Source organism: Nelumbo lutea, chromosome 3 (genome assembly GCF_056320005.1).
Source record: "Nelumbo lutea isolate HS-2025 chromosome 3, American lotus-T2T, whole genome shotgun sequence".
NCBI lineage: Eukaryota > Viridiplantae > Streptophyta > Magnoliopsida > Proteales > Nelumbonaceae > Nelumbo > Nelumbo lutea.
In genome coordinates, this window is record NC_142686.1 from 40,845,188 (window position 1) to 40,983,432 (window position 138,245).

Below are 138,245 nucleotides of genomic sequence, written 5' to 3' on the forward strand. Positions count from 1 at the left end.
CTGCTGAAGGGGGAGTTTGAGCTCCTAGTAGGGAGTTCGGACCGCTAGTTTCTCCCCTTGGTGCTCGCGTCTTAGGCGTGCTTTTGTGCCGAGCTGTTGCCTTTGCCACGTGTTGCGTAACTGTGAGGTTGGGCCAAATCTTCCTTCATCAATTGTCCCCCACTCCTCGTGCCAAGGGTCTTGCCCTGGCACGGGGAGTTTGCGAAGTGGTAGGTGGATTTGTCCCGTTCTTCGAATCCTGACAGCGCAAGGTGTTTTGCCAGGGTTCTTCGGTTTTCTGGAGCGTCCAAAAAAGGCGGTAGACATGCCTACTGCTTATGAATGTTGACGGGCATGGCGGCATGCGTTTATTTTAAATTTCAAAAAACCGCGCCGCTGGGGTGTGACAACGGGTCTTTTTAATTTTGAAAAAGGCGCGCCACTGTCGTTTTGAGGGGACGTGCGCTGGCAGTTTTGTCAGTTGCAGAGAGACGTGTGCGGCGCAATGTCAGTTTTGGAAAGACGTGCATCGGCGCGTCATCAGTTTCAAAAAGACGTGCATTGACGTTTCGTTCATTTCAAAGAGACGTGCGCCATTCACGTTTCGATCTTAGGGGACATGCAATCAGCACGAATGCGGGACATCGGATTGGCTTCGATCTACACTGTTGGTTCTCGGTTACTATAGCTATAAATAGTAGGGGACCCCAGTTGATTTGTCACTTCTACAGTTTGTTTCTTGCGTTCGCGTCCAACTTTTCAGCTCGTGTCCAGGCCTTTCAGTTCGCGTCTAGGCTTGTTACTTCGCCTTCAAGGTTTTTGGCTTGTTCCAGTCTCCGCAGTCTTCAAAACTTCCTTCCGGTGAGTACCTTCCTGAATCCACCTCTTCTCCTCGATGTCTAGCTTTGATAGCTCAGACGATTCTTCAAGTAGGACCGATGTAGGTTCTACAAACCGAGTCGTATCCCCCGACTGCTTTAGTGATCCTGAGGTGGAACTTGAGGATGACTTCGAACCCGTAGGCCGAGCTGCTTCGGGCAGTTTGGCGTCTACCTCTCGTCGAGGTCAGATGCTAGACAGGTTTGGTCCTTCGACCATGACGCCCGAGGGGCTCCATTCTCTACTTATTTCTTACAATCTGCCTGGGGGGTATACCTATTTCGTTCCTTCGAGTAGTTTTCCTTGGGAACACGGTCCTGATGAGATCGTGATTTTTCGAGAGCAGCTCGCTGCGGGGCTGCGACTGCCTTTCCACCCACTTCTCGTCGAGGTCATAAACCACTTCGGCGTTACCATTGGCCAGCTTCATCCTTACTCTATTCGGAACCTAGTGGGGACAGTCTCCCTTTTTTTGCGAACAGAACTTCACTTTAGACTTGGAGATATTCTCCTCAATCTTAATGCTCAAGAAACAAGCGGGTTTTCTTCCTGGGGGAAGACGGGCGTATTACCTGTCTCCTCGTCCGGGCTTTAAGCTTCTGCACGAACTTCCTAACAAAGTCCCGACGTGGAAGCGAGACTACTTCGGGGTGCGAAGTGCACAAGGGTGGCCTTTTCAGATCGGGTGGGGTGAGGCCACTCCTGATTCTGGTGTCACTCTCAATAAAGAGATGGTGAAGGGCCTCCGACAATGGGCACGACAAGGTTTAAAGTGCCATCAGTACTTAACGGAGGCCAAGCTTATTGCGGCCGGCCTGAGTTCGGGTAGGTTTCTTAGCTCAGGTTTCTTGTTTGCTTTGTCCCTTCATTTTTTCTGATGTCGAACTCTTTTCTGCAGATGTGATGGACGTAGAGACTCGTGGGGGCGCTTGTTCCAAGGCATGAAAAGGAGGAAACGGGTCGCCAAACGAACTCGTGCCAAACTGCCCCAGGATGAGGAGCCTCAAGTTCCAGGCCACACGCCAGAGGATCTGCCCAGGGAGCCCGAGGTGACTCCACCGATGCATGAAGCGGCCGGGGAGCCTTACGCTGAGACCACTCACACGGGTGCTCCCGCCTACTCCAGTGCTCCTGCTCACTCTAGGTCCGGTCATACACGGGCTGGGCCCTCAGGTTCGGGAGCTCAAGGGGAGTTCAGGAGCGTGTTGTTGCCAAACTATGCTCTTCAGAAGAGTAGGGAGGCTACTTTCCCCGAGGAAATTGTGGTGTGGACCGATCTTCCTTTGAATAGGTCACCTGCCATGCCGTAACTCATGCTAAGGTGGAAAGATTTTGTCTGCCTTCTTCATTTTCTATCCTTCTTGCTGTTGTCGCTCACTTGTTTCTTTTGGTAGGTGAATTCTTCTATTCGCACCTTAGCAGCCCAGGTGGAGAGGAGCTCGCGACAGGCGTGAGCTGCTGAGGCAGCCGCTCATGCTGCTGAAGAAGCTTTCCATGCCGCCGAGGTGAATACCCGAGCTGCTGAGGCGGCCGCTTATGCTGCCGAAGAGGCTGCTCGAGTCGCTATGGCCAGGCAGGCGATGTCTCAGCAGAATGCCGAGGCCATGGGGGTAGTCGTCAAGCACATGGCAGACTTGAGGTGGGACCTACAGCATCAGGTCGAATATCTTCAGGAGGACATCAGGGAGAAAACGCAGATCTTTTCCCAAGGTATTGAAGACGCCAAGAAGAAGGCCGTTGAAGACTACATTGCCTCTCCGCGCTTTGACGATCTGATGGTGGATTCTTACAGAAGGGGATTCAAGATGAGCCGGTGGATGATCCGGAACACGTACTCCGACCTCGACGTTAGTGCCATATCCACTTCGCGTATAACTCAGGAGATGGCCAATGCTGCCGATGGCGAGCTGGATTCTGAAGGCGAGGCAGGGACTTCGGGTGTTGTTGAAGTGCCTTCTGATGGGGAAGAAGTAGCTCCGGGCATGTAAAATTATATATATATATATTTGAAGTGCCTTCTGATGGCCAATGTACTCTCCTTTTTCTTGCAACGGAATAGACATTCTTTTCGGTTAAAGTGTTCTTTTTCCCGAACTGATTTTTTGTCAAACTGATAATATGCCAATCTGTTTCTTGCCCGGGTTATTGTACTCGTGCGACCTGTTTCGGCCCTAAGGCTCTTGTAGCGAACTGATTTTTTGCCGAGCTGATAATATGCCCGACTTTTCTTTGCTTGCTTATGCAGAGGTTCCTCTTGTTGGCTCTACATCGTGGCCCTAAGGCTCTTGTAGTGATTTCATCCACTTCGCTTGGCGGTTTATAGGTAGTATCGCCTTAAGTTAACAATGTTCCATGCTCGGGGTACTTGTTTGCCTTCTAAGGTTTTGAGCTCGTATGCCCCCCCCCCCCCCCCCGAGCGCTCTCTTTAGTTTATAGGGCCCTTCCCAAAAGCCTTACGCTGAGACCACTCACATCGGGCACCATAATCTTATGAAGGACCAAGTCGCCGACCCGGAAGCTTCGCTACTTTACTCTGGCGTTGTAGTACCGAGCTACCTGCTGCTGGTAGGCCGCTGTCCGGATGTGTGCGAGGTCCCTTACCTCGTCCACTAGGTCAATGTTGGTACGTAACTCATCTCCGTTCGTCTGATCGTCATATGTTTCTAATCGCAATGTTGGTACTTCGATTTCCACCAGGATTACTACTTCAGTGCCGTAGGTGAGGTTGAAGGGGGTTTCTCCCGTGGTGGTTTTTTCTGTAGTTCGGTGAGCCCATAAAACACTTGGTAGTTCTTCCGCCCACAACCCCTTAGCTCGATCTAGGCGTGCTTTCAGTCCGCGCAGAATGGCTCTATTCATTACTTCTGTCTTACCATTTGCCTGCGGGTGCGTGACTGATGTGAATTCTGTCGAATCCCCATGTTTTGGCACCACTCTTGGAACTTTATATATTCGAACTGCTTGCCTTTGTTGGTGATCAGTACCCGAGGTAACCCGAAGCGACATACTATGTTCTTCCAAAAGAAGTTCTGTATGTTTCGGGCCGTAACTGTTGCCAGAGGTTCGACTTCTATCCACTTTGTGAAATAATCCACTGCCACCACAAGGAATTTTCTCCCACCTGTTGGTGGCGGGAATGGCCCCAGGAGGTCGATGCCCCACTGTGCAAAGGGCCAAGGGCTGGCGAGGTATTTGAGGTCGGAAGCAGGCTGATGGTGGATATTGGCGTGCTTCTTACACTTGTCGCATTTTCTGATGAGCTCGACAGCTTCTACTTCATCGTTGGCTAGTAGTATCCTTGTCAAAGTGCTTTTTGGGCGAGTGCTCTGCCCCCCAGGTGTCCGCTGCATAGACCTTCATGAGTGTCGTGGAGTACGAACTCGGCTTCGGCAGGTCGCAGGCAACGCAAGTAGGGGAGCGTGTAGGACCATCGGTACAACCGCTAGTCAATTATGACGTATTTGGCTGCCTGGCGCTGCACCCTCTTGGCCGCATTGCGGTCTGCAGGGAGGGTTCCGTGTAGCAAGAAGCTCGTGAGTGGGTCGATCCAGCTCGACTCTGCTTCGAGGACGGGAGCGACCTCCTCTACCCCACCGAGAATACTAGGCCGAGGTAAGTCCTCTATGTACACGGTTCTCATGTCGTTGTGACTTGTGTTATCTAACCGGGACAGAGCGTCGACCTTAGTGTTCTCTGACCTCGGGATTTGCCTGATGAAGTGTGACTGGAAGTTGAGTAGGGCTTCTTTTACTTTTGCCAAGTATGCATCATGGAGAGCTCGCATGCTTCGAACTCGCCCGTAACCTGGTTGACCACGAGCTGGGAATCGCTACAGATGACTAAGTGCTTTGCTCTTACCTTTTGCACTAGGTTCAGCCCCGCTATCAGTGCTTCGTATTCTGCCTCGTTGTTAGATGCCGCGAACTCAAAGCGTAGTGCATATTCCAATTTTGTGCCACCCGGGCCGCATAAGACTATAACAGCCCCGCTGCCTTGCTGGTTCGAGGAACCATCTACGTGAAGGATCCAGGGCTCCTCATCCCAGTTCGCATTTGGCTTGACCAGGAAAGAAGCCACACTGGCTGCTACTTCACGGGGTTCAGACTCTATTGGCCTGGGAGCTCCGGGTTTGCCCGAACTAGGGACCTCGAGCTCAACTTGTTGAGGGGCTTCGAGGCTGAAAGTGCACTCGGCGATAAAATCTGCTAAGGCTTGAGCCTTAATTGTGGTGTGTGGTTTGTACTGGAGATCGTACTCACTGAGTTCGATGGCCCACTTCGTCAGCTGACCGGAGACCTCGAGCTTCAGCAAGACTTGTTTTAGAGGTTTGTCGGTTAAGACGACGACGATGTGAGCTTGGAAGTATGGGCGGAGTTTTCGACTGAAATCACCAGTGTGTATGCAACTTTTTCTATCTGCAGGTATCTCGTCTCTGCTCCCTGCAGAATTTTACTAACGTAATAGACGGGCTGTTGGACCCGATCTACTTCCTTTACTAGTACCGAACTGACCACCTCGTCGCTCGCCAAGAGGTACAGTTCTAAGACCTCTTCCTCCTCGGGTCTGGCTAAGGTTGGTACAGTGGTGAGGTAGGTTTTTAGCTCGTCAAATGCGAGCTGGCAATCTCGGGTCCATTCGAACCCTTTTTCTTTGATTGTCTTAAAGAAAGACAGGCAGCGGTCTGCCGAATTGGACATGAAACAACTCAAAGCAGCTATGTGGTCGTTTAGCCTTTGAACTTCTTTTACTTTCCGGGGTGGTCTCATATCAAGGATGGCCTTTATTTTTTCCGGGTTGGCCTCAATACCGCGCCGGTTGACAATGTACCCTATAAACTTACCCGAGGTGACACCGAAGACACACTTGTTTGGGTTTAGTCTCATTTTATATTGATGCAGAATTTGGAAGACAGAATCCAAGTCTTTTATTAATTCCTGCGAGAACTGTGTTTTGACGACCATGTCGTCTACATAACATTCTATTTTTCGTGCCGATTAAGGGCCAAAAAAGCTTATTTACAAGTCTTTGGAAGGTCGCCCCAGCATTCTTTAGTCCGAAGGGCATGACCTTGTAACAGTACAGGCCAAATTCGATTATGAAGCTGGTTTTTTCTTCGTCGGACTGGTCCATCTTGATTTGGTTGTAGCCTGAGTATGCATCCAAGAAGCTTAGCAGCTCATGTCCCAAGGTCGCGTCCACTAGGCGGTCAATTCGGGGCAGGGGGAAGTAGTCTTTTGGGCAAGCTCGGTTCAGATCGGTGTAGTCGACACACATGCGCCACTTGCCGTTTGCTTTTTTCACCAGCACTGGGTTGGCTACCCAGGTCGGGTAATGAACTTCTCTTATGAAGTCCGCTGCGAGGAGCTTTTCGACTTCTTCACCGACCGCCCTCCAGCGCTCCGGGGCTAAGTTGCGTTTCTTCTGTCTAATGGGTCTGACTACAGGGTTAGTGTTAAGTTTGTGAGTTACAAGGCCGGAGTCAATACCGGGCATATCTGCCGCGGTCCATGCAAAAATATCTAAATTTTGAAGTGACAAACTCACCAGTTCAGTTCGCAAAGGCTTCTTGGTGGAAGCATCAATCTGTAGTGTTCACACCAGATCTGTAGCCGAGGTCGGGACTGCGACTGTTTCCTTAGTGGGCGAAGCTCGTTCCTCGCCTTGCTCCGTAGGACGCTCCAGTTCAAGGTCGTTGGCTGCCTTGGTTTTTCCCTTTAGGGCGGCAACATAGCATTTGCGGAACTCAAGTTGGTCGCCCCGCGCTACCCCCACACTGAAGTCCGTGGGGAACTTAATTACCAGATAATAGGCGGAGACCACTGCACGCAGAATATGCGTAATTGGTCGCCCTATTATGGCGTTGTATGGGGAGGAGGTCGCAACCACCAGGAAATCATGGTTGAGTCTTACCGCGCACGGCCATGTGCCGACTTCCACAGGTACTGTTATCTTCCCCAGGGGCTTGACTTCCTCTCCGTTGAAGCCCACCAGAGGAGTGTGCACGGGTTTCAACTCGCTTTTCTACAACTGTAATTGGTCGAATGCCGATTTGAATAGGATGTCCGCCGAACTACCTGAGTACACAAGTACGCGCCAGATTTTGAAGTCGTTGATCCTTAGCTTTATGACGAGTGCGTCATCGTGGGGATAGTGAACACCTCACGCGTCGTCTTCTGTAAAAAAGATCGGTTCCTCTATCTTCGGCCTCTTGGGAGGGTTCTGCTCCTCTCGGGCTGCCTCGCGAACTGATGTCCGTGCTGCTTCCGAAGTGCAACCTGCCACCACCGAACCGCCCACTATCACGTGGATGATTCCCCGAACTGGCCTCTCTTCTGGGGGAGGTCGCTGCAAGGCTTCAGCCGGTCTGCTACTTGACTCGGGGACATCCTTCCCATGTTCCCCTTGCCGACCTGCTTTATTACTATTATCACTATGTACAAAATTTCTCAAGTACCCGTGACGGATGAGTCCCTCTATCTCATCGCGGAGATTATTACATTGCTTGGTACTATGACCGTGATCTTTATGAAAACTACAATATAGATTTTTGTTCATTTCGTTTGGGTTGCTCTTTAGGCGAGTTGGCCACTTTATGTAGGGGCGTCCTTGATCGTCATCAAGATCTCGGTCCGCCTTGTGTTCAATGGCGTGTAATCCATCCGAACTTCTAAGGGAACTGGGGACGGCTGGCTTGGCTTTGCCTCTCGGGTCTTGCTTCTTCTATCGCCGGGGTTGGAGGGCTCGCCTTCTCTTCTTCTTTTTTCAACCCTGCCTTCGGTTCTCCGGTTGATCTCTTCCTCTGCTCTCATAAACTTGTCCGCAAGTTTGAGGAAGTCGGCTACGGTTGCTGGCTGGCTGGCCACCATGTGCAATTTGAATTCTTTGTGCGTCACCCCTCTTTTGGTCGCAGCGAGTTGTACCGCAGGGTCTAACCGAGGGATCTGCAAGCATGCTTCATTGAACCGCTTGATGTAGCTCCGGATGGGTTCTCCCTCTCTTTGGATTACCTCGAAGATACTTTCCTCGGTTCTGGGGCACGTCTTGCTGGTAAAAAAGTGTGCGGTGAAGATCTGCACGAATTGGGCCCAACTTCTTATTGACCCGGAAGCTTGGTTCCGGAACCAGGTGCGGACCACCCCCTAAAGGTGGTGGTGAAGGCTATGCACATGCATGACTCGCTGGCCCTAGCGAGGTGCATTTGTGACTGGAATGCGTCGACGTGGTCGTTGGGGTCAAAGGACCCATCATGCTTGTCCAGAGATGTAAGTTTGAAGTCTCTAGGCAAGGGGACTGCCAGAAGTTCTGTTGAAAGGGGGGAAAGAACTGAGAGAATTGGACGGTTTTTTACCTTGCCCGAGCTCGTCTCTTCCTTGCCTCTAACCTCGGGTAAGACACGGGTAGTAGTTCGGCGACTTCGCCGATGCCTTCTTTGAGTGGGCTTGGTGCTGGCGCTACTAGCCTCCGTGTTGCCGAGCTCGATAGCCCGAAATGCTGGCCTGCTGCTAAGGCGCTGAACCGGTTCTTCGTGAGTGGGAACTCGGGCTTGGAGCGCCGAGGTGACTTTGTGGGCGAGGTTCCTGACCCACCCGCGAGTTGCGAGGTGGGGGTGATCTTTCTTTGCTTTCGGCCTTGGGATGAGGCCTAACTATTAGAGGGGTTCTGGGGTCGGGAAGCTTCTCCTTGGTGAGGTCGTCCACCTTGAGGGGAGGCCTTGACCGGCTTCAAAACAGGGTGCCAGGGGGGGAGTAGTGATTGGTTTAAGGGTAGCTGAGGGAACTGCTGCTGATAATGGTGTTGGGAGAGGTGGTGCAGTACCTGGTGTTGCTGGAGTTGGTGCTGCTGGAATTGTTGCATTTGGGCTTGCATTGCCTGCATGCATTGCATTAGATCATCCAGCTAGTTCTGGCGGGTTGACAGTGGGACAGCAGTTGGTTTAGCGAAGTTCGTTTCAATGGGGAGTGGAAGAGGGATGTTCAACGAAGGAGGGTTCAAGGGTGCCACTGCTTGTGGCACAGTCAGACTAGGGATCCCATCCACTGAAAGAGGGATGGTGAACTGCCCAATGCACACCACGGGAACATGGAGTTGCTTTCCGGTGGTGGTCGTTTCTGTTCCACGTTCGGCACTGTTGGAAGAGGCCATGGGTGTTGGAGTTTTTGAAAGAAGGGCAGGTAAGAGAGATTTAGAGGGAGGTTTTTAGAAGCGTTCCTACAGACGACGCCAATTGATGGAGCACAATCCGGTCGGTCTTAGTTGTCAATGATTTCGCCTCTGACTGGAGCGATGGGGAGCCTGAAACGAAAAAGATGAGGGAACTCCTGGGGAACCCGGTGAGATAACTCTGAAGCTCAAGTTAGTACTCTCAAAGGAAAAGTATAGACCAAATGGCGCAAAGTTCACATACCTTGTTGTTGGGTGTAGGGGGCCTTTTATAACCACTTCGCGCACTCGCTCCGAAGCCCTTGTCAGGTCGGGTATGATTATCCTTGCTTCTGTCAGTTCGGGTGTCGTCCTTTCTGCTGGGACAGAACCGTCACTACTTTTTGTCAGAACCGTCTCTGTAACTGGAGGTGGCGGTGTCAGGAGGCGGTGGCAGGTGGCCGTTTGGAGTGTGGCCCTCAAGCGTCAGATCCCAAGTCGGTCAGGTGCGCCGCCCTTAGGTGCAGACTCCCTCGGTGTTAGGCATGGTACGATTTGTTTGGTTTTGGTGTCCTGAGGGCGATGCAGTGGAGTGGTGAGCAAAGCGAAGTCTTGAGTTCGGAGAAATGTCCTGTATTGCTACAAGGCAGGCCAGTTCGGTGAGGTGTGTCCCGAACTACTATAAGGCAGGTCAGTTCGGCGAGGTGTGTCACGAACTGCTATAAGGCGGGCCAGTTCGGAAAAGTGTGTCCCGACCTGCTACAAGGCAGGCCAGTTCGGCGAGGTGTGTCCCGAACTGCTATAAGGTAGGCTAGTTCGGGTTACTGTCTGACTGCTGAAGGGGGAGTTCGAGCTCCTAGTAGGGAGTTCGGACCGTTGGTTTCTCCCCTTGGTGCTCGCGTCTTAGGCGTGCTTTTGTGTCGAGCTGTTGCTTTTGCCACGTGTTGCGTAACTGTGAGGTCAGGCCAAATCTTCCTTCATCACTTGTTGTCTGAGATCTGAAGACAATAACCGCCAGAAATAAAGACAATAACAAGTCCTTGCTGTCTTCATCGAAGAAGATGAAGATAATAACTGCTAGAAACGTTACTTTTGCTGGAGATGATGAATACAAGTGATTAGAATTTGGACCATTGCAGAGGTGGGAGATGAGAACAGTCTGATAAAATTTTCTAACTGCCGTCACACAATTTTCGTTTCTTAGTGGGTCGCACCTATTTGATAAGACCCCACATCCCATATTTTGAGAATGCTGTCATCCTGGTCGTGCAAACCAAATGGTCTGTTAGGGAAACACCTTTCACCGATAATGGAAAACAAACGAGACCATGCTCCATAAAATACTCCATCGAATATGTCACGTCCACCTTGCTCTGTCCCATCCCTGATTCATCTTTCTCATCCTTGCAAGGGGTAGGGTGTAAATTTGAGTTCAAAATAGAGATCCAATGACAGTAGAGATTTCAACTCTAATTGTTTTCATTTCTTGATCTTGGTCAAATGTCAAAGTAGATTCACATCAAAGCAGACAGCAGAGAATTGAAGACCCCAACGAAGAAATGGAGGTGGTGGATTTATTGCCAAGAGTGTATGGGTATGTGGTGTTAGTGTTGGATTTCTTTAGTGTTGTCAACACCTGAATCGCTCTAGTACTTTGCATATATTTGAACTGTACAAATTTGCATTTGTACTCTTCCCAAATAGCCAAATAGAGCCTAAAACTCATAAGTATGAAAACACATAACTCAATCTTTGCTTTTTGTTCTGTTGACATTCTAATTACAGGTACGACGTGCAATATCCAGCTATTTTAGGCTTTAGAATATAAAAAGTACCATTTACTGGAACACTATTTACTTAAATCTATAGTTTGCATCTTATTAAAACATTCCTTAAACTTTTTGCAACCTATTCACTTGATTGACCCTTCATTTAAAAATGTTTGTTTTGCCATCTGAAATTAGGAAAATGATCATCTAAACTAAGGAAGCGTGGGTATTTATTGGGACTGATTTTTAAGAAAAAAATTCATGCTTCCAAGACCCGTTATTTACAAAAAAAAATTCTTTAATTTTGTTTAGGAGTGTTTCTGCCACATAAGCAGTGAGCAACACTATGCTGTTTGGTAAGGTGATTTTCATCACTCCTTTTCATGTATGTGCTGACAGGTAAGCACTACATAGGATACACGTAATCGCCAATCAATCAACCGTTGGGGGAAACAGTTAACCAATGCATGAAATGCCAAACATCCCCTAAGTTAAAAATGTTCAAGGGCATAAACCCATGATTGTTTATTCCAAAAATACTCCTACATTTTTGTATAAAAGCAATAGTGACCAAATAGAGAAGAATAGAAGATTGTCCATGTTTTACTAGGGGCGAAGATGATATTTTTGTTTTTAGTTTCTTTTTATTAAATTTATTTGAATCGATGTTAGGATTAAAACTGTCATTTTTTACTTTCATCTAATAAAGGATCGATTAAGTAAATTGATTGCAAACTATAAAGGATGTTTTTGTAAAATACAAACTATTAAGGTAGGTTTTGATAAATTCATGAGACTTTAGGGGATGTTTTAGTAAATGACCCAATATAAAAACAAGGATACAAGGTTCTTTAATCTTTACCTCTAATCGATAATATCGGAGCAAAAAAAAAAAAAAAAAAAACTAAAATAAATTTCGGAGGTGGGTTTTGGTTTTTGGTTCATGGTTTTTGAATTAACGGATTATTCTACTTTTTGGGAGTTCACATCTGCACCCCATAATGTCCCACAACACACTTTACCATGTATTGAAAGCATCTCGAGATGATGTCAACATTGGAAGATGTTTCAAATACACAACGGGGATGTGCTGTAGGATATTGTGGGGCACAGATCTGAACAATACAACAGAGAGTACAATGGAACTCTATAGTGTCATCATTCTTTGCTTTGTTGCTTATGGGAGGCAACTTCCTCTGATTTAGGATCGAAATTGAGTTGAATCAATATTTCAATTACTTAATTGAATTTGAATTCAGTTATTAGTCAACCAGTAACGTAAACTTCATAAAAGTGATAACCAACCAACTAGGCTTTAATCAGAATTTACGTGTAATTTTAAAACTTAAGGGGTGTTCTTTTTTTAATTTTGAGAGGGGAGCCTTGGTCAATGGGATTTTGGTTTTCATGTTCTTTCTTTTTTAGATTTATATAGGGATTAGGGAAAGTTTATTTTCTTGGGTAGTAAGTGATACCCATCTCTCAGGTGGGTAAATATTTTTTCCACCCTGCAGGAAAATTGTCAAAACTCAAATGGGACAAAAATGCCCCTTTTAATAATGGATTTTTTTTACTAAAATGATCATTACATTATTTACTTGGGAAATAAAAGAATATGGGTAAATGCACTTACTTGGGTAAGTGTTTCCTAGGAAAAACTTACCTAGGTAATTGCATTTACGAAAAGCGAAATGGGGGCTTAGTGTTTTTATGTATGGAATTCCAAATGTAGCCAATATCTTTATGACATCATAGATTTTCCCAATGATTTTATGTTAAATTCGGGTTAGGGTCATATTGCTTCCTTGCCAAGTAAAAGATATGAAGTTTTTTTTCTATTATTTTTGCTATTATATTTTATTAACATTTTCAATCTTTATATTATGCCTCTCTTCATGCCTTAATATTGCCTTGGCTCGCCTTTTTTTTTCGGTGCAACTTAGGTGGCATTTGGTAAATCTGAAATCTGAAAAGTTAAAAAGATATTAATGGTGTTTGAAATCTAAAAAGAGACATAGATGCTTTTTGACTTTTTAGAGGCTCTGAACAAAGAAGGTTGTTTGTGTTGGATCATACCTTCAACATCTGAAATTCCTTAATTTTATTATTTTACCCATAGAACATACTATTTGGTAATTTTGAGTTCTATTTGTACTATTTCATAAAATAAATTATTAAAAGTTAAAATAATAACGATTATAGTAACAAAGTTCATGAAGCAATGAAAAAATATATAATAATTATCAAATTATTAAGTTAAATTTATTCAACTATTTAATAATTAAAGTTTTTAAATAATTAATAATTAATATAAATAAAAATTAAAAAAAATGATTTATTAAAATAAGAATAAAATTGGAAATGTGTATAAATTTATAAATTAGTAAGAATAAAATTCGAACATCGCTACTGATAGTTGCAGCAGCAGTGGTGGGAAGACTAGGGGAGAGAGAGAGAGAGGGAACCTGAATGTTGTTGTTGAGAGTTGCAGCGACGATGATGGGAAGATAGGAGAGAGAGAGAGGGGGGAAATCAAATGCCGCTACAACTCTTTGTAGTTCCGGTGGCGAGAACACATGAGGGAGGGAGGGAGAGAGAGAGAGAGAGAGAGAGAGAGAGAGAGAGAGAGAGGGAGGGAGGGAGGGAGGGAGGGAAAGGAGAATGCCGTTGTTGAGAGTTGCAGGGGCGGTGGCTAGAAGACAAGGGAAGAGAGAGGGAGAGGGTGATGGAAATCGAGGATGAGCACTCTTGTCTTTTAACGTGGTTTAAAAAATGTCTGAGCGCATTAAGTCATTGGCTTGCCTCTTACAAATTTAAATCTAAATTCAGACTAAAACCCAAACATAGGTGGCGTCTAAAAAGCAACATTTTAAGACTTTAGAGGTCTGAAAAGTGTTATCAAATGCCACCTTAGGCAAGTAGGATGAACTGATGAGAGCTAGGATTTGTCGCTCATTTGGCTGTTGAATTACTAACTGCATAACAAATTACATGGGATAATAGGGGTGTTCACGGGTCGGGTTGGTTAGGTTTAAGACATTTTGTTCAACTGACCTGACCTAGTCGGGTTACTAAATCATCAAACCAAAACCGACTGACCATGAAGCAAAATCGACCCAAACATGAAGGGCTGGTTTATTGGCTTTTAGTCAATCGGTTTATCAATGCAACTTGGTTCGCGTCCAACCATGACAGTTTTACTTTTTCTTTCAAGTTTTTGTCTATACCTTTATGTTACTTGGTTGGTTTAACATATTGGGTCAGATAGCTTTAATGTTGAAATTGGTGGAGGGCGAACCTAGTGCCAAGGTTGTCTTGAAAAATCTCCGTCAAACCCATTCGGTGTAAAGAATGCCTTAGAGAGTTGAACCTCTCTTTGAGTCTTTCAAAAAATGCTAAGACTCCAACGTGTCCACTGTCTAAGACTCCATTGAGAGCAATTTTCTAAGTTTGCCAAGTGAAAAAGGTGTCGGGGTCTTGCTTAAAATACTTAGTAATCCCAAAAAGGTTTTTGAAATTGACTCAAAACAAGGATTAAAGTATTGGTATCGGGCATCGTATTGGACAACTTGGACATGGATACAGATACAGATACGTTTTGGAAACGCATGGATATGAACGCAAGATATGAAAATACATGGATATGTAGAAAAATACATTTAAATTTTATAAATACATCAATTACACTAACGTTAAGGTCAAAATAATCACAAATAAGGTATAAATACCTAAGAAATGCATATTTCAATGGTATATATAAAGAATTATATTACAATAAATATAATGGAATGTATAGATATCATACCATTTTTGTTGATAAGCCATCAATCAAGAGTCCAAGACTCGTATTATATAGATCTTTACAAATTAAAACATGTAATAAACCATTATTATGTTATATTCTATTTAAATCCAAGAAACAAAACATATACAATTATTATATTTTAATTATTATATCAATTATTTTTTATTTTACTATATTTACTTTTCAACGTTAATGAAAACAGTCAACTAAATATTAAAATTTGAAATGTTTGATAAACAATATATTTCTTTTTTTAAATAATAAATTTTATTATAAAATATAAGTTAAAATATCAATTGATAATTTATAAAATATATAATCTTAACTTAAAATATTTCATATATATATATATATATATATATATATATATATATATATAAAATTTTTAAAATACATATCATGCACAAATTCATAATTTTTAATTACTAAAATAAGTATTCTATTATTAACATTTTTATTTCAATAAATTTTCTGAAATAAGAAATCATTTTTATATAAATTTAAATTACTGTATTTGATAGATTCAATATAATATTGTATGCTTGAACATTTTGTAAACAAAATTTTTAATTTTTATAAATAATAAATATGTTATTATATATATATATATATATATATATATATATATATATTTTCATGTACAAATGTATGAATTTAAGTACTAAATTAATTATTCTATTATTATTATTTTTTATTTGTATAAATTTATTGAGAATGGTTAATTAATTTTTGATATAAATATAAAATTGGTAGAATTTTTATTTTATTTATAATTATAAATATTAAATTTTAATAATATTTTATTTAATTTTATGTTAAAATTGTTGAACATATTAATATTTAATTTGGAATTTCTTTAGACTCCATGTTTACAATTAAGATAATAAAATTAATTATATTTCACTTATAATTACAAATTAAAGGGTGGTTTAGTGGCTTACTGAGTTAAGACTCTAAGCACTTAGTGTTTAAACCGGGATTTGAATTGTGTTAGTCGCATTGTTAATATTGGAGTTGTGCGTGTATATGTTTGTATCGACACGATGCCATATCGTGTTGATACACATGATTGGCACGATACAATGCCAGTCGTAGCGTACCCAGTATTGTTCACCAACAATATCAGTATTGTTCACTAATAGTACCGCATATCATAAGAAAAAATTAATTCCCATTTGGCTCATGTTTTTTTTTATTTTTTTTATGTTAAAGCTAAGTAGCTAAATAGAAACTAGGATAGGGATTATGAATTAGGGAAAGACTAAACTTACATGTTTGGTTTGGTTTTACTCGGTGTGAAAACTTAAATTGAACCGAATTATTAGTTTATTTACCAACACAAACCAAAACCGATTGGTGGTGTTGAAAGACTGACCAAATCGGATTGGGTTGGACCAATTTGGTTGGTTTGACATCAAATATGAACACTCCTATGGGATGACTTTCGTTGTTGGGTGTTGAGAGAGTTTTTGCCTTTTTGGTAGGGGGTGTTCATGAGTCGGGTTGGGTCGGTTGTAGGTTTTTTGCTCAACCGAACCGACCTAGCCGGTTTGATAAACAACTAACTTGAAACCGATCAGTTATAAGGGAAAATCGATCCAAACATGAAAGGTCGGTTTGGGTCGGTTTTTTGGTTTGATCGGGCCATTTTTGGGATGGTCAATTGGTCATCCTGGGTGATTTATTGATTTGCAATATCTTTTTCCTATTTTGTATGGCTCTTATTGGTTGATTTGTCTCATTGCCTATTTGACTCAAACACCATATTTTTCTATGTCATATAGGTTGCTGAGTGTTGCATCTATACTACCCCAAACCCAAAGATAGTTGCCATTTTTGTGCAACTCTCTTCAACTTCAACAAAAAATTAATGAACGAAGGGCAACCCAATTGTCTCCAACTTCAAGACTAATGTAAAAAATAATAATAATTAAAGTGGAGCCCAACTGTCTATATTTGTAAAAAGTATTGTGTAAAGTCTTAAAACTGGAGACCAACCAAAACCAGAAGTATCAGACTTCTACTATCCATAGTCGATTCAATTCGGAATGGTTCCGGTTTTTAGATTGAAAAGTCGAAACCAACTCGACTAGTTGGGTTGTTTATATTTATAAACCGAGACCAACCAAAAGTTTTGAGAAACCGATCAGATCGGTTTGGTCAGTTTGATCGGTTTGATTCTTCTTGTGAACACCCCTACTTTTTGGACTAGGCACATTCACCTATTCACACCTTTTGGTGAAAATAAATTAGGTGGCAATTACTAATTTACCTACTCTCATGCTAACCTTCATTCACAGGTGAACCTAGGGATGGCAATTTTGAATTTTCAAGTATCTAACTTGTCCTAACCCTAATAGGACACATTTATCAAAACCCGATAGGGTTTGGGATTTAGATTAAAACCCTATGCCCAGGATGCATAAATATGAACCTATTATATTATATATCATGCACAAATTTATTTTAAGTATTAAGATTATTATTCTATTATTAATATTTTATTTGTATAATATTTTTATATTAAAATCATCAGTTGATGTAATTTTGGATTTGATAGATTATTTATTCCATTTAGTTATAAAATGCTAATTTTAATAATTATTTTTTTTAAATTTTTAGTTGGAATTGTTAATCATATATATATATTGATTGTTTTGATCAAAACAAAAGTTAATAAAACCTGTTTTATTTCATTAAATAACACAAAAGGTGAGGTTTCTTTTTTTCTTAAAGTAGGATAATTTAAATGGGTATCCTACCTGTTGCCATTCATAGGTGAACCCGCTAGTGTTGGATACTTGAATACATTGTTATGTGGGCCCATGGGTACTAAATGCTGTTTGTAGGGCTGTTCATGGGTTGGGTTGGGTCAGTTTACTGAGATTTTTCCAACTGACCTGATTGGGTCGGGTTACCAAAAATTGTAACCGAAACCAACCCTGTGCTAAGCAAAACCGACCTGGTCGGTTTGAGTCGAGTTGGGTCAGTTTTGGCTCTAAGTTTGACAATGGTAATAAATTGGTAGATTGGAGAAAGAAGACTGAAATTTGATGTAAAAAAGGACACCTAATTCTATTAGAGAAAGAATACTGAAATTGGTAGGGGGCGGACCAAGTTAGAATAGAAGTTATAAAGAAAATTGAAAGGCAAACTTTATTAAAGAAAGAAGACTGGAATTTTTATATTTTAAGAAACCTTCTAATCTAAGTAAAAAATGACACCTAATTCTAATTGTAACTGGTTGCCTATTTGGTGTAAAAGACCATAAAATTAGGATCATTTGATTCTTTTCTTTAAACTTTTCCAAAAAAAATCATTGTCTAGTTGTTTTACAATACTTGCTATTAATGTCATTCCTAACTAGAAGACTAGAAATTAAGTTAGGTTGTAACTAAGATAGAGACAAATTAGTTAAATAGGAACTAAGTAGGTTGTAACTATTAACTAATAAGTCGGGTCGGGTTTGGTTTTCACATATGAAAACTGAAAACGACCCGAACCATCAGTTTGTGATTTTTTACAATACGAAACCGACCGATGCTGAAGAAAACTCGGCCGACTCGGATTGGGTCGAGTGGGTCTTCTTATTAACAGACCTAGCTGTATATTCACTTCGAATTATTTAGATAGCAAGGGATTCACTCCCGAGTAAAAACAACAAATTCGACCCTAATATCTATTAAGCATATTTAAATAAAAGAAAATAAAATGAAAATGTCGTTATTGCCCTTGATCAAATATAGACCACGATTCCTTCATTGAGTTTTGTTCTTTGTTTGAATATATGCCAGCCATGCAATTCAGTTTATTCATTGTATTTGAAGGTCAAAAGCTAATGAACATTGATTAGAGAGACCAAAATTAATAGACATGGATGGGGCCAAAATTCTAGTGTAATATCAATAGGGTTGCGGCTCTGCCCCTAGCTATGGCCCATGCCCTTAAATATTTTATATTTGATTTAGGTGATCACATGTAGGAGTTGTCAGAGACTGGGTTTGGGTTTGGCTCATTTAAACGGATTAGATAAATGATAGTTTGAATTAAACCTTGGTTAAAGTATTTCGTGGATTGAATTTGATTGGACCTGATCCATTTATAATGAATTCAAATTCTGGTATCATATTTTTCAACATCGATTTTATCATATTTGTAAATACTTGTAGTAAATCTGTGAAACCTTGGGGCTGTAATCAAAGTGTTCGACTTAGCCCCGCCACTAAGTTGGGTATAACAAACCATTTAAAAGTTTTTGACTTAAAATTTAAGAATATAAACTAATATATTTATTAGCCCTAAACTTCATATTATTTACACCTATTTAGTTACACTAAAGTTCAAATAGAATTATATCCTTATTAAAATTCCAATAATGGATCATGTTCCAAAGCATGAAACATGAGGGGATGGACAGTGGGGTGCGCTATTTGGGAGCCCATCCGGATTTGAGTCTACCACGTATCACGTTCTAACTAATAACCCTTTACCATAATGATCTTACACCACACATGCGGATCTTACTTTTATGGATCTTGATGGATACCAGTCTTATGGTGAGATGTGTGGTATTGAATCAAGTTGATAGAAGATAAAAAATTTAGAACGTATTTTGTTGATAGAAGATCTCAACTCTCGAAATTTGGCTTGAACCGGTCGGTCCCAAGACGGATGAAGTGGACCCAAGTTGCACTCCCGGTCGAGTTTGAAGTTAATCGGTTAAATCCCCACTATAACAAGCTCGATATCCAGTTATCCATTCAATTATCTGACAAGAAAAAAAGAAACGGACAAATACGGATACATACGATGCAGAATTCTGAATTCCAACCCCCCCAACCACTAAGTACTAACCCTCTCCTTCAATGCAGCCGTGCGGTAGTGCCTTTGCTCTCTATGCCCAAAAGAAGACAAACTGACGAAGGAGTGGCATCCACTTGATTATTGCACGTTTGGAGGGCATTTTTGCAAGCTCAACCCTATAAGAGCGGTGCTCGGTCGGTCTCTCTCTGTGCTTGTTAGTTTTGCGCCCTTGCGCCACAGGGGAAAACAGAATCCAGTGAAGTTTTGAGGCCTCCGGCAGTCTTCCGGTTCGATTACTTCACCCACCTCAAAGCCATGGATTTGTGCGGAGGGATCAGATCAAGAAGGGTAGCATTAAAAGCTATTGTCACACAGAAAACAGGAGGAGGAGGAGGAACAGAGATGTCGTACGGCGTGACAACGGACGAGCAACCGCTAAGTCCAGCCGCCCGTATTTTTCGCGAGCCTAACTTTAACTGCTACATCATTGCGATCATGGGCTGCAAGACAAAAATTGATCCCGACGTTATCAAGGCTGGTTTGGAGACTACCCTGCTGAAGCACCCTCGTTTCTCCAGTATTCAGGTACGCTCTCTGTAAACTTGCTCTTCTTTCTTCTTATGACAAATTAATCAAACACTCTCCGCCTTCCTTCGTTCGGACTTTGGATTGGAGTTCCGTTTTCTTTTATCATCTTCCATTTTCTTTTTTCAAATTCTCTAATCTTTTGCTTGAATCAATTGATGGTACATTATAGATAAAATAATTTACTACAGCCCTCCCCCAAAAAGAAAAAAAAAAAAAAAGAAATGTAGCCGTCCTCCATTTATTTGTTTATTTGTTTCACTTCACTTATTGGGATGGCACTTGGTAGCTGGCAGTAGAGACTAGTGACCAATCAAACTAATGGAAAAAAGCATCAAACTAGGCAGCCTGTGATTTTTTCTTTTCTTTTATACTTGGATGCGGACTTTGTCAAAGAAATCCCTGGTTAACCAGAAAAATGAGCAAAGGAGCTGCTTCCATCGAAGACTGGAATAACAGCTTTTTCTTTTTCACCGTCTTGTTCTTGTTGTTTTTCTTACATGTCTTCTGGTCTCTGCAACTTTCCTTTCCATCGTCTGCCATGGCTCCAAGTTTCCTAAATGTTAAAACGTGTCTCTTAGGCGACTTCAGTAATTCAGTTCAGAGATCAGAATCAATAAATATATAATAAAAGGGTGATGGGGAATCACTTGCAGTACGACCGTCCGCAATACCTATCCGATAGTTGGTCCTCGCGATTCACACAAAAAAAAAACGACGGATTTTCTCCAAACATTTTCCTGTCGAAACTGATGGGGTCTCAGAAACCACAGTATAGCCAAGCCACAGCACAGTTGAGTTGTGGACTTCTGGTCCTTTTTGGTAATAAAAACAATAAATACAGCTATAGTCCCTAATTCATTAATCCAACGATTTCTGCAAATTGTTTTTCTTGTGTCAATTTTGGGGACACTTTATTACTATTGCTCCCGGTTTGCCACTTTGCCTTTCGAGATAAATGCAAATCTCTATATTCCAAAGGCATCGACGTTCAACAGCTTCCCGTCAATGCCATCATACACAGTTGTGATTTGAGAAAATTTATTTTTATAAATTAAAAAGGAATGAATTAATATCGATTTTTAATGAAAAATACGCTTTTTTAATGAAGAAGATTTCTTCTAATAAAAACCTAACCTACCTAACTCCACATTTTTTTTATTTTTCCCAAAATGAGGTAAACATTTTAATTGGTATTTTGAAAAACTATTTGTAGTGTAAATGTTAAATCAGTATAATTAAATGCTTTGGTCCATATTTGTGGGTGTAATTTTGATAAAAATGATTAAATATTTATAATCACACTTCCCGTTTGTCTATAACTTTAAACCGATGGGTGTACAATTTCACTGGTATGTTTTTACTCTTTTTACTTTTACACCACAATCAAATGCATAGGAATGGCGATGGGGCGGGGGTTCACGGCGGGATCACATTCTTCGTCCCCGCCCCCATTTTAAAATTAACCTTATTCTCGTCTTCGATTCCCCATCGGAGATAAAAGTCAGGTCCCCGTGCCATATAAATGCATGTTAGTTTTAAAACTTTATTGTACCTAAAACATCTTTTCTCATTCAATTGAAAAGACACCATGGCATGGTATATTAATGAAATGACTTGGACATTTGCACATGCAAGATGGGGAGAGAGAAAATGATATTAATATATTTTTTTTAAAGAAAATAAATTTTATTTTTATTTTTTGAAATAACAGTTTCTAGAGAAGACGTAAGGGTAAATTTCTTAAATTACCCTTATGATTACCACTAATTTCAAACAATTGACTAGCTTTCCGTTACATGTGACATCACCTGATTGATGCATACCCTTTTTCATCTCTGTTCCTAAAAATACCCTTTGATCTTTGTTCCTAAAATGCCATTCCTAAAACCGCTCGCCTCCATCTTCGGGTCTTCGTTTCAATCTCATTTCTATAATAGCAAAAGTTTTATCTGGAGGGTATGAGTGGATGTCTTAAACATGACACAATGAATACAACAAACAAGCCAAGGTTGAGCGAATTTTGATGGTGAATGAAATTTTTTCTTCAGACTAGCCCCATCTGAGCTAGCAATGTTAATATTTGACATTTTCCAAATTTGTTTAGAGATTGGGCAATCAAAGAAAATATGATGGATGTTTTCCGTGGAACCACACCAACTACAATCACCATCAATGTTGAGACTTCTACTTCTAAGGAATTCCTTTGCTGGAAGTCTGTTATTTAAGGAGAGATACATAAACACATTTATTTTTGGAGGACTTTTAAGGTTCCAATTCAGGGGGTTAGCACGAGGGCAACTCACTCCACATCTTAACTTGTAAGACAATTTCAAGGAGAAGTTCCCACTTGGGTTCAATTACTACACTGTATTATCCTCCCTATTGTCCATAGGAATAAAAATTGATTTGATTTTATTCCAAATTTGAAGAGGGACCACACTTCGAATCTTATTCTCCTTCCACACTTCTCTTTCTTTATCAATAAAATCACTTACAAGATCATTTTCAAGAGAATCCTGAGAAGGGTTTCTATAATCTAATAAGCTGAATCCTCCAACCAAGTTATCTGTCCAAAACTTGATAGAATCCCCGTTACCAACAGCTCATTTGAGACCCAATTTTAGAATCTCACTGACACTAAAAATGCCTCTCCAAGCCCAAGAGGATCCATTCCTTTTCTTAGCTTCCCACAAACTTTCCTTATTTAAATATTTCCCTCTAACAATTTTCACCTACAAATTATCTGCTTCAGTAATAATCTTCCAACCTAGCTTAGCAAGGCTTGCTTCACTAAACCACCTAAGATTCCTTAACCCTAAGCCACCCCAGTTTTTAGTAGTACAAACTCTTCTGCGATTAATTAAATGAAAAGGCTTTTTACCCCTTGAGTTATTCCAAAGAAAATTTCTTTGGGCTTTTTCAATCTCCTCAATATTATTGTTGGGGAGCCTAAAGGACCTCATAATGAATTGAGGCATCATAGAGGTTGCAAAATTTAGAAGGGTAAGCCTCCTAGCAAAGGATATGACATCTTTTTTCCATCCAACTAGTCTTTTACTCACAATGTCATTCACAAATCAAAAGGTGTTTCTTGTGACCCTTGAACTAATAATTGGAGCTCCTAAATAAAAATTTGATTCAGGCTAAATGGGGATCTTTAGAATTCCAGCAAATATTTTCTGAAATTTATTAGGAATATTCTTAAAAAGTTGAATTGTTGACTTGTTGAAATTTGGGCTTTGACATGAAGCCCTAGAAAACTTAAAAAGATTTTCTTTAATCCTCAGGCCTGTAGTAATTGTGAATTCAGCAAAGATAATACAATCATTTCACAAATTGGAGAATAGGAATTTTAGAGCAACCCTTAACAGCTCCACACCCAGTAGGGTTTACATTAGTCTCCACTTCTTTCCCTAGCATTCTAGATAGTGCCTCAACACACAAGACAAAAATATAAGGGGAAAGAGGATGACACTGTCTTATACCTCTAAAAGTTAGAGGTGAAACTTCTAGAGGGAGCCCCCATTTATCAAAATGTGATAGGAAACTGTTTTGATGCATTCCGTTTAACTTAACGGGTAAAGTAATGATTATATTAATATCAAATTGAAATTACATCAAGGCCCCATGGCAAAACACTTGTATATACACAATTTGTTAGTAGGATACTAACCAAAAAAAAATTAAAAAGAAAAAAAAGTGCCCTATCAAAAGATTTGTTGTATTCCAAACTTTAAAATCCCTATCTATCGATAGCCAAGAACATATATTTCCTTTGATTCCCCAATGATGACACCTTTTGACTCTCCAATGATTGTTAGTGCTTCCAAAACACAACCTGATACGATCAACAGATCCTCATCTATAATCGATTCTCTCAGCAAAACAAACCCATCAAAATTCATTCACTTACTCACCCTTCACCTAACCTAATGGCCATTTCAATAACTTCAAGAGTAAAAATGTCGAGAGAGTTTGAGATATGCTTGGGGTTTGATTTCTTTTGCTTTTGAACTTTGTGGAGAGAGAAAGAGAGTGTGAGCTTTTAAAGTTTGTGGAGAGAGAGATTACAGGCTGAGAGAGGGAGGCAATGTGCGCCGCTGGTGGACGGTTGTGCAAGACAGAGAGAGATGGAAATCTCTTTGGCGTTGGCCATAGAAGAAAGAGAAAAGAAGCCCGATTTTTATTTCCTTATTCTTCTTCCTTTCTTCTTCGTCAACTTTGTCCCTCTTTCTGCAGAAAGGAAGCTTCATCGCTACGAAAATCTCATCTGGTCGTTGACGTCCTCTTCAGTCTTGGGTTGCGATGTAGATGCCCAGTTCTGAGTATCTATCTCTCAGATGTAAGTATCTACTAGATATCAGATTTGGTTTTCTTGCAGATCTAAGATATTCGAACCTTTTGGAACTACTCGGAGATCTCCAACCTCTCTCCGTCGATCTTGGGAAGCTTGCCTTCTCCTCTGTTGGTTTTTTCTTCTCACCATCGCACTGTCACCCGAAAATTGCAGTGATAAATGTCATCGGCAAAGGCGATGGTGCTCCGTCTCTATTCTCACGTGTAAATTGAACTTAAGGGAAAAACAAACATTTCAGCCTTTTCTTCAATATTTAACGATAATTAGTAATTTTCAGAAAAAGTAAGAGTAGCATTTAGTAATTTTTTTTGGACAAATACAATTAATGGTGACATCAGCAGATTTATCATCTGATAGATGATATTGGGAGATGTTTTCAATACACGGCCTGGATGTTTTCTGGAATTACTATTGTGAGATGTTTTCAATACACGGCCTGGATGTGCTATGGGACGTTGTGGCTTGTGAAGGGCTGATTTGGTCTCAGCCAAAAACTTTTCCATATCAGATTTATCAAAAAAAAAAAAAAAAAAACTTTTCTATATCAATATCTATCAATAGGTATTTCTAAGAAATCTAAAATCTCTTGATGATTTTATCCAGATCAGATTGGCGCCCTACATGTACTATATCTTTGCGCTTTAAAGTATCTCTTGTACTTGTAATGGGAGTTATTTTCAATAGATGTCTGGGAAGGACTGTGGGGCGTGCTCGTTGGGGTGTCGATCCGAACTCGATTTTATCCTTGTCCGTAATATTCTCTAATCAGCCAATAAAATGGAGCCTTGAAGAGGCTGATGTATACAACTCAAAATAAATAATTGATTAACGGTCAATTTGGATTATCTGAAATTTTCACCAAACATACCTTAAAGTTTATCTATATAGGTCTTAACCTCAAAAGTTAGTTAAACGGTTGCATTTCAGCCATGCAAACAAGAATGGCTTAGCTGAACTGATAGTTTCTTTACGGTCTGTGCCTCTGTGGAGACCAATCATTTTGCTCCACACAAGCAATACTTGTTGAATGATTGTTAACCATATATAAGGTGTCGGTCGTAATGAGTGGTCCTACACATATAACGTAAACGTATAAAAAAAATGTACACATATATTGTATTGGCAATTTGAAATTTGATGATGATGACATTACTATATGCCCAATTTTTTATATTTTTATGTATAAAATTAATTATTATTTATTATGTTTATTTATTTTTTGTTTAATATAATGAATGTTTATAATATTAGAGATGTGTTTATTATTTTTTTTTTTTTTTGCAAAACTGATGTATTATTTTGATAATTTTTTTTTTGTACTTTATTTTATTTTTATTTTTATTATTTGATTATGATATCATGGATTGACTTATTTGACCTAGATGATCCAATGGCTTAACCATGGGGGTGTTCAAATTCTGATGATAAACTGAAAATCGAACCAACTGAAAACTGAACTAGTGTTTAGTTAATTCGGGTATCGGTTTGGTTGAGGTTTTCAACCGAACCTAACTAAAAACTGAACTAGTGTTTTATTTAATTAAGTATATCAAGTATTTAATGTTCTATTTAATACTTTATACATATTAATTATTATATTTTCCAATGACCTATTTGGCAATTCCCTATTGGGCGTTGGGTCGATTCTAACTTTTAATTAATAATAGTTAATTAAAATCAAAACTAATTATTACTTGTTCATTAATTTTTTGTGAATAATGGTCAATTTGGTAATTCCCCATTAGCAATGGGCTTTGGGCCATTCTAACTTTTAATTAAGAACACTTAGTAATCGTTCATTAATTGTTAAATGCTGACCATATTTATGTGGAATTAGGTTCCAACTAAACTCAAAATCGAACCAAACCAAATTGAATTTAGTTAGGATCAGTTGGTTTGGTTGGAGAAAATGGTCAAACCAAATAACCAGTTAGGTCATTGTCTAACCGAACCGAACTGACTAATTTTACTCCCCTACTTAACCACCACATGATTAGAAGAACATTTTCATTTTTAGGTTAATTAAGAAAACATGGTTTTTATATTTTTTAAAAAGTATTGATAATAATCTAATTACTATAATTTATTGGTGAAAAAACACCTTAAATATAAGCTTAAATAATAAATAACATGGGTCAAATACTCTAAATATAGCACATTGTAAGAGGGAATTGAATGAAGTGAAAATTAATAGTTATGATTTCAATTTTTAAGAGGGATTAAACTTAAAAATAGGAGTATTTTAGTAAAAGAAATTTCACAAGCTTGTTCATAATTTTAATATAGTATAGATAGATATAGATGTGTTAGATTTTTTCACAACTTTTTATATTTCTATATATATAAAACAATCCTTATACTTATTTTTGTTTAATATGATTAATATACAATATTGTAGATGTGTCATGTGTCCAAATGTTTTTTTTTAAATCTATGTATCATTTCATTTTTGTATTTTAATATTTTTTAAATTTTATTATTTAATTATGATATCGAAGGTTGGCACATTTGACCAAAAAATTGAATTGTTGACCCACTATCAAATAGGAAAACAATTTCATTTTTAGTTGATTTTATATTATGCATTTCATTTCATTCAGTAAAAACAATTCTTATTCATCACACTTGTTTTTCTTTAATATTTTTTACCTCATTTTACAACTTTTTATTATTTATATCTACTTTATATATATATTATATATATTTATATAATACTATATAAATTATAATTATATAATAATATATGGTATATAATATTATTAATAAAATAAATATATTTTTTAATTTTATTATACTAATTTATTTAATTATTGTACATATAAGCAATTTTATACACAAAATTCATATAAAATTAAAATTTTAAGTTTTTTGTCAATTTTTTTAAATAAATAACTTTGGCCCGATGCACGGGCTCGACTTGGCCCAAGGGTTGGCCCACGGGCCAGCTTGGCCCGTGGCACGACACAGGCCCACACAGGCCGTGCCAGGCCATCCCCCAAATTTTCACTTAGGAGGGTGGCACGGCCCATGACGGCCCGCGAACCACCCATGGACTGTGTTGTGCCAGCTCGGCACGGCTAAGTTCAATCTTGTAATGTCCAACCCAAACCCAACCTGCACTGAAAATTGATGTATTTGGATTGGGAGCAAACTCAAGTTGGTCGATCAATCCACACTAAGTTTTAATATAAATATATGCATACATGTATGGATGTATGCATTATATATATATATATATGTGTGTGCATGTGCACATGATTAGATTGAGCTTTGGTTTGAATAATGTTGGGTTGGTTTTAGGCACTTCAATCGAAATTGAGACCAAGAAAGATTACGACGAGACGAGAAATAAAAGTAGTGAAGCTTCTAAAGTAGATATGATGGTGCGATAGAAATTAAGAGAAAAAAAAATTGGTGGAAGGAGTGGTAAAAAAGTATCCAACCAATATCTTGAAATTTTGAAGAATAATAGAGGGTAAAATCAACCACAGAAAGGTAATATTGGGATATAAAAAAATTCTATGCATAATGTGATGTTACATGTAAACGGATTGTGATAGAACATTAACTAACACTGTGGAGAATTTTATCATTTGTCAGAAAACTTGGAATACCTTAAAACCATTTCTAAGCAATAATGATAATATCTTAAATATAAAATTTGATGAGAGGGAATTGAATAAAAAAAAATACAAATTATATATAGTGGATATTTACTTGTATTTTTCTTGTAGACCATAAAGTTAAATTTGGAGGGTGGCTATTATTGCATAGATTATTGCATAGCGTGCTTACACTATTATTGCATAGATTAAGAAGTAAAGTGATTAGCGTAAGACAATAAATAATCAATAAACAGGATGAAAACAACACACGGGGAAGGACGAGATATTTTACCAAATTTCACGTATTATTGACAGAAAATTATGTTATTTCTCTAAAAATAAAATCTGATTATGAGTGGAACAAAGTCAATTATGTCAGAAGATTTCAACTATTCTAATGTTATCCCCCGCAATAGTCGATGAGAGAGGACCCCTAATCTGCTCATATGTCATAAGCCATTATATGTCCGATAGAACTGTTTTGGCAATCGTAACTACCACCTTACTAGTTCCATTATGTAAACTCTGAAGTCTGGACATGATTGAATTTGGAGGGTGGCTATTTTTGACTCACTAAGCTTACAAACAGAAGCCCCCCAGAGAAAAAAAAAGTTTCTTTTAGCAAATCTGAAAAAAAAAAAAAAAAAAATTGAAGCATGCTTAATTAGTTACGTTATTTCTTGAAAAAAAAAAGCAGGTGGCCAGCCAGGGCAAAAGTGGGGAGATGAATTGGGTTCGAACCAAGGTGGATCTGGAGAACCACGTTATTGTTCCAGAGCTGGACCCAAACATGGAGTCGCCCGACCAGTTCCTAGAAGATTATGTCTCCGATCTTACCAGAACTGCTATCGACATGTCAAAGCCGCTTTGGGAACTCCATCTCCTCAACGTGAAAACCTCCGAGGCGGAGGCAGTGGGCGTTTTTCGGATCCACCACTCCCTTGGCGATGGCATGTCCCTCATATCTCTGCTGCTTGCGTGCACCCGTAAGAGCTCCGATGGAGGAGCATTACCGACGATTCCGGTACAGAAAAGAGCGGCTACAGGGACCTCCGGCTCGTGGTTCCTGTGGGTCCTCTCTTCGGTATTGGCTGTTTTGCGCTTGCTCTGGAATTCTACGGTGGATATCTTCAAGTTCTTGGCGACGTCGGTGTTTATCAAAGACACGGATACGCCTCTTAAAGGTGGACGCGGCGTGGGATTCACTCGCAAGCGATTCGTGCATCGGACTGTGAGTCTTGATGATATCAAGTTGGTGAAGAATGAGTTGAAAATGGTAAGGCAGCACCCACCTGAGCTGAGCATTGTTAATTGTTTGCTGGGAGGGACGGAGCCACGATTCTTCATTTGGCTAGGGCCACCGCCTCACTTCTCACGCTCTCAGCCTTTGCACCTCTGGCTCCGCCCCTAGTTGATCTGTTTAGTTGTTTTACGCAACGTTTTAAAAAACGACCCGGAAACGGAATCGTTCTGGCTGGTTTCTGGGTCGATGGTCCAACTGTCCGGTTCTAACGGATGACCATTCTGACAGCAAATTAAGAATAATTAAAAAATAAAAAAGCGGTCAAAACTGTTGAATGGGTTGACGGATTGATGGTTCAACTGCCTGGGTCAATGATTTGTTGACTTTTTCAACGGTTTTTGACCAGATTCTAGGTTTGTGGTAAAACGAAATCGGTTGCCTGGACGGTTCCCGAACCAAATGGTCCGACCGTCTGGGTCAACAGTGGTTCAAAAACATTGGTTTTACTTTTACGTATTGATTTGAAATGACTGTAACGCCAAAAATTAGCTATTCACATTCGAGCAAGGTTTTTAAAATTGGATCAGACATGAAACCGTTTGAGGACCGGTTCAAGCATCGGATGATCTGACTGTTCAGTTTGAATGGATAGGGATAGCCCATTTTGACTTAAAAGCATAAATAAAATAAAAAAACGGTCAAAAATCATTATCCAGGTTGACAATTTGATTGCTCGGGTCAATTAGCCGGATTGGTTCTTGACCAGTTTTAGGGTGAAACAGAATTGGTTACCTAACCAATTCTTGGGACAACTGGTCCGACCATCCAGTCTGGTCCGATTTTCAAACCATGCATTGGAGTACTCTTTAACTAAAGCCGTGAATCACAGCCTAGATGTTTTGATGCAGTCCCACCTCGAACATGGATCAACCTGGATGTTGGTTCTGGTTCTGTGGTATTGTCCTGACTAATAATTAGGTTAGAATTGGTTCTTGTTGTTCTGAATTGATTTACACCCAATCGATTATATAGTTAATAATATATGAGGCTGCATTTGTTTTTGATGTACTTTCAATGTTGATAGGTTTAGTATTAGTGAACCGTTGGAACTTTTTTAAAGTGTGATAATCGATGTAAATAACACATCAATAAAATTGAAGTAGTATATTTATATTGATCGTCCATCTAAAACTCAACTGATGGGGTGTGTGAAAATATGGACCGGGGGTGGAACTTTACACCGGTGTTCATATTTACACCGAAAACAAATGCAAACAAATGCGAATTGATGGTGGAGTTTTACATCAATTCACATTTACTACCATCAATTCACATTTACACTACAAATAAATGCAGCTTAAAGGTCTCTTGGTTCTTTTCTCATCATCATCATCATTATCCATGCCTTGTCCCCCAATTATATGGAATTGACTACATGAATTCTGTTTTGCCTGTGACAGGATCTGCTCCTCACAAATGGGCGCCTCACACATACATCTCCTCACAGATGTTCCCAATGCATGATAGGATGTGCGTGTGAGGCACCGGTGAGGCGCCAGTTGTGAGGAGCAGATCCCGTCTCGTTTTGCTAATCTATTTTATTTAAAGTCATATCGCCTAAATTATTTTTTACTACTACACGTCCTTTTTGGCCTACCCCGGGTTAGGAATGGTAATGGGGCAAGTATGGGATTGGGTCAATACTTCCCATCCACGGCCACAAGCCCTGTTGGGGATAAAAATGACCTTCCATCCTCGATCCTTGCCAAAGATGGATTCCCCATTGGGGATCTGAATCCTCAAAATTTTTAAATTAAAAGCTTTTTTTTTAGAAAATAGATATACTTAAAATGAGGGAATTTAATAAGGGATTTTTTAAATATAAAATTATTTTAATTATATTTTGGTATATATATGATATAAATAATATCATAATGTATATATTTAATATATATAATAAAGGTTGGGGGTGGGGCGGGGAATGGAACTCACTCCCCATCCTTGGTCGAGTGTCACTATCAATCCCCATCCCCATCCCCAACCCAAAGCCAAGTACTTAGTGGGGATAGGGAAAACTGACATCCCTACCTGGTCTCTTCTAGTCCCTTCAATTTATAACAAATCGCCTCTTCTATTTGAAGTTAGTGGTGGTTTTCTATGTACATGACCAAACCACCTTAATTTGCCTTCTCTTATTTTATCACCTATTAGAGCTATTCATGAATTATTGCAGATGACTTCCTTCCTAATCATACATTTTCTAATTTTTTCACTCATCCATCTTCTTGTTTCTTGATTGTCCTACACTATACTCCATGGCCTTACATTATTTTTGTTGGTTTTCTTATAATTTTTCTTATTATTTTTATTTAAAAGGATAAATTTTATAAATTGCATATAAATAATTTTAATTAAAAATACTTATTTGATCAATATAATCATTTTTTTAAATTATATTATGAAAAATAAAGTTTAAATTGTTATTATCATAGGTAATTATACATCTCAACTATAATAAGATCGAATTGGGTCCGACATAATGGTTCCGATTAATAAATGAGATGGTTGTGGGTCTGTCACACTGAATTGATTCAATTGATTAATAATTGGTTGGGGAGTAAAGCTTCCTCTCTTGAATCAGGCCGGACCCATTTACACCTCTAAATAAAATAAAAACAGTAAGTTGGTAACCTCTTCAGCAGGTAAGATGGGTCAACATTTTAATAGTCATTTGAAATTTGATTATCATCAACATCCTTATTAAGTTCGTGTAATACAAGCTCAATTCAATTGGTCGGGGAAGGATAGAGCCGCTCTGGGTAGTCTGTCAAAGCTTTAACTAACGTATCTTCAAGACACTGAAATAAAGTTCGTGTAACTTTTTTTTTGTTTTAGGTAAACAAAGTTCTTGTAATACAACCATACAGGCTCACATGGGCGGCGTTTCAAACAGATCAAATCATTTAAATGTCCGATTGAATGTTGACCCGAGCAAGTATTTTTAACCGGGTCATGATGGGTAAAAAACATGGACCCGGACCCGGATGGATAATAAACAATGTTGTCATTGTTGGATTATCCTAATACGCGATCACGAGTGTTTGGTGAAAAATCATTTGTTTCGGGCAGTATGGTTGTTTTCAAAATGATGTGATGGATCAAGATAAATTAGAAAGGAATTTGGGCTTTTTGAATAAGTGTTTTTTTTAGAAACATTTATTTCTCAAATACAAATAAATGATTCTTAATGTGATCCGGGTCCAAAATAAATGGTTAAATACTTATTTGAATAAACACTGAAAAACAAACATTCCCAAACTTAGCCTAAGATATAAGGACAATACCTATGGACCTGTCTTGGGTGACAAACTGACAATGGACATTTGGCCCCCGTCTACTCTCTCCTAGGCTTATTGGGCTGGGCTACTGGGCTTGGGCCAGTTAAATTGTCGTTGGTCCACGCTGAACTGATGCATCCATTTTTTTATCTATTTTGGGTAATAGAAACACCTTACAAAATACAATCCATGTTAAGAAGCTTCGTAGCCCATGATTGTCATAGTGTATCACCTCTCCTTGCCTATCTATGCATGGAATTGTTCAGTTCTGTTTCCTCTTAAAAGTTTATAATTTCTCATATTTGTGGACCAACTTTGCAGACCGTAAACGATGTTGTGCTAGGGGTAACACAAGGAGGACTTTCTCGCTATCTCAACCGGAGATATGGTCAGTTCCTCTTTCCATTTTGATCTTTATATTTCATGCAGACGTTTTGGTGTCCATAGCTTTGATAAATTTAGCCAACCCTTCTTGCCAGAAGGTAAATGTGGTACTCATCATCGTCATCTACGCATTTTAAGTGTCGGTTTAGTTCACACTTCACAGTTGGAATGGGATTCAGAATGATATACCTGTAGTCTATTTGGTCCAGACAGGAAGGGAATAAAAATTGGAATAAGCTAGAATGGAATTTCATTCCCAAAGAAGGGGGAGGGAATAGCCATTCCCTCCTTCGAATGGGGGAATGCCATTCCACAAGGAATGGGAATGGGATTCCGAATCCATCGAACCAAACGGTTAGCCTATTCTGATTCCTATTCCACACCCCTATTCCCGCGAAGCAACTGAACCCTAAGTTCTAATGTGAATTTTCTGTTTGGTTGAGACTGTTTTGAGTCAAAACAGTAATAAAATGTTTTTTTTTCCAAGAAACATAAATCAGGGGGTGTTGGGGGCATCAACTATCCATTTGGAAAAAAAAAAAAACAGTCAAATGACCATCAAATACCCATAAATTCTACCTCCAAAGCAAAGATTATTTTTTATTGGTTCTATGCTTCTAGAACCATTAGATATGCATCCAAATGTTAATATATGTGTAATAAGGAGCCAATCATCAGAAAACATTTATTTTTAAATTTGACCATCGAAATATTGAAGTAATGATTCCAATACTAAACACAATATTTCCGAAAACAATTATTCAATGCCTAGTCAGCATAAGTACCAACCAATCAAGTTAGCATTTTGACATGAAAGTCCATTACATCTCTAAATGTTTGAGCCTGAAGTGGCAACGATACCAAACACGACCTTAGGGGGGAATGCTAATGTTACTCAAGCAGATTCAATGACTTGGTAAAGTCTTGGGATTTTAAGAGGTGGGAAAGTTGCTCAATGGGATTCACGTTGACCAGGGAAAGTTTATTTTCCTGTGTATCACTTACTTGGGTAAGTGACACCCATCTCCTACATAGATAAATTAACTTTTCCATATTGGGAAATTGCCAACACTTAGATGGGACAAAAATGCCCATTTAATACTGGAATTTTTATGGCTAAAATGGCCATTTTATTTATCTGGAAAATAAAAGAACATGGGTAAATGCACTTACCTGGGAAACATTTACTTGAATAAATAACTTACCGAAAAGTGAACAGGCCTAAGGCTCAGTTTGGGGAGAGTGAAAATACAAATATGTACAGTGCAAATGCAAGGTTTAAAAATACTATATACAAAGTTTTGCGGTGAACATATTTGTTATGTCTGTGCAATTCTATGTCTAAGGACCAAGGTGGTGTTAAGCTTGTAATGAACTAATGTTGCAAAAAAGTTCAAAACTCAAACAATTATATATGAAATGATTTTTTTAATACTTTGACCAAGGTGCATTTATTCCTTTTTTTAAAGCATATGATTTTGATACTTTGACCAAGTTGGTCAGTTGGACCATTTAATATAGGAGTATAGGACTGCAAATGGATGAAATCAAATAGTATATCTAAATGTGGCATTTGTTTATGTTCGAATTTGCATCGGATGTTATCCATGGGTATGCAATTTGGATTGCAATTGAAAATTGAATGGTTTAAATAAGTTAAACTCAAAATGATTAAAAATAACTTGAAAATATGAAAATTTAGTAAAAACACAACATTCAAACTAACCTTAGCAATATAGATAAAATATAAAACTTATATATATATAAATCAAATCAAACTGGATTATATCAGATGACAAAGGGGTTGATTGGACCCAATTATAAACAGATCAAATTTGGGCAATTGAATCCGTTTGCTGCCCTTTTTAATGTGCTTTCTTTCCTTTCTTTTCCTTTCTTTCGGTAATGGGCTACACAACAAGGGTATCCCTCCCCCAAATCCGCAAACCCCGTCCCTGACAAGGAAGGACTCAATCCCAGGTCTCTGCTACAACAAGCCAAAGACTTTACCAGCAGGCTAGTTGGCACTTTCAGTAGTCTGTACGCTGTTGACTTGGTACTAGGCTTCCCATGTGACACAACCACAACGGTTAAATGCACCCCTGCATCTAATGAGCCCTCTTGTTGGCTGTTAAGTATTAGCTTTTGAATAAATCACATACCCCTTTTATACTTAGCCCGACAGTTTTTTTTTTTTTTTTAATTCTTTTGGTCGTTGTAGTTTGAGATGCCATTACATTGCCATTGATATGTCAAGGGTGAATAAGCAAGTACCAAATTGTTCATTGGTAGATTCTGTGGATTGATAGTTTCGTAAGCAACAATTAAAAAAAATTGCATGTATTTCAGCCAAAACATATTAGAAAGTGCAAATTTTATAAAACAGAATTTGATATCTGTGCTTCTCCCCTCTACCCAGTATTCCAATGGTTCAACAGAATCAGATTTTGCCTTATACATTGTTTTTTTAGCTCTTAGTCTCATTGGAAGATTCTTACATCTAACAGGTGAGAGTAAAATGGATGAGGAAGCAACAGGGAAGAGAAATAATCTTCCAAAACATATCCGCCTGAGAGCAGCTCTTCTTGTTAACATAAGACCATCTACAGGGATCCAGGTAACTCTATGTTTCTTCTCACATGAACTTTTAAAGGAAGAACCATCAACTTTTGACTATTTTCTTCTGTTGAGTATTAAAAATATGAACCATACTTAAAGTCTGTTGCATTAATGCACTTGCTGCATTGAGTTTCCTAACCATAGTTCTACTGAACTGGTAACTGGATCTGAATCCTGTAATAAAGAGACATCTTTGTGATATATTCAATAACTAGGCTCTAGCTGACATGATGGATAACAAGAGTGAAGCTAAGTGGGGCAATTGGCTTGGCTACGTTCTCCTCCCCTTCAAGATTGCCTTACATGATGATCCATTAGATTATGTCCGTGAAGCAAAAGCCACGATCGATCGAAAGAAGATCTCTCTTGAATCAATGTTCACATTCGTTTGTGCCACAATAATCGTCAAATCCATTGGCCAGAAGGTATTAACATCTCTATTCCTGTCTTCAATTTTTCTTGGAGATTTTTGGAGAAAAGGATGTCATATGTATCCATTATTAGCATCTTATAAACAATGATTTTTTTCTCCATGTGTTATAGGTAGCTGCTCTTCTATGCCACAGAATTCTGTCAAACACAACAATGTCCTACTCAAATGTTGTTGGGCCAGTAGAAGAAATCAGTTTTTGTGGGCATCCAATTGTTTACCTTGCTCCCAGTGTTTATGGACACCCACATGTAAGTCTTTTCCTTCAAGAACCTTTTTGTGCCTGCCTTATTCAATAAGTATTGATCATCTGTTTATCAGTATGAGATGGACTAGTTCATTATGCGTTTCAATAATACACTGTCCATTTCAAGTAAGCACTGGGGATTGAGTTTTCTGACTTTGTGGACCTCAATTGCAATTTAGAATTAGTATTGGACCTCAATAATACACTGTCCATCTCAAGATTGTATGTTGACTAAAATCTAATACCTAAATGTTAATAAATATGCAGGCCCTCACCATTCATTTCCAAAGTTACATGGACAAAATGACTATTGTTCTAGCTGTTGATCAAGATGTGATTCCTGATCCTCAGAGGCTCTTGGGTGATCTTGAAGAATCTCTCAAGCTCATTAAAAATGTTGTCATGTCAAGACGTTGAGACATATACCCACAGATTTACACATATGCACATGTCTCTTTGTACTTCAACAGGCCAAGTGACAGTCACCGTTTTCATGCTCATTATTGTGCTTGCAGCTCCAGGCTTGTTTTCCCTTATCATTGATAGATTAGTTTAGTAGTGACACGCGGTGTTGGATCATGCTTAGGCTGCATTTGGCATTCCTTATTTTAAGGACTTATCTCCTTTTTGCAGTTAAAAACTCAGTGTTCATAGGGACATTTTAACTGCAAAAAGGAGATTAAGTCCTTAAAATAAGGGATGCCCAAATGCAGCCTTAGTATCTTAGCCTAACATGAAACCATGCTTGGGGAATTTACCAGATCAAAATGCCATCTGATCCAGCTGAAGCAAATGAATCAACAGAACAACTAAAGAGCTAATAGCTCTGCCTCCAGGTTCTCTGATACCTTTTACTCTACAGAACAAAACCATAATTAGAGTGAATTATACAGCTAAACATAATCATCCTATATCAATCACAGTTAATTTTAAATCAATCGGTGGTAAGGTATAGGTTATTTCATTGCAGTACTGACATTCTTCTCTGGTGAAGTCCTTGTAATAATATGGTCTGTCAATAGATTTAATGACAGATCCAGGACCCATTGTAATGTCTTCTTTTTGGGAAATCAATGGATTGGGGCTAAGACTGTTGGTTATGCGATGATTTCCTTTCACAACCCAGCTGTTGTCTCCAATTATGGGTTTCCTATTGTAACTATAATTAGAATGAGTCTTGTAACATTATAGAATGACAAAATCCACAGCCTTGTGATCAAGGGCTTCTTAGGTTTTGAGAGAGAGGAAAGGAAGAATGCATCTAAATTGGTCTAGGGTTGGTTTTGGGATAAAACCACAGGAAAACTTTTGTTTTCATAGTGAAGAGCAATGTTCATCTCTTGATAACAGTTTTTTTCCAGGTGGTCGGACTTTGAACCAATCACAAAAATTGGTTGTTAAATGTTGGCTTGACCTGAACCGGAATTTGTGGTTGGATGACTGGTCCGGTCGATCAGGTCAACTATGGATTAAAGACACTGATACAAATTAAATCCCACACATTTTAATTAAACCAACTTGTATAAGATCTGAAAGAGATGGGAAGAAGTAACTTGGCATAGGTTTAGTTTTAGATCCCAAAATGTAGATAAATGACTTATTATTTGAGGGATTGTCCATATTTTTATCATTTAAAGATTATTAAGGCCCCATAAGAGAGCATGGAGCTGCTTAATTAGATGAACATAGGTACATAAATCTGATACCTAGATGCCTAGACCTTCTTTAATCAGTTATTAAACCTTCAATTAGGCATTAGGTTTGATAAGGGTGTCCGTGTCAAACGTGTTGACAGAGTCCTGAAACCATATTAGCCGTTGGAATTGCAGTCCTGAGACGGGAAGAAAAAGCCTTCTGGAAAAAAAAAAAATCAAAATTTTCCTCCCCCACCCCCACCACTCAATCCACCAGACAGTTATGAATGCAGTAGAAAGAAATGTATGGCATTCCCTTGTTTTCGTTTCACAGAAGGGATTCAGTTATAATGTAATGGGGAAGCCTAGCCAAATATTAAAACATCGTCTCTTCAAACTTGTACCTCTCTAGCGCTGCTTCTCTTACAATATCCACAGGTTAAACAATAAAGAAGCGCGCATTCGTATACATAAGCATAAACATAAACATACATAGGATTCAATTCAATCTCAATAAAAGGAAAAACAAAAAAAAAAACGACAGACAATGGCGAAGTCCATGGTGAGCGGTGGGATGATGACTGTGTTAGCTTTGCTTGTATCGACCAGTCTCTTAATTCCGGCCATCGCCGAAGAACATGGAAACGAAGGGGTCATCCAACTGCGGATCGGGGGGCACGAAGAACCCCCGAACCAGGAAGAACAAGAACCCAGAAACAAACACCACTTCCTTGAACCCGACGACATCGTTCTCTCGGCCTTGGTTCAGTCTACCCTTCCAAAACATGTAGAGTCGGGTCGATCTGAGCGGGGAGAGTTCCTCTGGGCTCACAACCGTGTGCGGGCATACATGAAGGAACCTCTGTTTACGTGGGACAAGAAGCTGGCGCGGTTCGCACGTAGATTTGCAGCTGAGCGCGTCAAGGATTGCCTTATGATTCACTCCAATAATACTGAATTGGGCGAGAACATCTTCTGGGGTGGCACCGCCGTGTGGACAGCCGTGGATGTGGTGCGTTACTGGGTGAACGAGTGCATGAACTACGACTCCGTTACCAACCAGTGCCACGAAGGCAGCCTGTGCGGCCACTACACCCAAATTGTGTGGAGGAACAGCACGCAACTGGGCTGCGCCCTTCGTCATTGCGATAATGGTGGTATGTTCGCTATTTGTAACTATTACCCTTCAGGCAATTTTGTTGGCGAGAGCCCCTTCTGTTGAAAAAACAAAACAAAAGCCACCTCAACTGTCACCACTCATCCAAATCATCTCTCCCTCTCATCAGCTTCGACCAGTTGATTCCATGGAGCTATCACCCTTGTTTTTTTTTTTTTTGTGGTCAATGTCGTTATTGAGATTTAATCCTATATATATATATCCATGATATATTGCTTTGTTTATGTTAATTTCATATGTATATGTATATCCATTTAATTATTATCCATTTCTCTCTATTCCTCTCTATCTCTCTGTGTATATTTTCCTACTACGTACACATGGAGCTATCACCAGATTAGGTTTTAATTTGTATGTTTTCCTGACATTTGAGTATAATGTGATACAATATATATAGACCCCATTTTAGTTGTAACAAATTCTTTGGAATGCAACTTCCCTTCCCAATCCAGTTAGTTCATTTTTTTTTGGTATTTAACACAGCACGTTAATAATTATTGGAGGTAAGTGGTAATAGCGGGATTTGAATCCATACCCACTAGGACTACTCAGTTAATGTACCAATTAGTCACCACCCAGTTAGTATATTTTATGTTAATTTAGTGATCTTTTGCAGAGTATGAATTTGAGGGTTTATTTTGAAGATTTGGATGATGGATTATGAAGAAAGAATTAAAATATAGATATCGTATTCATATTGATGCATTCATATGCACATGGATAAATTGATACTAATGAATTTTAAAGTTGTTTTAAAGCTCTGGAATGATAAATTTCTATTCTAATGTCAATAGAATAAAGGGCAATTTTTTTCAAATAACCTTAATGTTTAGAAATTGATTAATTCTGACAATTGTCACCAACCTTACAATCCTAATGAAAATGATGAAATATTAATTTTACCCTTCAATTAAATCCTATCTCAAAAGAATATATCCGCTGCAGCCTTCCAAGAGGAGAAACTCCAATACCTGCCACGGTTATCACTGCAACCTCTGACCGCTGAACCAGAATGAAAATTCTCGAGCAGAAATGGCAGCTGCTTGACCTAGGTGAAGAAAAAAAACCATAAATTGAAAAGAGAAAGAAACACGTGCATCTCATCTTTGACAACAAGATTGAGAATGACGAGAAGAAAGGCTTCGTTGCATTCAATAGACTCAGATCTTAACCTGGAAATGAGTGGTTCAATTGTGCCCAATAACTACTGTCAGTACCTCTGAGACGTCTTGGTGAGGCGCTGGATTTCTCTAGCCGCTTGAATTCTGGAAACTCAGATCTCAACATGGAAATGAGTGGTTCAATCGTAACCGAGAACTGTTGTCAGTACCTCTGAGACATCTTGGTGAGGCATCGGATTTCTCTAGCCGCCTGAATTCTGGAAACTTAAGATCTCAGCATGGAAACGAGTGGTTCAATTGCGCCCGAGAACTGTTGCCGGTACCTCTGAGAGACTGAGACGTCTTGGTGAGGCGTCGGATTTCTCTAAACGCCTAAATTCTGGAAACCGGGTCATCGGATTGGATGAGTTCAATTGTCTGGCTGACGATGGCCGATGTTCTGATGGTGTTTGCATGCATTGAAGCTGCTACTGGGATCGTCACTTGGAGAACTGGCTTTCCAACTCCATGACCTATATTACGAGAGAGAGAGAGATCAAAAGTAGAGCTAGGGCTTAGTCTAGGCTAAGACCTTCATTGTCATGGACTTTTGATCTCGATCTGGGAAGAAACCTCCATTGTCGTGGACTTTGATCTTGATCTGGGAAGAATTGCTTGAAGCTTCTGGAAATTTCAATTATGGTGATTCTTAGTTCGGAAATGTTTCTTTCTTTCCCTTCTTTAGATTCAAGTTTGTTGGAATTTTTGAGATTATTAAAGAGATCTTCTCTGAATTGCAAACACAAAGCTCTCCCTTTGGCATTCTACGGGACAGAGCCAGGAATTTTTTATAAGGGCGCCAAAACAAACTTATGGATGGGTGATAGGGGGCCAACCACGGGGTGAAAAGTGAAGAAAATGAACAAATTTACATATAAAAATGTATTGAGTGTACAAATTTCTGGATCATAGGGGGCCATGGCTCCCCTGGGTCCCCCTAGCTCCACCTTCTGAGAGCCGGGATATCTTAGAGAATGAAAATGGCGTTCCCATTCTTTATCTACAGATTCCAAAACCCCAACTTCAAGTTTAGGGTTTTTAGTGTCGTTGCTTTCTTCAGTAGTCTCAGAATCGTTGCAAGCAACCACAAAAGTGGTTCGGGAATCCTATTTTATATCAAAATAAGAAGGCAATTGATCGGAACTACCAATAGCAAAACCGGTGACTACCATTACCATCTCTGGTTTCGTCTTCATCCTTGTCCTGTTGTTGGTGGCTATCAATAGCAGAACTGGTCTATAGGAAAATGCCGGTGACTACCAATATCTAAGGTTTGTCTCCGTCCCAAACAGAAAAAGGCATTTTCAACTATTACATGTGAATGGGTTAGACGATAAGACAAGTTTTAGACAACTGTCAAAAAAGAGATACTTTAATACAATATAGGAATAGAGTTAATTAATTTCTCAAACCTTAGTAATATTAGAAGAATTTTGACAAAATAAAATGAATAACTCTTTTGTATCTCATGTTGATACTCATTGATATTTGTTGTGAAGCTTTCTTCTCTCACACTCATTCCTATTGAAAGGGTAGAGACGTAGAGTAGGTAGAGGGGCTTTTGTATGTAACCCACCCAACGAAAGAACGGGAGATGCCCGAAATCTATCTCCACCTCAGTAGCTTTTACTTTTTGTGAAAAGAAAAAGGGGGAAAGGGATCATGCCACAGCTTACAACAAATTACAGCTGCATGGAACTTGACAATAGGAAACAATATAAGCATATCAAAGAAAATAAATGAAAAGAGAAGGCAAATTAAAGAGAATAAAGAAAAAGAGAAAATGGAAAGAGAATTTTGATTTTCTTGTATTGATCAGGAAGAAAATGAGAGAAAATAAAAGAAAAGGAAACGAAACAAAAATAAGGCTTTTCTTTTAGAAGAGAATGAGACCTGTTTTGCTTCCTCTCTGTCCAATATTTTCCTTTGCTCTCCCCACCTTTCAAGCTAAAAAAGCCCCCCCCCCCCCCCCCAAAAAAAAAAAAAAAAAAGAAAGAAAGAAAGAAGCAAAGAGAAAACTCACATTCCTTTTTTTTTTTTTTTTTTGTTTCTGTAATGTCCCTTGTCACTTTATATTTGTTTTCTATTACTTGGAATTTCATGTTTACCAACTAATGGCTGATGGATGGTTCAATTGTTGCTCATTCCAGCAACTCAATGGCCCCTATGGGGAATACATCACAAAACATCAATCAATAAATAAATAAATAAAGGATTGTTTTGTTCTTTTCATTGTCTAAAAAGTTTTATCTTGTATGGCTTACCAATTATTTGTTTCAAATCTAAACCCTATTAAAGTTATTAAGCAATTAAGCAGGTCTTGAGTTGTTGAAATGTTGAATGGACATACTTTTAAGCAAAAATCTTTTGAGCATTCTGTTTTCAGCTCTTATTTTAATCCAACACCATGTTACCATCATAACCTTTCTTGTCTTCACCAATTGGTTATAACATTCATTGCACAAATAGCATTGGTTTGTAACAAGTGAGTAAGAGAGTCACTTGGGCTTTGTTCGGTTTTTGGTAAATTATTATTTCATAGGTAAATAAGACAATGATCGTTTTAGCCATAAAAATCCATTATTAAAAGGGTCATTTTTGTTCCATCCAAGTGTCGACAACCTTCTCCTAGGTGGTAAAGTTATTTATCCACCCAAGAGATAGGAACCACTACAAATACTAAGGAAAACAAATTTTCACTGGTTCCCACATAAATTTGAAAAAAAGAACATGGGTTTCTTGGTCAATGGGAACCAAAATCCCATTGACCAACTTCCCCCATCTCAAAATCCAAAAAATGAACAAACCCTTAGGCCCCATTCACTTTTCAGAAAGTTACTTATCTGGGTAAGTGCATTTACGCCTATTCTTTTATTTCCCAAGTAAATAAGACAATGACCATTTTAACCATGAAAAGTCATTAGTAGAAGAGGCAATTTTGTCCCATGCAAGTGTTGGCAACTTTCCCTAAGGTGGAAAAGTTATTTATCCACCTAGAAGGTGGGTATCACTTACCAAAAAATGCGAACCCCACATAAATCTAAAAAAGAACATGGGTATTTTGGTTCCCATTGACCAACTTTCCCCCCTTTCAAAATCCAAAAAATGTGCGGGCCCTTCATTCAAACTATATATGCACTAAACTCATACTTGAACAATGATTCCAAATACAAGAACCGTTTTATGGGTAGGCACTTTATTTGTATTTTTTTTCTTCTTCATGATTCAACCATAGCTTCTTAGGCTGCATTTGGCATTCCTTATTTTAAGGAGTTATTTCCTTTTTGCATTTAAAAACTTAGTGTTCATAGGGCATTTTAACTGCAAAAAGGATATATATATATACATTACTTATAAAAGTGCGAATGATGAGGTATTGGCTTATGGAAAATTTCTTTACTAATATACCCATTCTCTTGAATTTAATTCATCTCCATTGAAAGGGCAAAAATGTAATTAAAATAATACCATTAAGTACATTCAATTACTTTTCGTCAAGTCTCACATTTAAGTCATTAAATAAATCACATTCTCTCTCATTGTATCCAACATTTATACTTTTGTTTATCATCATTAAATTCCACTAATAAATTCATACACAATAATTATTAATAGAATAAAATTTTATATTTTTAAAATAAACATAGAAATGAAATCATATTTTTCATCTATGTGGTGGATAAGTAATTCAACCATTTTGGTCAAATGAATAATTTCATGATGTCATAAATAAATAATACAAATTTAAAATATAAAAAATACTTTTGTTTATCATCATTAAATTCCACTAATAAATCCATAGACAATAATTATTAATAGAATGCACTTTTATATTTTTAAAATAAAACTAAAAATGAAATCATATTTTCCATCTAGGTCGTGGGTAAGTATTTCAACACCATTTGGGTCAAATGGATAATTTCATGATGTCATAAATAAATAATATAAATTTAGAAATATAAAAATACAAAAAATATAGCAAAAAAATAAATTTTGAAAAAAATGGGCACGTTTCTATTATTATATATTTTTCATATTAAAAAATAACTATGACAAAATAGACATAACTTTATTGATGATGGACATCAAATATACAACTTAAAACCGATTAGAAATTAAACCATCTTCCTATCTAAGGGGTGGGTTAGTGGTTCAACCTTTTAGGTCAAATAGGTTAACCCATGAAGTATAATTAAAAATACTTTTTAAAATAGAATAGTATAAAAAATAGGAAACAATTTTGGGCACATACATAATATTATATACTAATAATATAAACAAAAATAAGTATGATAAATAATAATTATTTTATCAATGATATAAATGAAATGCAAAATTTAAAACCAGTTTGACAATGAAACCATTTCTATATCTAGATGGTAGGTAGGTCAATGATCTAACATTTTGGGTCAAATGGGTCAACCTATGATGTCATAACTAAGTAGTGAATATTAAATACATACATACATAAACTCAAAGAAAAATATAAGCTTTGTATAAAGCATTTTGATACAATTCTATTGGTATATATTCACTATATTAAACAAAAATAAATATGAAAGTAAAATTTTCTTTTGTCGATAATGAAATGCGATACATGATTTAAAATCAACTGAAAAAACAAAGTGGTTTTTCCATCCAAGTGGTGGGTTAGTGGTTAAACTATCAATGTCAAATGGATGTTATTATTAAATAATAAAATACATAAAATTCTAGAAAAATGTAGAAATCTGTAGATAATTTTGGGTACATTCTATAATATTATATATTCATCATATAAAAAAGTGTGATTAATGAGAATTATTTTCATTAATGGTAGAAATGAGATAAAAATTAGGATAAAAATCAAAGAGCATTAATGTCTAACACATAACCCGATTGACCATGTCAAATGGTTCAATACTTTAATTAGCTAGGTCATCGTAGGCAAGTGGTTTGGTAGGGATACAAACATATCATATCATATTTGAATTAGGGTATATTCAAATTTGATATGATCCAAAGATTCGATCGGGTCTCATAAATATTGATACGAATCTGAATCCGATCAAGATGTCAGATATTCGAATCTGATACGATTTGATTTAATTTTTTTAAAAGTAATAAATTATTAAAAGAAAAAGAAAAATATAATAGTTGAAATAAAAAATAAAAAATATAACTATTTTTTAACTATTTCCATCATATTAAAAGTTTACAAAAATGCAATATAAATAACATATTTATATATAAATAATATATATATATATATTACATAAATAATTGATTTGACTACAATATTAAAAACCAATGTTCATACGATATATTGGAATTGCATTTCCTTTTGATAAATAAGCAATTTTTATTATCTCATAAATTAAATAAAAAAATAAAAAAAATAAAATTTTTTATATTTTATAAGAAAAATTGAACATACATTAATATTATATATTCTTCGTATTAAACAAAAATATATTTGAAAAAATGAGAATTATTGTTAGATAGAAATGGCTAAAATACAAAGAAAAAATTAATTAATGCCTTAATCATAGTCTATTTTCCTCGTTAAATAGATTAATGGTTCAACTAGTAAGGTCTTTTTGTTATTGGTTATTATCATTATCATCATTTGATACTATCATGTGCAAAAATAAATGTAAAAATAAGAATTACTTTTATTGATGATGAAAATGTAATACATGATTTAAAATCAACCAAGAAAGAATAAATGGTTTTTCCATCCAAGTGGTGGGTTAGTGGTTCAACTATCCATGTCAAATGGATCAACACATGATGTTATTATTAAATAATAAAATACATAAAATTCTATAAAATGTAGAAATTTGTAGATAATTTTGGGTACATTCTATAATATTATATATTCATCATATAAAAAAGTGTGATTAATGAGAATTATTTTCATTAATGATAGAAATGAGATAAAAATTAGGATAAAAATAAAGAGCATTAATGTCTAACACATGACCCCACTAACCATGTCAAATGGTTAAATGATTTAATTAGCTAGGTCATTGTAGGTAAGTGGTTTGGTAGGGATGCAAACAAATCTGGTTGGATTTGAATTAAGGTATATTCAAATTCGATTCGATCCAAAGGTCTGATAGGATCTCATAAATATTGATTTGAATCTGAATCCGACCAAGATGTTGAATATTCGAATCTGATATGATTTGATTTAATTAAAAAAAAATAAAAAATTAAAAGGAAAAGAAAATATAATAATTGAAATAAAGAAAAACAGAAAATATAAGTATTTTTTTAACAATTTTCATCATATACAAAGTTTACAAAAATATAGTATAAATAACATATTTATAAATAAATAATAAATAACATATATATTATATATAAATGATATATATATATATATATATATATATATATATATAACTGGTTTGGCCACAATATTAAAAATCAATATTCAAACAATATATTGGAATTGCATTTTCTCTTGGTAAATAAGTAATTTTTATTATCTCATAAATTAAATAATAAAAAAATATAGATTTTTTTTATAAATTTTATGGAAAATTTTGAACATGCATTATTATTTTATATTCTTGATATTAAACAAAAATATGTTTGAAAAATAAGAATTGTTGTTAGTAAAATAGAAATGGCTAAAATACAAATTAAAAAAATGAATTAATGTTTTAATCATAGTCCATTTTCTTGATTAAATAGGTTAATGGTTCCACTAATAAGGTCATTTCGTTGCTAAGTATTATCATCATCATCATTTGATATTGCCACATGCAATGCACATACACTTTTACTAATATGTGTGTATACATTAAAAGGAAGTCTAAGAATTTTCTCTTTTTTTTTTGAATTTTTTATTTTTTATTCCATGTCATTTTTGAAACAACCAATGAGATGCTCTCCCCTTCACTAGAGCCCTACCTTTTGATACTCCTAAATGCATAAGAAGTTTTAAATTTCTCTAATTCTCTTTTATTTCTCCTCTAATTTTTCATAAAAATGAGGTGCATATTAGAGTGCATACAAGACTCTTTAGTTTAGTTCCATGAAATACGAAACCCTAGCATCAATCGTCTATTGTTGTCAAAATATATTTTCATCTTTTTCCTTCCATGTTTATGAAGGACTTGAGCACAAGGGATGCTAGCTTTCGTTCAGAACATTGATCATCCTCTACTATTTCAGGTACATTCTCTTCCATAATTTCATTCTTTCTTTTTTATAAAGTCTCCCTCAGATTGTTCCTTTGTGCTTGATCAGGCATTGAAATAAGCACTTTCATTTGGCCCACTTTGGTTGCATAGGTTTTTGTCATTACAGTTGCAAGGAAAGTTCTTTGTATTAAAGAACTTGAAGTTTTTATATGAAGATCTCATTAGCAACAGATGAAACACAAAACCACTGTCATAGGTACCCACACCCCGGGCCAAGGAGGAAGCTAGGTCGTGGGCTAAAGAATTTGCCTCAAGATTAACATGGGTAAAAATAATAGAGCTATTAAGAGTTACACTAACAATGTCACTCTAGATAGCAGCCAAGGGAGAAAAACAGGCCATATCAGGATCGTTGATGAAGGATATAGTTTGTAAGGAGTCTGATTCAATGATTACCCTCGAGAGGTTGTATCTAAGAATCTTTTCACAAGCCAGTCTGATTGCTGGAGCTTCCACTCAGAAAGCAGAGTTGCAGGACAATCTTTTCCCATATGTCCTGAGGATTGAGCCGGAATTTGATTGTGCCACACAGGCTACAGTTGCTAGCGATGAATGGGGGTGGAAACTGGCATCACATTTAATCTTTTCCCTTTGAGTCTTTCATGCAGTTCATATTGTTGGAAGAGGATCAATGATTCCCTATCTCTTTACCCAATTAATATTGATCAGCCTTTGATGGACTATGCAATATCATGTTGCTTTAGATCTAGAATTGAAAAAAAGAAAATTCTTAATGATCTAGCGAGACTGTTAATATTTAGTTTAAACAATATAACAAATATAAGGCTGTGTTTGGTTGCAATGCAAATAAATTTATACTGATGCAAAACCATGGCAGTGCAAATGATTTGAGTGTAAATTCTGACTTATTTTTGTTTCAATTTAGCATATTTTATCTGATTGTGATACAAATGAAGTAAATTAAGACATGAAGCAGAATAAAATAAAATCCAAAACAAAATTGAACAAAAATTTACATTTTTTACATTTGCACTCTCATGCATTTGTACTAGTGCAAATAAATTTGCACCGCAACCAAACACAACATAATGAGATAACAATTAAGTGATTGACAACAACAACAATTAACAAATAAGGCAAGTTTTCATCTAAACCATAATAAGTGCAAAGCCAAAAAGGAGTGCATCAATGCATCAATTCAGTGTTTGCGTCGCTTCCAAATGCAGCCTTTTAAGGTGGGAAAAAACTTAATCTTATTGGGTAATACGATAAATAACGAGTTACTAACACAGCAAGTAATCTTTGTGATGTATTTGTTTGCGGTGCATATTTGTTTTATAGTACAGATGATTGCAGTATAAATGAAGTAAATTAAGACCTTTTTGATAGAAAGTAAATTAAGACCTATAGCAGAATAAAGTAAAACCCATATTTTCATTTGCACTCCCATACATTTGTACTGATACAAATAAAATTGTAATACAACCAAACACAACTGTAACAAAAAATCAACATCTCAAAGCATAAAGCATGAGGGTTCTATTTCAAGCCATGGATCATTGGATTGCCTTTAGTTATATCGTGAGGGAAAGCAAAATCAATAATTCCCTACTGCTGGTACATATAGTATAAACATCTTCACTTAGAGTTGGGTCGGGATTGGATCGAATGGATTCATGTTAAACCCAAACTAATGACATTACAACGTTGTAATATTGTATGCGTAGGCTTGTCAGAGTACAGATATAATAGTTTTCATAACCGTGGAATTTTTTTTTTTCATTAAGCCGGATCGGGTTGGGTTGATCAAAGGCTCCATTCTCGACCCGAATTCGTTGATATCACATTATCCCTAGTCTCTACCATCCGACGGTGTAGATGTCGGACACTATTAGGCAGGGAGGCTTGTTGGTGAATGAAACGAGAAATCATAAACAAGCATATTCTTACTCGACTAGTCGATTAGGGAGTCACCAGCTTTCAGGACTCTTGAGAAGTTTCTCGGCTTTAACTGCTAGGAAGCTAAAAAAAAAAAAAAAAAACTACTACGAAGCTGCAAATATAAAACCCTAATAAAGCCCCCTCTCTCACTCCCCTCACTCATTGACAAAAAGTATCTAAATCTTCCCTAACCATGGCGATTATCTCAGACTTCGAAGAAGAGCAAGAGCAGAAGCCCTCATCTTCGTCTCCTCTGGAACCTCCTGCAGGCTCGTACGACGAAGTTCTGAAGCCGATCCTCGACCGTCAAGGCCCACTCGGGCTATTGGAGGCTGTGTTCGACTTTGCTCGCCGAAAATCCGATCTTTTCAATGATGATGCGGTCGAGAAGAAGATCTCGGCCATGGTTTCTGCATCGAAGTTGAAATACACCGAGGAAAAGAAGAAAAAGGCCGCGGCCAGGGGTTTGGAGGATGCTGGCAAGGCCGAGAAACGATTGAAAGAAACCGAGAAGAAGGAAGTAAAGCAGGAGTCGCTCAAGAATGTTGCGCCTCCGTCGAAAGAAGCCAAGCAGGAGAAAGAAACAGCGGCCGAGTCCAAGGAGAATGGTAAAAAGGGAAACCTGCGAGGTTTGTTTTGATCTTTCCCCGTACTCTATATCTTTCTTTCTTTTGTTATTTCCTCTAATTTTCTTATGCTTCTTCTCCAGAGAGTTGAAATGGCAGATTACTTGCACTGTTATCTTGTTTCTGTTTTCGTTGTTGATCATTTATTTCTGATTTAGTCTGTTTGCATGTTCGAGATATTTTGCTTGTGGTTTCAAGCTTGTTTGGAATTTAGAACATATTCGATCGCTACACACGTCTTCATTTGTTTTGCACTCTATAATTTCCCCCGTCATTGTTATTTCTTGATTTCCTTTGTCATCGTATTTCTTGGTCGGTGCGTGATATTGGGTTCGGAAAGATTCTAAAGTTTGTAAACAGGAAATGGCAGTATTGACATATTTCCAGCAGGGGAAATTCATATGAAAAGCCGAATCCTTGGCTACCCGGCTGGATAGCTCATTGCCTCATTCAACTGGGCTTTAAGGTTGGCCAAATGACTAGTTCATAGCCAGGTAGTCAAGCTGTAGAAGGTGTGATCAGGGAAAGATTTTATTTTGGAATATCAAATAGGGAGAGGGCAGTTTCTGTATTGTATCTAGTGTATTACTGTGTCAGGTACGCTCATGCACTAGAAATTAGGTTGCCAATTGACTAGTGCAGTCAGTGGCGGAGCCAGGAATTTTCTCTTAGGTGGGCCAAGAGAATGAGATATGAGGAAGAATGGAGAATGGAGACTTGGTGGAATTTTCTAAAGTGCACCTATGAGATGTATTCTACAACTAAAATCCAACCAGAAAGTTTGGTTTAAAGTTTCTGTTAAGGTTGAAGTAAAAAAAAAAAATCCTATTAAATTTTGGGCCGTCCCTATAATATATAAGTAAATAAGTCATTCTAATTCAAGTCCAACCTCAAAAATCCTATTCAAACAATTTGGATTGACATAGGAAAAAATAATGTATTTTGTTAGAGTTAGAATTAGGATTTTAAAAAATCAAATTGGGTCATGATCGAGATAAATCAGTATTAATGCGACTCTGCCTACCCAATAACATTTTCTCTTTAATGCTTTGGGGGGCCAAACATTAACCCAACCTGGATGTTGTTTTATGGGATGGGCTACCCCTAGTTAAAGATATAGGGTGGGGAAAAGTTTGGGGGGGCCAAGACCCCTCAGTGTAGTTGCTGTCTTCCTAAACATGGAAAGGGAAACAGGAAATGCTAGTTACGCACTTTCCACAAACTTCAGTTAATGAAATTTGTTTTGTGTGGTTAAAGATTGTGGGTTTCAGCTGGATTATGCCAAGTACAGTTAAAGACTTGTTGTTTTGCTGACTTGCTGGAAGGTGGGGGGTCTTAAAGAGAAAGGAATATTGGCGTGGAACACTATCCCAGTGGCTGGTCTCTGGTCCATCTGGTCTGAAAGAAACAATAGTCTTCTGTAGCAAATTTAAAAGTACAAATTAGTAGTCCAAAGGGCTGTGAGTAAGCTGTTCTCTTGGGTGGCTGCTAATCCTGAATTTAAGCACCTGAATGTGCCTTAGCTGCTCCTTTCTCAGTCCATTTGGAGTCTGTAATTTGAGTTGGTCTCTGTGGAGTCTGTGTTCTGTTTTATTTCTGAACCAGCCCTCTTTTGGTGAGGACCCTGTTGTATCTTTTTTTTCTCGGTTTCAATAAAATTACCTTACCTTTTAAAAAAAATATTTTGTGTGATTAAAAATGCATGACCACGACTCACTTGCTGATAAAAAATGCTTAACCACAATCCACAATCTCCATCTTGGAGATGGATGGAGTCCCATAAAAGCTGTGGTGTTTGATCTCTCTGAATTGAAATGTTACTTCAGACAACTTTTGATATTCATGTTATACTTGGTGGTTTACTTGAACATAACTTCATGCCACCACAGGGGAACTTGGGAGTGAACTGAAAATAGAACCTAATCTAGACTGGATGTACATCTTTAGGGCTGCTGTTAGCTCATTTCATTGGCTTGCAACTAGTGGTACACATGTCAGGTATACATCAGGTCACCGGACCTTTGCTGGATTGGTGCTTGCTTCTATTTTGCTTTCATGCTTTTAGTATTGTCACTTGAGAATCAGCAAAGAAAAGAATAACAACAATCAGATGTAAGCAAGAAAAATAGGGAAAACAGTATCAGTAAAGAAGATGCTAGAAGAGAAGAGAGGAAGAATTGAATGAGAAAGAATTCTGGATTGATGGTCTCAGGAAGAGTACCCACTCTCTTCTTAAGTTGGCTGGGACAGATGGTAACATAAAGTAAATAAATAATAAAAGAAAGATAAGGCCCAAGTCCCGTTACAATCATCTCTTAAGTTTGATCTCACAACATTGTCATGATCTGAAGCTGTTGAAACCTAGGAGTATTTGTATTAGAACAAGTAAAGGAGTTAATTTCTCCTACTTTTGCTGCCTGGAGGAGGATGTTGTCTTGCCTAACTTGATCCTTGGTGGAACAGCCAACTTAAGGATGGATCAGTCATCTCTTTTATTATGCTATTCTTCATTTGTACCCCTTGGTGGAACAGCCAACTTAAGGATGGATCAGTCATCTCTTTTATTGTGCTATTCTTCATTTGCCCCACACCCCCTCTTTGTGGAGAAAAATTCTTATTAATTGCTTCTATCTAGTCTGTATTCAGTAAATCTTATTATCCCTACATCATTTTTTGAAACTTGAACAGAGCCAAATAAAGGAAATGGCCTTGATTTGGAAAAGTACTCGTGGACACAAACTCTACAAGAAGTCACAGTTAATATTCCAGTGCCTCGTGGAACTAAATCAAGGTTTGTTGCCTGTGAGATAAAGAAAAACCGTCTGAAGTTTGGACTCAAGGGTCAGCAGCCTATCATAGATGTAAGTATGCACAGATGCTTTTTGAAATGCAGTTGTTCCTATGTTGTCATCTGTTTGTTTAATTATGTTTACAATAATTATATTTGTTTATTTGTTCACCTTTTCATTGGTACCAATTTTTTATTTTTTTCTTATCATTTTATCCATCTCTAATATGAATATTGAAATACTGCCAGGGTGAGCTTTACCAGTCTGTCAAGGTCGATGATTGCTTTTGGAGCATAGGTGTGCACCCACTCTGAGACTGGACTCTGTTATGAAGATAATTCTAGTTTTAACTTGTATAGGCTGCTGCCTTCTTCTAAGTAGAAGGCCAACTATTGGATGAGTTAGAATCTCACTGTTTGATAGAGTTTACTTATATGGTTGTTTGGATACCATTAAGAATAGTTTTTCTATACCCTCATTGTTTGTTCGTAAAATTCTGTATCATGTTCCTGTGGATGCTATTCTTAGTGACACAATTTTACTGATTTATACTGTTTTTGACCTTTAATTTCTGCAGAGGATGAGAAATTTATCTCTGTTCTATTGACCAAACAAAATCAAATGGAGTGGTGGAAATATCTAGTGAAAGGTGATCCTGAAATTGATACCCAGAAGGTGGAACCTGAGAATAGCAAACTCTCTGACCTAGATCCTGAAACTCGTCAAACTGTAGAAAAGATGATGGTAAGGAGTATCGCTCTACAAATTAGTTACCATTGTCTTTTTAAGTTGTTATGCACAGATATGTTTTGGGCATGCCAGATTGCACCAAAGGTGGAAGCTTGTTAAAACTTAAGATCTAAGCTGATAATTTTGGATAGAATTGTGTGCATCACTTATATGATGTTAAATTTTTCTCAAGACCCAATTCTGAGTTGAAATTTGAGCTCATCCCAAGTTTTAAAAGTTGATTATGTTGTGAACATATTTGATTTCTATCATAATTATTATCTATCACCAGTCACCACCGTCATATTAATTGTGGGTATTGGCCTATTAGATGATATACTGTAGCTGGTAAGATATATTTTCTCTGTTTTACAAACTGCATCATTTGACCAAGCTTTTGTTGGAGTTAAGTTTCTTAGTATGAATGTTGTTCCCAATTTTACATTTTATTCATCAATGTGTTGCAAAGTTTCACGTTAAGGAACTTTTTCATTTTCTTCATTTATGTGTCTGAAAATATTATATTTTTCAACTGTGGTATGATTTCTATGTACGATTTTGGTTATATATACTTAGGCTGCATTTGGCATTCCTTATTGAGGACATGTCTCCTTTTTGTAGTTAAAATGCTGCCCCTATGGACACGGAGTTTTTAACTGCAAAAGGGAGATAAATCCTTAAAATAAAGAACGCCAAATGCTAGCCTTAATATAAATAAAAAGCTGATTGCCTCCTCCTTGGCCCTTCCTTTAAGATTTTGTGGTTTCTTTTATGTAAATATTGCACTAATCTTTCACTGCAGTTTGATCAGCGACAGAAGTCCATGGGTCTTCCTACAAGTGATGAGATGCAGAAACAGGAAATTCTTAAGAAATTCATGGCCGAGGTCTCTCTCTCTCTCTCACTCTCTCATACACACACACAGACATGCGTGCATGAATTGTATGATGTATTAACTCAATAGTTGTTGGTTGGATCGGAGCATCTGATGATAAAATCCTTTGGTTCATGCAGCACCCTGAAATGGACTTCTCCAGAGCAAAAATATCATAAAGGCGGCCGTTACTTCCAAGTTCTCTTAAAAGGGCGTATCTGGTTTGTTTGGTGCACCATTTTTCTATTGGTTGGTCCTTCTTGCAGATGCAGCTAGTTCGTTTTTTTTGTCTGTTCCCCTTACCTTTTTGTTTGCCGTTCTTTCTCGTTTTCTAAGTGTAATGAGAATGTGGGAAGGACAGAAGAAAGAATGGTAGTCCTTGTTCATATGAGCCTGCCCTCTTCTCTACTTGCATTTCCCAGACGATATATAAATTATTGATAATTTATTTTTGATGGGTGGCTATAAGTATATAATAGTGAGATTAGGAAACCAGGCAACAAATTGCTTGATACCATTGTCCTCGGCGGTCGGCCTTTTCAAGAAGTGTCCATGGTCAAACTCCTTCGCTTTTGAAAATTTCTCGTTCCTCCAATGCTTTTTTAAGGGCCCTTGCGTCCCAAGTTTTAAGGGGCCTAGATAATTAAAACACGTATTCATCATATACAAGTTAATATATACCTTAATTTTTAATAAATAAATATAATTTGTACCCACTTTATTATTATATATAATCAAATTTTAATATGTTACGATAAGCATTTAAGGTTGATGTAGTGATTAATTAATTATTGTTGTAAATGACTAAGGTTTGAAACTTAATACCTTTGCGATTTTTAATAAATTATGTGACTTAAATAACATTTAATGATCTATTATATGCTGTAATTAAAGGTAACTCGAATGGGCATTGAATTAAATAATATTAGCATTTAATGACGTCTTAAAATTTAAAACCTTGGTAACGAAAACCAATCAAAAACCAATATTAGAGAGAACGAACTCAGCATTTAGTGTAAGAACAAGATATAAATTTCACCAACAATCTCTCACTTGATTTAAATTAAAGCAACACGCATTGGCTATACTTTGAGAAGCAAAAGAATTAGTGGTGATGTCTTGTAGGCTTGAATCCACACAATACATATAAGGCATATGTTACTAAAATTTGGTGAAATTAAAGTCATATTTGTTAGTGTTTATTAGGGGTGATCATTTCAGCCCGGTCTGCATAAGCTCGATTCAGAAATTTTGGGCTTGGGCTTGGGTTTTGTGTTCAGGTCTGACCTGAGCTCGGGTTTACATTAGGCCCACAAATTTTAGGGTCAAGCTGACTTGTATATATTTAAACTTACACATTTTGTGTATAATGTATACATATGTATATATGTTATTATATATTTTATATATAAATATTATAACATTACATGTATAATTGATATTGTATGTAATATTTTATATTATATAATATATAAAATAAGTTTATATGTATATTATGTCATTTAATATAAAATATTATAGATATGTAATGTTTTATATATGAAAAACATTGGCCCAGAATTAAGCCTGGCTTGGCCTGGGCCCGTGTAGACCTGAGCTAAGGTTTATGTTTTAGGCCCAGAACCCCAGGCCAGGCCGAGCCTGGGCCTAAGCTATATCCCTTATCATAACTGCAAAGCCCGACTCGGCCCATGATCACCCCTAGTGTTTATGTTAAAAACAAGTGCTTATTCGAATAAGCATTTATTTGCATTTAGCACTCAACTTTTTTTTCGAGTGCTCATTTTAAAAGTACTTTTATAAAATTCAACTATAGGTAGTGTATAAGCACTTAAAAAAGTTGGAAATTTGGGCTTAAAAAATAAGTCCTTATTTTTAGAATAAGCACTTATTTCGGGCTTATTTCTCAAACACCAATAAGTGCTTAATGGTGTGATCTTGGCCCAAATAAGCACTTATTTTGAATAGCCACTTTAAGCACTCCTAAACATAGCATAAGTCTTGAACCGAATTCCTTGATTGTAACCTATATGTACTTACAATACGTTTCACCCTATATAACAACTGGTTTTCATTGTTTAGTACATTTTGGCCATGCACCCTTGTGTATATTTTTATGAATGCTCTAGAGAATAAAGCTGATGTTTTCATAGGAGGCGGATCCACCTCCACACTCATGGGGAATTCATCAAGTGTGTACTACAACTATCTACACCATAGGGAATAACACTGTCAAAATAATATTATGACAGTGCTTTACCAATTTGAGTGACTTGTTATTACCCATTAAACCTCATTCCTGGGATCTCCAATCACAAATGTTGGATTGCTACTACTAGTTTAATCTATGGTCTATAAACCCATCCCTCTGGATTTATCTAAGACTAAAGTTTTGGTCACTCCCTTAGTCAAAGGATATGCTAAATTTTTCTTTGACCTCACAAATTCAAGTGTGATTACACAATCACTTATTATTACTTTTTACTATATGGTCTCTTAATCGAATATGTTGACTCTTCCCATTGTAGTTACTATTTTTTGCTTTGGCAATTGCGGTTTCGCTGTCGCAATGCAAGGAAATAGAAGGGACTGATTTTGTCCATGAAGGCAAGTCAATAAATAAATTACGAAACCATTGAGCCTCTACACTAGCTTATTCTAAAGCAATGAACTTGGATTCCATTGTTGATTATGCAATACAGGTATATTTGGTGGACTTCCAAGATATGGCTCCACCACCTAATGTAAATGCATATCCACTAATGGATTTGGTCTCATTTGAATTTGATATTCAATTTGCATTACAATATCCTTTTAACATATTTGGATATCCATTAAAATGTAATATGAAATCAGTAATACCTTTTATGCACCTCAAGATTCTAATTATAGCATTTCAATGTGCAAGTTCGGGATTGTGGGTATATCTACTTAGTTTGTCAACAGTAAATACAATATCCGATGGATGCGTCTAGGTGCACCTCTCTACAAGTCCCATAAAACACCAACTAAGTGCACAAAGCAATGGATAAATCCAGAGGAGTTTTCTTCCTACTCCATATGGGACTTGAGACATTCCACTAATAGACAAAAAAAAAAAGAATACAATATACATTTAATTTGAATCACACAAAGTCCAAGAAAAGTACCAACAACTTTGTGAGTGAAAGCTCAAAATTTAATGAGGGAATAAATAGGTTTCTCAATGAGTTGCTGAAAACATGAGAAACAAAGGATTGTTTCATCGTTTTGGTTTACCTGTTTGGTGAAACTCTAAGACTGAGGTCCTGTGCAAAAATGGGTAAGATGGATTGGCAGCTATTTTGTTGTTGTGGGATAAAAATGGGCACCCAAGTCCTGTTGTGAAGATGTAGACCACAAATTTATGTCATTTGTTCTCGGTGAATACTTCGTTGCCATTGAAGCGAATTCCAATAAAGCATATACTTTTTTTCTGTTTTTTCAAAAACTAATTTGAATGCAAATTTATTTCTTTTTTATTAATATACTTTTACATCTTATTATCAATGTAAATATACATTGGTCCGTCATTTGTCAATGTAAAAATGTAATGTTGCCAAATACAAGCAAAAATAAACTAAAGTGCAAATTTACTCTAAACTGGAACTAACACTCCATTTGCATCGTTTCCAAACACAACCTTAATGAAAATGGGGAAGAACTTGAGCTTTTGCGAGAAATGCTGTCCAAGGATTTGAACGAATGGTTGCTGATTATTAAAAAAGGAATACGACAATACAAATATATATGATACAAATACAAGATTTAAAAATATCTTATATATTGACATATTTGTATTAGAAGAAGCCTCACCATGATCCATATTTAGGTAGCCTTGGTCATGATTTGGTAAGAAAAGATTGGTTTGGTGAAGAATAATAGAGGGAAGGCTAAAGAGAAGTAAAGAGACTGCTTGCCTTGCATCTCTCTCTCCCTGACCTGACAAAGAAATGGAATCAAACTGAAAAAGAGGTACAATCTGTTTTATAAGAACTCTGTGGTAGGTATGCCTTGAGAGTACATTGTCAGGTGTCCCAAGAGGTATCGTGGGAAAGAATTGAAAAATGGGCAGATCAAATTTTGCTTGCAACAGTATTACAAGTGAGCAGAAGAGAAGTGAATCTGAATTTGAGTCCTATACTTGACTAATTAAAGAGCGAGATCGAGGGAGCTATATATATATATATATTTCAATTTCATTCCCTGATCCTCTTTACTTTGTTTCTCAGCTATAAACCCTTCTTTCCTACGCTAGGCGCTGGCATGATTTCAACATACACACAAACGCGACCAGATTCAATTTTTGTTAAGCTGTCAATGTTACAGGTTGCCTTGTGTTGTCTCCAACTATTAAGTAGTGAAGTTGTTTCTTTTATTAGCTTTGCTTAATAACAAAGCATTAGCCTAATTGGCTAAGTAGCTATTTATTGTTATAATTGGTGGTCCATATATACTTCATGCTTCACTCTACTGAGTGTGACCATTCATTGTATTGTCTGAGAAAAAAAACATATGTGCTGTTATCATGGTTGCATGTCACCCCCAATGACATGGCAAAGACACAAGCCTTTGAAATAAAATAAATCAGTTTATGTGATGCCTTGAAGTTATTTTAAAAGTTGGTGCTCATTAGGGCAAAATTTATGATGCATCAATTACACTGTTCAGCAAAAGATATGAACCATTGATAAAGCATTCGTCACAATTTGTTGAAGTTTTGATGGTAATTACTTCTCTTAAAATGTAAGTCAATTAAAGGTAATCAAACTATGTAATATTTTTAATGTGATTGGTTGAAATCTTGATTTACTTAGGGAAAATATTAGTGAATGCATCATCGATGAGTCCAACTGAGAGATAATACTTATAAGGAGCTTTTATTAATCAAACTCCCTCCCCAATTAAATAACCACTTGATTGGTTACCACTTTTATGATACTAGTTGATTGGTTACACATAATTGAATTCATTCATCATTCAATAGCCAACTGATCATGGCTTACTTGGTAGGATTAGCAGAGACTTTGGATCAAATCCCCCTTACCACCAGGGTTGAGGGGTTAAGACCTTAACCTTAAGGAGTAATCCTATCAGTAACTTGGATCTTTGAATCTGATCCAATAATTCTTTAAAAATTAACAAATTATTAAAAAAAATTAAAATATATAAATTTAAATAAAGTAAAAACAAAAAATACAAGCATTTTTTAATTATTTCATCATATATATACATGTTTTTATAAAAAATAAATAATAGAATATAAAAAATATATTTATAAATAAATAAATAATATATATATATATATTTATATTTATAAATATATAATATACATCGGATCGAATCTTCCTATCCGAATAAGGATGAACCGAATTCGACCAAGTAGAATCAGATCTTGGGTGCATCCCTACCCATTGTGTAGCCCGTTGAAGAAAATAAATAAATAAGGCCCCCATCCCCAACTCAGGCCCAATCCTGCTCAATCCTAATAGTTGGACCCTAGCCCATTGTTTGGACTGTGCATGTGCGACAGTGCAAGCACAAGATGAAGTCTAGTCTGAAGCTTCTTGAGCTTGGCTTACCGGCTTACCCTACCCTACATGGTAATACGGTAATTCAACATGGCACTCAGCTATTAAGCAACGAGGCATTCAGTTCAGCCACATCATCTGTTATCAAACGGCCGTTAAGCTTTCGGGACTTGTTGGGCATTCTGAAAAGAAAGCAATAAGCAATATTTTACTTCGATCTTGTTCCTCGTTAGTCGTTAGTCGTTATCGTAACGAGAGAGAGAGAGAGAGAGAGGGAGCAGGAACGATGATGACCCGCCATTACCAACCGCTATCATCTCAAGACACTAGCGTTGCCAGTGGAACAAGCTTGAAGTGCACGAGACTAAAACATCTCAACTGTTTCGAAACCCTAACACCACCACCACCACCACCAATTTCTCCTGATTTCTTTTCCCTTCACTTCTTAGAAATCCTCCATCCTTAATCACCATCACCATTGCCTCTTCTTCATTCTCGATCCACTGTCAATGTTGCCGCCGAGATTCTTCCGTTTGTTCGCTGCGCTGGTTCTCCTCTTGGAAGCGGAGATCCTCCCTGTCGTCGCCGACGGCGATGGGTTACTTGATGCTTGCAAACAAGATTTGAACAGCTTTCTTCCTCCTCCTTACGGCAATTATTCAGGTTATACTTGTACAACCGTTTGGAATACTTTCATTTTGAGAGTAAGCCCACATTCTTTTCTTCCAATTTCGGTGTTGGATCTCGTTTATGATGAGATATTTTGAATTGTTATACATTTTGCTTTAAGATGGAAGTCACAGAATCGTATTTGCATGCCCAAATCAAGTTCTTTCTTTTTATTTCTTGCTTGTTTCTGGGTCTTTTTCTTCGAGTAATTACTAGGGTGGAAGCCTCCTAAAACATCTCAACCAGGGAATGTCTATAACCAATTTCTTTCGCACCTAAACTGAACTATTATGTCTGAATTCAATTGTTTATAATAGCCCTAACGTCATACGGTTGAATGACTTACATAGTTATGCAGTCATGCCTACCGGGCAATAGGAGCTGTCTACTATGCCCAATCCAAAATTTGGGCAGTGTTTTGTTTACCTATCCAAGTTTTTAATTTTATGTAAAAATGCTCACTTGCTGGTGAATGACTTTAACTTTTATGAAAATTATAATATTTGTTGCATAGAAACACTTGCTGCATCTGAAGGCAAAGCATTTACATCTTTCTAATTATTGTTATCTATTGCAGTACACTCAGAGTCAAAGTAATGTCCTGACCATTGTATTATCTGCTGTATATACTACGGGGTGGGTTGGAATAGGATTTTCAAAAGATGGAACGATGGTTGGTTCAAGTGCTATGGTAGGTTGGATTAATAAAGAAGGACGAGCAAAGATCAAACAGTATTACTTGCGTGGTCAAAGCACGTCTGAAGTAATACCAGACAAGGGTGAATTGCAACTTACTAATGTTCCAACTGTTACTGTTCTTCATGAGGCTACCATTTACTTGGCATTTCAATTGAATCTTGCAACTCCTCTTACTCATCAACAAATACTACTAGCTTTTGGAACTTCATACCCGATGCACAATCGGCTAACAAAGCACGATGATAAAACAACTGTTGTATTTGACTTCTCTGCTCCTGGTATTTTGCTTTCCTTGTGCCTTTTCAACAAGTCTTCTTCATTATTATTAGTATTTTTTTTTTTACATTGCTGGTATCATGTGGATGTTTTACATGTGGTGTGCTAATCATTTTGATTGAGCTATAAAGGAAGACAATATTTGTCATTGCCTTGTACACTCTTATGTAGCATTATGGGGGAAAATGAACTGGGCCCAGAAACAATTTATGAGAAAGCTGGGATTGCCCTGATGCCTCAATGCTTATAGTTAGGAACTTTCTATTGCATATTGGAAGCATGTGAGTGGATGAATTTGGAATATGTGGAAACCTTCCATCATCCGCTGAGTTTTAGATAAGGCTGTATTCTTTTTCAAGTGAACTACTTTCCCACTCAGATATGACAATCCTGGTTCTTTAGGCTGCATTTGGTTCCACAGAAAGTAGATGAGAGAAGGAAAGTTGTGGGGAAGTTCTGTATGCAGTTCCTAAAATGTCTGATGGATTCTCCCACAACTTCCCCTTTCTCACTTACTATTGATGGAACTAAATACATCCTTTCCCCAGCACCTCAAAAACACCATTGTATATATGATTGATTCAGTTCAAGTGAATGTTTTCTTTCTTAAACTTTTTTTTTTTATAAATTTTTATTTCTTAGGCTTTTGCTAATGATGGCTATGTTATACTATTTAGTTTCCAAATGGACCTTACTTTTTGTTCCAAGTGGTATGAAATCTATTATTGTTCCTCCTCATGAGTGGGTTGGGTGGGTCCAATATATTGACAAGACCCCCCCTTTCAATTAATGTTATGCATCTTTATTCTTCTTAATATAGAAGATTTTTATTAAAAATAAAGAAAAATTGAGATCCCCCCTTCCTCTTCATCCTCCTCCCCTTCCTCCTAACCCCTCTCCTCTTAAAGAGGCTTATGCCTCTTGCATTCCGAACTATGCCTCACGCCTCTAGATAGTGGAATGCCTCGTGTCATGCCTCCGCATTTTAAAACATTGATAGCGAGTTGTAACACCATTATTTTCTTTGAATGGTGGAAGTTTTGACAGATAAAGTCCTCTGTTTTTTCCCTTATTGGAGGCTTTTCCATGTAAAAAATCCTATTATTTCATTTCTTTCATTTCTTGCTTTTCACTTCATTGGAGTGCTTATCCTATTATTTATCTACATTATCACAATTATTGATATGTATTTTAATGATATATGTTGTTGGACGTTGTTGAGATTAACTTAAGTGGGTATGGCTCTCGCGATATATCATCCACAAATCATACCAGTTACCAGTAAGAAATCCATTTTGTGCAAGGTGTTTTCTGAAGGCCAATATATTTTCAGGTTCATAACCCAAAAAATCCTTTACTAGTGATAGATCAATAGTCTGCAATTTCCCCATGAAACTATAGATTATCTTTTGGCAAAGAGGCCAGTAAATATGATATACTCTGATGTGGTGCTAAAACTAAAAGGCCAGAATTTACAGATTTTCTCCATTCAAGAATTGAGGGGGTGGGGGTGGGTGAGGTTTTTTTTTTTGGTCTTTTGATTTATCATTGAGCAACTTTGCCAGAAATTTGTTGTCACAGAATGGCAAAGTTCCTCTGATTCCTTTTTTTTTCTGTTCCATTTTCTAATTGATTTTGAAAACAGTACACAGTTTTGAAATTTTGGTTCATGATTTCTGACAGATTTACAGGAAAAGGAATAATTCCCTCCCTCCAAAAATAGTTAGTACAGAAGTACTGCACATACTCTCTTTTGCTCATATTCTCAGATAATGTTATTGCAATACTGTGTATGGGAGTTTCTGGGATCTATGCATTTATTTTCTACTTGCTTTCATGTCTAGAAAATCTCAGGGGATTCAGAAGAAAAAGAAAGTAGAAATATTATGAACCTGATTTACTTAATTTGTAAATGTTCTTACATCAGAAAACTAATACTGTTATGTTACTTGCTACTTATATATGCTATTTGACAAACCATAAAAAGTCATTCTTTGTTCATGGAAATAAAAGTTAGTAAGAATTTGGTATGGAGAGTTGCATCTGTAAATTGTCAAATTGTCATATAGTTCCATTAAAAATTGGATGCCTCTATCCTGTGATTGTTTTTTCATCTGATAGGCTTTTCTTGTTCATATTTGCTCCTTTGATTTTTTTATGCTTACTTTGTTATCCATGTTTAAGCAAATAAATAATATTCAATGCCTTAATGAAACTATCTTGTCCAAAATACATGACTACTTACGTAGTTGTTCTCGTAAAGGTTCCCCGGCTGTGATTCCCAAAAACACTAACAACTTGAAAAGGAGCCATGGAGTTCTGGGTATAACTGCATGGGGCGTGATCCTTCCAGCTGGGGCAATTGTTGCCAGATACTATAAGCACCGGGATCCTCTATGGTATTATATCCATACATTCGTTCAATTTGTGGGATTTATCATTGGGCTTGCTACTGTGGTGGCTGGGAAGGCACTTTATGATGGACTGCATGTAAATATTCCGACACACAGAGGCATTGGGATCTTTGTTCTTGTGCTTAGTATTCTTCAGGTTTGTGAGTTCTCCATTACCTGATATTAACTGTCCACATTGGATAAAACTGTATGTGCAAAAATGTGGTGTCCGTAGGCCACCTTGACCTCTTAGGAAATAAATATAATATATAAAATGATAAATTAATAGTATTTTTTGTAATGGTATGAGATTAAAATAATTCCAGCTTAGGTTTTCATAGTCCACTGACAGACTACCCAAAGGTATGATCTAGACATAAATTTGTATAAATTAATGCTGCTTTTAGGATTAGAATTGATAATAAAACAAATTTGGAATCATGCCGTTTCAACTTTTTTTGTGAGAAATTAGATCCATTAAGACACTAAATTATATAAAGCAAACTCAATGTCGAATGTCTTTATCAAAATAAAATAAAATAAAGCTCGGTGTTGAATCTTCCTTTTCCAAGAATCCAACACCAATATAAATGCATATATATAAATAAATATGCACTTAAACGAGTGCCATTAAGTTAGATAGCTATGATAACATTGTTCTAGAAGATTTCTTGGCAGGAACCATTTAATGGTGGATCACAAATACCTGTAATTGCCCCATTTGTACATGGCAAACAGTATGTAAGGTTTTAGGTTTCTGTTAAACACCAGTTATGCATTGTATTTCCTGAGTTTACCATGAAGCATGGAATTTGAAAATGTTTTCTCCACAATTTACCACTGGAAGTCTTGTTCTCCTAATTGGAATTCTATCATAGAGTGCTATATAAAGGCCATCACCATGTATTGGATGTGACCATGTATCTCATTCTGAAATTTAGGACGCTTTATAAAAAATCACTATTTTTTCGGTTCTTTGTATGGCTTTTGCCATCATACCAGGAAAAATGGTTTACTTCTCCATGAAATTGGATGATATTCAGCCTTGGCTATTCAAGCATGTGTGAAAATAAATGTATCTACTGCATTGGCAAATGCTGTATATCTGTTGAAAAAGGGCTCCAAGATCTGAGTGTACTAGAAGAAAGGAAAAATGAATCTAGATACAGCAAGTTTTTTATTAGAAAGTCAATGCATATGGATAGCCATGTATTTGTGTCCAGATCTATATATCCAGATCTTTAGACTGCTGAGCTTTGGTGATGGGGATTATATTATTATCTAAAACCTAACTGTATGCCCTACATGGTGCACCAGGTGATAGCATTCTTCCAACGGCCTAACAAACAAGCCAAGAAGCGCAAGTATTGGAATTGGTATCACCATTGGGTTGGGAGGCTCGCTCTATTCTTTGGAGCTGTGAATATTGTCCTAGGGATTCAAGTTGGAGGTGCAGGTAGCTCTTGGAAGGTAGCCTATGGATTCTTTCTTGCGGTAGTTCTCATCACAGTCATTGTTTTAGAAGTATTATTTTGGAAAAGAGGGTCTGAGAAAAACGCTGATCCTCCAACCTTCCAATCCAATCCAAATTAGTAGGTCATGTTCTAATACTTGAAATTAGCTCCCTCATTTTTTCTGTAGATGAGCATCTCTTTTCCTTGATTATTTTACATTGTTGAAGCAGGGTTAGATCTTGAGTCTAAAGAAAATCTTACAAGGATGGTAGGGAGAGTTGTTTTTTTCTGCCCTTGTATTTTCTTAAGAAGATTGTGCCACTATCTGGGCTTTAGGTTTTTTATGGCACACGCCCGAGAAACTGAGGATGTATAAAACTGTAAGCTCCACCCCCACCGTGGACGCTCTACCCATTGTAAGACCAAGACAGCAGTTACTCGTGAGACTCAACTGTCCAAATGTTTTCGCACAGCTGATAACTGTGACCGGACCCTGCCAAGGGAGCCTCTTGATTGGTTTGTGAATACAGATGGAACTTTTTGGTTATATTTTTCTTCTCAGATTGTATAATATGACAATGGTAATGAAAGTTCAGTGTGCTGTAATGTGCAAATGGGAGATTGTATATGCGTCATCGTCATCATCATCATTCATGCCTTCCCAACCAACAGCTTTATATTGCCCTTTTGGCTTGTGGGAATAGGGGTCTGGAATCAGAATTGGAATGCATCATTTCAAGGGAATGGCTATTCCTTCCCCCTCTCTTGGAAATGAAATCCTATTCCAGTTTATTCCATTTCGATTATAATTCCACGGGATTTGATTCTGATTTTGATTTGGATTGACTGCAAACCAAATGGATCCTAAGTTCTAAATCTTTGTAAACTCTGCAATGGAGGTGATTTGTCTTTAACATTTGTGCATAGGGGTGGGGGATTTTCTGAATGACTACAACCATTTGCCCAACCTCAGCCTTACCTTAAGTGGGGTTGTTGCCATAAGTAATCAAACTTGACTTGAGATTAAACCTATGATGCCGGAAATGTGTGATATCGAAAGAGCATTGACCAATCAAAACCCTCCATGAATTTTGATGAAAACCAGCTCCAGCTGATTGGTTAGCACTTTGATGCTGGTTGATTGGCCGTAAGCTTCCGGTATGATAGTCAGGACATGGAAGACAGACCATAGTGTTATTATTTCATTTTCGATTTTATATTTATTGATTATTTAAGAATTACTATTTATTTATTTTCATATAAAAAAAATTAGTGAACAATACATCTACTCTATAAGCAAGTAGATACAATTCTTACCCTGGTACACCCATTCCCGACACAAGGAGTCCCCTTGGTAGGGGCTCTTTTGGTGGTCTCCTCTTTGCTCTTAGTGGTTGATTTCTATAAGGTGGCATTTTCCTCCACGGCCAAAACTGGGTGTTGAGATGCCAAATAGCTATAGCTCGTATTTTGTGACTCTAATTCGCAAATGTAGAACACTAGAAAGACACTTTGACGTCCATCCAATCAGCTTAGGTAGTTTTTGTTATAAAGCTCATTGGCAAGGTTATGACAATAGTGGACAATATCACCTTGGGGATGGGGGGTTTAGAGTATCTAGAGGCTAATGGGTAATGGTTGATTAGTGAATAGAGGTGTCTAAAAGTTGTCCGTCCAATAGTGTCTAAATAGTAGATTTACAATTCAAAGGTAAAAGGTTATCGGACAAGCCTAAATGAAATCTAGCTTGGATTAGGGGTTACAATTAATGGGTGTTTTGAAGAAAAGTTTTCGCTATTACAAGAATTCCCTTAAGATGGTGGTTGCTTGATTAAAGAAATAAAAGAGCCTTGTAGGCCCATTAATGTACACTAAAGCCATCAGCATAAAAAATAATAGAAAACTGCCCCAAGGTACATCTTGGCCCAAATAATTCAACATCCCCTCAAATTGAGCATAGATGTTTACTGTCTACAGTTATTTCAACATTGGTTGACTGGTTGACCCATTGGTTGAGATGGTCACTTGGCATCCTTCCCAATGTGGAGGTGCGGGATCAAATCCAAGTAATTGTGGTCTCTCCATGCTAATAGTCTAATACCAAAAAAAAAAAAAAAAAATGAAGAAAACATTTATCAAAGGCTCCTTGTATTGCCTTCTTATACTCTTTTCTTAACGTTCAGAAACCATACATTCAAATCTCACAAATTTCATAAATATGATTCAAAAAGAATTCCATTTATTCCATATATATATATATATATATATATATATATATATATGTATATTAATTTTTGTTATTATACAAAAATTTAGTATATTAATTTTTTAATAAATTTACAAAAATTAAAATTTTAATTTATCAGACTTATCAAATTTAATTTCCACAATTAATTTATAAAAACTAATTGTGAAATTTACCAAAAATTTTATTGTTTAATAATTACGAAAGTTAATTAATATTTTTTTTGGAAAATTATTAAGAAAAAGTAATTTACTAAATTTATTTTTTTGTAAATTACTAAAATTAATCACCAAATTTACCAAAATTAATTATGAAACCTACCCAAAATAAATTAAACAAAATTAATTGCCAAAAATATTTTTCTAACATTCACAAAATTACTGTTTGATAAATTATGGAAATTAATTTTTGATAAATTATTATCTTATAAAAAATAACTATATATATATATATTGCCTAAAGATGGAAAATTGCCTAAATAGAAGGGGTATTACAGGCCAAAAGGGTTGGGCGTAAACTGACAAAAGTATAGTAATTAGATCTAAAAGAAAGAAAACCTAATTGGGTCTGATTAGGAAGCTTCCTGATGATCGAGCAATAAATGACTTTGTCATGTGAACCCTTTGATTGGCTACGTGGGTCCTTGCTAGTAGTCCATGTCAACCTTGAATTGGATGTTTTGCTTGACTAATAATCGCCAGTTAATATTTTAATATAAAGGATATCCTATAAAATGTCTTACTTTGAGCCATGTGGCATCAGTTTTTTTGGGGCCCAGATTTATCCCATGAATATGCAAGGTGGAAATATGGGTTCCAAACTAATATGCAGTGTATTTTAATTATCCAAAACAGAAAGAAGCATGATATGTTTAACCATAATTGGATGGGATCACATTTGAAAACATCATGCATGTTGCTTAATCTAAATCAATTAGATTATAAAGAAACAAACAAACAAACAAAAACGGATTGCTTTTAGATAGATACTCAATTTAAAGTTGTTTGGAATTAAGTGGGATTTGAAATCTGCATAAATCTATATTTGTATTCACAATATAGTTTTAATTAATTTTTATAGAATTTTATTATACATGCATATTAAATTTTAATATTTGAAATGAATGGGATTGGAATGGAAAATCAATGTTTCATATTCCCAGTTAGGCAAATCCTCTCTTAATCTGGCAAAAGTGATGGATGAGATGTATCACAAAAACAGAAGTCTGAGTTAGGGAATCTGAGTTCGAGTAAAGGACATGTCTCAAACAATGACTTGGGCTTGGCTGGGTCCTGGGTGTTATTATTAATAGTTCTCCTTCATGTCTATGTCTGCCTGCTTTATTTCTAAGTGGCTGTCTCCAAAGTGGGACTCCAATAATGGAACTGATGGCTAGCTCCAAAACACTACTCTCACTCTTCAATTCATTCTTCACTCTTCTCTCTTCACTGAGAAGGACTAGAAACGACCACCACCCACCTCACTTCAACTGTATATCTTGCTGTGCAATCGCACCATGCTTGTCCTCACCCTACTGATTGTGAATTGTGATTGTGATTGTGATTGTGATTTGATTTAAATTCGTTGCACCCATTGTATTCCTGATCCACCACGTGAGCATCACACCCTCGGGGCCCTACACGTCTCGATGACAAGTGACAAGTGTGAGTCGTGTGACAGCCCAAATAGGCGTTAGGGCTATGGATGTAAGCCACATGGCCATGGAGGTCTATTCAAGCTTCTACAGAATAGAATAGATTAGAAAATTTTGTCTTCGGACATTGCAAGTCCAGCCGGCTGCGTCCAACCGACCCTTTTGTTAACTGCTGCTTCTTTGAGACATTTTCTCGAGCATTTGGATTTGAATTTCTTCCTTGGTCTTCCTTTTGAGTTGGATATATGACAGCGTGGGCTTTGCTGTGGCCTGTGGGACATATTTTCTGTGAACACAAACAGCATCCTGTAAATTTGTTATTGTTTATTAGAGATAAACGACACGAGGTGCCATTGAGTTACGAAATGTATATTAAACCTTTCTTCACGAAATTTTTAAATGATATTTTTTTCAAAACTTATTTCATATAATAATAAAAAATATTAATAGTACGTCGTCAGGTGACATTAAGATCATATAAGACAAAATATGTATAAGAGAAACATCCAGATGATATTTTCTTCAAAAGTTATTTTTATATAATTCAAGAAAAGAATAATACAAAATACTGATATTTGATTAATCCAATCAAAGTAAAAATTGCTTATGTGATAGATTCTACTATCAATAAAATGCTTCCAACCCTGTCCCAACAAAACTATTGTAACGTACAATGCGTACACAAGAAACATCTCTAATATCATTTATGGGGATATATTTTTGCAATATGCAGCTATAGTGGCCAGTAGAGACATTGGGAGCGTCTGGTTGGTAGCAGATCTGAACTCAACAGTTACCTGATAAAAAAACCGGTTGTACAACACCGATACAACGCCATGTTACCAAACACCACCTTCGAAACCGGAAACCCATTACAAATTTACAATGGAAGAACAAACCTTGATCTATATTTACAAGGATTTGAATTTTGCCAAATCAATAATGAAAGGTTTATTACATTTTATATCCAAACAAGAGATTGAAGTAATCTGGCTTCTCCCATACCTAAGAACATCGAATATGCAAAATGTCTTGTATTTTCATGAGTTCTATTTGGCTTCTTGTGCCTAAATTAATAATTATATTTTTTATACCAAGCAAAGCAAAACCAACCATTTGTCGCACACCCACACCCCTCAGAGTTAAGATTCTTATCACAGGTGACATGGAAGTACAAATTATATTTACTCCCCCTTTTCCCCCATTCATGAAAACGACACAAAGCTCTCAAGTGGCCTGTGCTTTTGGGTCCTACCCATATAACAATTCAGTTGGGTTGATTATTGGGAAAGAGAACCACCAGTTTTCTAATTTCCACAATATCCAGTTATACATTGAAAATATCTTTTCATGAATTTAATATATAAGTGTGGGAGATATTTTCCATTCGTAACAGATGTTGTGCTTTTAATGTGTTTATGAACTTTTTACTTTCAGGTTTCATCAATAGCATTCTCCCCATGTAACAGTTATAAGTTCACAGTATCATATCATGCAGGAAAGCTCTGTTGAAGACCCAAGCTATTGGGTGTGGACAACAAATGTTTTCTCATTTTCACTTGCATATTTATATTTTCTTTTGGGCCATTTCTCCCCAAAAAATTTGTAGCTACAATAGAGCTTTCACATTTAGACAAGTGGATATCTTTGTAATTTTTTTTTTTTGGAAATATAAATTATGGTTATCCACCATATAAAGGTAATAAAGCAAAAGGTAGAGTTTCAAAATCAGATGAAAAAACGTTTTAGATAATAGTAGTTAATTTGTATTCTACTTAAAAGGACTAAAACTTTAATAATACTGTCAGCAGAAATTAATCTTTAAGACGAAATCGGCTTTTATCCCAACAAGTCCCAACTATATACCATCCTTTTTGATTAATTTGCTCCTAATTCTTCAAATTTGTTCGACTTGTCATAGATCAATTCATTATCACAAATCCTTTCAAATGAATTCATTTCTAGAAGCAACTAAATCATCTTAATTCATTATCCGTCCTTCCTATTGGAACCATTCTCAGGTCCTTTCAAATGAATAAATTTCTAATCCCATCTTTCTGGCTTTTTCATTCATCCATCTCAACATTTACACCTCCACCACACTCATTTTCTCAACGTAGATATATACATACATACATACAACACATAATTCAAATAGTGGAAGGTTGTTACAAGGTGATCTCAATTCAAATTCTAGCAAATGCTTGATTCAGCCTTATTCGCTCATAATAAGTTGTGTGCTTTTTGAAAGTGCCTTAGTGTTACGGGGTTAGTCGTTGTGGCCCCATGCGGCACTCGAATGTGACGAGTAAGTCTAACCAATAAGCAACAATACAAGAAAAAGGCAACAAAATGGCATGTGGATTAGTCAAAAGGCCATTTGTATTGTATTAATTGATGGCAAGTACAAGAACACAATTTAGTGTTGAGGGGATCTTGTGCTTAACATTTACACGCTCTTAATTCACTCGATTACCTACCTCCCCTCAAAGAGTATGTTAAACTTTTGGGGGAGTGGTATATAGAAACATCAAAATGATGAAAAATCATACTATAGAATTATAATATTGCCATTGGCATTCCCCCCATTCAAAATATATGCAATACCCCACCCAAGACACTCTTAAACACTCGGATGGCATGCTGCGGGTGTGATGATGGCACTTGATGATATGGCAAAGAGAAGACTTGTGACAGTCTCCCCCACTCAATTCAATCTTCGTTCTCGAATACTGACTTTTGCTTGCGTCTCATATCTGCTATTGATGGAGGAGGGTTCTTCAACTGCTCTACAAGCATGGTCTCTTCCAAGGCCTGGGAAGAATGTTGGGTGGAAGGTTTTAGGGTGCTCTTGATGGTGGGAAAACCTATGGCTAGTCCCTACATTAAGTCCCTGCCTAGCTACTTCAAGGTAGGATTTTGGATGTTCGGCTTTGGGGATAGGAAAATCTATGGCTAGGGTTAGGTCAAAATGATGGTTTGGATTTTTTGGGTATTGGTTCTCATGATGATTTTTCCCCCAAGAATTATTCCTCACAAGGTTCCTACGAGGATTGGCTTGATCAATGTGATGGTGGAAAGGGTACCTAAGTGGATTTTGTGGTACTCACTCTCCCTGATGATGGTGATAGTGGAAGTGGTTATGGGTGGAGACAACCTTGGGTCTTCCAGGAGTCTTCTGTATTATCGGCTTGTGATGCTGATGTTGATGTCGATGATAGCGTTGGTGTTGGTGCTGGAATGTTGGAGTGGGGGTTTCCTTATTGGAATGGCGCCGGCTTCATGGTTGCTTGTTTCTTGGTACAATTGTAGGACTGAAAGCTGTTTCCCATGTACCTTGAGGGCTGATGTCACTGGGATCATGCATGGAGAATGCTCGTTCAAAATAAGTAAGTTGTCAAGTTGTGGCATAAGGGTTGTTTCTGCATGTGTCAGCAACTCCACTCCAAGGACAACTTGAAAATCATCCAACGGAACCACAAATAAGTTGACTTTGCCTTTCATGGTCCCACTTGTAGGTCTACTCCACAGGCCATGCCTTCTACTACCTTGGCCCTTTGAGCTGACAGCCTTGATCCACCATGTTTGTTTGGTAGTGACGAAGCCGAGTTGCTTTGCCTCCGCAAGTGAGATGAAGTTGTGAGTGGCCCCAGTGTTACTAATGCTTGGGTTGGCCTCCTGTCGAAGGTGATGTCAACATATTTGAGCCCCTTGTGGCCTTTGGTGGGTCGTTTGGATGTGGCATCTCTCTTTACCATGGCATTTATAAGTTGGAGGACACCTACTCTCGATGCCGGTGTGGGCTTCTCTTCATCACTCTCTTCATCATCACTGAGCTTGGCGATGAGGGCATTGGTTTTCTTTCGCACGGGATAGTCGCTAGTCTAGTGCTTTCCATTGCAAATGTAACAAGGTGTGGGAGGAGTTGTAGGTCTCCTATTGTACCGGTGGCCCTGATAGCTCTAGGCTCCTTATGGATTCTTCCCATGTTTGTAATTGTTAGGCTTGTCAATGTGCAATGGTTTTTCTTGTGTAGAGGTCGATTGTTGATCTCCCCCACTCAAACCCGTGGTACATGGGTTGGATGGCTTTTAGTCTTCTTCATCAAGTGTCCTTAGATTAACAAGCTGCTCAGCTATGACCATGGCTGTGGTGAGGTCCTTCATCCCATGCCGTTGAAGTTCAAGCTCAGCCCATGGCTTGAGATCGTCCATGAAATTGAACAAAAGGTCCTTGTCTGACATGTCAGAGATCTCAAGCGTTAAGGACGAAAATTCTTTAACATAGTCATGTAGTGATTCTTGATGTCTAAGGTTCTTCATTATTCTACACACCAGATACTCCACATTCTTGGGGTAGAACTGATGCTTGATCTCATGCTTGAATCCAGCCCAGGTGTCAATGGTGTGAGTGCCACATTCAATGTCTTGGCAGCACCTACGCCACCATAACATTGCAATATCAATCAAATACATAGCAGTTGTACGTACCTGAGTTTTGTTGTCAATAATGCCAATGGCAGAGAAATATTGTTCTAGTTGCTATAGGAAATTGTCAAGCTCCCTAGCATCCCGAGCACCCAAGTAGGGTGTTGACTCACGGATCTTGATGTGCACAGAAGCTAGGGTGGATGAAGTGCTAGTAGAGTTGGCCACCACCCTTTTTAGGAGAGTTATCTTGTCTCTCATCTCATCTAATTGCTTGAAATATGTTTAGCATACCCTGTAGGCAAGTTGGTGTGCATCTCTCTAAAGGTGTCATTGAATCACCCTTCTAGTTCCACCACCGCATTCTCAATAGTCTCCAAGTTGAGGTGATGTTCATCAACCCAATCTTGGGTTTCACCTACCGTCACCTCATAATGTAGGATTCACATGTCCATGCTAGCTAATTGGTTGACTGATTTGTCATGATTGCTAGCTTTAGTTGTGCAGCCCTTCAGGGCTTGTGTCTTGGTGGGTTCGTCAAGTGGAGCCTCATCGATGACATGGGCGTGGGACAGCTCATGTAGTATGTCATCGACGATGTCGTAGTTGCTCTTCATTGTGCTGAATAAGCGGAGGTTGACAGAGTCCAATGTGTGTGGAGGACCTCCTGTTTTGATTCCAACTATCACAAGGCTAGTCATTGGGGGCCCGTGCGGCACTCGAATGTGATGAGTAAGCTTAAGCAATAAGCAACAACACAAGAAAATGCAACAAGATGACACACGAATTAGTCAAAAGGCTATTTATATTGCATTAATTGATGACGAGTACAAGCACACGATTTAGTGTCGAGTGAATCTCATGCTTAACCTTTACACATTCTTGATTCACTCGACTACTTACCTCCCCTTAAAAAAGTGCATTAAGCTTTTGGGCAAATGACATAAAAAAACATTAAATAGTGAATACAAAATTACAATATTACCATTGACATTCCCCCAATACAAAATACATGCAATACCCCATCCAAGACACACTTGGACACTCGGATGGCATGTTGTGGGTGTGATGATCACATTTGATGGCACAGCAAAGAGAACACTTGTGACACTAGTGCATCTATCTCAAACAACAAAAATAAAATATATATAACTTTAATTGATAATGAGAAAAAAAAAGGGCAATTAAGCAAACATCTTCCATTGTTTTCAAGTACCTAGTAAAAATATAAATTCTACATTAATTGCATCATGTCACTCTATTATGATCTTAATTACTACTAACAATTATCCATTAATGTCATCAGCATTTAATCTTGGTAAGATAAGATTTCTACCTTGAAAATTATAATTAAGCAGATTAATACACAGGTTATATATTCGGGCCCACCAACCGTCACCTCAAATGCACAGTTTTTGTTTGGTGGGTCTTGACAATTTAAGTCACAGCACTAGTAAAAGATGTTAACATTTACTATAGAGTACATAATCCTTCGTTTTTTCTGTACAGTTCGTCCAGCAAATCTATCTCAGACAAAACAGGGAAGCATGGAAGCATGGTCAAGTCTTTTGTCCTTGCTCATCACTATTGTCGATGATAATCCTGTTCGAGTTGATGGATTTCCATTTTAGAATTGGCAGATATAATTGAATGTTGTCTTCATATGGTTGTTTGTTCTTACAAAAGGACTTGCCACTACATCTGTTGTTTGTACTAGTTCATTTGGTGGAACCCAGTTCTGTTAGCCGTGTTTACATTGCCGCCCGGCTGGTAGTCCTAGCCATGAGTGAACCCATTGGGCGTAGGGCCCTAACCCCAACTAGAAAAATTTGGCATGTATCAGTCAGCAGTTAGGTTGAACGTCCTATCCTACCACAAAATTATATAATAGATTTGGAAATTAGAATTGGGTTTACTAATTTGGCTGATTTCTTGGTTAATTTAGACATATTTTTCCTCGGCTTGGAAATGGTTATAAATACAAATACGTACAGTATAAATACATACAAAATAATAGAAAATGTAAGGTTTTGCACTTTATACATTTACATTTGTACTCCTTTCAAATTCAGCCCAACTTGAAATTAAACAAACCCAAACATTTGGATTGAGTAATTTACAGATTCTAAAAGCACCAATGAGACATAGGTTGATGGGCATAATGAAAATCCATTTCAGCTAATATAAGGGGTGTTCTGTAATGTGGATGAGAAATTGGTAGGTGCAGAATAGTCCACACCACATGCTGTGGCAAGGACCAATTCACACCACACCATAGTCCACAGTTCTATGTGAATTGGATTAGTCCACACTCACAGTGACGTTCTGGTCCACACCATACTTTTTTATTCCATGTATCTCATATGCATTTTATGAATGGTTTACATAGTCGATCATAAATGTTTAATTTTTGCATTTTATATGATAAATATATTGAAAAAGGCATTGATAAATTAATATTAATCAATAAATATTAGTTTTAATAAAATGATAGTAAAACAATTGAAAATAAAAAATAATTTAAATATTTAAAAATATTACTTTGTTAATAAAAATTTTAAAATAATAATTTTTAAATAAATTTAAAAAAATAGTGAAAAAGGAGCACCATCGGGCTTGTGCTAGAATTAACATTAAAAAATATTATTTTAGTAAGTAATAAAATATTCAAAATTAAAATTAAAAAATTAAAAAGAAAGAAAAGTATGTAGAAGAGATTTAATGTATCATAATACAATGTGGAAATGTTGTGGACCGGCCACAACCACGAGATATAAGTGTGGCCAAGATTTTGGGTTGTGGATGGGGACGGTCCACGATATTTTATGGACCAGTCCTATCCACAACCAACAGAATGGTGAATTCACCCCGTGGTGTGGATCGAAATGATCCATCCACGAGATGAGCACACTACTGAATGCCACCATAGGTAGTGCTTTTGAATCGTCTGGGCAACAAGTTACATTTCACCATCAACCTAGTTATCGGCCAAAAATCGTTGATTTTGTCAACGATCCGTTAACATGGGCGGGCAAACCATTGATCTATTCGACCCATTCAATGGCTTTTGACCATTTTAATTATTTTATTTAGTCAAAAGAATCATCCATTCAAACTAGAGGGTCAAACTGTCCACCCGGAAACTAGTGACAGAAGGGTTTTGGTTCTGGTTCCTTTTTAAAACCTCAAGTGTAGGCATCTCCTCAGCACTGATTTCCAAATTCCTAAATCCTCGGAGGACTCTTTTTAACTCATGAGACAGATGAAGAGATGAATTAGGGGATACATTAAGGTCATGTTTTTGGTTTAATTCTTATTTTTATTCATTCTTTCCAATAATAAGATTTTAGAATGGACAAAAAAGAGGGTAGAAATGAGCAGATTGAGAAAATGTTTCTACAAATCAAATTCTTTATTCAAAAAATGAATTCTTTTTATGACAAAAATGAGAATAAATTTTGAACAGTTGTACAAATAAAGAAAAGAGAATTAAATTTCAAAATAGAAATGGAATCTAAAATTTGTAAACTTAAAATTAATAACATGAAAAAATACAAAATACCAAACTATTTCATCAAATTGGTAGTATATATATCTATTCATTAAAGATAATATATTAATAAACTCATAAAGCATGGTAAAAACAGTATGAAATCGTGCCTCATATTGTTTATTTTCATTTTTCAAAAAACCTTTATGCCAGCGGTCATGAACTGCCAGCTTAGGTCTTAAAAATCGCAAGTATAGATTTTTACCGATCGAGAGATGGCCAACGGTCAATATTTTTAGTATATGCTTTCACAACAGATTGCTGGCCATCTGTCAACAAAAATCTGAGACGTAGACCAGCCAATACAGTTAGTATATGAGGCGCCATTATTTTTCGCTACAAATAAATAAGCTCAACTTTTATGCCATGAAATCATTTTGATGAGAAAATGAATAATCAAATGCTTTAAACCTCCAGTCCCAAATAAACCATTCCATCATCCTTTCCCATACAAATTAATAAGTAGCAAAAAATTCAAACAGTTGGACTGGTGGGACACCATTACCCAATCAACATCAACCCAACCCACTTTCTAGTTTTATATTAAAGTTAGACACGACGTTGCATTAGTAGAATCTATGATCAATGCCAAATTGTGAATGATATGATGCATTGTCTAGGGCTTCTACATTCCATGCTAAACTAAAACTCTATACCCATCACTTGTCATCAAAGCCATATCAAAGCTAACACGTGGCTCAATGCTTCCTAGAATCCAATGTGCCACCCCGGCCGGGTGTCTTATCAATTTAGCTAGATCAAGCCTTCGCAACGAAACAACCCATACCCAGAAACCCATATCATCAGAGAGTTAGGTAGATGATGTGATTTGAATCGATGCATCTCTTCTTATTTGTGTTTTTAGAAGAAAACAATAAATTCAGTTAGTTTGATCCTGGGCGGAGTTCCTACTCTTCTTTAATCTTACAGCAGGTGATGGAGTAATTCTACTTGTCGGCCACTTCATAATGGTTGAACCACTGAACTCTATAATTATTTATTATTTGTTTTTGTCTTTTAGGCCGAATTTGAGAGTAAATCATATCATTAAGTACTTATTTTAAACTAGTTGTATCAATTATAAAACATATAAGAGTACAGTAATTAACCCAACATGCCATTCAACCATGAGGAAATAATTTTCGCATATTAACTTAATGGTCGATCAATCAATTTGTTAAATATCTTTTGAGTCCTGTTGTGTGATCGTTGTGTATCCCTGTTCCTTTGCTTAATGAATTTCATATTATAAAAAAAAAAAAAATCTCTTTAGACTTAGAATTAAAACCAGAAAAAGGGTTTTATGATTCTTTTTTCATTCTCTTTTTTGAAAAAAAAAATGGAAACTTTCAGAAATGGAGAAACTGTAGTTTGTGGAACCATATATACAATGGTGCAAGGATTAAAATATCAATAGGCTTGATATCAACAATTGGGGTATCAGTGCAATAAGACTGATACCCTTGTTTTTTTATAAAGGGTAGCCCATCCCTCAATCCAGGTGCAGGTAAGATTCGACCCCAAATCTCTACTATAACCAATAAAAGACCTTTCTAACCAGCTGGTTGGCACCTTGCTTTTATTTTATCAAAATGAAAGGTATGCCTTCTTCTATCATCCTAATTTTATATATATTGGAACATGGGTAAGTGCATTTACCCATGTTCTTTTATTTTTCATGTACATAAGGCAATGACCATTTTAGCCATAAAAATCCATTATTAAAAGCGACATTTTTGTTCCATTCAAGTGTTGACAACTTTCCCCTATGTGAAAAAATTATTTACTCACCTGGAAGATGGGTTAGCCAAGAAAATAAAGTTTACTTGATCCCTACATAAATCTGAAAAAAAAAAATATGGGATTCTTGGTCAATGAAACCAAAATCCCATTGACCAATTTCCCCCCTCTCAAAATCTGAAAAAAGAATGCCCCCTTAGGTGTAAAGACATTTGACTCTTACAAAGCTATAAACAATATTATATTAAAGAAAGGAATAAAGTGCTTATCTAAGTTAACCGATTCAAAGATGAAAGGGCCTTCACAAGAGGTGGAGCCTTTTTAGCAACTGGATATGTTTTGAAATATAGATGTTATGCCAATACAAGCTGGAGTATGCGTACGTTTACAACTATATTCTTATCTGAATATTGATCGATAATAATCAGACCCTCTCATCCCAGAATGAGAGAATCGTTTCTTTCTTTATAACTCCGGCTATGCTAGCACCCCTGCCAACTGACTTGGTACTGAAACTGAATCTGTCTTTTCTTCCTATCTTCAAGTTTGGTGATGTCTGATGAGTCTGTTTATCCGGGGATTATTGTCGGGACTCCGGAGAGCATCAAAGTTCAAAAGGGCTAAGATCTGCCATTCATAAACTGTTCCCACATCCTTACCCACTAGACATTATATATGTGCATTGGGAGAATTTACCTTGGCTCCTCACAGCACATTCCAATCATGTGTTGAGAACATCTCCCATTGACAAGTATAGATGTTCCTCATTCATCATTCATAGAGAGATGTGCATTGGGAATAGTTTCATGTCTGATTCGGTTTAAAAATTTTGTTATAAATATGTTTTATACTTTTTGTTAATATACTCCTGATGTGCAGCTGTAGTGTCTTGTGCACAAGATGTTGCAAGCGTTTGTGGTTTTCTTTATAACTTGCATCTAGACTTTGGAGTGGTTCTTTTCAGTGTGGCCTCTTAATTCCACAATCATATTTTTGGACGGCTAAGAAAAGGCCCATAATGATGATCCTGACCGTTGAGTCATCTCTATCCTTCTCTCTTTAAAGGCCCAATTCTCCACTTTGGTTTGAAAGGTAGAGTTTTGTTTTGTTTTTTTTTTTTTTTTAATCCAAAATGCTATGTGGGAAAGGAATAGACCGCCGGTCCACCACATTGAACTCACTGGCCACAGATAGCCATAATTCCTTTGGAGGGACGCTAAATGACCATCTTAATTACTGCGTGATTGGGAGGTCATGTTAAATGTTAAATTAAGCTAGTTTGAGTGCATAAGAGTTTATTCATTTTAAACTAATGATAATTGTACTTTGATGATAAAGGCGCATGCATAGATAAAGTTTTCATGGCTAAGACAACTTAAGGACAACCATGACAATTGATTTATCTCCCACCCCTTCAAATCCATGACCAATAAAAACCATTTAAACAATTCATGTTTGGTGTTCGGTATCATTTAAATTGAATGAATGGCCCGTTTTAACAAAAAATAAAAAAAAAAGGACCAAAAACTGTTAAATGATTCTGACAGTTTAAACAGTTTGATGACCTGGGTCAATAGTTTATTAATCAAATAAATAGTTTTTTTCCAAAAGGAAATTCTAAAATAAAACGGAGTTGGTCAGATGACTGGTTCCCAATTTTTCCGGTCTAACTGTTAGGTCCAATCCGGTTTTGGAAATCATGAGTTGGGATCTGTTTCATAAGTTTTGGGTTGGTATCTTATTTTTTAGCTAATGAATTGGGTTATAATCTAACATTACGGTGTACACCTTTCAAATGAAAGTAAAAATTCTCTTTTGTACGAGGTGTTGCGTTTTTTTATATAAAAAAAAAAAAAAAGAAAAGGAAAAAGAGGAAAAAAAAAAGTCAGAATGGGTGTAAAAAGGTTAATGTTTTGTTTGAGTTACAAACCATGATGATTTATAATGTAACAATTGTTGATAAAGGCAATAAGGCCAAACGAATTATTTATATTCTTAGCGATGCTTGTTTTTATTATCTTTGCTTGGATTTCTTTATTTTTGCTTCTATTGAGTTTATGAATTAGTGTGTTTTATATTGTAACAGATAAAGTCCTTTTTTTTTTAAATACTACTTAATAGTTAATAATAATTCAAATTATTTATGCAGATATTGAGTGGAGAACCTAAATTAATCGTCCTTTCAATGTTAAATATTGTTGGATGGTAACATTTAGCTAAGCCAAAGGCATAAGCATATATAGCGTGTTCACGTGATGAAAAGGTAATTAATCAATGCTATTCCTTGGAGGGTTCCAACTTTTGCGGGTTAGGTTTAGGATTTTGTCAAATTTTCAATGGGCCTAAGCCCAAAATAGTGTAAATTATTAACTCAGGCCAATTCGACTTGCACCCTTATATTCATTAGCAGTGATCATGGACTGGACCAGAATTAACACCTTTGATAGGGACCATATGGTCTATATACAGCACAGGTATGGACCCAGCCTAGTTCAGACTTTGCGCCTAAAATCTCGGGCCCAAGTCTATTTGGGACAAGCCCAGATTTCTTACTCATTTTTCTTACCCATTCTCTACTCACTATGAATTGCAGTCACACATCTCTCAATTCATAATAGAGATGTGTGGCTCCAATTCACGATGGATAGGGAATGGATAGGAAAAGTGAGTAGGAAATCCCAAGTGATTTGGGATCAGAGGTTTCCCAAAGAGCTTATAATATCACACTTACCGTGTCAAAAAGGATTATAGAAGGATGAAACCCATATCCAACAGAGACAACTGAAACTTTACAGGTTTTAAACAATTAGGCTGTGTTTGGTTGCTGTGCAACTTTGTTTGCACTAATACGTATAAATGAAAAGAATACAAATTATGTTTTTAATTTTGTAATGTAACTTCTCAAAAAGAAAAAGAGAAAGAACAATATCTTCCCATCACAACTTGTGGTGGTTTGAAAAAACATGTCCCCAAATCAACCCTCTACATTTTATAATTTATTTTATATATAAAATTTTTGTTTCATAACAGTGAGAGAGAGAGAGACTGCAGTGATCGATCTCCATTACACTAGAAATATATGCGATGAATATATTGATGGCAACAACAACGGCTGTAGGGTTTTATGTTTTTCTTGTTTTCTTTTATATTTTGCCCACTTGTTTACAATGGATTCAAGGGATTCAATGTTTTAAAACTCAGAGTAGACCGAATGTTGGGAAGATCCAAAAATCAAGGGCCCCAACATTAATATGCAATCTGATTCGAAACCTACATACACATCAAACCAATATTCAATTGTTGAATTTACTGATCGAAGCCATTACATCAATGAAATGGACTCATTAACTCTTTTCAGAGTTAAATATGTTTTCTAACATTTTCTTTTTATCCTTTGGGTTGGTTTTCTCTACCATGTTTAAGGCCCAGCAATTTAAACGGCTTTGGTCGGATTAACGTGCATTTGGATTCAATCAATGTTTTAAAAACAAAAACCGACCGGGAGGCTGATCCGTTGATCATCATTTCATTTGCTCCGGTCAACCCGTAACATGGGTATCAGTACTTTCATTTCCTTCCACTGAATGGATCGTAAAAAATTACTCAAAATTAAAAAGAACAAAGAAAATCATCCTAATCCGATCATAGGCTACAAATTTATTGCCTCTAGAAATTGTCACATATATTGTAACTTGTAACCCATGATTCATTGACCGGGTCAAGCATGTTGGCAGTTTAACTGGCTGAGCCAGCATGTCACTAACCAGGTCAACGGTTTTTTGAATAATGGCAGGCAGGTGGAACGGTCCAACCAGTTGGGTTAACAATGGGTTGAAAATACTAGATTCAATCTCACATTTTCTCTCGCCATCTCTTATCACCAAGTTTTTCCACAAAAACGATGGAAAATATTTTGATAAAAGCACTTTCTAAATTTAGGTGTCCAACATGACCTTTTTCCATTAATTTCTATGATTTTTTAGAACATGAAAAATGAAGTTTTTTTTTTTTGCACTTTTTCATGGAGGCAAAGTACAGAAACTGTTTTTTTTTTCTACTTTTATTAATATTTTTTTTTAAATTGTACTTTTTAAATAATAAATAAAAAATAAAAAATACTAATACATGGAAATTATATAATATGGACATGAACCGTAACCACACAACCCCCTTTATATTGTCATACCTTCCCTTTTTATGATATGGGGTCCATAAAGTTAGAGGCTAAGGTTACTTGCTTGTCCCACCAAAGACGGTGATTTCCACATAGTAGTAGGACCCATATAAAATATTGAATAAATACAAAAAAAAAAAAAAAAGCTTTGGGTTTTTCACTACGGTGGATTAACTTAAGAAATAAGGAAAATTAATCCAATGGGTTCTTTTTGTTATAAGTAATTAAAATCTTACCTTAAGGTTATATTTGGTTCGAAGAAAAAGTAGGTAAAAAGAAGGAAAAGGTAAAAATTCTTTTAGGCTTCGTTTGGTTTTTGAGAGATTTAAGTGGGATGGGGAAAAATGGGATGAGAAAGTGTAAAAATCTACTCTTCCGTTGTTTGGTTTTATACATGAGAAAATAATAAGAAAACAATGTTTCAAGGAGAAGAGAAGAGAAGGTGAGGGAGAAGAAAACACTATGTCTGCGACTAAATCTACGAACCCAAAAGAAGAAAGAGAGGAAGAGATGAGAGAGGGAGGAAGGGAGTGTCTTCGATCTGTGTTTGCGAACCTAGATCTAAGTTCTACCATGGCAGAACTTAGATCTGTGTCTATAAACCCAAAAGAAGAAAGAGAAGAAGAGAGGAGAGAGGGAGGAAGGGAGTGTTTCCGATCTGTGTTTGCGAACCTAGATCTGAGTTCTACCATGGTAGAACTTAGATCTGTGACTGCGAACCCAAAAGAAGAAAGAGAAGAAGAGAGGAGAGAGGGAGGAAGGGAGTGGCTGAGAGGGGGTGTCGCTGCCGTTACTCTGTTTCTAGGTTCGAAAGGGGAAGGGTGCCATCGTCACTGGTTTCACCGAAAGAGAGAATGAACTGTGGTTTCTTACATTTTTTCACAGGGGTTGCACGGTTTTGGTGCGACCCTAAATCCATATTTTGGGATCTAATATCCCACACTTTTCTCACCTCATCCCCCTCTTTCCCTCAAACCAAATATGATAAAAAGGGAATATTTTTGGAATACTCCCCTTTTCTCATTCCCATCCCACAAACCAAACAGAGCCTTACAAAACTTGTATAATTTTTCTCACCTTTTACTACAAACCAAACATAGCCTTATAGTAACAATAACCTCTCGATTACAAGCAACACCACCATCACCAATACAGAACTCTACACCTACCTCTAACCCTAAAATAAACCCTCAAGCATTTGCCATTGGGCAAAAAAGAAACTCGTAAAAGATGAAGCCAAGCTTTGCCTCATCTCCACCATGGCATCTCTTCTCTAATCTGAACTCTTGACTCGTAGATTCAAAAAAGTGGTGAAGAGAATGCAAGAACTTTGGGGTTATGTTTGGTTTGATAGAAAATTAGAGAGAACCAGAAAACTGAGGAAAATCTGTGAACCCTTTCTCTGTTATATTAAAAAAAAAAAACAAACACAGCCTTGAAAGATTTGAAAGTGATATCAATTAGGTGAGTGTTGAATGTGACTCTCTGGATTGACCATGTGTTATAGAATCCTAAAAATCATATTGGCTTGTTTTTTTCAAAATTAGATTAAAGTTTTCACACATTGATCAATAATAACCTTTAATTTTTAATGATCATAAAGCAAGTTCATTTTGGACCAATTTTTTCTCTAAGATGAGGAGAATACCCCCCCCCCCCCCTTTCAGTCCCAAATTATATGAGGGGCAAAATTGTAATGAAAACTTGTTAATTATTAAATAAAGGTAGTAATAAATGTATTTTCTAAGGAAAATCAGTAACTACACTACCAAGTATAATTAGAACTCACTAAAATAGGAAGCTTAATCTAACCACATGACAACAAGGGAATTTGGGCTCAAATTTGCCCTATTAACAGGGGAGATAACAAGAGAATGGTCTAAGCCCACGTTCTGCCAACACCAATTCGCCATATGGAAAAATAAATAAACTTAACAAAAAACAAAAAAAAATGGAAAAAGAAAACTATACTAAAAATAAAAATATTTCAAATAGAAAACTAAAAAAATAAATAATAAGTGTATTCTTTTTCCTTTGCAAATGACAATCGCTTCTACAGTTGCTAGAATTATTCTCCACCAAAAATAGACACGTGGCAAAGATGTAAACTCGATCACTAAAATTATGTTTGGTTTGAAGGAAAAAGTAAAGAAATGAAAGGAAAGAAATGAAAATTTATACAAGATTTGTTCTGCCTTTCCTTTCCTTTTTCTACTTTTTTTTCTTTTAAACCAAACACAGCTTAAGGATTGGGGGAGCGACTATAACAGCGACACATCATCGTAATCAAATAATATTTTAATGGAAATTAAAATATCAAAACCAAACTCTGTCTCAGTCTCAGAAGTCAGAAGAAGACAAAGAGAAACCGAACCCAGTCTGATTCTTGTCTGTTTTCTCCGCTACTCTGGCTGCTGTGCTCACACAGAAATACCCAGAGAGAGAGAGGGCCAGTGACAGTGGGAACGAAGGAGGATTTCGCCAATAAATCTCCATCTCACCCGTCCATCTGTCTGTCCAACTATCGAGCTCAGAAATGTATGCCGACTTTGGAGTTACAGACCTGTTTCCATACTTTCAGGGCTTCTCTCTGGAAGTTGAACCCCTCGAGGAGTTCTGTGGCTTTCACAAGAACAATGCTTCAACTGTAAATCTCATCTTGCCTTTTCCTCTTTCGTTTGTTAAATTACATCTATTCAGCTTAACTTTAACAGATTTCGAGTAGATTATAGTAGAGTTTGAATTCTGATTGGGGTTTTTTAAGCATGGAATCTCTGCTGCGGATTTTAAGTCAGGGTTTACTGCTTTTTTTCTTTCTTAATTCGATACTTTTCCTCCTTTTTTCTTTATTTTTCCTTTTCGGCTGGTGCCTGATTTTGTGTTATGAACAAGTCACCGCTCGAATGAATATTTCCAATTTTCCATTGGTTTATAAGTAGTAAGGAGAGTTCATTCCTTGTACGGTTCTTTTTCCTTTTCTTTTCGTCAGAATCCATTTTCTTTTGATGTAAACGGAATTTCGCTCGCTTCAAGGTCCTCTGTTTCTGTACTGGATCTGAAAAAGTAAACAATAATCGTAGTCTACTGTTTTTCAGCTAAGTTCACATAAACGAGTGGCTTTTCTCTTTCAATTTCCGTACATCAAATGAGGAAAGGGGAGGAAGAAAAGGGAAAAGATGAAGAAAAGCGAAAGTTGATCTTCTCTTTTTTTCGCTTTTCTTCCCTCCACCATTATACTGATAGCTTTGCTCTGTCTGAGAGAGAGCTAGTAATGTCGCAGAGGATTTTCGTTTCTGCCGGAAGATGGAACGTCCGGGTATTTTCGACATTTAAATATTTGAGGGACAATGATTTATTTGTGTCAAATGTCAACCTTGCCCCGACGAATTTTATGGTTTTTCTTTTCTTTTTGGTTTTTAGCATGAAAAAGGATGTCCGAATTAAGAAGCGTTCAACATGGGTTCAAAATGACAAAGTTGTCCTGTGCCTGGTTTTACTCGAACTCTCACCCACACATAACCTTGTTAGAGCTGAATATGCTTTTCTTCTCTCAGTTCTTTCGTCTATAGACTGCAAATAAGAAAAGAGTCAATGATAATTCATTTCCTTTGTTCAAGAAATAATAAATAGATAAGACTATTTATTTTATCCTTTCCTCAAGCAATTGCTGTTGATGATGTGGAAGCTCCATATTCAAAGGGGAATATTCACGGTTATGAACAACTCTGGTCCTGAAAATTGACAATGGTTATTTATTTATCACTTCACACTGCTCCCAAATGTTAAATATTTGGTGTATGTAGTAAGAACCGGCTATTCTGCAAAGGATTGTATTGCTGGGAACATTTAAGGCACTTAGAAATATGATTGCAAGGAAAACATCATTGTTCATTTTCTTTTCTTTTTTTTTTTTTCTTTTCCTTTGTTTGTTTCTTTTAATTTTGTGCTATATCATTAACTTTTTTTTTTCGACATTGTTCTGATTATCTGCAACCATTTTCTGTATTTTGTACTTCGACAAGATGCACCTTATCTTATTCGTAGTATTATGATGGGTCCAAAATGTTGAAGCCAGTTGGATGGAAATAATCTGATAACGGAATACTGTGTAATCAAGAAGCTTCACTGTTTTTATGAGTGAATGAGCACTCTGTTCAAGATCTATGCACCTTATATCACCCAAGAATATCCAATTAAATTGTAGGATTCCCTTGGTTCCTGCTGAAACAAACTATTTGTTAAGCCTACAATTTCCTATTAGTTGCAAAAGAAAAGCTTCCACCATGGGTTGCATAGACCTATTACCCCTCCAACCTAGGAAGTTGTGTCTTTATTATTCATTATTTTCCTCTTCTCTTGGTATCTTACTCTACTTTGTTTTTCTGTAGAGCAACCTGATTCAGACATTCACCATCTCAGAATATGACCTTGGGGGAGAAGGAGATCTCTTCAAAGCTCCAGAACCTATCATAGAAGAACCAGAGATGGCTCTTGATCCCATTACAGCTGCCGTTTCAGTGATTTCTTCTGGGGAAAATGTCATGTCCTACCAAATAATAAAGGACACAGACATGGAATCAATTCAAGGCGAGGACCTACTGAGTGAGGTATTCTATGGGTGCAGAAATGCTCTCATGGCGAAGTCTGCCATATCATCCCCTGAAGTCTCAGATATCAAGTTTCCTTCCATGTTAATGGAGGATGTTCCAACTGCAGAGAAAGATCAGTTAGTCATGGAAGGGCCAATTGAGAAAACTTTTAGCTCAGAATGTTTGAGCTCAATGGAGTGGACAAATTGTGGTGCTATAAGACCAAACTTCCTTGATTTTCAGGTGGACTTTGATGATGCCTATGGAATTCGAAGAGCATTCAGTGAAGGGGATATACAGGTCAGAATCATTATTTCATCTTGTCTTTGAGCCTTTCAATTGTGTTTTCTTTGCTGTCTATAATTCCGTAAGTGAGCTAGTAAAATACTCTCTAAGAGGCAGAACTTTATACCTGCTTGATTGCATCACCTATTTGTAAAAGGGATTATCCACCTGTAAATTAGGAAGTTTTAAATGAGAAAAAGAGTATTACTAAGTACCAACTAACTATTAGACGTTAGCACAATCTGCTGGCATAATTTTTAGGACAGTACATCCCTTCTAAGAGGTATGTGACTAAATATGCACTTTTAAATATCATTGAGGACACCTGAGTAGAGAAACAATTGTACTTTCATGATAGAATCTCGTAATTCTCTCAAATTTCTAGTGTATAAAAACAGCTGTAAATGTACTTGTATATGTTGTGACCACGAAGCATTTATTGCCTAGAGAGCAAAGTTATGCATACTGAAAAGCGTATAGCTGTTTCTGGCCATTTCCAGAGGATATGGGGGTGGGTCATTGATTTTGAATTTTCATGACAGACTCTTGGTGATGGCAATATGAACTTCATCCACTCTCACTTTAAGCGGCCATTTACCATTGGCAACTACACCATTGAAGAACGCATGCAAAGGCTTTCCAGATACAGGAAAAAGAAGATGAAGAGGAACTTTGGCCGGAAAATTAAGGTAAGCTAGTAATTTTCTCTAAAAACATACTCCTATTGATCAGTAAAGTTTGTCGGGGAAGGGAGCTTCACGCCTTCACCTTAGAACCATGTTCTGCACATATTGTTCCCTTCCAACCACGGGATGGTTGGGCCAATCTCAAATTTAATACAGCTGCTCCTCTCAGTGCGGCCAATTTACCAGAATTTACATAAGATGGGTTGTTCTTTGTGATATGCCCCAATTGAAGTGCCAATCTACATGGCCTGTGTGATCTGCTATTGAGATAGTTGTGACTTATTGAATCTTGGCATGGTGATGATTTATAAAATCTCACCATTGGCCCTTTTCAAAGGCAAGGTTCAAAATATTGATACGCCGGTAGGGGTGTATCGAGTGTTTTGATACTTGTTTTTTTTACTTTATTTTTATTTTTTTTCAAAACTGGTTCAGGGGAGCTGGTCTAGGACCCCTCCATCCCCTGAACCGGTCAGACCCCGATACACCCAATGTAGGGGCGTATCGGAAGGGTCCCAGAACGATACATATCGGCCAATATGGGTCGATACGTAACGATACTTTGAACCTTGTTCAAAGGTAAACAACTGGATACAACGATTGTCAATGAATTCAAAGGTAAACAACTGGATACAACGATTGTCAATGAAAGCAGCAACCAAAGACATGTGAGAGTTTGCTATGATGAACCTTTTTGGAGCACAAAAGCCATAATCAGTATCCCCGTCTGCGTGGGAGCACAGCCTAGCATTTTTCCGAAACATAAATCATTCCTTTTAACCAATCTCTCCCAACTTCCAAAGCTCTGGATTATCTAAATTTGTATTGCATTATGTTATTATTCACATCAGATTTTTTATGACTCACCAAGCTTACATGTTATTCGAACAACTAAACCGTCTTTCACTTATGGTTGCACCTTTCAGTATGCTTGCAGGAAAGCTCTGGCCGACAGTCAACCTAGGGTCCGTGGAAGATTTGCAAGAACAGAAGAGTTAGAAGTTTCCAAGAAATAGAATAATGTCAAATGGGAGGAGCAAGAGAGATCAGGTAGGCTTCTTCTATTTTCCGTGGTAGTATGGACGAGGGCAAGGAGGATTCAATATAGCCCTGGCACCAACCTAGCAGCTCCAATTTCTATATTAGCCAGTAGAAAAGCTGAACTAGCCAGCGTCTCTTCCTTGTTGTGGTAGTCTTTTAATCTGTTTTGTGGGTCAATAATCAGTATTAGTCGCTCGGCGTTGTAAATAGTGCATGTGCTTAATAAAAGGAATTTAATCGCTCTCGGCTTTGTATTTAGTGCTTGCTTCTGAAGAGTAAAACAACTGGTAAACTGATAAATCAACTTTCGTTCTACGCCTGTATAAATGAAGGGTGCAGTATTTCACCCTAGTCTACTTTGATGCTTTTCCTGAATTAAGATCTGCTCTTCACACCGATTTCTTAGAGACATCTACCATGAATAAATGATATACAAGTACGGGGGGGGGGGGGGGGTGTTCAGAGCGCTCCACACACCATTTTCCGCTCTATTAAATAATTTTCTTAAGCCACGTTTGCTAACGCTGAATTTGCCTCTTGACTCTGAAGAACTTTTCAAAGGTAATAAGCGTTTGGTGTCATGTCTTAAAAGTTGATCTGAATGCCACTTTTCAAAGGTAGTAAGACCTAGGTCAGGCACTGAACACGGTGAGATGCGTTCTAATCCTGGCCAAAAGTCTAAAATATCCTTTATATTTTTAATAATAACAAATCGTATCCTTCATATTAAATTGCCATCGAATGAGAAGGGAAACGGCGATGGAGAACTTGAAGAAACCTACGATGGAGATGTCACCAGAAATCTCTCAAATCCCATCTTCCCTCTCTCTCTCTCTCTCTCTCTGAGAACTCAAAGAAAGGGTTTCGGTCCTTAACGATCATTTCTATTCAAGTTTCTTTCGTACAGAGAAAAAACCGTCGATCTCCACCTTTGTTGGCATGTTCTTCGCCGTCGATCTCTGGTGGAAATTCAGCTCTAATGGCATCGAGTTCGCTTCGAGTTCTTTGCCCCATTTGGCTTCGAGTTCGCCATCACTCTCTGATACAAAAGGCCTTGTTGTGAATGCAGCGACGGTTAACACCCTCCCTCGCCGCCTCTTCTCCAGTCCTGACCACTATCTTCTCCGCCCCATTTGGCTTCAAGTCCCGCCACCACCGCTGCAACTCTCAGCAACAGCAATTAACACCTCCCTCCCTCTCTCTCTCTCTCTCCCTCTCCATCTCTCATCCACTCCCGAACACTGCCTTCTCTGCCCCATTCGCTACCCTTGCAACTAATGTAAGCCAAAATATGTAAAATTAATTATTAATTATTTTAATTTTGATTAATTATTAAATATTTTAATAGTTTTTAAGATATTAATTTTTTAATTATTAAATATTTTAAATTGTTTCATAGAATTTATTACTATTTTTATTATTATTTTTAATTCTTAATAATTTATTTTTAATTTATAAATTATTTTATATTATTATTACTATTTTTATTATAATTATTTTAATTCTTAATAATTTATTTTTAATTTTATTCTTATCTTAATAAATTGTTTTTTATTTTTATAATTTATTCATATTTTTATATTATTTTTATAATTTATTCATATTTTTATATTATTTTTTAATTTAATAATTTATTTATATAACAAATTGAGCTCAAATTTACCAAATAATCTATTATAGTGGTAAAATAGTTATGTTAAAGGTTTGGTTCAACACAAACAAACTTAATATTTAGAGCCTCTACAAAGTTAAAAAAAAAAAAAAACATTCTAGACACTTTTAATATATTTTTAACTTTTCAGATTTCAAATTTCAAATTTATCAAACTTCTACTATTCTTATTCATTACCACCAGTGGGGAATATTTAATTGGGGATCAAATCATAGACTTTCATTATATTGAAATTAATGGTCAAAATAATACTAATTTATTTTTATATTAACAAGTTAAACACTTTTAATTAATATCAGCTTATTTATTATTTATCAAATGTTTCATTATTATTTATCAAACAAAATATGATAAAAAATAGAGGAAAGATAAAAAAAAATTATATATTTCATTAAATGTTTGGTTCTGAACCTGAATCAATTCTGAACAAAGAATGAAAATCAATCCAATAATTAATCAAAACAAAATCATAAAACCAAATCTATTATAAATGTCCAATAAATTTAGCTCCATCAGGATAGACTCAATGATAAATCCATTGGTTCAGCTCTAGCTTTTCTTAAATAAATAAAAGTCCATTGGGATGGGACTGAAATTATTCGAACCAAACCAGACCTGTTGACCACTATATGTTGGGGTCTAGGGGAAAGAATAATTTGTTAATAAATTATTTTTAAATAAATAAATAAATGTTAAAATATTTGTCTTAATGCCACACCTCTTATTATTTATTTTATTAAAACAAATAATTTATTTAATTTTACTAAATAAATAATAATAATAAAATAAATAAATAAAAGTTGAGAGAAAAAATAAATAAAAGTTGAGAGGAATGACATTTTATTTATAGCATGTGATAAATAAAACGAGATAAAGAACATTGCTACGGCAGAGTTCTTTTTTTTTTTTCATAATTAGATCAAGTGTTTTTTTTTGACAGCTAAAACCATTTTCAGTCTATCAACACAGAAATCACCCCGCACAATCCCCCCTCCCCCGCCCTCCCTTGCATCCGACGAAAAGGACTTGAATGTGCGTTGTCGAATCAAAAAATCAGCAAATTTCAAACCACGCAAAAGGGATAACCTTGACACGAACCAACCTTGTTATTAATTAATTAGATCAGAAAATGGTAAAACCCATAGACACAGTAATGATTTTTTTTCAAGGCACACGGAATGAAGTAAGCCCGTTGGGCATATAAATATAAATAACAAGGAGGAAACGAGGAAAAAAAGCGTACATGTACATTGGATGGGATTGGAAGCATGTTAATTAAGCTAAATGAAAACGAATTAAGGGACGACAGATAGCCGTTTTGTGTATCCATAACCAAAAAAAGGGAAAAACCAAAAGGCTAAAATATCAAATGTAGATCAGGAATTTGCGGTAAGACTCCCTAGCGCAAAAAAAAAAAAAAAAAAAAAAAGCCCAAGAACATGAGACAATGATCTGGCTGCAGAATAATAGAAGTCACTTCTTAGTTGACGAAGTTACCACTTCGGCCTCTTCCCCACTGCTGCGGTTGCTGAACAGCTCCACCAGAGCGTCTTGCATTGTCCTGTCGGGAAAAAGCCCTCATCCTCTGCTCCTTCATGTTCGCAAACAAGGAATCCAATGTTTGAGGCCTCTGCTTAGGCACCACCTTAGCTGGCTGCTGCTGCTGCTGCATTTAGTTGTGAAACATCCATATCATTTAAAAATGCCTTCGGGCAGGGGCAGGAGTTAATATTTAATAATGGATTTAAAAAAACTACAGACTTTGAAGACAAAGCATCCAGTGACGTGGTACTCACTAGGGTGACCATTATACAAGTCAAGAAGGTGATTGTGAGAAAATATTGAATGGATGAACCCGTCTGGCCATGTTTAATGCCTTGATCATCAAAACATAATAAATGCCAGCTGTGATTGTGAGTTCCACTTAATATTTGTCAGACCAATAAAGTCGCCATAGTTCCAATTCCTCTTTCTTTGTTTTTCATTTACTAAAGATAGGTGGAGCCATTTATTGTTAAACAAAGTGCAAATTCGAGTGACAAACGAACTCTGGTGGAAACATAGTGAATAGAGGAATTTGAGCTCATGCACATATTGTCTCATTTTACCCTCGTAAACATATCACATGTTTCATTTTACCCAAACAAGCAAATATTCGAGAAAAGATGAACACAATATTTTTCCCTCTTAAATGTACATTTTTCCCCCAAAAAGTGCCCACTGGACCCATAATCACAGGCTGTAATAATATAGATCAAAGCTAAAACTTCCCTCCCGCCCCCCTAAACATACCTTCACAGAAAAACCTCCTTCTGTAGCTCTCCTCTGAAGTGGTCGAGCTCCAATCCTGCAGCAATGACCAATCCATGGTTAAAAAGGAAAACAGATCTATCGAAGGCATTCTTCGGGACTGTCATTCATGGAGATGAGTATGCTTACCATGGTGCATTCTACTGTCTTTTAAACTAAAAAAAGATTAGACAAACCAGTATATAGAAACAACATAGTATAAATGAAATTTGCTTCCTCCCTTTGATGTTTCCTCTAACTTGGAACCTCCCAAGATGGCAGTTATCAACACTGTAGTAAAATACCTCCCAGTAGAGATACGTCAATCCTAAAAGGATTCCTCCATGGAACAAAATCACTATGTGACAACCCTGGGAATTATTTTTGAACTATCCACTGAAAAGGAGATTTCTCATTCTGAGCAACCTCCAAACTTTCTTGCCAATCCAGCAAATTCAAGCAAACGATTAACAGGTGAGTAGTTTAATCAACCAGGTCTTGACTCAAACAAGACTGCATATTCACAACTATCCGCCGATGCAGCTGCTTCATACAAAACCACAACTATTGAGAGAAAATGAGATGCATATTCTTCGTATTTCCAAGAATTCAGTTCCCTTCCTTGCAATATAAATGCCTTTCACTAACACGATTTCAGTCAAGTGACAAATATCAATTTCTTCATTTCAAAACCCAATCAACATATCAGAGACTCAAAAGGAGGCTTAAAAAGGGTCAAAACCCAGTTACTAATCAATCTCCAAAGCAAAATAAAGTAGGTGCATTGTCCTTCAAAAAAACATCTAAGATTTTGTTGGCAAAAGGCTGTAGACAAACTTGGAGCAAGTTCCTGAAGCAATGAGCTCCCATGGAACCAGCACTCAAATATGTACACATCAAATGCAGCATCTATACCTTGAGCTCAAAAATACCCACGAAAGGGGAAAAAAGCTGGAAAGCCAGCAACGAAACCACATATGAAGCTAAAATGGCTGTATTGAGGGAAAGCTGGCAAACCCAACAACAAACTTCCTGAATGAGTTCGATGACATCTGACAGCTCAAGTGAGAAACAGCTGAGTTCATCATGCAAGTAGAGTGTCTTTATCAAAAGACCTTACCTGCCATAGTGTAATTATTCTTCAGAAAAAATAAGCATTTAAAACCAGAAGATTCTAGAAGCATCATTATCCCATCAGGTTGACCATGACTAATCAAAACCTGAGCACTTTTACCAAGCTAAAATTTGGGAGGGAAGTTAGTTATCAGACATGGCAATTAGATGCCTAGAACGGACGGCAACGACTTTTCACAGTCCACAAAAAACACCTCCTACTTCCCTAGTAGGTTATACCTTCCAATCCAAAAGGCCCAAACCCAATATATAGGCAATTCTCATGCGATCCAAACAATTCTTGCTAGCAAAACCAATGACCCATTTTTGCAACAGCAAGCCCATTAGGTAACCTCAAAATTCCCTTGACAGCTTTGAAAGCCACAACCATGTATAATATGCACTTTCAACCTAAAAGATCATCTTTTCCCACTGCATAAACCAGGGGGAACATTCTACCTTACATTCAACAGAAAGTCCCATACTCTGAAACAATATTTTTCTTGAGATAATTCTCCCAACTTGGAAGCTTTCTGTCCCAGGAAAAAATACCCCAACAGAAGCAGCACCATCTAATAACTCAACTTGAAGTACATGTGAGACATGCCGTCAGTGATAGGAAGGGACCATTATTTACCTGCAAACAAATAAACACCAGAACTTCAAATCAGAACTTACAGCAGAATGCCATCATTCAACTGTCATTTACTAGGAGATCAGGAATACCTTGGTTTATTCCAATTGACCACCCTATTACGGTTATTAATAGCTCTGTTGCGAATGGGAGCAGCTGCAGCCTTCCTTGCAGCTTCAGTTGTCAAAGGAAACTGGTCCCCTTGGAAATTGGAACGTCTCTGAGCAAGCACCCCCTGGATCAAGAAAATGGATAGTCCAACAACAATGAGTAGATACAAATGCAAACATATTTTTCCTCCCACCCTTATCCATATTTTTACAAAATTTCCCTGATCCATTTAAATCATTTAAATTACTGAATCTATCCTATTATAGAAATACGACTTTCATCACATATAATCATCGAATAGTAATACCTGTCTAAGTGAGGATCTAGAATCCATATAGCGTCGCACCTTAGAAGCATTCCCTTGAGGGGCAGCTCCACCACTGAACAATTTTTTGCTTTTATTCTGCAGAAAATATATGTTATCATTAAGATATGAGATAAATACAGAATTTTTGTAAAAGATGATGTGCCATATTATAAAGTAATAGATGCTTACTGGAGCCCTTTGCTTTTTAGTTTTAGAAGTAGATTTCTTGGACATCTTGATAATATCATCTGCGTTAAGGAAAAGAACACAGGAAAATAGATGTACAGTCAGAATGATGTAAAACCTATACATAAAACCTCATCATTGTACAAAACCTTCAATGATAAACTGCATACCTAAAGTCATGTCCATTTTCTTCTCTGTCAGAGCAATTGCTTCGCTTGTTAGAGGCTTCGCAGCCATCTGGAATAAAGTACAATTGGTAAGCAACACAAGTCAATATATGAATAAGTAATCACGCGGGAAGAAGAAAGGTACCAGGAATGAATCAGGAGAAAATAGCAGCAGTGAGGGGAAAGAAAAGAAGAAAATAAAAGTTAATAAAAAACTCTTTCCTAATAAGGTCAACCTACGGCAACCATAACTGCTATAGAAAGAGGATGTATAAGCATTTACAGATATCAGATTCTTCGCAACAGTACCGACCACCAAGGGAACTACAGAAGGCTAGAAACCATCGAATATTTGATGGAAGGATGAACAGGCCTCATAAAATTCTCAGGCAGATCAACTCTTTCTACCATGACTACGAGAGTACTTTGATATCAGATTCACTGCCTACGGAGAAGGATGGTAAGACTATAAAATCATCTTTTTATGGGGCTTTCAAGGAGAAGAGACATCAGTGCATAAGAGTTGTTGTAGATTGTCAAAACATCATCAACCTCAGGAAATAGCAGATGTTGGCACCTCCAATGTATAAACAAATCATCATCGACATGACGGAATTATCTAAGGGCATCACGCCGATGGATTCCAAAAGAAAGAAAAGAAAAGGAGAGAATTTATAACCTATGGAAGGAAACAAATCATAATCGACATGACGGAATTATCTAAGGGCATCACGCCGATGGATTCCAAAAAGAAATGAAAAGAAGAGAATTTATAACCTATGGAAGGAAAGGAATATAACCTATGGACCTTCGGAACATAAACCCTACCTTCAAAGTGATAACAAAATACACGAATGGACCAAAACGATTGAACGTACAGAGAACTATAAACCCTAACCAGACCATGAAATTCGTGACTACAAAAACAAATTTTAATATATGCATCATTATCTATCAGTTATAATTCAAGATTGGAAAGCAGAAACCTAGACCTAACGGAGCAACACTACCGATTAGCCCGATATCTCAAATACACCACATATGGCATCAGAAGAAACCTTATTCTCAGGAACCCTAGTAAATAGGAAAAGGGGAAATTTCAAATAGACATCAATCCAACCGCTACATATGTGCAGAAAATTAAAAGAAACTGAAATCTTACCGAATAAAATTGAAAGAGAAAAACAAATAAAGAAGGGAAGCAAGAATACACCAGATCGATGAGGAGAAAACTTACCGATTTGAAATTTGAAGAGCTGCAATAAAAAGCTAAACGAACGGGAATCTTCCTTTCCGAAAGTAGGGTTAGGGTTTTTCGAAGAGAAGGGGAGGCGAAGGATGAAGAGGAACGAAGGGAGGAACTCAGCTTTCGTGAAACGCGAAAAACATCGAACAATGATTAACACCAAAGCGAAAATCTAATTATATTTCTAAAATTTTCTATGAGGCGGGGGGAGAGGTTCATTGCTTTTATAGCTAGCTGTAGCCATAAGGACGGCGGGTCTCAACTTAAAATTAGAAATCATACTTTGTGATTGCTTTTAAGTCCGACCGGCTGGGAGCATTTCCGGTTCTCCTACCGACAAGATGTTCCCCATGTGGTTGCGATCTCATGAGGGTAGGTGACTGTGGATATAGTCGTTTGGGCCGGGCCCCCGATGCCGTACACGTATACTGGATGGGTCCTGTTCGGTGGATCATGATCGGCTGGGCCGAGAATTTAGCCCATTATCTGGATTAAACTTCAAATGGGCCAAATCCAAGGGGTGGTTAAATTGAAAGTGAGATTGTTGCCTCGAATTTTGCTGAACTTTGGCAATCAGCAATGATTTAGTATTATGAGCTAGCCAATGTTTTAGTTTGTACCTGAATTAATGGTGGTCTTATTGGCATTTCTGTGTAAGCAATTTGGGCCCATGCTCTTTCCCCAAAATAATAAAAAATTAGAGAATTATTCCGTATATATAATATTTTGATATCCTTTTATTCATGTATATAGATAAATTTTATAAATATTTTTTGACATCCACTTTTTAAGGTTGTAAGTTAAGATTATTATTTTTTTATATAAATATGTTATTTAATTTAACAGATTAAATCAAGTTTTGTTTCTAAAGATTTTCGACTAAGAGTTTTATTTTTTAAAATAATAACCCATTGTATTGATCCTAAATTATTTGGAATGACTTTTTTTTCTTCTCTTTTTAATGGGGATAAGCACGACTAACATTTCTAAGAGTGGAGGTAACTATTGAGTGGATAGACACATGTATGAGGAATGAAGCTTTTTATTTGAAAGTGGTAGTAACCACTTTTGAGATGCTCTTAAGGCTCTGTTTGGAAATACAAATATGTACACTACAAATATATACAAAATGCAAGGTTTTGTACTCTACAAATTTGTATTTGTACTCCTTCCAAACAGAGCCTAACGGAATAACTTTTCTTTTCAAAAATCAATTAAATAACTTATTGTTTGTCTTTTTTGCGCTACTATCATTACTTTATCTTTTAAGGCTCAGCTTGGAAGGAGTACAAATACAAATATATAGAGTGCAAAACCTTGTATTTTGTATTATTTTGTATGTATTTGCACCGTACATATTTGTATTTACACTCTGTCCAAACTAAGCCCACAGAACATCATTTAGGCCTGGTTTTGGATGGGAAAAAGGCTTATTTGTTTGCAATGCCATATTCATTTGTCTACAACCATTAATAAAAATGAGAATTGTAAACTCTTATGAAAAAAGAAAAAACAAGTGAACTTACCTAGGAAACACTTACCTGGGTAAGTGCATTTACCCATGTTCTTTTGTTCTTTTCTTGTTTGATTTACCCAGGTAAATGAAGTTTCTTATTTTTCCCATGTTCTTCTGCAACATCCACTTTCCTGGGTAAATTGTTATTTTTTTCATCTCTTTCCAATTTTACCCTTTGGACATGGATTTGAAAACCATGTCACAAAGTCTTAAATGCCCCTAAATATTTTGGAAATAAACCATGCTGCCTCTTCTTTTAAACCCAATTTGAGCCTAATTCAAGTTTTTCCTCTGGAACGATAGAAGAAAACACCATCTGCCATTATTTTGGGCTCAAAGTTTGGGCATTTAAGACTGTTGTCATAATTTCTGGTTTTCTTTATGAAAATCAAACTAGTTCTGGTTATTTAATGAACCATTGAATTTTCACAAATAACAAATAGCAGAGGAGAGTTTAAAATGTCAATGCTTCTAAGATCATGTCAATCCTTTGGCCTTCAAAATCACAGTTATGAAATTCACAAATGGGCATATACAACAAATGAAGAAAAGAATAATGTGAGGACCCGAAGCACTTGCAACATAAGTTTCTCTGCTACTTCCTGTAATGAAAGAAGTGAAGTGTTATTAACAGAGATCTCCCACCTCATCCTACCAAAATAAAAAAAGATATACTAGCAAGTGAGAATCTGTTGGAAGCTCAACCCGCTCCCCAGATATTCACAATTCTTCAAGCAGATTCCTTCAGCAAGCTCTGTGAGATTCCACAAATGCATTACCCATGAGGCCATGATTATAGTGACTGCTATATGAGTTATCCCATCCAAATGGAAGCAACTGTAATAAAAGGTTCAACCTAGGCCTATAAGCAAGAGTAAAGTATAAGAAAACTTACCCCTGATCCTTTGCACTATGTAATCAGCTCGGACACTGCTCTGTGGTAACAAACCTTTAACCCATTCTCCCTTCATTAGAGCATGAAGCCTTTGGTGTTCAGTTATAGCATCAATGCACTCTTGTACGGCAGGGACAAATGAATGTTGATGAGGCTGTTGTTGCAGATTGGGTAAAGGCAACTTTGCTGCAAACAGGAGATCCACATGAAAACATCTAAATATAGGCATGACAAACAATAACTAGTAATAGAAAAACAAAAGAGGATAATAACAGTTATGAGCAACTGCCATGCAGCAGTATCAAGAGACTGCACAAGAGCAGCACGTAACTGATGAAGGAGCCCATCTTCGTCCAAAGTAAACGCTGGTTGCCATTCTTTAGACCCATCAATTGGAGAGACAGTAGTAGGAGCTCCGGTGTTTGGGGAATCACATCCTACTTTATTGACAGTAATTGAGATACCAAGTTTGCTAGCTGCTTGCATTACCTGAAAAGTGGATGCTCCATTGATATTCCAAGGCCAAGTTAAATATCTGGATATCAAATTTAAAACAAACTAATTAAAAGAGCTCTTGCTCTTCCTAATTAATACCAGCATACCCAATAAGCTACTAAAGGAGTAGAACTGCAACTTAAAACTGAGCAAAACCAGAACTTATTTCAAGGTCAAAAGCCAGGAATTGAAGCTCAAAAAAGAGGTCCAAGCAAAACTGGGGAAAAAAGGAAAGTGCATAGCATAAACCTATTAAGCTATAAGTGAGTCCATTTAAAGAGACCAGTGCATCTGATTATTAGAAGAATCATACGCCCTTGAGCTCCCAAGTTCCATGTATTGCCTGCTTCCTTGCTGAGAAAATTCAAGCTCACCGGAGAACTGACCGTCAACAGACTGTGAGAATTGTCTAATGCCTAAATCATGAGGAATCTCGTACAAGCTACTACTACATTCATTTCCCTTGAAAGCCCATGAATTGCTTGTTAAGTTGTTTGGTATAGCACCATGAGGTGCTGATGATAATTATGGCCATTCCTGAAGAAGATGATAATAAGCTAGAGACTTTTTTGGGGAAGTTAGACCTGTTAGTCTCTATAAATGCATGTACAAAACTACAAATTCCTTCAGAATGTTGGATATATATATATATTTGGGTTTTGCTTATGTATATATTTTGACAGAGTTATTTCAAGGGAGAATGGTGATTTTGCGCCAGGGAGGAGCATCACAGAGAATGATACCTTGGGGCATGAATGAATTTAAGTACATAATAAAAGAAACAGAATGCTATATTTTTATATTGAACACTGTACAATTTTATTGAGGTTGTTACATACTGGGTTCCTAAGGATACACTCAATTGTAAGTGTATCTTTTTTATTTGAAAGGCTAGAAATATAGAAAAGGAACCAATTCATAGAAGATAAACATATCACAATTCAAGTGAATGAATTTAAAAGAGATAGGGGAAGGCCAACAAGGAGAGTGATTGTAGTAGAAGAAACTGAACTGGGTACTTACAATCCATTAATTAAGAGGATAAGGCCCTAGAGTGGAATTGCCAAAAAAAAGTTTGCATTGAAAGCATATTTTGAATCCCATGCATGTTCTAACTATATAAATGGAAATAAAACTAATCAACTTCAACATGAATCTGATAAGGGATGGTCCCCAGTTTAACTTTTGATTGATAATGGAAACTTCTTTAGCTGAAAGAAAGAGATACAAGCAGAAAGCCTTCCCCAAAACTACAAAGCAATGTTGCATGGACATAGTCAGAAGAATCAGAATCCAACACACGTTCAGGAATCTGACTTGGCAAGATGAAAAACCAAAGATTCATGGACACATCTATGAATTATTAAATACTAATTATTTTAATAATTCCGATTTCTGACTGCCAACCAAAACGAATCCTTACTAATAGTGAAAGATTTTGGTTCCTTAGGCTCCATTTGAAAAGAACGCAGATGCAAATATGTTTAGTGAACTGCATGTGCAATAAATGTTATTTATAAACCTTATTTTTGCACTGTACATATTGCAATTGTACACTCTTCCCAAACTGAGCCTTATGGCATGTTTAATTGATGTGAAATGGAATCATTTCAATAATTTCCTGAAACCATGAAATAACCTCAAGTTTGAGTCTACTCTTAGCAGTTGGAAATTAGTTGCTCCAGTTCATACTTGAGATGGTAATTCCTGCTATATATGAACCAGGTAAGAAGAAGGTAGCACCTAAAACGTATTGCTACTATCAACAAACATTGTCTTCATTCTCGACAGGCTTGCTGATGGATCAACTATCAAAATTTAACTTGACCACACCATGAGCATGAAGATCCATTTTTGCATAGTGCTCTGCCTCTGCTAGTCTGAATGCCATAGCAGATGGTCTCCCTACTTCAGAAATCAGTAGTTTTTTTATTTTTTATTTTTTTATGGAGCAATATCTCCATTCCCATGCATCGTTTGGTAGGAGAAACTGCTTCTCCATATTTTGTTTTTTTTTTTTTTTTTGCTTTCTGGATGTAATATAACTCTTACCTTTTCTTAGAAAAGGCAACCCCCAAAATGATAGAATATTTGAGATATGTCAACTCTTACCTTTTGTTATCTTTTAAGTTTTACCAGATATTTTTGGACCCCTAAAGCAGTAAGTCCCATGGTATTTCTTTAGCAAATTAAAACTTGGGACAACTGCATACCATGGGTGGCTATCATCATCATTGTCATCATCTAAGCTTTGTCCCAACTATATGAGGTTGGGACAGTCAACTACATGAATCCTGTTCTGCCACACCATTCTATTCAGTGCCATATCCATTATAAAAATATGGGCTGTTAAATCATTTCTCACTACCTCAATCTATATATGTCTTTTTTATCATATTCAGCAACAAATAAGCATCAACATGAAGTAAATAGTAACATCCAAACCTGATTTGAGTTAAAAATAAAATAACTCATGCTTAAGCCAATAGAAACTACAAAGAAATTATTCATTTTATTCATCACAAAGAGTTATTTGAACATAAAATCTAACCACTAATGACCTGACCTTATGCATATGCAACTAAGCCATCACAAATTCAAAGTCAGCAAGGATAGCAAATCCTCATAATTACCCATTTATTAGAATCCAAACCGAGATGATTTAATCACAGAAATCAAGACAGCTATCCATCCTAGGAATTCAATCCAGAACCATACTAATAAAACTAGGAATGCTTCAACTAAAAACAAACTCAGAACAAGCTGCAAAAAAAGTGTGAACAAGAGGGACTTTAAATTTTACAGAAAACAAACTGTTGTCTGGGAACCGAAACCGATTGCCACAGCTGGAACTAGCAAGGGAAATGGCACACTGTTCCCAGGGTCTCCCTAGTGGAGCTGCCCGTCTGTGGGCACCAGAAAGTGATAATGAATGTATATTTTATATTACAATAAATTTGTTGTCACATTATTCATCCATCCACAATAGAATCTCAACCAGATTTCATTCTTCCTTATTTGTAGTGTAATGTGATACAGTGTATCTTATCTCTTTACTACCTATAGGATGAGTTTGGATAGGTGCATCTGAGGTAATATTGTCAGACAGGCCCTTGATGCTTCTCTAGTTTTATAGCCTTCTTCATATTACAGTCTTACTGAGATTTCTTACATCCAAGAGGTTTTTCTCTGTAAGCAAATTACATATGCAATTTTATTTTTTTATTTTCTGCTTTTTGTTGTACTGATTAGCATTTCTTTCCTGGAAAATCACATAATTTTTCTCTCTACATTTATTACCACAGGGCCCAAGTTTCTGAGCATCAGGGTCACACAGAGGTGATTTTTCGGAAAGGTAGGGTCTCGAACTTTTATATCTTGTGGGGGGCAATAATGAGGTTTCTTATTTTTATCTGCTTACCATCCACTCGGGAAAGGTAGGGTCTCGGAAGGGTATCATTTACCGGGGAAGTGATTCCCAGGTAAATCAAAGTTACCGTGGGTTCTACAAAATTTTGAAATCCGAACACAAGTAAATTAGTCAATTCCATTGATCAAACTTTCCCCCTTCACTTCACAAAAAACGAACATGGCCTAAATGTAAAATTCACATAAACTCAACTTTTCCTAGGTAAGTTTTCTGACAATTTAACTAAGAAAGTCTTACACTTCTCCAAAGTGGGTAAGTTACATTTTTTTATCAGAAGATAAACTATCAAAATTAATGAAACAAAATGGCCCATCAAACAAACTTTTAGAAACAAAAAGATTAAAGGATAAATAATGTAATAAAAAAATGAGTATGTTTTAACATTAAAGAATATAGGTAGATATACACGGGCAACAATTACTAAGTAAGTGCATTTACTCAAGTAACTAAGGCTTAGTTTGGAAGGAGTACATATACAAATATGCACAGTGCAAAACCTTACATTTTGTATTATTTTGTATGTATTTGCTGTATATGTTTGTATTTGCACCTTTTTCAAACAGAGCCTAAATGGTAAACAAATGGGGCTTAAAAGCAAGGTTGATCTCCTAAGTATCCAATAAAAATATTAAGAATCATTCTTTAACAAATGATATAATCCCACACATAACAAAATGGAAATCTTTTTTTTTTTTGTGAATAAATTGGTGAAATTTCATTAAAACCAGAGAAAAAAGATACATCAGAGAGGCACTATCACAACAAAGACTCTGCAGCAAACAGAAACAAAGAAAGAGAAAAAACAAACAAACTACTGAAAACAAAACACTACTATAGCCGAATACAAAAAGCTATGTCCAGATTTACTACATCAGAGAGACAAAGAAAGAGAAAGAGAAAAAACAAAACACTACTTGCAATAATGGATTTAAATCTCCCAGAAAAACCACATTTGGCCTCCGCATGAGCTGCTTCATTTGTTTCCCTCGGACAAAACTGGATCCTGTAATTTCTTCTAGATGTAATTTCCTGAATATCCTTGCAACAAAAGAGAATATCTGGGTCTTCATAATCATCAGTATCATTCAGCATATTAACTAGATATTCACAATCTGATTCAATACAAAGGTTTGATATGTTCATTTTATCTACAAAAAGGACTGCTTCTAGAAGGGCTTGAGCTTCCGATTTCAGAGGCGACAAGCTTTAACTTGTCCAAAACCTACACCCAGCAGCATCCCAAATGATCTCTAATTATAAAATCAAAAGAAGTCTGTCCAAATGCCTACAAAATACTACCATCCACATTGATTTTCATATGGCCCTAAATTGGTGGTAACCAAAAATAAAATTCTTCTTGACCTCACTAGTCTTGGAAGAGCCTTCTGATCTCTATTGCCGGAGATGATATCTCTCCACTATTGACCTACAAATGAGGGAGATAACAAAATGGAATTCAGCTAGATAATCCAATAAAGCTAGTGAAGACGTGTGAGTCTAGATTTGTTGCACACAAACACGATGCACATATTATAAATAGGACATCAGATCCATACATTAGGAACATCTCTGCAACTATAATGTATTATTCAAGACCAAGCCATTATGGAATATTGCATATCATTGTAAATCATCAAAGGATAGAAAGGGAAGGGTTAGGTCCCTTATTTGTGTGATTAACATCAAAAATAAAAGTAGAAAGGGTTAATTACTTGTATGCTTTGCATGTTTAGGAAACTACTTAAATGTACCTGATAGTTTTAAAAACTATTTATATATACCTTGTTGAACTTTCAAAGGTTAAATTTAAAAGTTTAAGGACAAATATGTTCTTAATTGTCATTGAATTTTAATAACATGTCACTCTCTTCTTCTTCCTCTCCTTATTCATTCCTATTTCTTCCTCTTTCTCTCTTACTTCCTCCACCTCATCCTCCCCCCGGCCTCCTCCTCCTCTTTCTCTTCTTCTTCCTCCCTTCCTCCATGACAGCTACCTTATTGGGTGATGAGAAGAAGGAGGAGGAGGAGGAGGAGAGAGAGAGAGAGAGAGAGAGAGGGGGGGGAGAGGCCGCCACCTCCTTGTCTCATATGTTTGGTGTGGAGCTCAAATATGCCTTAATCCAGATATCATAATTAAACACCCAATCTACCCATATGATTCTACAGGGATGGCTAGCAAGTATTCAGTCATATCTCTCTAAACATGAAGTTTTACTGCTCTGTGGAAAATGTTCACATAACACCTCATGAGTCATGATATCTTAATGAAGGCTTCACATTATCTACAAGATGCTGCTTCTCATACACCAAGAATGCTACGGTTGCGACGCTTCAATCTTTGGCAACACAGAGAGATCTCAACTTTACATCTTAATGGTTGTTATCGATGATGCATAGGAAGAGTTTTCATCATCCAATGTTCAAAGGTATGATGGTCTATATAGATTCATTGTAGTTGGTTAAATTGTTAAATATTAACTGAAATCCAATATTCCGAATTGAACAAAACTGTCATCTTTTCAATTTATATTATTTTTGAGGAAAAATGTATAATACCAGAAAGACATATGTTTAATGATACAAATTGATTGATTGTGACATTTTCCGATATCATATTCTAGTATCATGGAAATAAATTGTTGAAAAAAAAGATAAATCATTCTAAAAAAACTTCAATGTTAAAACAATTGCATGGGGTGGAGAGAGGCTCGAACTCTCGACCTCAGGATAACTCAGAAGCTATGAGACCTACGCGCTAGCCAACTGCGCCACCACCCCTCAATTTAAGAGAATTATGTTTGGTAATAATATCACACTAATCAATTTGAATACTTAAACTTATATTTCCCTTAGGCTATGTTTGGTTTGAAAGAAAAGGTAGGGAAAAAAAGGAAAATGTAGGCAAACCTTTATAAACCTTCTATAAGTTTCCCTTCATTTCCTTACTTTTTCTTTCAAACCAAACACAACCTTAATTATAATTCTTAACTAACCAATGATCTTTATACACGTACTAACTGAAATTAAGTTATTTTCATTTGCAAGGATCTTTGTAAATTTCCTAACCTTTACAAACCTTCTATTGACTTGAGTTCATCCGTTTCCTAGTATTTTCTAGTAAGTTTTGGTTCAGCAATTTCCTAACCCAACCAGGTCGGGTCAATTTCAGTTTGGTCATTTGTAAACCAACCAAAATTGAACCGACCTGACCATAGATATATAAATATTTTATATTTAAAATATAATTTTAATACGAAAAGTGAAAAACTCTCATATTTCTTAGTCTAAAATATTTTATATTATAAATTTAAATTAATTATTTATTTTTTAATAATACTATTATAGTTTTTTAAATTTAAAATTAATTTTTAAGTTTAAAATCTTTTGAGTCAATTGACCAAATTGACCGATTTTTACTAATGGTCAGTCAATTTTAGGTAGACCTATACATGGGTAGGCCCCGGGCCTTGCTTTTCCTCTTTATAAACAGAAAATGACTAGGCATGAGCCCAAGCCAGGCCCGACCATCTGGCCTAGATCTTGAGCCCAAGCCTGAAGCCTAATCTAAACAAATAATATTATGTTAATTATACATTATTAATAATATATTATATATTTTATAATATTCTATATATTATATTATATATTTTAAATATTATATTTTTTACTATGTATAATATTATCAAGTTGGGATTGGGACAAGCTTATTTGGGAAAGCTTGAGCCCAGCCCGAAAAATAGTCAGACCCAATGTTTAAAGCTTGAGCCTGAGATTGTGGCCTTAAAACGTTGTCTAAGCTCGATTTAGAATGGGCCAGACCAGGCCAACCCGTTGAGCTACTTAACTCATGAACATTTAGTTTCAGGCAACCAACTCCCCAACCCAACCAAGTTGGTTTAGTTGGCCAAACAACCTTCAATCGAACCAAAATGACCCATGAATAAGGTGTCAATGGAGATAGATTAGACGGACCAACAAGGTATATTGAATTGGACCAGTCCAAACTTAAATGGTCCAAAGTGTTTATTGGATTGGATTGGACTTGGTCTATCCCTAATAAATTTATATTGGATTGGGTTGGATTGAGCCAGTATCTGGCCCATTGATAGAAGATAAGAATATAGGTGTCAATAGACCGGGTATGGATTAGAATCAATCTAAATTAAAACAGATTTGAACAGATTGGATGGTCCAAATATTGAATTGGAGCAGTCCAAAATGGTCATTGGATTGAATTGGACATGGTCTATTTGTAATGGACTCACATGGAACTGAATCAGATTGAACCAAATCCAGTCCAATTGGCACCCCTATCCATGAACGCTCTTAATTTTAGCTAAATTAATAATCTAGTCTCTAAAAAATGGCAATAGTTTAATCTCCAATACTTATCAAGAATTTATAGCAAAAATACACAATTATTGCAAATAAATTTATAAAGAAAATACAACAAATAACTAATAAATATACAACGAATACAATAAATACTAAATATCCATTAAACCAGTCAATAAATAGTGTAATATTTAATAATACTTTAATCTCTAACAAATGTTTTAATCTCCAATAGTTATTGAAAATACTTTAATCTCTAATAAATATACAACAAATACAATAATTATGAAAATACAATAAATACTAAATATCCATTAAACCAGTCAATAAATAGTGTAATATCTAATAATACTTTAATCTCTAACAAATGTTTTAATCTCCAATAATTTTAGCTAAATTAATAATCTAGTCTCTAAAAAATGGCAATAGTTTAATCTCCAATACTTATCAAGAATTTATAGCAAAAATACACAATTATTGCAAATAAATTTATAAAGAAAATACAACAAATAACTAATAAATATACAACGAATACAATAATTATGAAAATACAATAAATACTAAATATCCATTAAACCAGTCAATAAATAGTGTAATATCTAATAATACTAAATATCCATTAAACCAGTCAATAACAAATGTAATATCTAATAATAATTTAAATTTAAAAGTTAAACAATAATATTTTAATCTCCAATAATTATTGAAAATTTTCTGTTAAATAACAAAACAAAAATAGGTTTATACATAATTGTTAAAAATATATTTACTACAAATACAATAAATAATTACTAAAAAACACTAAATATTAATTTTAGTATATACAAATGTATAATAAATATTTTAAAATTATTATTAATAAATATTATTTTTTTAATGTTACTAAATAATTAACTTGTTTAATTTGTTTATAATTAATATTCAAAATATGATTTAGTTATTAATTTTTTATATTAAATATATTTAAAAATTAGTTATTTACAATATTATTGAGTTATTCAAATAATGTCACTATTTATATTTTTAAAATAGTAATTACTTATTGAATTGAATAATTTGTAAAATTACAATATATACTATTATTATATAATTTTGTTATATTATTAATTTAAATATTATGAAATCTACTAAAATAATTGTTCTCCCTATAAGAATTTTTTTAAATTTATTACATAAATTCATTATTTAAACTATTTAAAATTTAGTTATGTTAAATATTTCATTATTTAAAATATTTAGTTATATAAATATTTAAATAATATATAAGATATTTTTAAATTTTTTATTTAAATTTTATTTATTTTAAGTTATTACGTAATATTAAATATTATGTAATAAAATTATTTATCTGTTTTTAATATTTTTTATTTAAAGTGATTAGTTATTGAAATATTTAAATAATATTTTTTAGTTTTAAAATTTTATTATGTGAGTAATGTTTAAATACTTTTGTGTTTATAATAAATATTTTAAAGTTATTACATAATTTTATTATAATATTTAGATAATTGTTAAATCTTTTAATTCAAACTTTCTTTAGATAGATATAGATCAAAAGTGGGATAGGATAAATAGAAATTAGAGATAATTTAGGAGAGAAACTCTCTAGCTAATTAGAGATAAATAAGAATTAGAAAAAAATTAAGGGAAGGTGAGGGATAGTGCTGCCACTTGGCTAGATATTATAAAACCAAATCTCTCTTTCTTTACTTGATAATTAACTCCCTTGCCATGTGGCTTAATGGGTGGGCTGGGTGGGAAAGAAGAGGAAATAGAGAATGAATGAGAGAATTGGAAATGGGTTAGGGAAAAAGGAGAGAGGTTTGAGGAGAGAAAAGAAAAGGGGGAATGGGAGAAGGAGAGAACTAATTATCAAAAAAAAATGGGAGAAGGAGAAAACTAATTATCAAAAAAAAAAAATGGGAGAAGGAGAGAACCGTTGACATGGGACCTAATCCCTTTATAATATAGTAAGTATAGATAGATACCGGAACACTTATCACGGTCATTGTGATTGACTAGTATATATATGAAGCCTAGAAAACGTAAGTCCAGGAAGTTTAGAATATATACCAGATTATCAATATGAAGCTACCAGTAATCAATACATACAAGCATACACAGATCATATACTAGAATTAGGGAATTATCGCCGCCTAGATTATCAAAAGAAAATGCCTCTCTTGATAGCCATCATTGCCTCGTGAGATAAAAGAAAAGGTTTTTTTTTTTTTTTTTTGATAGGTACAAAAGTTGCATAAAAAAGCCAACTAAAACCCTTCTTTACGATTTGAGAAATGTCCCCATTCGTCAAAAAAAAAAAAAAAACAAACAAATAAAGGAAAATTTAGAGTTAGAAATACTAGAATTGAAAACCGTTATCCTATGACCAAGGCAGGCAAGACGATCTGCCACAAAGTTCGCTTCCCCCATGACATGCATGTAGGAAACGTCGAGGTTGTGTCTTAACATAAACTAGCAAGGTAATACGAAGTAAATGGGATAGTGAACTATAAGGAAGAATGATAAAAGTTGTAACAGTGGGATTGAAATCCTGGTCTTTGCTGGAATGAACCAACTAATATATGAAAGATACATATATAGCATACAAATAAAAGAAATAAAAATTTTAAATGTATAAGAGCAGACCCATCTTACAAAGTCATCAAGCATATATTTCCCCAAAACACATGCTATTCATCTTGTGAACCAACCAATTCTTTGTGGAACAATGTCTTCAACAACTGAAGCTATCCTCAAGGGAACACTTGTCAAATGTGTTCCCATAACCCCTAAAAAGAGCATTTGGACCAGCCCCACTACCTAAATCATTATATGTTTCTTCACTTACATATTTAGAAACAATCACAGAAAGAGAAATTACCAAAAAAAAAAATGCTTTCTCTGCACTCTTTGTCAACTCAATGCATCTGCAAAGCTGCTTGTTGATATCTGCACTTTGGACAAAATCCATTCTTACTTGCATAGCCAAATGCTTCACCTCCCTTATTATGAATCTGTAATGACATGTGCTTTAGCTATCAATTTGAAACCAGTCTACTACCGTTCTGAGATTGCCTTCCATCTCAATATTCCTATAGTTGAATGAATGCTTCGTGTATGTGTGTGAATTTTATTCTCTTTCTTTTCAGCTTCTATAGCCAATATATTTTTGTGAAGAAAAACCATGTAGAAAAAAGTTACTTTTCCAATAAATGGAAAAATATATGTAGAGAACATATTGGCAAGCATACCTCATATTGAGCCTAGTAAGATTCAACAAATTTTCTGTAGTTCTCCACTGCACTAGGAGGAACTGTATGGAAAACGTTTTCCTACAAAGAGAAAAGCTCAATTTATAATGGTCCACATGCAGCCACCATATAATAGCAGACAGGCAGAAGGAAGAAAATGTAGAATACACACAAATAGAGAGAATCCAATAACAACCACTATAGGCTTCGATATATAATAATAAAAAAAAAAAGTTAAAAAACCTTGTCCCATACTTCTGAAAACTGATGTTCCTATGACATTTCCTGAATATCCAAATCAGATATCCTATCAGGAGTCACTGGTGCTTCAGCTTGGAACGAATGGTTGAGGAAGTTATTATATTTCAAAAATCTTACTGCATATCCCTAAACTGGAAGTTGGAGATAATCCTACTCCATAGCCTTGAATCTCTCTTTGGTGCTATCTTGCCAATTCAGAGAAGAACGAAGAGCAGAAGAAACTCTATCCAGTGGGATATTACCAATAACAGAACAACTAACAGACGAACTGAAAACCCTGACCATGCACTAAACACAAAGCCATCTCCACTACAACCTCCATGAACAGAGGAAACTGCCATAAGAGAAGAAACGCAAACAACACCTGCCAAGAAACGAAAAAAAAAAAAAAAAACAGAACCCATAACAAAAAAAGAACTAACAAATGTAAGAAGAGCAGAGAGGAGAATGAGTATGCATTCCAAAGAGAAGGAAACCACAAAAAAAATAGAGCTTAGAATAGAGAATAACAAACAAAATTTAGAAGAAAACCCTAATAGATAGTTTTCATTAAAATAAAAAATATAAAACATATACAACCTCTCTTTGCTAACACGAAGCCTTATTTTATTTTGTCTATGGAGTGAGCAAAATCTCATAAACCATCCCCTTCTAAGCAATTTGTACTATTACAAAATGTGGACAATCATCATCTCTCTTATTGTTTTATGACAGGGAGGAAGGGAGCAGTTCCTCTAGGGTGGGGGTGGACAAATTAGTCCTCCCCATCAAAGGAAAGATGCAGCTTATAACAAAAACCACAAACATGGATGCCATAATTGAGGAATCTGGTCTGCTACAAGCCCAAACTGCAATGGGTATTTCAATGCTAACCGTTGCAAAGTGTGTCCGAGATTGCTTTCTCCTGTGCATTACCCGATAATTAAAAATGAGTTCAGCAACAGATTATGTCAAGGGAAATACACATGTAACATAACGAAACCTAAAGTAAAATTTTGGGCCAGCACCATTCATTTGAACATTTTGTCAAGACATGTGACACATTATTTGTCTCTAGAACGAAAGATAATTTCATTCATTTAAATGTGGAAATAAAATAAATCTACTTTGAAATTTGAATAAGCTAATGTAGGGGAATATTTATTATACAAGTCTGAGTAATTATTTGAACATCAAAGCTCTATGGAAGCAGTGAATGTATATGGTGAGAAAAGAATCAGTTTGGTTCTTCAGTTTTTCTATTTTTGATGAGCACCCCTAGTTCAATATTGGTAAAACACCTAGATCTAGATGTAAGCATGCATATGGAACCCTGATGAATCCAACCAAATGTGTTCAAATTAAAAGACTATAAGGCTAGGTTTGGTTTGATTAAAAAAAAAGAAATACAAAGTTAAGTGAGCTTTAGAATTACCAAGAAGCAGAGAAGTAAGATACAATAGCAACTCTTTATGAAATAATGAAATTTGATTGAAGAAGCAAAACAGCCTTCCAAGTCTCCTCCATTGAAATTCTATTTAAGGGGTAATAGCAGCCCCAACACTAATTGGATACTTCCTATATTTCTGTTTATATAGACAAAAAACAGGTGGTAATATAAATGTGTGGTTTGAGATCAATGCTAGGATTAGAGAGGGATTTACCACTAAGAACCTCCATCTTGAGTTCTTGTCTGTAGAGCGAGAGTATATGTATGTGTGTCCATGCGCAAGTAAACTCAATTCCTTGTGACCAATCAATTAAATATAAATAAACTAGCCCTTTGTTAAAATTCAATACCATGTGATAATCTTTTTTTATTCATTGGGGGTCATCAGGAAATGCAATGACCATGATATGAATTTAGGCAAAATCTGTGCTGCATGAATTGCACAGTGAATCTTTAGCATTGTTAGTGTTATGTCACAATTGAATCCAGTGATATGTTATGCCACAATTGAATCTTTAGCATTGTTAAAGTTTTTAATATTATGTAGGCATTTGTTTCAAAACATGAATCAATGAAAAATAAATACATTATGTGATGTCTTTAATATATGATTGGTTGAAACTCTGATTTTACATTTATAGACCAATTTTCTTGAAAACCAAACAAACTGTAAAATTGATGGACAATTTTCAACTATGATGCGAAAAGACATGATACCAGAGAAAAACTAATAACCAATCATAAAATTGTAACCATTCATCAAACTTCACGTGGGATTTTGATTGGTCACAGCCTATCGTTGTAGCGTTAAGTGTTAAGTTGGAATGAATTAAGAATACATTTGGGAGGGCTTGGAGGTGAGTTCCATAAAGGATCAAAATTTTGTTACGTATCAGCCTATATCGGAGCCTTCTCGGTATGCCCCTACAGAGAGTGTTTCAAGTCAGCAAGTGGTTCAGAGGGTAGACCAGTCTTAAACCAGCCTCTCTAAATCAGTTTCGAAAAAAAAATAAAAATAAAAAAAATATATACAAAAAAACTACCGATACAGGCCGATACAGCGATACTTTGAACCTTTCCATTGATTGAGCTGTGGTTGTTGAACACTCCTATTTTGGATTTGGATAAGACAACTGGAGTAGATTGAGTTCATAGTCGTGTTTATTGCAGTTGAAACTCCAATATTGACTTTTCAGATTTTCACCAAATACAACTGTTATGAGTTCTGTGTGAGGCTGTCTTAGAACACAAGAAGTGGTGTCCCAAAAACCCTTTCACACGGGCACTAACTTTGAGTGGAGTGTTTCAATGTCCCATCCAATCCTCTGCACCATTTTGGACCAGTCCAATTCAATGTTTGGACCGTCCAATCTATTCAAACTAGTTTTAATTTAAATATTGGTTCTAACACAAACCTAGTCCATTGACACCTATATTCTTATCTTTTATCAATAGATCAGATATTTGTTTAATTGGATCCAATTCTATATAAATCCATTATAGATGGACTAGGTCCAATCCAATAAATACTTTTAGCCATTAAGTCTGGACCGGTCTAATTCAATACGTCTTATGGGTCTGTCTAAATTGATTTTGAATAGAATGGGGTCCAATCTAAAATCGGTCCATTGGCACCCCAGTTGCAACAAATGCGCACTCACATTTTTTTTCCATAGCCTTACAACTTACAAGGCATTCCATTAATTGCTCAAAAGTGAATCATTATAAATACAATCAACAATGAAATCAGGACAGAAAAACCATGTATGAATATGAGAAATAGTAAACCCAGACTTTGCAATCAAATAAGCTGCCCAATTTGCAGTCATATGAAATTGGCCGGAATGTGCTTTAATGCGCCATGAAAGAGTTTGGAGGAGTAGAATTCTCCAACAGAGCTTTTAAAAGTCAAGCAATTGATTTTTCGACATGTTAGCTAATATATATCAACATGAGATATCCATACCAAATACCTTGACCTATTTGTGGTGATGTGGCTGTGGCCGAAGGACTACTTTGAGGGACTTAGCAGATTCGGTATCAAATTATTAAATTTAGGGTAAATTATATATAGATACCTTCTACCCAAGGTTCAAAGTATCGATAACGTATTAATTTTTATCGGTACATTTTTTTTATTTTATTTATTTTCTTTTTGAAATTGGTTCTAAGGGGTTGGTTTAAGGTCCGATCATCCTCTGAACCAGTATCGGTAACCCATCGGTATGATACAAATCAACCAATATTGACCGATACATATCAATACTTTGAACCTTGCTTGTACTTTAGTGATAGTGACACTTAAGGGCTTTTAACTTTCAAATGTGATACTTTCGCATCCTAAATTTTTCAAAATAAAAATATACATGCAAGTCTAACTGTTAGTATTCCTGTTAGTTATTTTGCACTAAACATTTTAAAATCTCCAAACTGCCCTTCCTTTTTAAAACTAAGCCTGAATCCATTTTTAAACGATGAACCAGCTCTTGTGTGCTAAAATGTGAAACTATAACGAAATCATTTCATTTTAGGCAGTTATACAAAATATAAATTACTATTTTAATCATTTGGAATATTCTTACTTCTAGTACTTCCTCGCTACCACCTATGAAATTTTTTTAATAGATAAAATTATTCAACCTAAACGGATGAATGAAAAACAAAAGTACCAAGTTGCCTTGTTATTAAAACGCGTGGACCTAGACTTGGAATATATATATATATATATATGAAGAAATTAAAAAAAAAAAAAGACTTGGAATATATTGATGGGCCCGGGGCCCGGGCCACATCAAGGTAGACCCGGTTCGAGAAGAAAATCAGTTCTGCTCCCAACCAGATGCTGTGGAGTCTGCAACTGCAAGACTGTTATTTTGTCTATACAATCAAGCACGATTTTAAGACCTTACCAGCGAGGGAGGTAACTTGCAACTTATTGGAAAGTACTCACAAGCCACAACAGTCAATCTAGGTCAAAATCAATCCTCTTCTGTTACGACTTACGACGTGGTTTTAGGGCTAAGACCGTGAATCACGGGTTCGCTATAAAAGTGAATTCGGTCAAAAATCCAAAATCGGAATCGCTTTATCCACTGGTTTCCAGATTTAATGATTCAGAAAGTGTTGTTTTGGTCCAACGGTTTAATTGTTTGAATTTGTGGCTCGTTGACTGATTCAACATATAAAAAAAAAAAAAAAATCCAGACTAGAAGCAAGATTAAATCAGCCCCCTACAAGATTCCCCCCAATGTCCTACAGCAAATCTTGGGGTATTTGAGAATATTTCCTGATGATGATATCACCATTTCTGATATTGTAATCGAGAGATATATTCCTAATACACGGCAGAAGTTGTGGGGGACAATCCAGTTTTGAACTCACTAGAAGCGAAACAGCTTTAAGATATAATTTGTTTATTTATTTAGGGTGGTCTGGGGCGGGGAGCCACTCCCCATCTGCTTCACTCCGAAAATCCCTATCCACATCCCCCTTTCGTCCCCACACGATCCCCACTCCCATGATTTTGTATAATGCTATATTGTCAATTATTTTATTTTTGTTTTTATTTCATTTAAAATTTAAAAAATAAAATAGTTACAACTTACAATTTATAATATTATTAAAAATATCTAAATGTATTCAAATTATTCAACCATATAAAATTATTAATAGATAGATGCATATATAAGTGGAGATCTCCATTGAGCAGGGCCCGCAGGGTGGGGAATGGGGGAGTGCTGTGGAAAAATCACCCCCACACTAGCTAAGGCAAATCTCTATGGAGATTGAGAAAATGGAAAAAAAAAAATCCATCCTTACAAATGGCCCTAGATCTACCAAATATATTAAACTCAAATGAAGGCCTCATTTAGTTAGTGAAAATGCCTATTCCAATTATAACTATTTGGTTGGACCGAATCAGAACCTCATTTCTATTCCTAATGGCATTCTCCCATTTGAGGGGATGGTCATTCCCTCCCAGTCGCTAGTTAATGTTTAACTAACAGTTTAGCTGATACTCCGGGCCGTTGGAAGCTCCGTAGGTATAATCGCATAACCTAGAAAAATCAACTTACTGCATGGTGATTGATTAAGACTTGGAAGAACTATGAAAAAACAAGTCTTACCCGAAGAAAAAAGAAAAAGAAAATAAAAGGAGACTTCATCCACATTGCAGTCTTACACGAATTTGAAATTTCTGCATCGATGGAGTTAATATTTTGTTGTGTTTCTGGCTTTATTCTTGGGCTACAAATACCCCTAACCATTTGCAACATCTTTTGTATCAATTAGCTGAGGTTCTGAAATAGTGTGAAGAGTAACAGATATCATAGCTGCCGCCATAGCGAGGATGGCATTCTGTAGGCTTGGAATCTTTCTGTTCTTTCTGATCATGGGCATAGGCCTAGTCCATGCATCCAGAGCCCAAGATTCCCAGCAGAATTACCTGGACGCCCACAACGCTGCTCGGGCAGAGGTGGGCGTGGATGCATTGATGCATTGACCAGGGACGACACGGTGGCAGCCTATGCCCAAAGCTACGCCAACAAGAGAGCGACGACTGCACTCGGGTGCATTCCGGTGGACCCTATGGGGAGAACCTCGCCGGAAGCACTGGTTCCCCGTCAGCGACAGATGCTGTGAACCTATGGGTCGGAGAGAAACAATACTACGACCACAACTCCAACAGTTGCATTGGTGAACAGGAGTGCCGTCACTACACGCAGGTGGTCTGGAGAAAATCGTTCCGTGTTGGGTGCGCTAAAGTGCGGTGCAACAACGGAGGGACCTTCGTTATTTGCAACTACGACCCCGCAGGCAACGTCGTAGGGGAATTACCTTATTAAAGAGTTACGTTGTGTTACTGATTAAGCACCTACGTTCGTATATATACTACTGTTTGGTTCTTCTCCAATCTCCACTACTCTCAGTCTCAGATAGTAGATGAATATATAAATGAATAAGCTGTGGAAGAAATGAACCCAAGTAGAGAATAATGCATGATCTGGTTAATATAATTAGCTTGGAGAAACGAAACTAAGTATTTTAGTTATGTTGTTGGTTGTATTTTGTGTTCCAATACAACTTCCTCGTTTGAAAATAGAGTTAATTAACTAACTTCTACATCTTATCTCAGTTTAACCTGAGGATAATGAATGGTTCTCTCTTAAGTCAATTTACGTAAGAAATAAACCAGGTATGAAAATATGCAGTAACGTCAGAGTACTACCGGCATCGACTTCACAGTCAGATCACATCCCACCGTGTAATAGTAACATCTCCCGATGAATATTATTAACAAAAACAAGTATGAGAGATGTTACCGATGCGCTACTAATACATTCTGTGAGGAACAGAACCGGACTCAGACTTTCGGGCTCTAGGAACGCAAAAATCAGAAAACGTTGCTCAATGCTCATCGCCGTCTAGCCCATCGCTAGAGTGTTAAGGGCCTCTCGTATTTGTTGTGTAGGACAAAAGAACATGATCCGGAAATGAAGAAGAGGTTGTTCCGTCCATGCGTCCATGTAAAAATCGTTTATTTTGTCTAGATCCTTCTATCATTTCTCATTTGCAGGTAGAGATCAATCACACTGTTGGAAATTCATCACCGCCGGGTTGCTTGCTGTAAAAGAAATTCCCACTTTACTACGTTAAAGCTGTATTTGATTCCGGAGAAAATAAGAGAAAAACAGAAAGTTGAAAAGAAAATTGTTAAGGAATTTCACTTAATTTGTTAAGAGGTTTTCCACCACAATTTTCTGTTCTTCTCTTATTTTCTATCGAATCAAGCATGGCCTAGTGTGGGAATCAGCTTTAATATACAGACGACGACCAGAGTGGGAAAGAAAACAAGAATTCGCATCATCTTTAGCGGGGATGTCATGGATCGCGTTTTGATTGGTGAAGGGGTTATAATTTCTAGCCCGGCCTGGCCTGGAATATTCCGGCCCTGGATTAGTGGATTTTGTGTTCAGGACAAGTAATTTTTAGGTGGGCTTGAACCCAAATATACAGGATCGGTCCACAACGTGTATTATATAGGGGTGTCAATGGACCGGTTTTGGATTGGACCCATCTAAACCAAATTTAATTTGGACGGATTGAACTGACCAACAAGACATATTGAATTGGACCAGTCCGGACTTAATGGTCTAAAGTATTTATTGGATTGAATTGGATTGAACCAATATCTGATCCATTGATGGAAGATAAGAATATAGGTGTCACTGGACCAAAGTTTAGGTTAGGATTAATCTAAATTAAAATAAATCTTAACAAATTGAAAAATTCAGACATTGAATTGAACCGATCCAAAATGGTCCAAACCATTCATTGAATTTTATTAGACTGAATCCATTTGTAATGAAACATTGGACTGGATCGGATTGGACCAAATTCAGTCCAATTGACACCCCTAAATTGCTACATCATATTGTATATATGGGTAAGACTGTGTTAACAAAGGTTTTGATTGGCAGAAGTCTATTATGTCTTTTTGGAATCATAGATTAAATTATGCAATGTATATGTTACGTTATATTGCATAATATAATATGGCATATTATAATGCATATATTTAAATTCGTAGGCCCAATGCATATATTTACATTGCTGTGGTGTTTGGGGACCTTTCTTATTGGGATGAATACCAAATCTTCTTTAATTCATTTAAATCCTTGAATAGGCATCCAATCTTATAAAAAAAGAGGAAAAAAATCCATACTTGCATCTAGGCCCATAATATGGTATTATATATATAAAAAAAGACTGTAGATATAGATACATTAGCAATTCTGTGTGTTATTTATCATTGTGGTCCATATGATACTGAATGCCCTAATATCGATACATTTGGTGCATACAATATTAAGGCTTTGTTTGAGAACACTTAAAAGAAGTATTTTTTTAAAGACATGGGATCACACATTAAGTGGTTTTTTAAGTACTTGTAGGTATTTGGTAAAAAAAGTGGTGAATAAGTATTTCTTTGAAAAAATAACTTCATGTTGGTTTTTTTTTTTTTTAAATACTTATTGAAGAAGTATTTCTCCAAAATAATAGGACAAACCAGTCCCTGACTAAAATACCCCATGATGTTATACCTCCCCCCTTCTCCACTCATTCAACCCTCAAACCTTAGCAGCAATGGCACACCAATTGCAGGTCCACCGGCAACGATCGACAGTGAGGAACCGTGGCCGGCAGACCTGCCGTTTGGCCTCTTTCCTCTATACACTCCACTCTGCTCCCAACTCGGTTTCTCCCCTTGCTTGAAGAGCAAACCAGAGAGAGTTCCATTCTTCATTAGCTTGTAAACCAAAATCCGGTGCTTGACCTCATTACAGAAGCCCAACAGGCGAACCAAATTCCTGTGATGTGTTCGACCAATAGTCGTCAGCTCCGCCTCAAACTCCACGCCTTGTTCAGCAACAGCTATCTTCTCCAGAGCCTTCACAGCAATCTCAATCTGTTTATCCTCTATGATCAGGGTCCCGCTGTAATCCATCCCAAATGATCCTCGACCTAGTCTTGTTGTGAACCCACATGTTGCTTCATGCAGCTCCTCAAATGTAAAAGCTCTCAGGTTAATCAACATAGCGTCCACATCTGCAGAGGGCCTTCTGGATCGTCTGATGAGTCGTCCAACTACAGGGTGATAGTAGACGGCAAGAGCTGGGAACAACAGAGCAAACGCCGCACTTGTGAAAAGACCAGTTTTCAGTAGACCCCGACCTACAGACTTCTTTCCGCCATGATCACCATCCGACTTGACCTTTGGGTAGCATCCATTAGCAATGTTATTGGGATCTAAGGGGCGGTAACCCGGGAGGCAGTCACAGCTGACTGTCTCGTTATCTGGTGAAGAGCAAATCCCGTACACCCCACAAATAGCATTCATCGTGCAGGGCTCGGTTATTACTCTCCACACCATTTTATATTGACTGTTGTTCTTCTTCTGGTACACATGTTGCTGCAAATTTCCATGGTCGTTCAACGTCACTATGTGGTAGTAGTCCTCGGTGGGCTTTGACACATCCTCCGTTAATGGGAGGATGATGTCTGTGGTATTTTTGAGGAACATGAATGCATTCGTCCGGTTGAAAACCAGGCTTACATTATTAATGTTTATTGTGTTTGAGACCCAGTAATCAGGATCTGCGAAATGATAAGCAAAGAGCACCAAATTACTATCGTTCTGCATCTCCAACATGAAGTTTCCGGTTGAGTAGTCGACAGTCCCATTTGCATTGGAACATAGCTTTCTGCCTACAACCAAAACTTGGCGTGGTATGAGAGTGTCCGTGGGCGAATCAAATGTTTGCCAAATAACACTTGAACTCTTCGAACGACTACAGGTGACAATAGGTTATTATTAATTGGATCCACATGGGGGTCCATGTGGACTGTCAGTGTAATATAACATGTGAAAAGTATTGTATATATGTATGAGTGAAGTAATGGCTAAATTTGTCATTTGTATGAATATAAACACTTATGGGGAAAGTATTTTACCAAACATTCCCACCCCAATAATTACTTAAAAAGATAGTAAGTGATTTGAAAAGTGGGTTACCAAACAGTCTAAAGGGTTGTTAAAATATAAGTACTTCTTTTAACAAGTACTTAATCATCAAATAAGGCCTAATTCTATGTGTTCTTTATCATTTTGGACCGGTTTTGGGTTAGACCCATCAAGTCCAAAATCAAATTGGATGGATTAGACGGACCAATAAGACATATTGAATTGGATCAATCCGGTTCAAAATATTTATTAGATTGGATTGGACCTGGTCCATCTATAATAAATTATTATTGGATTGGGTTAGATTAAGCCAATGTCTGGTCCATTGCTATAAGATAAGAATATAAATGTCAATGGACCGGGTTTGGGTTGAAACCAATCTAAATCAAAATGAATTTAAATAGATTGGATGGTCCAGACATTGAATTGGACTGGTCCAAAATGGTCCAGAATATTCATTGGATTGAATTGGACCTAATTCATTTATAATGGACTCACATTGAATTGGATTGAATTGGACCAGACGCAGTCCAATTGATTACCCTACATATGACATACTATGCTTGTTGATCCTGTATTTGTACTATATTTGCTTCTCTTATATGGGAAGAAATCGTTGTTTTTAGATTTGCCCTGTCATTTTACACCACTGTTTTAAAAATGGCCTATAAACAAAATCACTTTTCTTTCGGTTCCCAAATTTGTGATTCAACTGTTCGGGTCAAATAGGTCAAAATTTGGGCTCAATTCACAATTGTATAATGCATCCTAACCATTAGATTAGAATATAAGTCATATCTGTATTAGAAAGTGGAAAGATGGGAGGTGAGGAATCCTCTCACCAAAAAAGCTCAACGGGCCTCCTTTTCCCCTCATTTCTATTTGTCTCTATTAAAATTTATCATAAATCTCTCTAATAAGATTATTAAAAGTCCTCCATTAAATCATTTTGACCCTCTTTAATAAAGGGTAGAAATTTAATGAATTGGATTAGGTCAAGGGCCAAACCAATACCAACCCCAAATATAGACTCTATCTTGGATCTAAACTGATGTTAAAACCAAAATATGATTGTAACTTGGGCTGGCCTGTGTTAGGATTTTGACAAATTTTCAATGAACTTGAACTCTAATCCAAGCCCAATGTAGTTAAACTATTTTGAATTGGGCACGTTTACATGAAGCCCAAATATGATTTCAACTTTGATTTGGGTTAGGAGTTTATGAGATTTATGATGAACATATGAACCCTACGAATCCAAGTCTAATATAGTTGAAATTATTCGAATTGGACAACCCGGATTTGCATCCATGAACCCAAATCTAATCAAATTTTTATTTAACCCCATGCATTCCATAGGCTTCCTTGCTAGTTATAATAAAGAGGAAATCTCATTGAAACCCACCCTATAGATTTTTATTTTACCATACACTTACAACAATTAAAACTTCTAACGCTCCCCTTATGACATCATACACCTTGTGTGACATCAATTCCCCTAGCGTCAATATTTTCAACTGATGGAGGGTGATTTTCCCTGACATCATCTTAGGGGGACACATGGGCGTGACTCAATATAAGTGACAGCTTAGCGCAACCAGTCCGCCAAGGTCCAGCATGGCAGTTCGGCACTGGGTAACACTCCGATTATCCCAAGCTCCTCCCAAGCAAAGGAGCCCCAGAGCTCCTCCACAGTAAGGGAGCTCTCGAGCTCCTCCCAAGTAAAGGAGCCCCCGAGCTCCTCCACAATAAGGGAGCCCCCGAGCTCCTCCTCAAGAAGGAAACACCCCGATCTAAGATTCTTCCACAGGCATCCCAAGTCAGGGTACTACAAGATAGGGATCTCCGAGCTCAAGGCACTTCGGGGTGAGCTCGGGAGCCTCCTAACATTTGTTCCGACAGGCTTACGTAGGCCGCCTCGGGTAGAATAACCTCAGTATGGCACCTCCAACGCGGCACAATGTAGCTCGGTGCAAGGTAGCTGGCAGGAAGGCAGCTCGGCGTATCACAGGAAGATCTCCCCTGACAACCGTACCTGCACCCACATCTCTCGCCAAGCAGCGTCGTGCCTGCCAAACCTGAGAGGTTCCCCCGTACGACAAAGTTGTACCTTGCGACACTAACCTGCGCAGCCCTGGAAAGTAACGACTGCGGTAGAGAATTAGAGGTGGTTATGTCAGATTTGGCAGAACACCATTATATAAGGACTCCAACCCCCTGAGAGAAAAAAGTAATTAATTTTGCGCTATCTGCACTCTTAGCTCTCCTTGTATTCTCTACAACTCTCTCTCAGAGTTCTAACTTGATCGTCGGAGTGTTCCCACTAGGCAAACTCCTCAAGAATCCTTCACTGCCTTCTCCATCTCAGGTGCTATCCTTCGCCAAGTCGGAGCCAAGACACCGCCAGCTAGGAGTGACCGGATCGCTCAAAAACATTTGGCACCATCTGTGAGAAACGCTTCAAAAGGCCTTCTTCCACTAAACTTACGAACTTTAGTTTTCATGGCATCCTCTAGCCACGCAGGATGCAGTGCAGAACTGAACACCGTCGGGGAGCAATTCCAAGTCCCAGCGCTGTGTATTGGACAATTCACCGTCCCCCTCTCTGCAAATGGAGTTTCCACTCTAAACGTGCCTCAAACAATGGCACCCATGAACGCTCCACTCCCTTTTGCGGTGAGAACAACCTTCACCGAACCCCCTTGTTCCTCCCGTGACTGCCCAAAACCAACTTGAATACCCGGTACAATGCATGGGAGCCATGCAAGCTCAGATGCAACAGGTTCAGCAATTCCAACTATATCAGCAGCAAGTGCTGCATCAAGTTTCTCAGCAGCAGTTTCCTCTGCTGCCTCAAACCCAGCAGCCCCTTCCTCCTTGGCATCCAATCGCACAACAAATCCAGCCTCGCCTTCAAAACGAGCGTCCTTCTCGCCGGGGAGAGACCTCTCAGACCCAGAATCCTCTCAAGAGTCAAGTTTCATCCAATGGGAGGAAGGAAAGATAAATCACCCCTGCCTCGCCGCGCACAGTTAGTTCGGGAGGGTTCCAGCCTACCAGGCCCGCATCGCCTCATCTTTCTGAGTTTGTGGCCCCACTTGTGGAGAACCGATTCGAGGTCTTGGCTGCAGACTCCATGTAAGATCCCTCTATCAGCAGCCATCACCAGTAGTTCGTCCCCCTCCCTGCGAAAACTGTGATCGACAATACCGAGGCCAGCAGCACCAATGCGGAGCCTGCAAAAAAGCAGCGAAGACGTCGCCAAGCTCTTCGAACTGCAATGCATAACCTGCCCGAGCTCAAGGGTAAGGAAGAGGTAAGCTCGGGTGAAATAAAAGATACTCCGCTCCTCTTTGTACCATCCCCTCTGCCTCCCGAAATCTTGGGCATCCCAATGCCCAAGGACTTCAAACTACCTCTCCTGGACAAATATGATAGGTCGTTCGACCCGACTGATCATGTAGACGCCTTTCAGTCACAGATGCACTTGGCAAGGGCCAATGAGTCATGCATGTGCGTGGCTTTCTCCACCACTTTCAAAGGAGTGGCCCGTACATGGTACAGGAACCTCGCGCCCGGATCGATAAGAAGCTAGGCGCAATTCGTGCAAGTCTTCACTTCTCACTTCGTCACCAGCAAGCGGTGCTCGAGGACATAGGAGAGCCTCCTTGGTATAGTCTAGAGGGAAGGAGAACCTATCCGGAGTTACATCAAGTGGTTCAATGACACTTGTTTGTAGATACCCGACCTGGAGCCCGTGGTTCGGCTTACAGCGGCCAAGATAGGCATCACACACAAAGAATTCAAGTGGCACGTGGTGGTTAATAGGCCCAAGACTGTAACCGAGCTCCTCAAGCTCGCGGACCAGTTTATAGGGACGGAGGAGGAAATCAACCAGAAGGGTGAGCAGGTCGTTGAAAAAAGAAAAAGGGAAGCTGAGTCATCGGCCCAGGGGGACAACAAGAAGAAGAAAGACCCAACTCGGGGGGCAAGGCCAGGTCAGCCTTTCCGAGCTCCACCAGCAGAGAGGACAGACTACACGCCCCTTAACGCAAAGCAGGCAAAGATCCCTATGGTGATCAAGGATGCCCCGTACGTGAAGTGGCCACCCCAGCTGAGAGGGGACCCTAATGTAAGGAATAAGAACTTGTACTGTAGCTTCCATAAAGATCACGATCATAATAAAGCAGGTCGGTAGGGGGAGCAAAGTAGAGATGCTCCCGAACCCAGAAGTAGACAAGTAGAGCAGCCGTAGAGGCAACCCTTGGAAGAGATACCAGTTCGGGGGACCATCCATGTGATTGTCGGAGGATCGATCATTGCGGGCTGCACCTCGGACATCAGCCCGCGAGGTCGAAAGGGAAGGCCAAAACACCTCGAAGTGGCCAAGGACTGAAGACTCGATCTTCTTCACGAAAGATGACACGCATGGGGTCCACTACCCCCACGATGACGTGTTCATCGTGAAGATAAGGATTAATGACTTCGAAGTGAAGCGCGTCCTCGTCGAATTTGGCAATTCGGCAAATATCCTCTTCAAGGCAGCATTTGACAAGCTTCAGCTCCAAAAGAGCGACCTCAAGCCCGCAAGCACCCCCTTGGTGGGCTTCAGCGAAGAAGAAGTCAGGTCCTTGGGGAGAATCACTATACCTGTGGAGGTCGGCACTAGGCCTAGCATAGTGAGGCTCAAACGTGACTTCTTGGTGGTCACGACTCCCTCCCCATACAACGCCATAATAGGTTGGCCCATCACCCATGCCCTGCGTGTGGTGATCTCCGCCTACTCTAGCGATGAAGTTCCATACGGACTTCGGAGTTGGGGTAGCGCGAGGCGATCAGCTTGAGTCTCGCAAGTGCTATGTCTCCGTCTCAACTTCGACAGAGGACCTAGATTGGCACTTCAATCGAGGAGCCTCTGCGGTCCCAACTGGTAAATTTTTTACTTGAAAATTTAGATGTTTTTGCATGGTCCGCGGCAAAGATGCCCGGCATAGACCCAAGCATCATCACTCACAGGCTAAATACTGATCATGTAGTTAGGCCCGTTAGACAGAAGAAACACAATTTAGCCCTGGAGCGCTAGAGAGCAGTTGACGAGGAGGTCGGAAAGCTCCTTGCAACCGACTTTATTAGGGAAGTCCATTACCCGATCTGGGTGGCCAACCCCATTCTGGTAAAAAATGCTAACGGTAAATGGCGCATATGCGTCGATTATACTGACCTGAACCAAGCTTGCCCAAAGGACTGCTCCCCACTCCCAAGGATCGACCGTCTAGTGGATGCGACCTCAGGGCCTGAGTTGCTGAGCTTCTTAGACGCCTATTCGGACTACAACTAGATCAGGATGGACTCTGCTGACGAAGAAAAGATAGCCTTCATAACTGGGCCCGGCCTGTACTACTACAAGGTCATGCCCTTCAGACTGAAAAATGTCGGCCAACATTCCAGACTTGTAAATAAATTTTTTGAGCGTTGATCGGTAAGAAAGTAGAATGCTATGTAGACAACATGGTCGTCAAAACTATGTTTTCAAAAGACTTAATAAAAGATTTACACTCCATTTTTTAAATTTTGCGTAAGTTTAATATGAAACTAAACCCAAACAAGTGTGCCTTCGGTATCACCTCGGTTAAATTCTTGGGGTACATCGTCAACCGGCGCGGCATTTAGGCCAACCCAATAAAAAATTAAGGCAATCATAAATATGAGACCACCTCGGAAATTGAAGGAGGTTCAGAGGTTGAATGGCCGCATAGCTGCTTCATGTCCAAATCAGTGGATCGTTGCTTGCCTTTCTTTAAGGCAATTAAAAGCAAAGGCTTTGAATGGACCGAAAAGTGTCAGGCATTCGACGAGCTCAATAAGTACCTTGCCAATATCCCGGTCTTAACCCAACCCGAGGTGGGTGATGTTTTGAAGTTGTACCTCTCTGTGAGTGACGAGATGGTCAGCTCGGTACTGATAAGAGAGGTAGATTGGGTCCAACAACATATCTACTATGTTAGCAAAGTGTTGTAGGGTGCAGAGACGAGGTATCCAAAGATCGAAAAATTGGCATGTGCTCTAGTTATTGCAGCTCGGAAGATTCGCTCGTATTTTCAGGCTTATACTGTCATCGTCCTCACCAACGAACCTCTAAGGCAAGTCTTGCTCAAGGCCGAGGTCTCCGGTAGGCTGACAAAGTGGGCCATCGAGCTCAACGAATACGACCTCCAGTACAAGCCGCAAGTTGCTATGAAGGCCCAAGCCTTAGCTGACTTTGTCGCGGAATGCACCTTTAGCACCAAAGTCCCCAGGCCGGTCGAGTCTGAGGCCCCCATGTCGGATGAGCCCGAGGCTCCCAGGGCGGTTGAACTCGAGCACTGTGAGGCAAAAACCAGTGCTGCTTCTCTCCTAATTAGATTGAACTCAAGCTGGGATGAGGAGCCCTGGATCCTTTACGTAGATGGCTAGTCCAACCAACAGGGCAACGGAGTTGGAATCGTCCTGTATGGGCCAAGCGGGGTGAAACTAAAGTATGAGCTACGCTTTGATTTCGCGGCGTCCAACAATGAAGCAGAGTACGAGGCGTTACTAGCCGGGCTGGCTCTAGCAAATGAAGTGAAAGTGAAACACATTGTCATCTACATTGATCTTAGCTCGTGGTCAACCAAGTTACGGGTGAATACGAAGCCCGCGAGTCAAACATGTCGTCTATTTAGCCAAAGTAAGAGAGGCTCTGCGCAAATTCCAGTCACACTTCATCAAACAAATCCTGATATCAGAGAACGCTGAGGCCGACACCCTGTCCTAGTTAAACAGCACCAGTGATAATACCTTGAGAACCGTGTATATAGAGAACTTGCCTCGGCCTAGCATTCTCGAGGGGGCAGAGGAGGTTGCTCCTGTTGTTCAAGCAAAGTCGAGCTAGATTGACCTGCTCGCGAGCTTCTTGCTACACGGAACCCTCCCTGCAGATCGCAACGCCGCCAGAAGGGTAAAGCGTCAGGCGGCCAAATACGTCATAATAGACGAATGACTATACCGAATATCTTACACGCTCTCCTATTTACATAGTTTGTGACCTTCCGAAGCCGAGCTTGTGTTTCGTTACACTCATGAGGGCCTGTGCGGTGGACACTTGAGGGGTAGGGCTCTCACCCAGAAAGTGCTACGACAAGGATACTACTGGCCAACAATGAAGGCAGATGCGATCACGCTCGTCAGAAGATGTGACAAGTGTCAGAAGCACGCCAACATCCACCATTAGCCCGTTGCTGACCTGAAGTATCTCACTAGTCCGTGGCCTTACGCATAGTGGGGGATTGATATACTCGGACCATTTCCGCCAGCAACGGGGCAGAGGAGGTTCTTGGTGGTGGCAGTTGATTATTTTACCAAGTGGGTAGAAGTTGAACCTCTCACCATGATCACAACCCGGAATGTTCAGAACTTTTTCTAGAGGAATATAGTATGTCGTTTTGGACTACCCCAAGTACTGTATCCAATAATGGCAAGCACTTGGGAATTCAACAAAACTTCTCCTCGGTGGCGCACCCTGAAGCAAATGGCCAAGCAGAGGTCACAAATAGAGTCATTCTCCGCGGACTGAAAGCATGCATAGATCGAGTTAAGGTACTCTGGGTAGACAAGCTACCCAATGTACTATAGGCTTTATCGGACCACGATGAAGACCGCAACAGGTGAGACCCCATCAACCTCACTTATGGCACAGAGGCAATCATCCCAGTCGAGATCAAGGTTCCCACCCTACGTCTAGAAGCGTATGATGACAAATAAAACGAAGACGAGCTACGCACCAACCCCGACCTACTTGACGAGGTACAGGACTTCACATACATTAGGACCGCGACCTACCAGCAGAGGGTAGCTCGGTACTATAACGCCAGGGTCAAGAAGCAGAACCCCACGTCAGAGACCTGGTTTTTCGTAAAGTCATGGTACTTGAGCTCGGTGTTGGTAAGTTCGGGCCAAATTGGGAAGAACCCTACCAAGGAAAGCGGGTGCTCGAGGAAGGAACATATGAGCTCGAAACCCTAGAAGGGAAACAAGTACCTCAGGCTTGGAATATTGTCAACTTAAGACAATATTACCTATAATTACCGAGCTGAGTGGACCACAAGTCACTCCAAGAGCTTAAGGCCTAAAATGTCGATCTAAGGACCTCGGTACCCGGTCACCTCTTTGGCATGAGCAAACTCCAGGAGAGTGGACTATTAAGTCCCTCCTCGAGCCTAAGGGCTAATTTTCCGAGCTAAGGACCTCGGCACCCAGTTGCCTCTTTGGCACGGGTTAACTATAGGAGAGAGGGCTACAAGTCACTCCCCCAACCTAAGGGCTAAAGCGCCGAGCTAACAAAAGACCTCGGCACCACATAAGACCTAGTCGCCTCATTGGCATGGGATAAGTACGTTTAACGCCAAGGCACGGGCAGCACGGGTGTGAACCTTGTGATGCATAGCCCTCCCCGGCATACAACAGGTTGAACCCATTAGGGACAACCGGTGTCATCTTGAGCAGCTCGGGTGCAGATAGTTCGGATATATACCCTACTATGTTGCTCACCCTGATGTACACATCTAGAGTTTACCCCTACTAAGCACTGGGTGACAGTTCAAGGTAATAATCGTCGAGAAACCTCCACTTCAAGTACTTGGCTCAATAACTTAACAGTTCAAGGTAAAAAAGTTACTTTGACAAATAAGATAAATTGCACAACACTTGACAAAAAGAGTATTTTTCATTACAAAGTTTTGCAATAGGAAAAATTGAGCTCGTAGGCTCAAAGTACAAGAACCACTCAAACTATTTGGAGGACTTCTCGCCTGGGGCTTCCGCAGAGGTGCCAGCCTGATCGGCAGCCTGGTCTGTAGAGCCAACCTCCCTAATGTCTTCATCTCCCTCCTCTTCCAAGTTTGGGTCTTCGGCAGCTTCACGAGCTACCTCTCCCATGATTTGCGAGGTGGTGATGGCGCTCACATCGAGCTGTGGGAACTCGCGCTTGATCAACCATCGACTGAGCTTGAAGCCTTTACGGTAGGCATCCACCATCACCCCGTTGAACTCCTCAAACATGATGTACTCTTAAACAGCCTTGACTTTGGCCTCCTCCATGGCATTAAGAAGGGTTTCAGTTCACTCCTTAATGTCAGCTTCGAGATTCTCGACCTGACGCTTCAAGGTAGCCTTCTCGCGCAGTAACTCCTCCCTCTCGTGCAACAACTCCTCCCTTTCGCACAGCCATTCCTCTTTCTCTGACCTCAGGGCTGACACATCGCCCTCCAGCCCATGGATCTGGCCACGAGCTAGCTCCAACTCGGCGTGGGCTACGCGAGATGAATCCTTGGCAACCCGAGATCGCTTCAAGTGCCTCTCGGACAGGAGGGTCAGGGCATGCACAGCGGAGTTCACCTACCAAAAGAATGCTAGTTAGTACCAGTAAAAGCAGCAAATACAAAAGTTACAAAAACAACGAGGCTTACCACCATGGAATGAGTCACCGCTCAAGCTTCAAGCTGAGCAGGCGTTAGCTCGCCCTATTCGAAGACCTCTTCGGGGTATGTAGCCCCCTTGCTCTTCCGAAGGCTGCATTGTGGATTCAGTATGCTCCGAGCTACTCCCTCACTTCTTGAGGTAGAGACAGGAGCGGGTTCTGTAGTAGCCTCGGAAGCGGGGTCCCTAGTCTCAGGGATGGGCTCTGCTGTCGCCTCAGGACCCCGAGGTGGAAGGTTCTCCGGCTCCTCCAGATCGATCACTGGAGCATCAGTAGGTGGCTCGGGCTCGGGAGTAGGAGCCTGTGGAGATTCGATATGAGCTCTCTTTCTAGCTCGCATCCACCCAAGATTGAAGCATCTCACTTGTTTTCTTGTCCAGCCTAATGTCGGGGTCTTGAATGGCCAACCTTCAGTGAGTAGAGAAGGACCACCCCGCAGTGTTGCGAACTACAAAGTAGTCTCATTTCCAGGCCGAGACTTTACTAGGGAGTTTGTACAACAACTTAAAGCCCGGGCAGGGGGACAGATAGTAGGTCCGCCTATGCTCGGGGAGAACGTTGGATGCATTCTTCTTTATCGATAAGATAGAGGACAAAATTTTGAGATCAAGGGGGAGGGCGTAGACAAAACAAAGGGAAATTGTACCGACCACGTTCCGGACTGAGTTCGGGTAGAGCTGATCTATGGTTACGCCGAAGTGATTCAACACTTCAATGATGAGAGGGTGTAGCGGAAGGCGGAGCCCAGCTGTGAGTTGTTCCCCGAAAACACAATCTTGTCACGACCGTGCTCTCAGCGAAAGTCGTCCGTGGGAAGATGGTAGGAGTACTCCCTAGGAAGGTTGTACCGGGCTATCAGGCTCCTTAGCCTGTCTATCGTTATGGTAGAAGGACCGAACTTGTTTGGTATCCAACCTCGGTTAGATGTGGATGCCAGGCAAACTCCCTAGGAATCCTTCACTGTCTTCTCCATCTTAGGTGTTGTCCTTCGCCAGCTAGGAGCCAGGCCACCGCCAGCAAGGAGTGACCGGATCGCGCAACATCACCAACAATTGTATATAATAACAAAGAGAATAATTAGTAAAGAATGAGAAGGGCAGCTAGAAAATAAGATGGCAGTGATGGTGAAGATGAAGAAAATAGCAAAAGGAACAAGTAAGGGATGGTTCTCTCTCTCTCTCTCTCTCTCTCTCTCTCTTTCCACCTGGTTAGATTTCTTTCTTGCTCCCTTGATAGAACAGTTTAACTGTTGGGCATATACAAGCCAAGTTAAAAAGATATACATAAATAAGAAAAATGGCCTCTCCAATTTTATTGTTGAAAAAAAAATTCATTGACCCTAGTCGCATCACTTCATTGTAACATCTAATCAAGTACAAACAAGTCATTATTGGGAATAAATTAAAATCTATGATGCAGAATAGATAGATATGGAAAGCTTACACTTTTAACCAATCAAAACCCACCCATGAATTTTGATAAATAAGTCTTGAATGGAAAAAAAAAATCAAGCTTAAGTATTAGGATAAATGGTGGTTTTGTAATTTTTGGAAAACCCAAGGGTGGTTTTCGGTAACTTTTGAAAGACTAGGCCAAACTGGGTCCAGGGGATCAAACTGATGCTCTAGTTCAACGAAGGGGTTTGGTTCAAAACGTGGAGGGTTGAAATGGGTTTAATCTTTAAGAAGGGTTTCATATGTGTGTGCCAGCAAGATGGACTAAAATGAAATCTTTTTAGATGAAAGGGTAAATGAGGGTATTTTTGGTTAAAAATTTTCATGGGGAATTTTTGGACATTCTGAGTTGATTGGAAAGGTTGGATTGGCTTAACTGGGCCTGGATAAGGCAGATTTAGAAAGGGCCTAATTTGGTTAATCTGGTGCTTTGAAACATAATCTTCATATAATTAGGGTAAATGGAGGTGTTTTGGGCTGAAAATTCATATGTAGGGGTTTTCTAGCATTCTAGGGTGATTAGCAAGGTCTGATTGGTTTAGATGTGTTTGGATCAAGTGAATATGGATTGTTGGTGCAATAGGGGTCGAAATGAAACATTTATTTGATGAGAGGGTAAATTGGGAAACTTTGGGTTGAAATTTTTATGGGCAAGTGTTTTGGTGTGCCCGAAGTCTAATGATGGTGTATGATCGGTTCAGGGGGGTCAAGATCATACAAATTTGGGTCAATAGGATGTTCCAAAATGGAATCTTGGTTTGATGAAAGGGCAACTGGGGGAATCTGGCATTGAGACTTTATGGGCAGGCGTTTTGATGTAACCAAAGTTTAATGGTGTGGTTTGATCAGTTCGAATGTGTTTGAATAAAAGGAATCTAGGTTGTGGGTGCTTTAGGATAACAGAAGGGCTTAAAAGGAAATCCTGGCTTGATAAAAAGGTAAAAAGAGAAATCTTGAGTTCAAATTTCATGGGTAGGTGTTTTGGGAGGTCCTAGGCCTGATGGTTGTGTCTGATCTAATGGTTAAGATGTAAGTGGTGTTAGGGCCATTGGATAGATATTGAGCAAGTTTAACGTTGATCTTAGGTCTTTTGGGCTGAAATTTGGGTTTTTTTAGGTCTTTTGAAATTTTAGAGTGATCTTAAGGGTTTTATCAAATGCTTAGGGCAAATTGGGGGTTTAGGCAACGAATCGAGCAAAAAGCGAGTGCTCACAACTTGTTTTTCAACCTATAAAATATATCCATAATAATATTAATGAGATATACTTAGGTAACCCATTATTCATAAAGAAAAATTGCATTGGTGAATGGATTTAGGTCCTAGAGAAGGTAATAAATAAACTTGCATCTTAGAAAGGGAAGCTCTTATATCAAGTGGGCAGAATTGTGTTGATTAAAAGCACCCGGAAGTTGTAAGTAGGAACCAGAGAGCCCAACAACCACTCCATGGTACACACCATCTACTAAGGGAATTTTGTAGATGGCAAAAACCTCCCTCGAAGTCTATCAAAATCAACGTTGATGGTGTTGTGGCCCAACCTCAATCTAGAGCAGGCATTATCATTAGAGATGAATGGGGTACCTATATCTTTTCTAGAGTAGTTCCCTTGGATCGATGCCCAACAACAATTGCTAAACCTAAGTGATCCTAGAAGGCTTAATATGGCACGCTCTCTCCCTCTCTCTGAACCTCTTTGACATAAGTATTGAAAGTGATGCTAAACCTATTTGTTGACCTCTTGTTGGTGGAGAACAGCTAACCACCTTAGCGACTTAGGCTTGTGGTTGCAAAATTCAAGAGGCTAACCCATTAGTTACATAACTATGTTTTTAGTAACAATCCAAGAAATTGTAACAACGTTGCGAACTGTTTGGCGAAATTTGCTATCTCATGTACTTGAACAATTTCTTGGTACACACCCATCTTTCATCACATATCTTTTGGAGTGTGATTTGTAACTTGAAGTTGATTGAGTTTAGCCTAAGAGCTTTAAAAAGAAAAAGATGGGCGGGCTCGACCATACTTTGAAGCAATAACTAACCATCTATTAATACAAATTTAGTAGGCATTGGAGTACGTAATCGGTAATTCATTAATACAAATTCCGAGTATTGAATTAATTCAAATCATGAAGATAAAATCTACAATAAATTTTGTAATAAAAAGTAAACGAAAATTGACTCTCTTTTATTATATCTAATGATTTGAGCAACATCTAATCAACGGTTGAATTCGGTAAAGATGGGGGGTCGTTGGCATGTTTTTCATTCTTCACAAAGCATTGGCATAGATTTACTTGATTTTGGTGTTTTGAAGAGTTGGTGTAAATTTCTTCACTTTGGGCTTCGTGCTTGATTGGTTATGAATAATGCTTCTATAAGAAAGATTTTCTTGTTGTGGCTTGATCTTTTTTGGAGAGCTTGAATCCAAGTATAAAGTAGATAAATAAGAAGTTGTTTTTCTCAATTCTTCTCTCTTGAACTTGAACTAGGTGTGAGCTCCGAAAACTCATGGTTGGCTCAAAGAAATGGAGTCACCACCCATTTTTTAGATGAAATGGGCCGTCATTTTTATATTCAAAAATTGATTTATTTGATTTAATAGTGACTCTGTTTTTTCGCCCTGAAAATGCACTTAATCAAGAGATTTTTGGATCCTAAGGATTGAGAGAGGGAAGGTGTTAGGCACCCCTCTCAAAGCTACTATAGCAGCCCCATGCAGGAGTTGTTCAGGCTTTATTTTGAGCAAAAAAAAAAAAACAGAAAAAAAATTGTTGGAATTTTTGAAATCTGAAAAAAACTTGCTCTAAACTTCTCTTAAGGCCAATTTTGAGGTGAATTTATCGGGTCTTAGGTACTGACTTCCCTAAGATCCTCACCTCTCTACCTCTATTCCTAATCTTGAAGAAGTCAAGAACAATGGTTCTTCAAAATCGAGAACAATGGTTCTTCAAAGTCTTAAACTTACAAACAACCCATAAAAGACAAACTTAAGCTATGAAGGTGGTGAGTGGCTTACCTCTTGTATGTTACATTGTTTCTAAGTCCTGCAATTGAACTGAACGAAGAGAGAGCTTGAATGAGCTTGAAAGAGATTTTAGATAATTGGAAAAGTTTGGATATATTGTGCTAGTTTTAGATCTGAAACATGGTGGGTGGATTCGAATTTTTAGGTTCAAATGTTTGGGGATTTTCTCACAAATAGGGCATTTATAGGAGTTGGGAATGCTCCTTTGGCTCTTTCTTTCTATATATCATTTCTCTTTACTCCTATTCTCTTTATCCATTGAGCTCAAGTTGGATTAGTATTTATAGAGAAGGGAATGGGAAAAGTTATGAAATTCGTCGAATCAACTTTTTCACAAAATGGGTAAAGATTTTTCAAAAAAAAATGGTGTACAGTCAAGCCTTCTTCTTGGGTGAAAGGTTTTCTTCGATTTAGGGTGGTGTTTATGGGTTTTGAGCGTCCAATGGGAGCTTGGGGCATCGTAGACGTTGCAGTCCCGTATTTGGGCCTAACAATGGCAAATAATATAAATTTGATGAATTTTAAAAGTAGTTTTGTCATTTCTTAGTTTTAAGTGGCGGTATCTTTGGGCTTTTAGGCTTTTTGGGTCTATTAGGTTCAATTTCATTGGTCCAAGTGTTTGAACAAGTCAAAAATGGGTATCAGACATCACCATTTTGAGGTTTCAAATTGGAATAAATGGGGTCACAATTCAATTTGGCGCGTCAAAATGACATCTTTGTAGTTTAATGGTCAAACAGGTGAACTAGGACATGGAATTTAACATCCTAGGGCTTTTTGGGTATTTGAACATAGTGGTAATGTGTCGGGTGATGGAAATCTATGGATAACAAATTTGGATCAATGAGATTTGCTGAAATATAATCTTTATTTGATGAAGGGTCAAACGAGAGAATTTTGTGATGAAATTTGGTGGGTGGGCATTTTTGAATGTTTTGAATATGATGGAAGTAATGGATTTTTGACCAGAGGTGTAGATTAACAGATTTGGTTTGGGCCAATGGTTTATTAGTTAACGAGACAACCCGGAATGGAATCACTTTTTTAACAGTCAAATTGAAGAGTTTTGTCATGAAATTTTACATGTTGAGTTTTTTTTAGGTTTTTTAACACAATAGTGATCTTTTTCCCTAAGCAAAGCTAATTATAGCCTAAGATTAGAATTGCCATTTCAGTTCATTTTGGTAATCAATCACATGCAAGTGGGATGTTAGGTTATGGTTAATTCCCACACATGCTCTATTGTGTAAAAGTTAGTGGTTTTGCCAATGGGGCTCATTTTATTACAATAGGGCATTGGCCTAATTGGACTTGGTATACTTCAATCATTTGGTGATGAGTAATGTTTGTATAGACTTGGGCCTTGAACATATGGAGACCCACATTAAATTTGGAGGCTACCATGTAAATTAAATTCGCTATTTTGGCCTACTAATTTATATGTGTTATGGTCCTAAATGTTAAAGTGCTTGGCTTGATGCGTTTAATTTGTTTTAAGGCTTTTAGTGTATTGGTCAAGTGCACAACATTTGATATAGAAGCCTACCACTACGTCTCAAATGTGAATCAGGGTGAGGATTATTTGGGAAAAGGGCTACTTAAAACAAAATGAAAACTACCACACAAAAGACTACTTAAAACGGAGTAAAAGCCAACATAAGGAAATAGATAACTACCACCTAAGTGTGAACCATGGTGACCTGCCACTAGAGTGAGAAATGCCCAAAATGAAACCTCTAAGATAATGACTACGAAAGCATGACATGTTATCATTCTAAATATTAAAGTGCTTAATTTGATTAATTTCATTAAATTTTAAGGGATTGGTCAAGCATGAAACAACATGTCTACACCATCTTAAATAAGCCCAACTCGTCATTGATGGAGGCTTTTAGTGGGCTCAATTTACAAGTCCACCTTATCTACCAAACACTTTAGCCTCAGCCTGATCCATGGATCCGAGTTCAATCATCACCCTTGTATCACGTGACTTCCATTGTGGATTGAAGAAAACAAAAGGGAAGAGAGTGAAAGAAGAATTAAATTATCTTTTTGTTTCTCTTTCTCTTTTGCATAAAGGGGAATGAAAGACTTCACGAGTTGATCATTCCTTGCCACCGCATGTGGATGTAGCTCATTTTCTTAGTAAGTATGAATATATGATAAAATTTTTCACATTTAGTGGAATCAACAAGTCATTGTCATTCACTGATTTACAACGAGTTCGAGTCCGTTGGTAACCAACTTCGCTACATACAACATGACTTACCGTCTTGTAAAGCGCTTGTCAGTTATCACTTTCTCAAGCGAGAGTGGGCACAACGCATTAAAAAAATTAAGGGTAAAAATGCAAACACCCCCTCCCCCTCCCTGAAGTTTTTGACAATCATAAAAACCTCTCATTTAGTTTCACTTTAATATAAACCTCTCTTAGACTTTTAAAGAATTTGACAAAAACCTCCTTTCCATCACTTACTGGACGGAAAACGTTAAACCAGTGCGTCATGTATTTTTGAAATATCCATTTTACCCTTTTGTAAGTTAGTTAATATACTTTTATTGAAATACCCCCATTTGAAAATCAACAAAAAAACTCCCTTCAACCTATTTATCCTTTTCTAATCCCTGAACTCAACCGTACGAGGAACGCAACTCTTTGATCTTTCATCAAATCATTATCGATTCTATAAAAGAATCATC

General features: G+C 37.4%; 7 protein-coding genes, 2 long non-coding RNA genes, 1 other non-coding gene and 1 pseudogene across 12 annotated transcripts; 6 read left to right on the forward strand and 5 right to left on the reverse strand.

The window, feature by feature from the left end:
- The first annotated feature begins 19,360 nt into the window (after nucleotides 1-19,360).
- Nucleotides 19,361-36,705, forward strand: LOC148864448 (wax ester synthase/diacylglycerol acyltransferase 11-like). The gene is made up of 7 exons (XM_088974283.1): nucleotides 19,361-19,959; nucleotides 28,622-29,200; nucleotides 32,827-32,893; nucleotides 35,397-35,506; nucleotides 35,724-35,933; nucleotides 36,052-36,189; nucleotides 36,453-36,705. Exons 1-7 carry the CDS (start codon nucleotides 19,690-19,692, stop codon nucleotides 36,600-36,602), a joined length of 1,524 nt encoding a protein of 507 aa, XP_088830409.1. The 5' UTR covers nucleotides 19,361-19,689; the 3' UTR covers nucleotides 36,603-36,705.
- A 1,049-nt stretch (nucleotides 36,706-37,754) lies between these two features.
- Nucleotides 37,755-40,903, forward strand: LOC148864449 (pathogenesis-related protein PRB1-3-like). Its single transcript, XM_088974284.1, has 2 exons — nucleotides 37,755-38,976; nucleotides 39,942-40,903. Exons 1-2 carry the CDS (start codon nucleotides 38,367-38,369, stop codon nucleotides 40,010-40,012), a joined length of 681 nt encoding a protein of 226 aa, XP_088830410.1. The 5' UTR covers nucleotides 37,755-38,366; the 3' UTR covers nucleotides 40,013-40,903.
- Nucleotides 39,770-41,496, reverse strand: LOC148864450 (uncharacterized). The gene is made up of 2 exons (XR_016108906.1): nucleotides 40,169-41,496; nucleotides 39,770-40,044 (listed from the first exon to the last, which is right to left on the reverse strand). It is a non-coding gene; the product is annotated as an uncharacterized LOC148864450 (long non-coding RNA).
- A 7,685-nt stretch (nucleotides 41,497-49,181) lies between these two features.
- On the forward strand, nucleotides 49,182-54,725 carry BOB1 (HSP20-like chaperones superfamily protein). The gene is made up of 6 exons (XM_088976215.1): nucleotides 49,182-49,883; nucleotides 52,569-52,741; nucleotides 52,918-52,966; nucleotides 53,247-53,413; nucleotides 54,201-54,284; nucleotides 54,413-54,725. The coding sequence occupies exons 1-6, from the start codon at nucleotides 49,448-49,450 to the stop codon at nucleotides 54,449-54,451; spliced, it is 948 nt and encodes a 315-aa protein (XP_088832341.1). The 5' UTR covers nucleotides 49,182-49,447; the 3' UTR covers nucleotides 54,452-54,725.
- Nucleotides 54,726-60,056: 5,331 nt separating this feature from the next.
- On the forward strand, nucleotides 60,057-65,940 carry LOC148864452 (Cytochrome b561/ferric reductase transmembrane with DOMON related domain-containing protein). Its single transcript, XM_088974505.1, has 4 exons — nucleotides 60,057-60,525; nucleotides 61,068-61,467; nucleotides 63,729-64,015; nucleotides 65,176-65,940. The coding sequence occupies exons 1-4, from the start codon at nucleotides 60,331-60,333 to the stop codon at nucleotides 65,449-65,451; spliced, it is 1,158 nt and encodes a 385-aa protein (XP_088830631.1). The 5' UTR covers nucleotides 60,057-60,330; the 3' UTR covers nucleotides 65,452-65,940.
- A 19,466-nt stretch (nucleotides 65,941-85,406) lies between these two features.
- Nucleotides 85,407-89,961, forward strand: LOC148864453 (uncharacterized). Its single transcript, XM_088977485.1, has 4 exons — nucleotides 85,407-85,749; nucleotides 87,491-87,991; nucleotides 88,519-88,665; nucleotides 89,589-89,961. The coding sequence occupies exons 1-4, from the start codon at nucleotides 85,639-85,641 to the stop codon at nucleotides 89,676-89,678; spliced, it is 849 nt and encodes a 282-aa protein (XP_088833611.1). The 5' UTR covers nucleotides 85,407-85,638; the 3' UTR covers nucleotides 89,679-89,961.
- Nucleotides 89,962-92,554: 2,593 nt separating this feature from the next.
- On the reverse strand, nucleotides 92,555-97,699 carry LOC148864454 (uncharacterized). Of its 2 annotated transcripts, none has more exons than XM_088974286.1 (8): nucleotides 97,420-97,699; nucleotides 96,186-96,252; nucleotides 96,019-96,077; nucleotides 95,830-95,925; nucleotides 95,504-95,646; nucleotides 93,668-93,722; nucleotides 92,873-93,038; nucleotides 92,555-92,774 (listed from the first exon to the last, which is right to left on the reverse strand). In XM_088974286.1, exons 2-8 carry the CDS (start codon nucleotides 96,250-96,252, stop codon nucleotides 92,752-92,754), a joined length of 609 nt encoding a protein of 202 aa, XP_088830412.1. In that variant the 5' UTR covers nucleotides 97,420-97,699; the 3' UTR covers nucleotides 92,555-92,751. The 2 variants fall into 2 exon arrangements, with proteins under 2 accessions (XP_088830412.1, XP_088830411.1); XM_088974285.1 differs by having other exon boundaries at nucleotides 92,873-93,041.
- A 1,685-nt stretch (nucleotides 97,700-99,384) lies between these two features.
- On the reverse strand, nucleotides 99,385-100,361 carry LOC148864455 (uncharacterized). 2 transcript variants are annotated; one of them, XR_016109387.1, is made up of 4 exons: nucleotides 100,171-100,361; nucleotides 99,840-100,025; nucleotides 99,650-99,698; nucleotides 99,385-99,546 (listed from the first exon to the last, which is right to left on the reverse strand). It is a non-coding gene; the product is annotated as an uncharacterized LOC148864455 (long non-coding RNA). The 2 variants fall into 2 exon arrangements; XR_016109388.1 differs by lacking the exon at nucleotides 99,650-99,698 and having other exon boundaries at nucleotides 100,171-100,311.
- A 6,095-nt stretch (nucleotides 100,362-106,456) lies between these two features.
- Nucleotides 106,457-106,542, reverse strand: TRNAM-CAU (transfer RNA methionine (anticodon CAU)). The gene is given in 2 exon segments: nucleotides 106,457-106,493; nucleotides 106,505-106,542. It is a non-coding gene; the product is annotated as a tRNA-Met (tRNA).
- Nucleotides 106,543-117,394: 10,852 nt separating this feature from the next.
- LOC148864457 (pathogenesis-related protein 1B-like) lies at nucleotides 117,395-117,890 on the forward strand (annotated as a pseudogene).
- Nucleotides 117,891-120,169: 2,279 nt separating this feature from the next.
- LOC148864458 (G-type lectin S-receptor-like serine/threonine-protein kinase LECRK2) lies at nucleotides 120,170-121,249 on the reverse strand. Its single transcript, XM_088976318.1, has one exon. The coding sequence runs from the start codon at nucleotides 121,247-121,249 to the stop codon at nucleotides 120,170-120,172; it is 1,080 nt and encodes a 359-aa protein (XP_088832444.1).
- Between the last annotated feature and the right edge of the window lie 16,996 nt (nucleotides 121,250-138,245).

Excerpts from the sequence above, each read along its gene's own strand:
- LOC148864452 (XM_088974505.1), top strand. The coding sequence starts at position 60,331 with ATGTTGCCGCCGAGATTCTTCCGTTTGTTCGCTGCGCTGGTTCTCCTC. Across the intron at positions 61,468-63,728 it reads ATTTGACTTCTCTGCTCCTG|GTTCCCCGGCTGTGATTCCC; the intron begins GTATTTTGCTTT and ends GTTCTCGTAAAG. Across the intron at positions 64,016-65,175 it reads TTGTGCTTAGTATTCTTCAG|GTGATAGCATTCTTCCAACG; the intron begins GTTTGTGAGTTC and ends ATGGTGCACCAG.
- LOC148864454 (XM_088974285.1), bottom strand. The coding sequence starts at position 96,252 with ATGGCTGCGAAGCCTCTAACAAGCGAAGCAATTGCTCTGACAGAGAAG. Across the intron at positions 93,723-95,503 it reads GTCAATTGGAATAAACCAAG|GATTGGAGCTCGACCACTTC; the intron begins GTATTCCTGATC and ends TCATTGCTGCAG. Across the intron at positions 93,042-93,667 it reads AAGGAGGTTTTTCTGTGAAG|CAGCAGCAGCAGCCAGCTAA; the intron begins GTATGTTTAGGG and ends AACTAAATGCAG.
- LOC148864453 (XM_088977485.1), top strand. The coding sequence starts at position 85,639 with ATGTATGCCGACTTTGGAGTTACAGACCTGTTTCCATACTTTCAGGGC. Across the intron at positions 85,750-87,490 it reads ACAAGAACAATGCTTCAACT|AGCAACCTGATTCAGACATT; the intron begins GTAAATCTCATC and ends GTTTTTCTGTAG. Across the intron at positions 88,666-89,588 it reads ACTTTGGCCGGAAAATTAAG|TATGCTTGCAGGAAAGCTCT; the intron begins GTAAGCTAGTAA and ends TGCACCTTTCAG.
- BOB1 (XM_088976215.1), top strand. The coding sequence starts at position 49,448 with ATGGCGATTATCTCAGACTTCGAAGAAGAGCAAGAGCAGAAGCCCTCA. Across the intron at positions 52,742-52,917 it reads GTCAGCAGCCTATCATAGAT|GGTGAGCTTTACCAGTCTGT; the intron begins GTAAGTATGCAC and ends AAATACTGCCAG. Across the intron at positions 54,285-54,412 it reads TTAAGAAATTCATGGCCGAG|CACCCTGAAATGGACTTCTC; the intron begins GTCTCTCTCTCT and ends TGGTTCATGCAG.
- LOC148864448 (XM_088974283.1), top strand. The coding sequence starts at position 19,690 with ATGGATTTGTGCGGAGGGATCAGATCAAGAAGGGTAGCATTAAAAGCT. Across the intron at positions 19,960-28,621 it reads CTCGTTTCTCCAGTATTCAG|GTGGCCAGCCAGGGCAAAAG; the intron begins GTACGCTCTCTG and ends AAAAAAAAGCAG. Across the intron at positions 29,201-32,826 it reads TGAAGAATGAGTTGAAAATG|ACCGTAAACGATGTTGTGCT; the intron begins GTAAGGCAGCAC and ends CCAACTTTGCAG.
- LOC148864458 (XM_088976318.1), bottom strand. The coding sequence starts at position 121,249 with ATGCAGAACGATAGTAATTTGGTGCTCTTTGCTTATCATTTCGCAGAT.
- LOC148864449 (XM_088974284.1), top strand. The coding sequence starts at position 38,367 with ATGGCGAAGTCCATGGTGAGCGGTGGGATGATGACTGTGTTAGCTTTG. Across the intron at positions 38,977-39,941 it reads TCGTCATTGCGATAATGGTG|CCTTCCAAGAGGAGAAACTC; the intron begins GTATGTTCGCTA and ends TATCCGCTGCAG.